Source organism: Podarcis pityusensis (assembly GCF_964106645.2).
Source record: "Podarcis pityusensis genome assembly, chromosome: Z".
NCBI classification, from domain to species: domain Eukaryota; kingdom Metazoa; phylum Chordata; class Lepidosauria; order Squamata; family Lacertidae; genus Podarcis; species Podarcis pityusensis.
In genome coordinates, this window is record NC_138044.1 from 19,235,271 (window position 1) to 19,376,604 (window position 141,334).

A 141,334-nucleotide genomic window follows, 5' to 3' on the forward strand; every position below is an offset into this window, starting at 1 on the left:
CTCATATGTAACTGTACAGTGCAGCATAGTGGTTAGAATGTCAAAACAGGGTTTGGATCCCCATTTGGACACAAAGTTCATTGGGTGTGACAATGGGGGCCAGTCATTGCCTTTCAGCCTAGGGTTATTGTGGAGATTAAATGTGAAGGGGGAGAACAATGGACTTGTCACTTTCAGCTCCTTGGAGGGAAAGGTGGAATATAAAAGCATCACAATTAATAATAATTAATATTAATAAACTGTATTCATTCTATGTGCCTATTTTATAGTTTTGTATTTCATCTTTTCGCTATCACCTGTTGTATAAGGTCTACCAGGCTTGCGTGTTGAGCCCCCTGGTTTATGGAAGTGAGTCATGGGCAGCTTACAACTGCCAGGAGCAATGCCTCAACTCCTTCCACATGTGCTATGTCAGGAACATTTTGGGCATCACATGGCAGGAAGAAGAAGAAGAGTTTGGATTTGATATCCTGCTTTATCACTACCCAAAGGCGTCTCAAAGAGGCTAACATTCTCCTTTCCCTTCCTCCCCCACAACAAACACTCTGTGAGGTGAGTGGGGCTGAGAGACTTCAAAGAAGTGTGACTGGCCCAAGGTCACCCAGCAGTTGCATGTGGAGGAGTGGAGACATGAACCCTGTTCACCAGATTACGAGTCTACCGCTCTTAACCACTACACCACACTGGACAGAGTTTGAAAAAATTACCGTATTTTTCGCACTATAGGACGCACTTTTTCCCCTCCAAAAATGAAGGGGAAATGTGTGTGCGTCCTATGGTGCGAATGCAGGCTTTCACTGAAGCCTGGAGAGCGAGAGGGGTCGGTGCGCACCGACCCCTCTCGCTCTCCAGGCTTCAGGAGAGCCCCAGCGCCAGCCCCACAAGGTCGGGGGACAGAGGGAGGCGGAACGCCGCCATCCCACTGTCTCCCGAAGTGGTTTGGAGGCTGACGGCGGGGAGACCCCGCCGCCGGCCCCGCAAGCTCCGGGGACAGCGGGGAGACGCAGCGCGTCTCCCCGCTGTCCCCGGACCTGATCGCAAGGCGGGCGGCAGGGAGAAGAGCGCTTCTCCCCGCTGCCTGCCCCCAAGCTCCGGGAACAGCTGGGAGACGCAGCGCGTCTTCCCGCTGTCCCCGGACCTGATCTGAAGGCGGGCGGCAGGGAGAAGACTGCTTCTCCCCGCTGCCTGCCCCCCAAGCTCCGGGGACAGCTGGGAGACGCAGCGCGTCTTCCCGCTGTCCCCGGACCTGATCTGAAGGCGGGCGGCAGGGAGAAGAGTGCTTCTCCCCGCTGCCTGCCCCCAAGCTCCGGGGACAGCTGGGAGACGCAGCGCGTCTTCCCGCTGTCCCCGGACCTGATCGCAAGGCAGGCGGCAGGGAGAAGAGCGCTTCTCCCCGCTGCCTGCCCCCAAGCTCCGGGGACAGCTGGGAGACGCAGCGCGTCTTCCCGCTGTCCCCGGACCTGATCGCAAGGCAGGCGGCAGGGAGAAGAGCGCTTCTCCCCGCTGCCTGCCCCCAAGCTCCGGGGACAGCTGGGAGACGCAGCGCGTCTTCCCGCTGTCCCCGGACCTGATCACAAGGCAGGCGGCAGGGAGAAGAGCGCTTCTCCACGCTGCCTGCCCCCAAGCTCCGGGGACAGCTGGGAGATGCAGCGCGTCTTCCCGCTGTCCCCGGACCTGATCTGAAGGCGGGCGGCAGGGAGAAGAGCGCTTTTCCCCGCTGCCTGCCCCCAAGCTCCGGGGACAGCTGGGAGACGTAGCGCGTCTTCCCGCTGTCCCCGGACTTGATGTCAAGGTGGGCGGCAGGGAGAAGAGCGCTTCTCCCCGCTGCCTGCCCCCAAGCTCCGGGGACAGCTGGGAGACGCAGCGCGTCTTCCCGCTGTCCCGGACCTGATCGCAAGGTGGGCGGCAGGGAGAAGAGCGCTTCTCCCCGCTGCCTGCCCCCAAGCTCCGGGGACAGCTGGGAGACGCAGCGCGTCTTCCTGCTGTCCCCGGACCTGATCTGAAGGCGGACTGCGGGGAGAAGAGCGCTTCTCCCCGCTGCCGGCCCCACAAGCGCCTGGGGGGGAAATAATTTTTTTTTCTTTATTTCCCCCCAAAAAAACTTGATGCGTCCTATGGGCCGGTGCGTCCTATGGTGCGAAAAATACGGTATTTGCCCTTCCAAGCCGACATTCCTAGTATGTTCGCACTCCTGTCTCAGTGACATCTACACTGGCTTGGTCTACGTCCACAGAATGGAAGATGGCAGGATCCCCAAGGGCGTGCTCTATAGGGAAGTGGCTTCAGTATTGGGCCTCTTGTCAGAGTAACTCTGTGCTGCATAATATCATCTGCAAATGTGACACAAAGGCTGGCAACATCAACTCTGCCTTGTGGGAATTCCTTGTAGACAACCACAAGTCCTGGAGACAGACAGTTGGGTCCTGAATCCACAGCATTGACCAAAGAAGGAAATACCACTGGGAGGAGTGCAGAGAGAAGAAATAGCATGGTGCATCTCTAACAGTGAAACCAGACACCTTCATCTGCCCCAGACATAGCTGTCAACGTTTCCCCTTTTTTAAGGGAAATTCCCTTATTCCAAATAGGGAAAAGAAAAGGGAAAAGTTATGGCCCCAGATGCAACAAAACATGTCTCTCCCGTATCGGCCTCTACAGCCACATAAGGCCATAACCTTCCAACAGTTTGACTTCACTCTCAAAGATGCATTCCTCCTTTGTCTCCTGAGACAGATGGATGCCAACAACAGTAAGTTATAATGTTTCTTTCTTTTCTGTATACATTTTTCAAGAGAGTTCTGTGTGGATTTCCAAATTGCTGTAGTTTTGAGAAACTCAATGCAGAAACTTTTTCTAGTGGGTTAAATGGACTTTGTCATTAAGAATATAAGAAGAGCCTTGCGGGATCAGGCCAATGGCCCATCCAGTCTATCATCTTGTTCTCAAAGTGGCCAACCAGATGCTCCTTGTGGGAAACAGGATTCAAGGGCAAAAGCACCCTCCCTTTCTATGGTTTCCAGCAACTGGCATTCAGAAACATTGCTGCCTCCAACTGTGGCTGCCCCAGATCTCCCCAGTCATTGTAAAGGGAGGGAGAGTGAGTGCAGTACCTGCCAGCACCAGCAGCATGTGTTTGGAGAGATTTGAGGTGGCAGACTGGGGGCATCCTAAAAACTATGACCCATGTTGAGCCCACTCCAGCAGGAATGTCCCCAAATGTCTAGGTGCGTTGGGCAATGTGTTCAACCACAGGAATTCCCTTCAAGAATTTTTTCCCCCCGTGACACAGAAGCTTGTTTTCTTCTACTCCAGAGAGGAGGATTCAAATTACAAGGAGATTCTGACAAAACATTAGGAAGAACTTTCTGATGGCAAGAGTATTTAAAGAGTAGAACAGATTCCCCCAGAAGGTGGTGGACTCTCCTTCATTGGAGATTTTAAGTCAGGGGTAGTCAACCTTTTTATACCTACCGCCTACTAATGCATCTTTCTTGATGGTAAAATTTCCTTACCGCCCACCAGTGCTCGATGGGAGGAGGATTCAGCTTGTGCCATAGAACCCCCTACCACCCACCTAGAATCCTGAAACTCCCACTACTGGGTGGTACGGACCAGGTTGACAATCTCTGTTTTAAGCAGAGGTTGGATGACCACCTGTCAGGGACTCCTAAGCTGTGATTCCTGCATTGCAGGGATTGGACAAGATGACCCTTGGGATCCCTGCCAATCCAATGATTCCACCACTCTGTTATTCTATCCTGCTCTTCCTCCCAAAGGGCATCAAACAACAAGCAATAAACCATAAAAACACATATGGAAAACTGCTCAGATGCCTTCACGTTTTGCCAACGTTTTTGAAATGAGGGGAGAGTGAAAATGGGTTCCTTGAAAAGTATCTGCTCTAGCTCCTAGTAATAATACCCACTCTGCTGAGGATATATCCTGCCAAGTCTCTTATCTCTGTGTTTTGTGTCCCTCATGCCTCTGCGGGATTATCTCTGAGGTCACAGCACAGCTGAGCATCAATGTGCAGTGTGTCAATGGGGTCAGCCTGCTTCCATCCATAATGAGACTGATCCCAGGCATCTCCATCTTCTGTGTGTGTGTGGGAGGGGGTCCTGTCCTTCACCCTGGCTTGTCTTCTTGAAGAATTTCTGCCCTTACCTTCTGCATTTGATACTTTGAGTTAGGTGGACCAAGATGGCAAGTAGGATCTATCAGCAAGTGTCATTCTGCAGTTAGAGTGTCAGACGAGGACATGCAAGATATCATGGTTTGAATCCCCACACAACTGTGAAGCTCACTTGGGTGACCTTGGAGGCTAGTCACTGTCTCTCAGCCCAACCTACGTTGCATACTTGATGAAATGTGGAGAGAACTATTTATGCCATTTCAAGCTCCTTGAAGAAAAAAGGCAGCGTAGAAATGGAATAAACAAATGCAGGAGTGGTATCTATTTCTTCATTCTGTTTATTTTATTTTTATTTCAAATGTATAAATTTTAACAAGGGATGAATTTTTGCATACAAGCAAGAAAGCAACAACAAAACAACAAAAATGCACTAAAATCATATGGAATGTAGCATCTGGTGGGAGAAGACAAAATGACTGCAGTGTTTTCCATGCAAAGATGCATTTCCTTAAAATAATCATGCAGAATCACACAATGCTCTTACACACAATAATAAGACTTTGCCTGAAGCCTTGTGCCAACGTACTTAGTGGTATGTCCGAGGCCGGATTTAGATTTGATGAGGCCCTAAGCTACTGAAGGTAATGGGGCCCTTTATATGTCCAGCTGTCCTTTGTCAACAACAAATTGTCCCTGTTGTTTTTTGTTGTTGAATATATTCTATATGGTAATTTATGAACCTAATAGGTATCTAAAGCCATTTGCACATAACAAAATATGTGTCTTATTAAAGTAATTGTTGAACTGAAATACAATTAAGAAGAAGTATATTCATAGTGAAATAATTTTTGTTGGGGGGCAAGCAAGTGAGTGGGGCCCTAAGCTATAGCTTGTTTAGCTTATACACAAATCCGGCACTGGGTATGTCCCATTAAGCTCAATTGGATTTACTTCTGAGTAGACATAAAGAGGATCAGGCCATTAGGCTGCAGTCCTAAGACACTTACTTGGGAGGAAGCATCAATGAATTCAGCAGGGTTGATTTAGAAGTAAATATAAGTAGGATCTGGGTAGGCTCATCTAAACAAGAGTGTTTTCAGCATGTGTCCATATCAGTAGGCAAGGAATTCTGAGGTGTAGGTGCTGCCACATTAATGATCGAGTTCTTACAAATGCAGAAGGTAGAAATGTAAACAGACATTGCTTTGTGTATTGGTCACATTCAGCACCTTTTCTGTTGCCCTGCAGTTCATCAGCCAAATGAATGAATGAATGAATGAATGAATAGGGAGTTAACACAACTGTTTTCCTTGCTTTCCAATTACTAGCAGTCCAGCAGAAATATGAAGAACATACAGAATCATAGAACTGCAGAGTTGGAAGGCACACCCAAGGGTCATCAAGTCCAACCCCCTGCAATGTGATGCCCAATGAATTACAATGCTGTTTTGGAGAAACATGGAGATCTCTGGAGGACGGACTCAGTTGGTCTGGGACACTTGCCTCTGCCTAAGCCACCATTATTCAGAGAGTTTCCTTGGCCAGCCCTCCCAGTGTGAGCCCATCATTGATGTGAAGAACTTCATAAGCTGAACCGCTGGGCCCTTGAGCACGTTGCCCAGAGGTAGGACTCCTGATCCCATAATTGTTCACTCCAGAGCAGCTTAAGGTCGGCAGATTAGCCGCAGCTATTTCTGTCAAGGTTAAGGGATGCAACGAACTTGCTTGTTTCAAGAAACACGCTCACTCCAACCAGCCTTCACTTAAACAGAAAGTTTGTTGTTCAGTTTTCTGCAAACTGCTCTGAAAGCCTTTTCTCGCTAAAGGAATACAGTTGTATTAATGACAACTGCAGCCGGCTAAAGAAAGAGCTTTGATTAAAGCAATTAAACAGAAGGTATGGATGAAATGAAAGGTAAGGAGAGCCATAGGTACTAAGATTTCTTGGAAGAAAAATGAGTGGTGGTTGCAAAAATGAGCCACCAGCAACTATGAAGTCTTCCTCTCTAAGAAATCATAGAATTGCAGAATTGGAAGGGACTCCAATTCAAGATGACCCTTGAGTCATCTAGTCCAATTCCTGCAACGCAGAAACCACAACTAAAGAATCCCTTGCAAACGGCTATCCAACTTCTGCTTTAAACCCCCCAACAAAGGAGAGTCCACCACTTTTTGAGGGCATCCTCTCCACTGTCTAATGGCTGTTCTTCTGTCAGAAAGTTCTTCCTAATGTTTAGTTGGAATCCAATTTCTTATCATTTCAATCCATTGGTTTGGGTCCTCCCCCCTGGAGCAGCAGAAAACAAGCTGGCTCTGTCTTCTCTATAACAGCCCTTCAGGAATTTGAAGATGGCTCTCATGTGACCTCTTGGTCTCCTCTTCTCAAAGCTGAACATCACAGACTCCCTAAACAATGTCTCTTGGTTTCTCAGTTGCACTCCAGGTGGGGCTTGACCAAGGCAGAATAATAGTGGCACTATTCTGTCCCTCAATCTGGGCACTTGATTTGGATGTAGCCTAGAATAGCATTTGCTTTATTTGCTGCTGCATCACACTGTTGCCTCAGTGTGAGCTTGGGGTCTTCTTAGAGCCCTGGATCCTTTTCATAGCTCCTGCTGTTTCCAGGGCTTCTCTTTGGGGCATCTGGTTGGCCACTGTGAGAAGAGGATGCTGGGATAGATGGGCCACAGGCAGGTTCTTCTTACAGGGCCCTGTGTACAGAACGCCCCCCTCCACTGGGTGGGAGAAGCCAAGGCGGGGTAAATAGTGGGATGTTGCAGCTTTGGTAAATTGTGCACAGGACGCGGGTGGCACTGTGGGTTAAACCACAGAGCCTAGGGCTTGCCAATCAGAAGGTCGGCGGTTCAAATCCCCACGATGGGGCGTGCCAACCTAGCAGTTCGAAAGCTCATCAAAGTGCAAGTAGATAAATAGGTACCACTCCAGCGGGAAGGTAAACGGCGTTTCTGTGTGCTGCTCTGGTTCGCCAGAAGCGGCTTAGTCATGCTGGCCACATGACCCGGAAGCTGTACACCGGCTCCCTCGGCCAATAAAGAGAGATGAGTGCTGCAACCCCAGAGTCGTCCGCGACTGGACCTAATGGTCAGGGGTCCCTTTACTTTTTACATAGGAAGCTGCCTTATACCAAGTCAAACCCTCACTCTCTCTAGCTCAGTACTGCCAACACCGACTGGCAACAATCCCTTCCAGCTCTATGATTCTATGATTCAAAGCCTATTGTTAGTTTAAAACATTTGGATTTTTATTTTTTTTAAGACTTTCCAGATAATGAATCATATTCTTTTCGTTTCTACAGGTAGGGGGTGATTTTTGTTTATTTACTTTGGTTTTAATGTGGAGTCCGCTCGGGCAGGTCCCAACCTGGCTGCCCTTCCAATCTCCTGTGGTGACAGATGGTGGTCACTGCTCATCTGTAATTAATTGAACTCTCTTGACTGCAGTCTTCCTAATGCAGCTTGAATTATCTCCTGGGCAGGCCGGCTGCAAAGGCCTCGCCCCATCCAGCCCTTACATAAGGATTTCCCAACACCAGCTTAGCTCCACAGCTGATCTTTGTGTACCACTTGTCAACCTGGGAAGGAAGCCCATCTAGGAGAAGGAAAGCGCTAATCCTAAACCTTCGCTGCCTTGCGGGATATCTTCAGGTGAAGAAAAGGCTAAGGAGTAAACCCTACACAAGTCCAGAGTGGAGTCCCTAAACTGGCTGGATGACCCCTTATATGCCTCCTTCCGGCAACTTGTGCAGCCAAGCTGGTGGCAAACATATAGTTCTGCTTTTCTTTGGACTACATCAGCGCAGCCAAGAGGGGAGGTCTTGTTTCAGCAGCCTAGGACTTTTAATAGTGTTTTATAGACAGGAATTATTTTATTCATGATTTGTTGATTATATGATTGATGCTTACTTGTCATGTTCTGTTGTAGGCTTCCTCAAACTCGGCCCTCTAGATGTTTTGAGACTACAATTCCCATCATCCCTGACCACTGGTCCTGCTAGCTAGGGATCGTGGGAGTTGTAGGCCAAAAACATCTGGAGTGCCGAGTTTGAGGAAGCCTGTTCTGTTCTGTCCCCATTATTGGTTGGTTGCAAAGCTGCTTTGGGATTCATAAAATAAAATCAATCAAAGCAAATCACTGAAATTTGGACATACATCATTTGGAAGAGCTTCCTCCCTTGAAGATGCTGTCAATAAGTGGCAGGGAGGGGAAAAGCTATTTGCATCCACCTGTCTCGAGAGACAATGGAGTGTGCCTCCCAGGGGTGAAGTTAAACCACTGCATTAGCAGCATCGAAGCCTGGGGCACAAGCCTGGACAGTGTGAATGGAGGTTCTGGGCTACCCAGATGACAAGAAAGCTTCCGACAGTTTGACTTCACCCTCAAAGGTGCACTTTTCCATTGTCTCTCAAGACAGACAGATGCCAACCAACCTGTTGGGTTTGGAACTTAACAGGTTAAGAAGTTCCCATGATGCCTCAGCATTCTGACGTCAGCTTTAGAAGCTGGGAGGAGTCTGGGAGGAGTTTTCGTTTCTGTTCCTCTCTGTTCTCTGAGGGAAGAGGTGGCAGTTTGTCATGGCTGCTGTGAGCCCAGGAGATTTCCTGGGGAATGTCGGAATAAAGAACTGATATTAGACAAACCTGGTCTCTGTGTGTTTGTCGGAAGCTAAGTGAAGCTACATGACAGTTTTCACCGCTGTGTTCAACTCTGCTGAGGCGTGACTGGAGAGCTACTGGAGACGGAGCTGAGTGGCGCAGCTCGGAGGAAGCGCGCCGGGCATAAAGAGCTAATTGTGGATCGTAAATCAATTAGCGGGGGTCACGCCAAACCAATAAATCAATTCCACAGGTTATGGACCCTTAATCACCGATCGTAAAAACTGTCACAGGAACGCTTTGAAGTGCCGGAATGCGTTTGAAGTCGCTGGCAGGAGTTTTTGCCTGGTGTTAAGAGGCAAAGGAGAGCTGCGGAGCTCAGAGCAGCTGAAAGACGCAAAGTGTTTGCCTGTGCTGAGTGCTGGGAGCTGAAGAGCAGCTGGAAAATCGTTTCTCCACGGATGGGTGCCGGAGGAGCTTGTGATCTGTGAGTACAGCTTGGGGCCCCTTGGGAGAACGGAAGACGATGGCAGGCAGCCAGGTCTTGGAGGACATTGCGTTTCAACAGCTCACTCTAAGAAGTTGGGCAAGGGCGTAAAGTCAGCAAGGGCTGTGCTGGGATGTGCTGTGAAGCTTCAGCAGGAGGCCAGAGCCCTGGAGAAGTATTGAGAAAAGCCTAGAGATGGCTGCAGCCCCTGTTCCTGACGTTTTAGCCTCAAGGAGTGCTAGTGAGCAGATCGGGGGGGCGAAGGATTCCAAAGGCAAGTGTAAAAGTTTTCCACTGTGCGTGCTGGAGTGGAATGTCAACAAAGCAGGTTCCCAGAAAGCCGCAGTGGGAGCCAGGCCAGAGGGGGCGGAGCTGGCAAGGGGTGTTTTTCCGGAAGAAGAAGAAGGAGGCCGGCTGGGAGGAGCCCCGGGCAGTGTTTTTCCACTGGAGTTCGTCGTTGCTGCCCATGGAGAGCGGAGACAGCTGGGCAGGAAGGTCCCAAGGTCAACCAGCTGAGTTCTCATGGGAATCAGTCTCGGAGAGGAGGCCAGCGTGGGAACGCAAGGGAAAGACGTGGTTCAGACACTGGGGAGGGTTGTTTTCTTATCACTGCTTCTATGGCAACTGTGAAGAACAACTCCAGCCAGGACACGGTGACACGCTGGGTGTTGAATACTGCTGTTGGTCAGCACCTGCTAAGCGAGCCTGCTGGCAAAATGCGGAACTGCAGGGCTGTTTTCAACAGGACACAACTGTGATGTTAGCAGACGGAATGAGAAAGTCGGTTTCTGCTGTGGCTAACATGTTTTTTTCTCCTTTACAGGAGGAGCTAGAGGTCTACGTTGGGGGGAAACAAGTGGCCAACGTGAAAAGGGGGCAGAACAATCTCTTTGTTCTGGAGTCACCTCTGGAGGGTGGTGGGAATGCAGGGAAAGCACAGGCGCAGTGTGCTAGTGTTCCCAGCCATGATTCATGTGTTCATGTATGGCACAAGAGAATGTCTCATGCTTGTCTGGAGGATGTTAAGAGGCTGCCAGGCTGCACCGAAGGTTGTAAAATCACACCATGTGAGGGATCCCTAGTGTGCAGGGCATGCAGCAAGGTTCAAAGGTGCAGGTTTCCTGGGGTAAAGAGGGTAACCACAAAACCTTTTGAGTTGATTCACACAGATCTGTCAGGACCCATGAGGTGTGAGAGTCTGGGTGGGGCCAAGTATGTGCTATCGCTGACAGATGACCACAGCCAGGTTGGCTGGTGTTTCTCTCTCAAATCACAGGGGGAGGCGGCGCAACTGATCCAGGATTGGGTTGCGGAGGTGGAACGAAGGTTTTCCACCAGGGTGCAAGGGTTCAAGAGCGACCGAGGGTCACAGTTTACTGGGTCTGCTCTGGAGGAGTTTTTCAAGGAAAAAGGAATACGTCACCACGTGACGGGTGCAAGGTCTCCTCAAGGGAGAGGCGTGGCAGAGCACAGGAGTGAAACACTGGCTGAAGCTGTCAGAGTTTTGCTGGGTGACTCTGGGCTGCCTCAGAGCTTTTGGAGTGAAGCTTGGAAAGCTGCCAACTTTGTTTTTAACAGGTCCTACAATCACGATGTAGGTGACACACCGTATTTTCTGTTGCACAAGAGGAAGCCACAGGTGCATTTCTTCCGTTCGTTTGGTTCCAAGGCTTCAGTGCCAATACCAACAGCGCAACGGAAGGAGGGTGGTCCTAGGTACCAGGACATGATCTTCTGTGGGTATGATCCTGCAACAAATGGGTGGAAGTTTGCATACCCAGAGGGTGATCAAACCAAGCTGCTGGTCAGTAAGCAGGCTGAGTTCTGTGAACAGAATGGGTGGTTCAAGACTCAGGGATAGTCCTGATTTTCTCTCAGAATGTCTGTCTGATTCTGAGGAGGAAAGGGAGGCAGAAGCTGATCCCGGTGATGGGGACCAGGTCCAAGATCAGGGTTCAGAACCCGGTGATGGGGACCAGGTCCAAGATCAGGGTTCAGGGCAGGTTTGGGCATCTCCAAAGGTTGTGAAAGGAGTGTCCAGGTGTGAGGCTTCATCTCCGGTTAGCGTAATGGAGAAAGCTCACAAACAGGGTGTCAAGTCAGAGGGGGAAGGATCTGACGGAGAAGACACAACTGCTGGCCCAAATGGGTCAGTAGGGTATCAGGTCACGAGTGCGTGGAAAAGTGTCGCACAGTGTGATTCTGGGAGTGTTGAAGGGGTTCAACAGGTGCCTGGAAAAGATGCCGGGAAGGGGCATAAGGCAAAGGGAAAGGTGTTGAACTCAAAAAGGTCTTGTCAGAATGGTTCGGCAAGAGGGGGTGTTGGGTTTGGAACTTAACAGGTTAAGAAGTTCCCATGATGCCTCAGCATTCTGACGTCAGCTTTAGAAGCTGGGAGGAGTCTGGGAGGAGTTTTCGTTTCTGTTCCTCTCTGTTCTCTGAGGGAAGAGGTGGCAGTTTGTCATGGCTGCTGTGAGCCCAGGAGATTTCCTGGGGAATGTCGGAATAAAGAACTGATATTAGACAAACCTGGTCTCTGTGTGTTTGTCGGAAGCTAAGTGAAGCTACATGACAGTTTTCACCGCTGTGTTCAACTCTGCTGAGGCGTGACTGGAGAGCTACTGGAGACGGAGCTGAGTGGCGCAGCTCGGAGGAAGCGCGCCGGGCATAAAGAGCTAATTGTGGATCGTAAATCAATTAGCGGGGGTCACGCCAAACCAATAAATCAATTCAACACAACCTACCGAAAAGGAGGCAGGGATGACCACCAACTTGGATGGTTTTTAAAGAGGATTGGACAAATCCAGGGGAGGGTTATGCTCTGCCCCCCCAGTCAGAAGCAGCAATGCCTCTTGAATACCAGTTGCTGGAAACTGCAGCAGGGGAGAGGGTTCTTGTGTCTGCACAACTGGATGAGCATCCTTCAATTCCTTCATCCAAGTCATTTATAAAGACATTGAACTACTACGGGCCCAGGACAGATCCCTGTGGTGGCACCCCACTTGTCCCTTTCTTCCAGGTGATGAGGAACCATTAGTGAGCACTCTTTGGCCTCAGTCAGTCAACCAGCTACAAATCCACCTAAAAGTTACCTCATCTAGCCCACGTTTTGCCAGCGTCTCTGCAAGAATATCTTGGGGGACTTTGCCAAAAGTCTTACTGAAATAAAAATGCACTACATCCACAGCATTCCCGATACACCAAGCTTGTAAACGTAAAGGTACCCCTGACCGTTGTGTCCTGACGTGGATGACTCTGAGGTTGCGGCACTCATCTCGCTTTACTGGCTGAGAGAGCCGGCGTTTGTCCACACAGCTTCCGGGTCATGTGGCCAGCATGACTAAGCCGCTTCTGGCGAACCAGAGCAGCGCACGGAAACGCCGTTTACCGTCCCACCGTAGCAGTACCTACTTGCACTTGACGTGCTTTCAAACTGGTAGGTGGGCAGGAGCTCACCCCATCGCTGGGATTCGAACCGACCTTCTGATCGGCAACCCCTAGGCTCTGTGGTTTAGACCACAGCGCCACCCACGCCCACACCAAGCTTGTAACTCTTATCGAAACAAGAAATGAGATATGTCTGCTATGACTTGTTTCTGAAAAACCCATGCTGGGTCTTAGGAATCACAGCATCCTTTTCACAAACTGATTGTTTTAATTATCTGTTCTAGAACCTTTCCTGGTATCAATGTCAAGCTCACCAGTCAGTAGTTACTTGGTCCTTCTCCCCACCCCCCTTTTTGAAGATGGGGACAACATTTGCCTGCCTCCAGTCTGCAGGGACCTCACCTGTTCTCCAAGAATTCTCGAAGGTTATAGACAGAGGCTCTGCAATTACATCTGCAAGCTCCTTTAGTACCCCCTAACTCATCAGGCCCTGGAGATTTGAATACATTTAATGTGGTTAGGTGTTTCCTTATCACCTCTATCCCCATCTTGGGCTATAGCTCCCTCCTTACATCATTTATTCTGTTATCACCAGGTTGGGTATTGCTTACCTTTTGGAGAAAGGCAGAGGCAAAATAGGGGTTGAGCAATTCCACCTTCTCTGTCATCCGGTAGCATTTCTCCGCCTTCTCCACACAGATGACCTACTACTTGCTTGTTCTTCCTCGTTTCAAACATAACCAAAGAAACTTTTATTATTTTTAACGTCTCTTGTAAGCCTGAGTTCATCCTGAGCTTTGCCCTGCCTGACTCTCTCCCTGAAACTACTCTTCATGAGTTCCCCATTCTTCCATTTCTTATATATGCCCTTCCTAAATCTCAGTGCATCTGTAATCTCCTTATGCAGCCACACCAGTCTCCTTAGATGCCTCCCACTTTTCTTTCTTGTTGGAATTGTCTGCCTTTGGGCCGCCAATATTTCACCTTTAGGAAACTTCTCTCCATCTTGGACTCACTTCTCTTTGAGTATTTCTGACCATGGGATCTCACCCAGCAGCTCCTTAAGCTTAAACTCACCTGATCCTGCAGGTTCTTCTAATATTGTCATGTTCTTATCAAACACCAGAGGGCTGGAGCTTTCTGACTAAACAACAGCTGTATGCCCAAAGCTCAATAAGGTCTCATGGAGATCGGGAACAATTAATCTGAATCCTCCTTCCAGCAACCAGGCAAGAGAACTGTGTGAACTTCAACACTCTTTAACTGGTTACAGAGTCAATTGGTAGGTATCCCCAAAAGCCAGCTAGTCCAACCTCCTGCAATTAAGTCTCTCCTATATATACCATTCTGCTCTTTTGCCTTTCTCTTATTTTTATTGTATCTGTTTGTTTGTTTGTTTGTTTGTTTGTTTGTTTGTTTGATTGATTCACTTCAAGAACCCCCCCCCCCCCCCGCTTAAGTGATAAACTGAGGAAGGCATTTCATGTTACTTTATTTAAATACAGAAAGAATAAGTTACAGCAACTACGAGTTAACTCCATAAGGCTTATCCACTCAGCTTGCTGAGGACTCCTTTAGGAAACAGGGATAACCAACTTCTCCATAAGGATCGTCCATCTGGGGGAAGATGCTTTCACTACTTCCAGATTCCTGGCCAGGGGAACCTGACACAAGCCCCCCCAACAAAAAAACCCCTTCTCTTTTTGAAAACCTTCTCCTCTGGAGAGAGAGGGGTCCGCAGGGTGGGGGGCTCAATCCTCTGGTTCTTGTGGAGGGCACTCGGGTCACAGGCTCCTCCTCTCGAGGAGGCACTTGATCAGCCCATGTTCTTGCGGTTGCCGTAGCCCCTGGGGTGAAGTTCCTTCCACTCATCCCACTCCCGGGCTTTGCGCAAAGCTTCATCGTCATCCTTCTCCTCCGCTTTCTTCTCTTCTTCCTGCTGCTTTTCTGCAGCTGCTGCAGGACCGAAAAAGGGAAAAGCCAGACTGAGAGCACAGTAGGGAGGAAAACTCTGAATGCACTATGATTCCTGTATTGCAGGGTGTTGAGCTATATTACCCTTCTGGGTTCTTTTCAACCCAACAGTTCTGTGATTCCATGAACAACCACAACAGTTCTCTTACACTGTAGGATTTTAAACAGAGGGTGGGTGCGCAGGGATTCTTTCCTGTATCGCAGGGGGTTGGACTAGAGGACCCCATGGAGTTCCTTCCAATTCTACTATTCTAAATCCTCAGCCTACTGTTATCTGCTGCTGCTGGAAGGCATTGTGGGGGAGACATTAGTCAGGGCTTTGGCTAATTAATGTTCTTCAGCCTTTTAAATGTGTTTGTGGGAAGGGGGGGCATTATTTTGTTGTTTCTGTTGTAACTATTTATATGTGCTTTTATCTTATATTTTTATCAAATCAAATCAAATCAATCAATCAATCAATCAATCAACAAATAAAACAAAGCTATTCAGAGTGGGAGATTCCCAGTCTATGCTGCTCATAGACACAACTTATTTATCGCAATTCTGTCCCACCTCTGTTCTTCCAGGATCTCAAGGTGGCATACACAGTTCTCTCTCCATCTGCATTTCATCCCCACAACAACCCTGCGAGGTAGGTGATACTGAGAGGCAGTGACTGGTCCCCACGGTCACACCCAGGGAGCTTCACAGCCAAGTGGGGATTTGAACCCTGTCTCTCCCGGGCCCTAGTCTCTCACCATTACAAGATGCATCCATCCCCAACACCCCTGACCCAGATAAATACCTGAGGCTGCTTGTGATATGCCCTGATCAGGAAGGGCTCCTTGCTTTCGATGCTGCTCATACCAGTCATCCACTGTCATTGTCGCCAGGCTTGGGTAGCCAGCGCCAAACACCCTATAAGAAAGGAATGAACATTTTTATCATTTAACCATTCAGCACAGTGGTGGAGCAGAGCTGTGCTCTAGTCCTAGCAAGATGGGAGTCTCTTTGGCTGCGGGGTTCCCATGTTTGGGAGACAGGTCTAGGATGGTACTCTGAAGGAACAAGTGTAGAGCTACAGGGTACTCCTGGATACATATTTGTCACTTACAGAATCACAGAACTGTAAAGTTGGAAGGTGTCCCTGAGAGTCAATGCATGAATCACAGTTCAAGAATACATGAAAGGCAGTCATCCAAGTTTCACTTAAAAATATTCAGTGAAGGAAGATTGTGGTTGTTTTTGTTATTGCCAACATCATCACCATTATTCATAGAATCAGTTGTTTATTATTATGTTTATTATTATTAAAATTATTGTATTATTGTATTGCCCTTCATCCGTAGAGTGCAGAGTGGTTCACAACACAAACATACATAAAATTACAATATAAACAAACACAAAATACATAATTAAAACAATAACAAAAGCAAACCAATCCCCCACCACAACAACACATTTAAAAGGGCATTGGATGTCACCTAGCACTTAAAGGTGTATAATGAAGACACCAGGCGAACTTCCACAAACAGGGAGCCACTGTAGAAAAGGCCTGTTTTCATGTTGCCACATGAGGCACACAAAGAAGGGCCTCAAATGGTGACTGGAGGGTGCAAGTAGGTTCCTATGGAGAGAGATGGTCCTTGAAGTACTGTGGTCCCAAGGCATTTAAGGCTTTATAAGTCAAAACCAGCACTTTGAATTGGGCCCGGACGCTAATGGGCAGCCAGTGCAATCAGGCCAGGATCGGTGCATTATGCTCAAATCATCTTGCCCTGGTGAGCAACCTGGCCGCCAAGTTCTGCACCAGCTGAAGTTTCTGAACTGTCTTCAGAGGCAGCCCTATGTAGAACGCATTGCATCAATCTAACCTAGAGGTTAGCTGGAAAAATCCCCCACAGCCATCTGGAAACCCATTGAGTCCATCAGTCTCTGAGAACGGACCATCCTCATAGGTTCCCCACCTCTGCAGAATCGTAGAGCTGGAGGGGGCCCCAAGTGTCATCCAGTCCAACCCCCTGCGATGCAGGAATCGTAACCAGCATCACACACCTGGAAGGAGCCAGCCCCCCCGAATGCCCCCCCTGAAAAGAGCAGAGCACCCATACTTTGCCTGGGCAGTATCCCGGGTCAGGATGAAGGGCTTCAACGGAGGCCCAAGCGGGCGTGGAGGCTGCGTCCCTGTACCCTAGAGAAGATAAAAAACACATTTCAGCACACAATCCAAAAGACACATTCTACCCTCCACAGCCAACTGAAGGGCCCCACCCCATGACACCCACCCAGTGACAGGTGACGGATTCTGCTGCCCACAGGTCACCTCAGATTCTCCCAAGTGGGGAAGGACCATAGGTCAGTGGTGGAGAATTTGCCTTGCAAGCAAAAGGTCCTGGGTTCAGTCCCATCGCCATCTGCAGGTAGGGCTGGAAGCCACTGCTGCCAGTCAGTGTTGGTGGTACTGAGTTGAATGGAGCAAGGGTCTGACTCAGTATAAGGCAGCTTCCTATGTTCCTACATACAATTTACCAAAGCTGCAACATTCAACTATCTGTCCTGCCCTGCCTCTGGCTGGATCTGGAAGAGGGGGCTGTTCTGTACACAGGGCCCTGTAAGAGGAGCTGGCCATCTCACCCAGCCAACCAGGTACCAAAGGGAAGCCGGCAAGCAGGACACAAGCATTACAGAACTCTCCCCTCCTGCAGCTTCCAGCAACTGGTATTCAGCGCAAAGTTAAACTGTGGAACTCGCTTCCATAGGAGGCAGCGATGGCCACCAATCTTTAGAACAGGATTAGGGAAATTCACGGAGGAGAGGGCTGTCGATGGCTAAGAGCCACAATGGCTCTGCCCTGCCTGCACATTCAGAGGCTGCAATGCTACTCTTGTGCTCTGAGTCTGTTTGCATGGGTTCCCTTTGGGGCACCTAGTTGGCCCCTGTGAGAAGAGGAGGCTGGACTAGATGGGCCATTGGCCTGATCCAGGTTGTTCTTCTCTTGTGTGTGTGTCCTGCTTGCAGGCTTCCCGTAGCAGACATCTGGGTGGCCGCTGTGATGGGATGCTGGGCAAGATGGGCCCCTGGCCTGATCCAGCAGGGCTCTTCTTATGTCTTCATGGGTGTGGTCAAAGGACATCTGGGGAGCCCAGGCTGCTCCAGGGCCTCTGTAGCACCTCTGTGGGGTGGGGAGTGGCATTCTGATAGAGGGCTCCCCTGTTTTTCACATGTAAGGGGTCACATCGCTACCACCACAACCACAGGGGACCACTCAGATGCTATCTCCCCATTGTAGAACCATATAATTGAAGAGCAGGAACAGATCCCAAGGGGCATCTAGTCCAACCCACTGCAAAGCCTGAAGTGCTTTCAGGCCCCACAAAGGCAGAGAGGGCGGTCCCCTCCCCATGTCCCACCACCCTACCTGCTTCAAGGCATCCCGCCGAATGAGGATAGCGACTTCCTGATCAATGCTCTCAATTTCCTCCAGGCTTGTGCTAATCCACTTCTTGATCTGGAGCAAGTAGAACTCCCGGATCTGCTCCTCCTCTGCCTGGCCACCGTCGATGAAGGGCTTCAGGGTGGCCAGCTGGTTCTCGAGCTCCTTCTTCTGCTTATATCTGTTTGGGGAAAGGACATGGAGGGGTTGGCCTAGATGCCTCTCAGGGGTCCCTTCTAACTCTAAAGATAGGTTGGATAGGCATTTGTCAAGGATTCCTGCTTTGCTGGGGGCTGGACCGGATGATCCCTGAGGTGTCTTCCAGGATTCAAGGGATAAGGCTTTGAAAAACATTTATGTTCCTGTCTATTTTAAATTTGAGCACTTTGCTTTCCCTGTTTTACAAAACAGCTTCTTTGAGCTTGTTTTCTAAACTGCTGTCTTAAGTTTAGGTATTCAACCCACTGTATTATTTTATAATAATGGTTTTTCCAATGAAATTATTGTTTTATTTCTGGCTTAATTTAATTATTGTTTATTCTGAAACATACCAGAATTTAAATATTACCAAAAAGGTATCATAGTAACTGAAAATATTTAAAATCAAAATGACTTGAAACTGACATTTGCCACCCATTATCCAGGAAGGCCTCCCCACTCACCTTTCGATCTTCGCCTGCCTGTTGGATGCCATGGCAAGGATAGCCGTCTGCTGATCAGTTCCCAGAACGGAGTTGATGTTGCTACCGGAGGACTCACTTTCATCCCCGCTCTCCACCTCCACCTCCCGTGGGAGTTGGAAGCGCCCAATCCCATAGTCTTTGCAGACCTTCAGGAAGTCCATGAAGCCAGCACGGGCCCTCTGTACATGCTCCAGGCGCTTGCTGGGGTTGACCTGCTTCAAGACGAGGGCCGCCAACAGAGCAGGGACCAGCATGAACTTCAGATCGGCTGAGGAGATCTCCTCCAGCTCTTCGTTGTGGCTGAAAGGAGAGAGCAGAGTAAAAATCATAGAGTTGGAAGAGATGCCCCAAGGGCCATCTAGTCCAGCCCCGCTGCAATGCTGGAATTAGAGCTAGAGAATCTGGCCAAGCTCTGCAGAAAAAACCTCCAATGGAGGGGAGTCCACCACCAGTTTCCCTCCCTCTATAATAATAATAATAATAATTATTATTATTATTATTATTATTATTTATTATTTATACCCCACCCATCTGGCTGAGTTTCCCCAGCCACTCTGGGAGGCTCCCAATCAAGTGTTAAAAACAGTACAGCATTAAATATTAAAAAACTTCCCTAAACAGGGCTGCCTTCGGATGTATTTTAAAGATAGGATAGCTGCTTATTTCCTTCACATCTGAAAGGAGGGTGTTCCACAGGGTGGGCGCCACTACCGAGAAGGCCCTCTGTCTGGTTCCCTGTAACTTCACTTCTCTCATAACACTAGAATGCATAGACAATTTTTTCAAAGTCCTTCTTCACACAGCACATAGCTAATTCGTGGAGTTCCCTACCACAGCGGAACACAGATGGCTTTACAAGAGGACAGGTTCATGGAAGAGGAGAGGGCTATGAATGGCTAATAGTCACAATGGCTTAGGTAGCCCTCAGTGAAGCCTACACTGGGCGGCCATTGAGGCTCCCAGCCTCTGTGTGTGTGTACACAAATGCGTGTGGGGGTGCCAAACTGGGTCTTTGACCTGGGCAAAATAAATCCTAGTTTTGCCCCTGTGGGCCACTGTGAGAACAAGATGCAGAACTAGATGGGCGATTGGCCTGATCCAGCAACCACGCTCTTAGAATTATATAACTGTAGAGTTGGAAGGGACCATGAGGGTCAACTTGTCCAACCCAGGGCAACATAGGAGTCTTTTGCCCAATGCTAAGAATCTCATGCACTATTTGCTGAACTATTTTAAAAACAGGGAAAAGCAATAGAAGAACCAAATCAAACAGCTTTTATTCCATAAATTGGGAAAAACTGCCTATGAAATGTCAGGATCTGAGCAGAGAATGCATGGTGGGGGTGGGCACCTCCCTCTTCTATTGTGAAGGGGTGAGATCCAGCCCAAGCAAAAGCTTGTGGCGGCGAGGAGCTGAAGGTGCCTCTGGGCAGATGCAGAGTGCCTCTGGAGCCACAAGCTGAAGATTGGACTGCAGCACTGCCGGTTTCTAAAGGTCATCGGGCAGGCGCTGCCATCCCGAGGTAGACTGTGAGCCATGGACAGCCCCCCCCCCCCATGGGGTGTACATGTGGCGCCCTCTGCACATGCTCTACGGCACCTGAAGAGCTGGAGCTCGGCGACGGCGCTGGCGGCGCGTTCCAGGAGGCCGATCCCGCGCTGCACCTTCCGCTGCACAGCGGGCGCCCCCGACGAAGGTTCCGCGGCGCTGCCATCCTCCACCTCCTCCAGCAGTCGCCAGCCGGACTCCAGCAGCTCCGACAGCCGAAGCGGCTCCTCCGTAGTTGTGCTCGCCGCCATCATGGGAGAGGCGGATGTGGAGGGAAAGGAGCGGACGGAAGTGGTACCGTCTTGCGGCTGAAGGAGGTGCCGCCATCTTTAACGAGGGCCTGCAGAGTGGGCGCCGTGACACCCACGGGTTCCACCGGCGGAAGGAGGAAGAGAGGGTTCGGGCGGAAGCAGCGACACCGTACCGCTGAAGACGGCGGCGCCATGCTGAAAGAGGGCAGCAGAAGTGACAGCCGGCGCCATCTTGGTTTGGGGCTATTTCCCCGCCCCCCGGAGCGGCGCCGCCTCCTCGCTTTGCAGGCCCCGCCTTCCCCTCAGCAAGCGGAGGGGCCAATGGCGGGGTGGGAGAGGGTAGGGACTACCCTGCAGGGCTGTTGTGTCAGCTGATAGGAGGGTTCCAGAGAAAGGGGGGCTGGGGGGCGGGGTCCTGGCACTTGTTCCGCTCCCGTTCATCATCATTACATTACTTATCATTATTGATGACGATGTTATGGGGGAAATTGGGGTTACGCTTTTACTGCTCCCCCATCAAGGAAATGATAACACAATGAGACAACAAAAGAAAGCAAGGCCAGCGTTTGATCTTTACTGACCTGTTGCAACAGAGACACACACCCCCCAGCCCTTGCAAGAAGGTGAGGGAATCCAGAACAAAAGCATGTTACAATTTTTAAACCCTTGGGTGGTACCTTCCTCTGTCACAGAAAGACCACTCCAAAAACGCCACAGATGCATCGCAAAACGGGTTGTCCATGTAAATCCGATCATGCTCAGGGTTCATGTTTCTCCAACATATTTGCAAGTCTGCCAATCAAGATGACCAACAATACCTGATAATTGCCCTTCGTGGTCTGTCTAAGAGATTCTTTTGAAATGGGGAATACCTTGACTCCAGAATCTGTTATCAATGACCTGTTTCATTCATGCAGATAGATATCTGCTCCTTTGACAAGTCTGCTTGGACAGTTATCAATACTTGTTAAACCAGTTTCACAGAGGGGAGGCTCAGGAAGAATTTCCTTCTATGTGAGGGGAGGAGTCTTGAGGTTGGCTTGGGGTTAAGCATGGCTCCTGTATTGCCCTCCGTTCTTTTTCAGCTCAGGTTTTACTGTTAAAAGTGATATCTCATTAATTTTTCTATAACAATAATGATGGACATTATTACGGTATTAATCACTGTGCTTGTTCACAGTGCTGTTGTTCATTTTTATTATTCATTGTTGCTGCTGTTATTGGTATTAATCATTTTTTATTATTTTTATATTTTATTGGATTTTAGGAGTTTAGAAAGATAGAAATGAAAATATTAAGTTGCTGGTGTTCTTGGCTGCATCTGCATCCCCACCATAATCTCAATTAACCCTCACAGCAACCCTGTGATGTAGGACATATTGAGAGGCAGCAATTGGCCAAAGGTCACCCAGTAGGCTCCATGGCCAAGTGGGAATTTGATGTCTATTTGCCCACATGGTATTTAGGCTTTAATATACCCCCAAATCTAAAACAAATCGAGCCAATTTTATATCCCTTAAAAAGTTGTTGTTGTTGTTTTTAAGAAAAATGTATTAAAACTGCCCAAAACTTAACATATCAAACTTGGAGAAAACAGCAGAAGTTAAAATGCATTCTTTCTTGAAAATGATGCATTTTTTCCAGGTGCCAGCTGTGCCCTCTGCCAGTTGATGAGGATGCACCTTCATCTAAGCCAAGGGAGTTGGACTTGATGACCCTTGGGGGTCCCTTCCAACTCTACAGTTCTGGAATTCTGAAAGATGTGGAAAAACTCGTAAGCCGTTTTTTAAAAATCAGTTTTCTGATTGAAATATACATTTGACAAATCGCACCAGCGACATCTCCTAAACCAGTAAGCTGATTGACAAGAGAGAAGGTCAGTCTGGTGAGATTTTAGCCTTGGCAAACCCAGTCTGCTTCGGCTAATTGTTTGTAAGAAGCTTGCAGATGATAAATGAGTCAGATCTGATCAAGAACCTCCTCTTGACTGCCCAAATTCAGAGAATTGTAGAGTTGGAAGGAACCCCAATGGTCACCTAGTCCAACTCTCCCCCTGAAATGCGGAAATGGCAGCAAAAGGAATCTCTGACTGACTGACAGCCGACCTCTGTTGAAAAGCCTCTGAAAATTCATCGCATTGTAGGGTGGGAAGGGACTCCAAGGGCCATCTAGTCCAACCCCCTGCAACGCAGAGGGCTGTTAACAGTGGTAATAAAGGCCATTTTAAAAAAAGATAAATTATTATTTATTGTTTGCTTTGCTTGCTCCTGCATTTTGGGTTGTTTAAAATGGTAATAAATGGCTAGATATTTGTTCATCTGGAGTTCTCTGCATTACTCCAGAAGAGCAAATAAAGATTTTGAAACGGGCTTAAATGGACAGAAGATTAGTCAAGCTAGTATTGTTAATATTATGAGCTCACAAGACAAGATGAACACATAGTGAAAATATTTTTGGAGCATCAAAGCTGTTATATTGGGGGTCACAAGCTTGACCTAAAGTCAATTGGTTTGTTTTGAACCTTATCAGAATCTCATTGTTTGATAAATGCTGATACTTCATTACTTAAAAGAGTGATGAGCCACAGCATTCTTAAAATTAGATATTATTTCTGTAACAACTGTAATAATTTTGGTATATATACTTTGACACAACTTTGATAATATAATCAGAAACATTTATCTGAGTGTTGGTTGTAGTTCTACTTTTATTTTTATGTAATTGTCACGTGTCATATGCTGTAATAAGGTATATCTCAATGCCACCATGTTAAACAGTTGAAAAATGAAAATGAATTTTAAAAAAATTATGAAAAGAAATAAAATTAGATGCTATTGCTGAAAAAAGTAAATGAAATACTGCCGTTTATAAAAAGCTACGGTAACTGTGATTTTAAATCTAAAAGAAATTTGAAAAAAAATTAAAATTAAATTACTATTTTTAATATATATATAATTATATATAAAATTATATACATAAATATATCTGTTTCTCTCTCTGTATATCAACCCTCTCGGTGGAAAGGGGTATAGCTTAACTCGGGGGCCCAGCCTCTGGTCACTTGCAGACGTGTTTTTCAACCACCTGCTGGCACTTCTTGCAGGTCACGTAGCAGCACCAATGGTACCTGCAGCGGCACTTCTCCTCCACCCTCTCTGCATATGTGTTGTAGCCCCGGCCGCAGCAGAGGAGGCGGCACCCGCCACTGCCCGCTGAAGTCTTGTTGCAAGGCCTATTGGGGGGTGAGAGAACATAAGAATCTGAGAAGAGAGCCTGGCTGCCGGATCAGGCCAAAAGGGACTAATCCCGCCCAACATTCTCTTTTCACAGTAGCCAAACACCCCTAAGAGCCTAGGAATCTAGGCAGACTGCCTCTGGGCCCATTGGTTCCATAAGAACATGAGAAAAGCCCTGTCAGATTTGGCCGACAGCCCAACAAAAACAAAGCAAAATCAAAGAATCGTAGAGATGAAAGGGATCTCCAACTAATCCAACCCCCTGTGCTGGCAGTGGGATGACAGAGGTTCTGGGTTCGGGAATCAAGGCTTCTGTATGTATCATGCAAGGATTTACTCACCTATCCTGAGTCCCCAAGGAGCCCAGCTTGGGGTTCTTCAGACAATAAGTGGGGGAATGTACAAGGTAGGCCAGTTCATCTGCTTTCAGGGGCCGGAGTCTGCCTCCTCTGGGTGCCAGCTGCCTTCTGCTGCCCACAAGCCAAGGCATCACCTGCGTGGCCTCCAGGTACTTGGATTTGAGCTCTGAGCCAATAGTGGCTAAATCCCGCAAGCCTTTCCAGCAGGTCTTGACAGTGCAAGATCCAGACACCCCATGGCACTTGCACGTAGTCTCTAGGGAATCTGACAGGACCTGGGAGGGGAGGAGGAGGAAAGATAAAGAGAAGGACTGTCAGGCACCCGAGTGGGGAGAATTGAACCTCCTGCACCCACAATTCTCTCACCTGGATTCTCCAGTACCAGATAATAAAATCAGGGACCTGGGGGTCATCTAGCCCAATCCCCTGCAGTGCAGGAATGACCCAACTCACCTGCCGGCCCACTGCATTGTTATGGAGGTTTAGGACCCTGGAGATCTGCGTCCCCGCCTTGCTGAACTTCATGGGGCCGTCAACAAAGGCAGAGCCCAGCTGGAGTCCGAAGGGAAGATTGTCCCCACAGCCACCCCACTGAAAGCTGGGGTGGGGTGCCTCAGAAGGAGTGGAGCCACAGAAGCAGAAAGGGACCTGCCCAGAAGCGCAGGCCCGGGCAATGGAGTGGCTGGCGGCGGAAGATGCCAGGGCGTAAACAAAGGCGGACTCCCTGGTGCCTGCAAGAAAAAGAGTCAATGAAATTTGTTTTATAAAGCAATGCACAGCATGGAGAAAGTGGAAAGAGGCAAGTATTATTTATTATCTTAATTAAATTGCTAGGAGGCAGCAAAGGCTACCAAAGAGGAGATGTAGTAGAAGTTTTAAAAATTAGGCATGACATGGAGGAAGTGGACAAAGGAATGTTTTCCTCCCTCTCTCAAACTTGTGGACCTCCAATGAAGCTGAAGTGGTGCATGACTGAGGACAGATAAAAGGAAGGACATATTAGTTAAAACTATGGAACTCACTCCTGCAGGAAGCAGTAAGGTAAAGGTAAAGGGGACCCCTGACCATGAGGTCCAGTCATGACCGACTCTGGGGTTGTGGCCCTCATCTCGCTTTATTGGCCAAGGGAGCCGGCGTACAGCTTCCGGGTCATGTGGCCAGCATGACCAAGCCGCTTCTGGCAAACCAGAGCAGCGCACGGAAACGCCGTTTACCTTCCCGCCAGAGCGGTACCTATTTATGTACTTGCACTTTGACGTGCTTTCAAACTGCTAGGTTGGCAGGAGCTGGGACCGAGCAACGGGAGCTCACCCCGTCGTGGGGATTCGAACCACCGACCTTCTGATCGGCAAGTCTAGGCTCTGTGGTTTAACCCACAGCGCCACCCGCAGCAGGAAGCAATAATGACCACTAAACTGGATGGCTCTAAAAGAGGATTGGTCAAATTCAGGGAGAAGAGGGCTATCAAGGCAGCTAGCCACAATGGCTATGTTCTGATACCACAGAAATGGTTCTGAACCCCTGTTTCTGGAGGGGAAGAGTTTCGCTTGTGCTCAGGTTGTAGGCTTCCTATAATGGGCATCAGGTCAGTCAGTATGAGAACAGAATGTGGGACTAGGTGGCCCTTGACCTGATCCAGTAGGGCTCTTATGGAACCTTGAAGGGGGTTGAATTAGATGACCCCTGGGGTCCCTTCCAACCAATTCTATGATTCTAACTGGGGAGGGGGAACTGTCTAAGTGGCCCATGTTCCCACCTGGGCAAAGGAGGCTGGATCCAGCCATGGGGGCTTTCCTCAGAGAAAGGGACGAAGGGATGAAGATGGAACAAAGGTTGATCATTACCCCTCTGTAGGTCTGGGGCCAAGTGAGGCGCCCCCTCGACGGACGAGCAGTTCCACCGGGAGCTGGCAAAGGTCTGTTGGCAGACAGCCTTGGTCTGGCGTGCTGCTTCCACCAGGCTGGGCATCGCCTCCAGGTGCCTCCGGCATAGCCGGGCGAGGGCGTCCGATGCTAGTAGGCGGCAGTCCTGGGGGTTATCCCAGGCCACTTGCGTCCCATTGGCTGCCAGGCTCCTGAAGCGGGGGTGGGAGAGAAAAAGAATGAGAGCTGTCATGACACCTGTAGAAGACACCTGGTTTCCACTGCCCGCAACGGACCCACAAGTGGTCACTCTACCCATCTGTGGGTGGCGTCAGGGAACCTCCCCAGTCCCTGGGGGTAGGATGGCGAGGGAAGCTCTTTGCAGATGGCGCTGCCGCCTTTAGAAACCTAGGTGGGGGGCATAAAGGAGGCATCAGAGAGGCTTTGTGTTGATCCTGCAAGGCTGGCTGGCATTGGAGGGGCTGTGCCATCTGCCAGGGGTTCTTTAGCTCTGGTTGCTGCCTTGTGCTGGATTGAGCTACTCCCTTCCATCTCTGCAATTCTGCGCTTCTATGGCCTCGGAGTGCAGCGGCCTCTCCCCTTCCTTGGAGGTTTTGAAGCAGAGGTTGGACGGCCATCTGCCAGGGCGATTTCAGCTGTGATTCTCGCATTGCGGGCATGCGATGGGCGGGGTAGAGGGTTTGGACTGGATGACCCATTGGGTCCTGGGCTATGTTTGCAAGGCGGGCTGGTGTGGAGGGAAATCCCCGGGAGCTGGCGTCGTCGTCGGGGCTTCCCTGAACCCTGCAGAGTGGCTGGTGAGGCAGTCCTTCGTCCCCCGCTGGGCTTGGGGACAGAGAAGATGCACCCCTGCCAGGACCCCCCTCACCCCAACCCACCTACCCACCCACCCCAACGGGACTCACAACCACTGGATGGCGGCGCAGAGGCCAAGGCTGGGAAGCAGCAGGGCAAGCCCCATCCAGGAGCAGCGCATGGCTGGCGGAAAGAAAGGCCGGGGAAGGGCGCAGAGGCCTCTTAAAAGGGCTGCTCCCCGACGCAATGGGCGGTCACCAGGCCCAGGTGGCGACTGGGAGGGTCGCCAGCCTTGCCGTAGGCAACTTTTGCCGTCGGGCCACTTTGGCGACGCTACTGCAGTTCTTCCTTGGCCCACTAGATGGGGTGCGTCTCCGCTTCCTCCCGCGAGCGTGGCGCTCCCGGGAAAAGTGTAAGAAGGAATGGAACGCAGCCCAGGCGGGGTGTGGATTGAAGTGACCTGGGAGGGGAGTGAAACGGGGTGGGGGCACCCTCTTGGAAAGTGAAGATCCTAGAAATGTAGAGATTATGTATTTGTATTTGTATTTGCATTTATACTCCATCCTTTTTTTTTCTTTCAAGGAGCCTAAGGTTGTTGGTGTCCATCTGTCTGGAGAGACAATGGAGTGCACCTCCAGGGGTGAAGTCAAACTGCTCTCCAGGGAGCAAGCCTGGGCAGTGTGTATGGATTGCGACTACCTAGAAGGCCCTCTGCCTGGTTCCCTGTAACTTCACTTCTCGCAGTGAGGGAACCAGCAGAAGACCCTCAGAGGAGGACCTCAGTGTCCAAGCTGAGGTGGAGATGCTTCTTCAGGTATACTGGGTCGAGGCCGTTTAAGGCTTTAAAGGTCAGCACCAACACTTTGAACTGTGCTCGGAAATGTACTGAGAGCCAGTGAAGATCCTTTGGACCAATGTTACATGGTCCCAGCAGCCACTCCCAGTCTCTCAGCTGCATTTTGGATCAGTTGTAGTTTACGTCACCTTCAAAGGTAGCCCCACGTAGAGCGCATTGCAGTAGTCCAAGAGGGAGATAACTAGAGCATGCGCCACTCTGGTGAGACAGTCTGTGGGCAGGTAGGGTCTCAGCCTGCGTACCAGATGCAGCTGGTAAACAGCTGCCCTGAACACAGAATTGGCCAGCGCCTCCATGGACAGCTGTGAGTCCAAAATGACCCCCAGGTATCACACCTGGTCCTTCAGGGGCACAGTTACGCCATTCAGAACCAAGGAATATGCCCCCCACATGCCCCCTGTCCCCAGACAAAGTACTTCTGTATTGTCAGGATTCAGTCTGTTGACTGCCACCACCACCACTCTAGACACTCGCACAGGACGTTTATCACCTTCCCTGGTTCTTCCACTGTGCCCTCAGTATGCAACGATTGGAAAGTTGTAAGACTACACTGAATATTTACGCATTCCAGGGACCTTTTAAAACAAATAGCCATTGAAATGCATCAAAATGGGCTCTGGTTCTGCTCCCCAGCCTGAAAACAGTCAGGATCTGGTCCATTAAGTTAAAGGAAGGATGAAGTATACAGAGGTTGGTGGGTCATCAGTCAGGGATGGTTTAGCTGTGGTTCCAGCATTGCAGGGGGTTGTGCTAGGTGCCCTCAGAGCTTCCTTCCAACCCTAAAATCCTATGATTTTCACAGATGGACATTCAGCCCTGAGGGAATCATCTGAGCCTCAACATGTAAAGAAAAGCTGGATTTTGGGATCGGTAGGAACTCCCATCCCTCTGTGTGCTTCTAGGTGCTCTACCAGTGATGCAAAATCCCCCCTGGAAGCCAGTGGGTTTTCCAGCTGGGGGATTACCTGAGAAATCCCTTGGGCTCCCTTCCCTCAAATAGCCGATTTCCCTTTGGGGCTAAGAGGCTCTCCCAGGTCCTCTGAGGTTCCTCCTTGGTTTTGCTTTCCCTTCTGGACTCTTCCCCCACTCCCCATTAAGCCTCCCAGTGCCTAGTCTGTGGCTTCTGTGGTCCTGAGAAATGCACAGCCCTTATCATCTTCCTGCAGACACCCAGGTCTATTTGTACACCAAACCTCCCTCCTTTGGGACAGTGGAAGAGGCACTGCAGGGTGGCTTTTAGAAGCTGCAATGGGCTTCCTCCAGGTACACCTCCTGTTTTGGGTGCTGCTGCCTGTTTTTCTGAGAGCATGGCCTCGCCAAAAGGAGACCCCCAAACTTCTGCCCTGCTGGAAGGTAAGGCACCTAGAATCACAGAATTGTAGAGTTGGAAGGGGACAGTCATCCAGTCCAACCACTCATTGGAGTTTTTTTATACAGAGGTTGGGTCTGTATACGGTATATTAGAATCTTTCAAGAGGGCTGGGGACATCTATGGCCCTCCAGATGTCCTTGGACTCCAGCCAGCATGGCCAATGGTCAAAACTGATGGGATTTGTAGTCACGGGTTCCCTAGGCTTGCTCTAACCTATTGGACACACAGCCTTCTCAAGGGTGAGCTTTCACCTCTGTCAAAATTAAATCCCAAAAATATTGTACCAAATTAGATTTTGCCATCAATATGTACTGAGTTTATTGCAACCCGTCTGACAATTAGCTGATATGGAAGAAAACATATTTTGAAAAATGTATGGATTAACTGTATAAATAATGAATCTCAATAAAGAATAATTTAAAACAAAAAAACACATTATTATTTTTTACATTTACAAAGGGGTATGATGCCATCTGTGAATCAATTTCATTGAGCTTTCCCTAAGAAAGCTGGAAACAGATTTTTGGCAGTTCCCAAATTTTATTCCAATCCTCAGGGAATAATTTTTGTGCCGATATCCAGCTCCCGTATCTTTTTACGGGGTTCCATAGATCTGTAAGTTAAATTAAGCAATATGGAATACAATTTAGAAACTAATCTTCCTCCACCCATTGTGTTTAATAAATTTATAAATTGTGTTAAGGGTCTCAGAGTTTGCGTTTTTATGTTTTTTTGTAATAAAACTATGAATTTGATTAAAAGAAGCCATTTTGACTCTCCCAAAGGGACCTCAAATATTTATCTGCAGTGGGAATTACGTTGTCCTCGTAGCAGGGCCATTCCTTTGAAATGGTAAATAGATTAGTTCCTAATTCTCTTATTTACTAGTTTACACCTATTGACAGTTTGCTCAGCTTAACAGAAACTTGCCAGACTGGATTTGCAGGAAGGGGGTAAGCCCCATAGATTCCAGACAGTTTTGTTAATGGGATTTGCAAGTGAAAAGACAATTGGAAGGTTTTCCCCATCCTCCTACTACAGAGAAATATTTGAGGTCCCTTTGGGAGAGTCCAAATGGCTTCAAGGATTGCTCTCCTGTACTATTTCAGACATGTGGTTTATATACTTATGTATGTGTGTTTACCTTGTGCATTTATGAACATTTATTCTATATTCGAGACCTTAGAATTCTTATAACATTGGCTACTAGCCCTGATGGCTATGCTCTGCTTCTACAATCAGAGGCATCAGTGCTTCTGAACATCAGTTGCTAGAAACCAGAGGAAGGGAGAAGACTGAAATGTTGCTTTTTATGTGTTATTATATTTGTTATTGTGTGGTTTTTCTATGTTATTATGAAAATGCTCTTTGCACTGTTTGATTTTGAAGCACTTTCCTATTAGCTTTGTTATAAGTCACTTTGAGTTTGATTTTTTGGGGGGTGGAAAAGGGGCATAAAAATGAAATGAATGAATGAATGAATGAGAGAGCTCTTGTGCTTGGGTTCTGCTTACTGGTTTGCCTTTGGGACATCTGATTGGTCCTTGTAACTACAGGATGGTGCACTAGTTGGACCGTTGGCCTGATTCAGCAGACTCTTCTGATGCTCTTCTGGAACTTTCAGGTCCAGAGGTATTTGACCACTGTGAAAACAGGATGCTGGACTAGATGGATCACTGGCCTGATCCAGCAGGGCTATTCTTATGTTCTCATGTTTGTCTGACTTCCTTCTTCTTACTCCTCCTCTCTCCAGACCTGGATTTCTGTCTCTTGCAGAGGCAGAGGCTTGACCACGTTTCCACAAGGACTCAGCTATGAAATCAAGCGGATTGACCTCTCCCACAATGCCATCTCAAACCTGACAGACCATGACACATCTGCTTTGGAACAGCTGGAGCAGCTGGACCTGTCATACAACCACCTGCGCTCACTGTCCGGGGGAGCCCTGGGGCACCTTGCCCATCTTCGCTCCCTGATTCTGGCCGGGAACCAACTCCACCAAGACCATTTCTCCAATGGAAACGCCTTCCTGTCATTGGTGAGCCTGGCAGCCCTTGATGTCTCAGCCAATGGCTTAGACAACCAGATGGTGGCCTCATACCTCCACCACCTCCCAGCTCTGGAGTGGCTAGACCTGTCGGAGAACCACTTGACCTGTCTGGCAAATGGCATCTTCCAGGGGGTGCCCAGGCTGAGGGAACTGCACTTGAGGCGCAACTCCCTTGTTGAGATCGAAGAAGGGGCCTTGTCCCAGCTCAGGGCCCTGGAGGTCCTCGACTTGTCCATGAATTCCCTCCACTGCATCACAGGCTTCGGCCTAGCCCAGCTGCGAGTCCTGAACCTTAGCTACAATGCACTGGAGTCCTTTGACGGGGCAGGAGAAGAGGCCCCTTGCCGCCTCCATGCCTTGGACCTGAGCCACAACCGGCTGAATGCCCTCCCGCTGCTCCCCAGGAGGAACCGGCTTCGGTACCTCAACCTCTCCCACAACGCCATCACCACAGGGGCTAACAAGAGCCAGAACGTCACGCCTCAGAATGTCTCTCAGAGCTTTGCAAAACTGATGGACCTGAATCTCAGCAGCAACCGCCTGGGATCATTCCCAGTTGCGCTTCTTCGTGGTTTGACTTCCCTTCGGACTCTAAGCCTGGCGAGGAATTGCCTCAGTGACATTGCCGTGGAGCTGCCCACGAATCACAGTTCACCAGGTCCCATTGCCGACAGGGCATGGCAAAAACAAACCTCACTGTCTGTACGGATGCTGGACCTCCAAGGGAACTCCATCAGCCACTTGCCGCCACATTTTTTCGACCTGCTTCCTGACCTGGAGGTGATGGACCTTGGCCTCAACCGCATCCAGCTCTGTCGAGCAAGGAACTCCTCCAAGGGAGAGTGCATCCATGCCAAAACAGAGGACTGTACTGCCTTCCACTGCCTTCCACAGCTCAGGCACCTCAGCTTACGCGGGAACAACCTCGGGCTGGTGCATGGATGCCTGTTCCACCGAACGCCCTTGGCTTCCCTGGATCTGTCAGAGAACCAGGGCCTGGTCCTGCCCAGTTATGCTTTGGAGGGTCTGGAAGCATCTTTGCAGGAGCTCTCTTTGAGAGGGAACCAAATGAAGACCGCCAGCCTGAATTTCCCTTGCCTGGTGTCCCTGAGCATCCTGGACATGTCAGGGAATGACCTGAGTGCCATCCCTCCCAGCTTGCTTTGCTCCCCGCTGGAGAAGCTGGACATCCAAGGAAACCAGCTGGAGAGCATAGAAGAAGCCGCAGCAAAGCAGCTAAGAAGGAGCCTCCGGGCTTTGTCTGTGGCTGGAAACCCCTTCAGCTGCTGCGAGCGAAAGTGGCTGCAAATCCTGGGCACTTCCGTGCTGGACTTGGGTGAGACGCTGTGTTATTACCGCAACGGGGAGGAAAGCTTCACAACTCAAATCAGTGGTGAACAGGCTGGGCAGCTTTGCCCTCGCAATGCGTACAAGGTCTATCTGGCTGTAACAGCATTTTTGGTGTGCACTGTGGGCCTCCTTTGTGCCAGTGTGCGCTGGTTCCTGAAAAGGGCTAAGACCTGCATGCTACTCTGTCTGAGCTCTCTAAGAAACAAAGTGGAGCCTGCTCCATCTCCAAGCAAGGAAGCCGACTCTACAATTTTATAATCTTTAAATATTCATCCTGCCCTTGTAAATGGCCTGTAGGATTTCTGCCTCTGCTTTCCCCTCTGGAGTGAGCAGTTGCTGTTTATTACACAACCAACTTTACATCTTTGCAAGCAGCAAAATTAATTTTTTTAAATTAAATTAAAAATACTTCATGCTTCTGAAAACATTTACAGAATATCAAATATGCTCATGGCCATAATTTCAAAGTAGCCAAGGATGGTACATTTCAGCCATAAAATACCTGGGTAAGATGTAATGAGCTGTGAGGTAGAGAAGGTTTCTGGTAAGAGGGGATAAAAGAAGAGGAGGGAAAAGGCAAATCTGAATTGAGGCAGGTAAGTGTAAAGTGATGCACATTGGGACAATCTCCTCCCTCTCCTTATTTGCAACTCCTGCATTACAGGGGATTGGACTAAAAATGCCTCTTGTGGGTTCCTTACATCTCTTTATGCATCATCCATCAGCAATAGCCTTCTGCAAACATCCCTGAGTTTGCAGTTCTATTGTTGGCATGCTGAGAGTGGGGGATCCCAAACCTTTCCTCTACTCCCGCAACTCCAGGGAAAGGCTGCTGGCTGCCTCTATTTATAGCACTGTTTATGTAGCTTCTAGATAGGAGCTAGAGAGGAAGTTGTAGTGCAGGTTCTCAGAGGGTGTTTCCTGCATAGCAAAGAGAAGCAGAATCCTGGGTGCTCCAATAAAGAAGGGGGAAAGGGAACAATGCTCAGGGAAGTCCAATGGAGCCCTGTTTAGAAAGGACTTCAAGGCGGAGGGAGGAGGCGGTCCTTCCTAGCTTTGGCATCCCATCTTTGCCCACCACTGGACCCAACGTAGCAGCAGCAGCAGCAGAGAGGAAGGAGGCCAGGTGGCCACCCAGTCAGACCTTGGCCCAAGTCATGCCACCACCTGGTTTTATTCTGTTTTGAGGCAAGTAAAGAAATGTACACTTACTCCCTGGGAGGAGCTAACTGTAGGAAGATCCAAGGCAGGTAAAATAAAGCACTTCTTAGCAAATCTATGGAAATCTTTCCCACAGGAGGTAGTAAGAGCCACCAACTTGGACGGCTTTAAAACAGGATTGGACACATTCATGGAGGAAGAGACAGTTATTGATGCCTTTTAGCCATGATGGCTATGTTCTGCCTCCACAGTTGAAGGTATTCATGCTTCTGAATACCAGTTTCTGGAAACTGCGGGTGGTGTGTGTGTGCTCTTGCTCTCAGGGCTTGCTTGCGGGTTTCCCATTTCAGCATCTAGTTGGCCACTGTGAGGAAAGGATGCTGGACTCAGTAGGCCAGTGGCTTGATCCATCAGGCTCTTCTTACACTCCTAAGGAACATCCATGTCCAGGGGCAGTCTGTCTAGCTTCCTAGTCTCTTAGGGGCATTTGGTCCCTTTGAGAACAGGATGCTGGATTCGGATGGGCCATTGGCATGATCAAGCTAGGCTCTTCTCATGATCTTTAGGCCTTTGGCATCCCTCAGCCCACCCAGATTGAGCAGACCATTGTTTCCTCTCTGAGGAAACTGGTAGCCCTTGGGCAACAAAACTGTGGGTGGCCCAATGGGATGGTCTGGGCCAGTCCCGACCCCCTCCCGACCTCAGGAACATACAATGGGCCCCCAGGCTCTCATCTAAACGATCTAAGCTCCCTGGGGTCCTTGAGGGCCAATCACTGCCTCTCAGCATAATCTTATCTCACAGGGTTGTTGCTATTGTGGGGATTTATTTATCACATGCATATCTCACCTTTTCTTTCAAGCTCAAGCTGGATTACATGCTGTAAGGAAGGTTAGATTGAGATGCATTGACAGACCCCTCTTGGCTGAGCAAGGACTTGAACTCCACACAACAACCCTGTCTAGTAGATTAGGCAGAGTCAGTGACTGATCCCGAAGGTCACCTGGTGAGCTTTATGGCTGAGTGGGGATTCGAACCCTGGTCTCTTCAAGGTCATAGTCCAACACTCTTTAACCGTTACACCACCCTGGCTCTCAGTGAGGAGGAAGAGAACAAAGGATTCTTGGGAGGAAAATGCTGGGATACAAATGCAATCAACAGATGTGCCATCCTAGAGTGCAGGTAGCCACTGGTGGAAGATCTGTCTGCCTGGCCAAAGTCCAAAGATGTTCTTCTAGAGCTGAAGGTTGTGGTGGTGGGGGAAGCTGCACCCCTTCTGAGTTGAATTACTTTTTATTATCTTTTAGGTGTTTTTAGTTTTCTGTATTTTAACTGTGCCATTTTCTCTTGAGTCCCAGTCTGGGAAAAAGGCAAGATATAAATAAATGTAATAATAATTGTAATTGGCAGCTGAAGCAACAACAGCAGTTATGTTCCAATGTCTAAGACAATATTCTCCTGCTAATTATGCTTCTAAATACATATTCTACATTTGACCCCCTTTAGAACAGCTTTACTTTGAAATGTTTGCTTTTTTTTGTTAATTTTGCTGTGTTAAATGTGCATTCTGTACTTGACCTTTGTGTGTTATGTCCTACAATGGTACCTCGGGTTAAGTACTTAATTCGTTCCGGAGGTCTGTTCTTAACCTTAAGCACCACTTTAGCTAATGGGCCCTCCTGCTGCCGCTGCTCCACTAGAGCATTTTTTCTGTTCTCATCCTGAAGCAAAGTTCTTAACCTGAGGTTCTATTTCTGGGTTAGCGGAGTCTGTAACCTGAAGCGTCTGTAACTCGAGGTACCACTGTATTTTGAAACCTTTAACTTAAGATTATATTTTCTTCTTAGTTTTGAATGTATATTTTATCTTTTTCTGTGATGTTTTATTTTGGAATATTTTACTGGATGTTTGAATGTAGCTTGCAAACCACCAAGAGATTATTTTGCTTAAAATCATAAAGCAGTCTAGGAAATAAATAAAAATAATGCAGGGATGGTTTTTGTTGCGATTTCTGCATTGCAGACTAAGTGTTCCTTGGGGGTTCGTTCCAAATCCACAGTTCTATGATTCTAATGAATCCAATGGCTCTACAAACCTGATGAGCTGACTGAAAAGTTTTACATTGAAAAATGCTTCTTTCGCCAGGCATTTAAGGATAAAATTATTTGTAGGCGTTGTCATGAAGGGTCTGGCGCTTCCTGAAACTCATTTCATGAAGAGGAATAGAATAAAATGGTGTGAGGATGGACTGAAGAGACTCAGAAAGCCTGTGAGGAAAATTCTGTCGCCACAGACAACAAATTTGCTAATTGTACCATAGATTAAGAGTCTTACACCAAGGTGGTGCATGGAAGGGACACAGGTTTATGTCATGCTTGGAAATGAGGATATCTACACTGCAGCTCAGGGGGTGGGCTCCAAACCAATGGATTCAAAACTGCTTTTAAAGATAGGTCAGATAGCCATCTGTCAGGGCTTCTTCAGCTGTGGTTCCTGCATTGCAGGGTGTTGGACTGAATCTTGGGGACGGGCCCTTTCAACTACGGGATCAGTGAAGGCAAGTCAGCATGGATCCCACTGGTCTGCCATGTTTCAAGGTTTTAGGATTATAGAAGCGTTAACTCCATACAAGTGATGGGCAGATTCTCTAGCTGGGATTCCTGCATCGCAGTGGGGTTAGACTAAATGAATTTTGGGGGTTACATCCAACCCTGCAATTCTGATCTTTGACTCACTGGAGGTTTGTCAGCAGATGACGGATGGCCACCTGTCAAAGATTATTGAACTGTGGTTCTTGCCTTGCCAGGAGTTCAAACATCTAAAGGGCTGTCACATGGAAGATAAACCAATGGCTTCAAGTGACAACAAAGGAGACAAAACCTTAGGATGAACTTTCTGATGGTAAGCGCTGCTCGACCGTGGAACGGACTCCATCGAAAGGAGGTGAACTCTCCTTCATTGGAGGTTTTTAAACTGCGATTGGATGGTCACCTGTTGCTTCCAGTGCTACAATCTAGTGGTTTCCGCATTGTAGTGGGCTGGATGAGATACCTTCCAACTCTACGTTTCTATGATTTCCCCACACTCCGACTGAAGGCCTGACCATTCCAAACACAGCATCCAAAATCAGGTTGGAAAAAGTTTTATTTGCAATGGAAAATATCGACAATTCACGTAAACTTACATCCCTGTCTATGTACATTATGTATATTCTATATACAGACCATACAGTGGAGAACATGCCTGCCTGGCCGTTTCCCCTGTGCCCGTGGACCCTTCTGGCCACCCTAAGCTGCATTGGGGAGCTGAACCACCACTCTACCAGCATGGTCAAAACCCGAGGAATTTGCAGGGGAGGAACAATTTTTCATTAATCTATGGAATTCCCTCCCGCAGGAGGCAGTGATGGCCAACAACTTGGATGGCATTTACAAGAGGACTGGACAAATTTGTAGAGCAGGAGGGGGCTATCAACGGCTACTAAAAACTGTGGTTATGTTCCACCTCCACATCTGGAGGCAGCAGTGTTTCTTAATGTCACTTGCTGGGATGGTGGAGGTCCTTCTGAGTGGGCGACAACTTTTGAGTACCAGAGTTAGAATTAAAAATATTTCCCCACAAATTGGGTAAAAGGTAAGCATCAAACACATGTGCAATTTTTTTCTGGGATCCTTACCAATTGCAGCCTGTTCAATATCTGACTATATCTGAACATGAAAAAGGTGTTCAGCAACTTCCTATTGAAGTACTGGCTTCTCTGTTTGTTTCCCCAGCTTAGGGTTGGTGATGCTGACACAAGTCTGCCTGCTTAGCCTGCAAAGGTCTGCATTCCCTCTTAAACTCAACTCAGGGAGGGCAGTGAATGGACTTAGGGGGCAGTGAACTGACTTAGGGACAAGTTACTGAGCACAGGGCACCTGAATATTCCACGACAATTGGCACAGATGGGCCATGGATCACATGGCTCTATATCCAGGAGTCTCATTTTAAGATCCAACGTTTGCTTGTCAAAGAGAACTGAGTGATATGATCCCACCCCAGCCTCAGTTTTTCCTAGTGAATGCTGGGGATCTCCTTTTCCCTAATGCAAAACCCAGAGGGGACCCCCTTTTTATGCCCTTCCTTTCTGCTGCCGCACCAATGAATAAATATCCCTTGTCCGTTCTCCCTGTCCAAGTCCCCTCTAGGATGCTGGAGCATCTCCCAGCCGTATGGCCCCAAAGAAGGTGGTGTGCTTGCTCATGTTGATGGAGATGTCTGCGTGGACCATCTTCACGGCGATTTTCTGCCGGGCTTTCAGGAGGCAAACCCCGGCTGTGTAGCAGGTGTTGAAGTTGGTCTTGCCCGTCTCGAGGCTCCGCGTGCACTGCAGGAAGGGCCTCTCGTCCACCACCACCTCGTAGCTGGCAAAGTCCGTGAAGTTGATATAATATACCTAGACAGGGGGGAAAGGGCATTATTTTAAGAAGGCAAGGGGGCCAGGCTACATGACCCCTGGTGTGCCTTCCAACTCTACAATTCTACCTCTGTTTCTAAGGGCAACTGAAATGCCCAAGTGACCTTCAATCAGCACATTCCTTGTTCAAACAAATGAGGAGCCCTAGAGTATTTCATAAGAACGTAAGATTAGCCTGCTGAATCAGGCCCATGGCTCCTCTAGCCTAACATCCTGTTTTCATAGAGGCTGAACAGTTCCTTGTGGGAAGCAGGACAAGAACACAAGAGCAATACTGCCCCTTCTGCGGTTTCCAGCAACTGGTGTTCAGAAGCACTGCAACAGCATAGCCCAGCAATTGTGGCTTGTAGGCATCAAAAGTCCTCCAAGCTTCCATGAATCTGCCTAATCCTCTTTTAAAGCCAAGTTGGTGGCCATCAACTGCCTCCTGTGGGGTGTGAATGTCACAGTTTAACTATAAACTGTGCCAAAAAGGTACTTTTAAAAACCTGTTCTAAACCTTCCAACATTCAGATTCATTGGATGTCCATGAGTTTCCAGTGTTAGGAGAGCGGGAGAAAAGCTTTTCTCCTTGCACTTTATCCATGCTAGGCATCATTTATAAACTCCTATAATGGTTGCCTCTTACTCACTGTTTCTCCAAACTAATAAGCCGCAAACAACTGCAACTTTTCCTCACAAGAGAGTTGCTCTACCCTCTTGATCATTTCCTTTGTATTGCCCTACATCGTGGCAAGAGGAGCAAGAATGGCTGGGGGTCTTGCACCGTTGTAATAAAGCACGAAAACGTTTAGAAAGCCAGCCATAAAAAGAATGCCTCGGCAAGCATCGCTACCTCTCCCCTTTCAGAAAAAGCAAGAGGGTCTGATCTGACTTCCGCTTGCAGAAGGGAAGCAACTGTTTTAAAACTCTAGGAAGGATGCAAGAACATGACAGGCAGAAGCTAGCAGATGTTGGAGGGTAATGCCTGATAGCCGTCTTCCAACATCCCTGGAAGGTGGAGCCAGCTTTTTTCCTGCTGCTCCGGAGGAGGAGACCCAAACCAATGGAGTCAAATGACAAAATCTTATGAAGAACTTTCTGAAGGTAAGAGCTGTTTGAGAGTGGAATAAATGACCTTGGAAGGTGCTGGACTCTCCCTCATGGGAGGTTTTTTAAACAAAGGTTGGATTGCCATTGGTGATTCCTGCACTGCAGGGGGTTGGACTAGATGTCCTCTGGGGGTTCCTTCCAACCCTACAATGCTTTGAGACCTGTCCTTGTACACAAGCAACTGGATTGAAAACAAAGCACCTCCTTCTGTCACGGTATTCTCTCTCTGCCACCCTATTTTGGGAATAGGAACAGAAGGCCTTTTCCAGCGGGATAGAAGCATGGAAGCAACATGTCCCAGACTGGGAGGAAAAGGATTTGGTTAATTGGCCGAAAACCTTTTTGAAAAGTATTTCATAATCTAAAAGCATCTAAAGGGCAGAGCTTGAATGACCATTAAAAGAACTGTACTCCCCAGGGTCATCTAATTCACCCCCTGTAATGAGGAAACAACAGCTAACGTACTGCATAGTGTCTATGCAAATGTCTGGCTCGTCCAAGACTACACAGAGTCTTTATTCTTGCTAGTGATGGAACTCAGAGATGGAGAATACTTTTTATATTTTAGAAAGCTTTATTACTTGTAAATTGGATCTTTGCATGAGTGATACTTTACTATCCCTTCAGAGCTGCGTTGGATACTTCTGTCCTTCCGGGCTGTGGTGCTTTAAAATGTTCCATTCTTGTTTTAAGAAAACAAAAATGTTCCATTCTTGTATTAATTCTTTTTGTTATGTTTGCACCTTTTTTTCTTAACAAGCCAACAAAGTATTATTTTAATTTTTTTTTAAAAGGATGTTAACATTTCTTTATCTATCAAATTTATATCCCATCTTTTTCTCCAAGGAGATCAAAGTGGCGTACACGGTGTATTCTTCATTAAATCCCCCACAACAACCCTGAGAGGTAGGTGAGGCTGAGACTGGCCCCGCAAGGTCACCACTGAGTGAGCACCTTCGGCTGCATGGGTAAAGAGCACTAGGACCCAGGAGAGAAAATGGTTCATATCCCCCAATTGCCTATTAAGTTCACTGGGTAAGACCTTGGGTGCCAGTCACTCTCAGTCCAACCTGCCTTTGCAGGGTTGTTGTGATGATAAAATTGGGAAATATATGCATGCCACCTTGAGACCCCTGGAGGAAAGGTAGAATAGAAATAGATTTAAAAAGTAAGTAATAAAGACACATTCTGCTTGCTCCAAAGCCGCCCCCGCCCCGGACGACCCAGGCGGTTTGCATTTCAGAGGTACCATACTCAGACCGTACTCACTTCTACCTGACTATAGACGAAGTAGGTGCCGTCCACCAGCACCTCCAGCTCCCCGCTACGGGCATGCAGCTTGAAGACACGGGGGTTCAGGGCGAGGCGGGACCAGTCGTTGAGGACTCCCCCTGAAAGATCTCAGTATGAGAAAATGGCAGTCACTCAGTACCCGTTGGGATGAGGAGAGACAAAATACCAGAGCAACGTGAACACAGGCAACAGCCGCTTGGCAGGCAAGCGGATGGGGGCTTGGAAGGAAGAGGTTTTTAACCGGGGTCGGGGGGGGGCCACCTGTTAGGAATACTTTAGATGCATTGCAGGGGGTTGGACTGGAAGACCCTTGGGGCTCCTTCCAACATCACAATTCTATGCTTCGTTGGAGGTTTTTAAATAGGTTGGGTGGCCATCTGTCGGGTTTTCTTGAGCTGTGACTCCTGAACTTGCAGAGAGTTGGACTAGATGACCCTGTGGGTCCCTTCCAACTCTACAATTCTAATTCATTGGAGGCTTTTAAGCAGAAGGTGGTTAATGACCTGTCTGGAGATTCTCTAGCTGGGATACCTACGTTTGCAGTGGGTTGGACTGGATGACCCTTGGTGGTTCCTTCCAACCCTATGATTCCATCATTCACATGATGTTTTTAAGGGATTTTTCAGCTGTGAGGCCTGCCTTGCAGGGGGTGAAACTAGATGACCCCTGGGATCCCTTCCAACTCTACAATACTAGGATGCTATGGCCACGTGGGATGGGCCTTTTCTCCCCACACCCACCTTGTTAGAAGATATGGAACCAAAGAAGGAAGAAGGGGTGCAGTTTCCAAAGTCCAGTTCCTCAGGATTCTTACCATTCTTGACTTGAATCGCTGATCCCTGCCCTTGAAGGTGAACAACAGCCGGCTGCAAATTAAAAGAGGACCGCTTGAAATTACTTTTGCTAGGCACACATAAAGCTGCTGTGCCAAAGATTCCTGTGTTGCTTGTGATTCCTGCACTTGAGAACTAGACGACTCTTTGGGTCCCTTCCATCTCGGCAACTCTAGGATTATATTAGAGGTTCTGGGTGACCAAGGAAAAGGTTCTTTGGGATTCAGATAGGCAAAGAGTACCACCATAGTTGCTCTTCAACAATTTTTAGCTACAGGAAGAGTCTGTGTGCTTGTAACCTTCAGGAGAGGCTGCTGTTTCAGATCAGTGGGGCCCTACCTAGTCTAGTATGCTGTTCTTGCAGCAGCCAAATACCCTGAAGAGCCTAGGAATTGAGATAGACTGCCTCTGGACTTGGAAGTTCCATAAGAGCACTGGAAGAGCCTAGCTGGATCAGGCTCCCAGCCCACCTAGTCCAGCATCCTGTTCTCATAGTGGCTGACAAGATGCCCTAAAGGGAAATCAGCAAACAGAATTCAAGCATAAAAGCCCCCTCCCCTCCTGTGGTTTTCAACAACTAGCATTCAGAAGTACTGCTGCCTCCAACTGTGGAGAGAGAACACAGCCATCATGGCTAGTGTCCATCAATAACTCTCTCCTCCTCCGCTAATTTGTCTGATCCTCTTTTACAGCTATCCAGGTTGGTAGCCATCATTGCCTCCTGTGCTTAACTAAGAAGGGCTTTTTTTGTTGTTGTTCAATAAAGGCTAGCTTTCCATGTTAAGAAGGGAGAGTTTTTCTAGATGAGGATTCATTGTCATTCTTCCCTCAGGATAGATATCTCACCTGTACATCTCTAGGTCCTGCTTTATCCATGGCACCTGCAAAACAGAATGTGTATTAATATCGGGTGGCGCTGTGGATTAAACCACAGGGCCTAGGACTTGTCAATCAGAAGGTCGGTGGTTTGAATCCCCGCGACGGGGTGAGCTCCCGTTGCTCGGTCCCTGCTCCTGCCAACCTAGCAGTTCGAAAGCATGTCAACGTGCAAGTAGATAAATAGGTACCGTTCCGGCGGGAAGGTAAACGGCGTTTCCGTGCGCTGCTCTGGTTCACCAGAGGCGGCTTAGTCATGCTGACCACATGACCCGGAAGCTGTATGCCGGCTCCCTCGGCCAATAAAGCGAGATGAGCACCGCAACCCCAGAGTCAGCCATGACTGGACCTAATGGTCAGGGATTCCTTTACCATTATATTATATTATATTATATTATATTATATTATATTATATTATATTATATTAATTATATTATATTAATTATATTATATTATATTATATTATATTATATTATATTATATTACAGCCAGGGATAGCCAGGTGGTTCAGCATTTGAACCACCATGACTGGCATTTCCCCTTTGCCCAAATGTTCAATATCAACCCACCAGAAGCTCCAGTTTTGCCTGTGAGGCCATCTCCCCCCATTTGTGGTATCAGCTGATGGATGGAAGGATGGAGTTAATCCTGCCCTGGCTACACAGGCCTGGTTTGCTCTTATGATCGCCCTTTGCTGAAGCAGCACTTACCAGTGGGGCCTTGCAGGCCAGGGGGGCCTTGGGGGCCAGGAGGTCCTGGAGGGCCGGGTGGTCCCATCACGGCGGTGCCAGGAATCCCAGGGATCCCTGGGATTCCGGGGGGGCCAGGAGGTCCATGTGGGCCAGGCGGTCCTGGGGGGCCATGTTTTTTGCCTGCGGAAACAGTGCGTGTTAATTTTCGCTTCTGAACAGGCACCCACTTTTCTTCCAACACACAAACTGGAACTGATTGGCCACTACTCTCCCCTGCCACAGACTCTGGGCAACATAGGTTTTTTTTCTTTGTTTCCTTTTTTTAAAAAAAGGTTATATGAGATTCTGCAAAATACTATGTAATCAAGTAGCATCTAATGACAATATACATAGTCCATATACAATTATAGAGCACTGCCGAATAAAAATAGACATAAAATAAAACCAAAATAAATAAACCACAAGTACATGAATGCGTGGAATGTAGCGATTGGAACTATTTACAGCTTAGACATAATGGTTAAACAAGGCACCGTTACAAAACATGGGCCCTATCATGCTACGGAAAAGGAATTCAAGAATTCAGTGCCCTGAGTCACTGTTTCAGCCATATTCATTTGTGGGCCAAGCAGGGTCTTTTGCTACGTTCCTCCTTGCTTACAAATAAGATGAAGACTGACAAAACAGGTACAAAATCATCTGTTTTCTTTAGCCTCTGAGGACTCTCAGCTTATTAGTTAGTTTTTCCAGCAGGGCAATATCCATCAGTTTAGTGCACTAAGGAGTACGATCAGCCCCCTCTAAATTTTTCGACACAGCTCTTAAAATCTTTGAATCTTAGAATCATAGAGTTGGAAGGACCCTGAGGGTCATCTAGTCCAACCCCTTGCAATGCAGGAGTTGCATCTAGATCATACATGACAGATGGCCATTCAACCTCTGCTTCAGAACCTCCAATGAAGGAGCGTCCACTCCTCTCATGGGAGTTTATTCTACTTCTGAACAGTTCTTACTGTCAGGAAGTTCTTCCTGATGTTTATAGTCATAATTTCATTTCCTGTAACTGGAATCCATTGCTTTGGGTCCTTGATCTGGACACTATACTTATGTTGATGCAGCCGAGAATAACATTAGGGTTTTTTTTTGCTGCTGCATCACACTGTTGACTTACGTTAAGCTTGTGGTCCACAAAGACCCCTAGATCCTTTTCACATATACAACTGGCAAACCAGATGTCCCTTATCTTATATTTGAGCAGCTGGTTATTCCTGCCTAAGTGCACAACCTGACACTTGTCCCTATTGAAATTCATTTTGTTGGTTTGGGCCCAGTTTTCCCATCTGTTAAGGTCTACTGTGGCATTAGCTAGCTCTTCCAGTTTGGTGTCATCTGCAAATTGGGTGAGCATCCCCTCAATACCTTCATCGAAGTTATTTATAAAGATGTTGAATAACAACAACTGGCCCAGGACAGAATCCTGCGGTACCCCACTTGCCCTTTCCCCCCAGGATGACGGGGAATCATTAGTAAACCTTCTTTGGGTTCCGTCAGCCAGCCAGCTACAAATCCACCTAACAGTTACCGTACTTTGTCCAGCCTACAGTTTACCAGCTTCTCCACAATAATACCAAGGAGGCCTTTGTAAAAAAAAACACTAAAAACCTTTGAAGAGAAGCGGTAATAGCAATAGAGCTCTTGATTGGGCCTAGCATGAGTTTGAAAGGTTTCAACATTTGTGCTTCCTACAATTCCATGGAGGCCTTTGTAAAAAAAAACCCCAAAAACCTTTGAAAAGAGGTGGAAATAGCAAGAGAGCTCTTGGTTGGGCCTAGCATGAGTTTGAAAGCTTTCAACATTTGTGCTTCCTACAATTCTTCATTTGGCATGGAAAAATCCAGTCTGAGGGCCAATCTGGCTCCACCAGGAGATACAACTTTGCCTGTGAAGACATTTTTACCTCAAGCCATGCTAGTCTGTCAGGATGTTCTGCTCACTAGCCTCCCTCTTGAGGGAAAGGGAGAGGGAGAGGGGCAGAGAATGCGGAAGCAGTGGCCTGGCCAAGACCTTTGTATGCCTCTGGGTTTGACCTCAAGGGAGAGGGGCCCTGGTTTTGCCCTGCTTATTTCTCTCCAGGTCTCCTGGGGCGTAAAGCTCAGAGGCAGCTGTGGTTAGGGTTAAGGTCAAGGCAGAGGGGTTTCAGTCTGCAAAGGAGCTAAGCACAACCACCAGGAATCAACAGCTCTGATTCATGCATTGTAGGGGGGGGGGCACTACGTGGCCCTTGGGAGTTCCTTCCAAGCCTCCAATTCTAGGATTTTAGCAGCTATTTCTTCCTGCTGGATCAATCATAGGCTATGACCGCTGTCTTATGCGTTTATTTATTGCATTTGTAATTCACCTTTCTTTTCCTCCAGTGAGCTCAGGGAGTTCTTTCCCCTTCCTTATTTAATTCCCCACAACAACCCTGTGAGGTGGGTTAGAATGAGAGGCAGTGACTGGCCCCCAGCGTCACCCTGTGAGCTTCATGACTGAGTGAGAGGATTTGAACCGTGGTCTCTCCTAGGTCCTTGTCCAACACTCTATAACTGCAACACAGTGGCTTGTCTCCCCCTTCCCATTTAATCCCCACAAGACTGTGAGGTAGGCCAGGCTGAGAGGCAACAACCAGCCCAAGGTCACCCATGGAGCTTCAAAGCTGAGTTGGGAATTCAAACCCTGGTCTCCCAGCTCCTAGTCCTCATTTAATCCCTACAACAACCTTGTAAGGTAGGTTAGCCTGAGAGGCAGTGACTGGCCCAAAGCAGGACAGAAGAGGTCTGAATTTCTGCTTACCTTTTTTCTTTTTTGTTGGGCTTGCACCTGCAAAAGAACAAGAAGAGATATTTTAGTCACTTGAAATTACGTATCGCATCTACTGACATCAATGCCCACCTAAAGGAACCATGGGGAGACAGAATGACAGAATGCTGGAGTTAGAAGGGATCCCCAAAGGTCATCAAGTTCAATCCCTACATTGCGGGAATCACAGCTGAAGAGTCCCTGACAGAAGGCCTTAAAAACCGCAAATTAATCCTAGAATGCTATTAATGTGACTAAGTCCTTTTGATGATACCAGTGTAGATGTACTGTCGAAAGAGCTGGTCTTATAAATCATCTTAGCAGCTCATTGGATCTCGATGGAAGACAGCCCCAAATCTTACACTGGATACTTGGTACCACTCACTCTGGAACAGAGCTAGAATTGAGAAAATGACACATAACTTGAGATTACGACAAGGCCTAGAGAACCTCCAGATGCTTTTTATAGGATTTGGCATTACTTTATTATGCACCCAGTGGAAGCATAGTTTTGAAGATAAGCCTCCTCACCAGCCTAGCAAATTAATTTTCAACTACTGTTGTAACATCATCCCTGTGACAGCCCTTCAGATATTTGAAGATGGCTGTCACGTCACCTCTCAGTCTCTTCTCCAGCCCAAGTAGGAATGAATGATGAGATTTTGGTGCATGCATGCAGACATCTATCCATCCTGTGGACATACTTTTTGTATCATCTATTAAGGATCACACTCTGGAAGGTTCCTGGTTTTCAAGTCAAATAAAGACCTCTGAGGGTGGCTGATGCCTTCTGTTGTGTGAAAGAGAAAGGGGGCACCGTCCCCATCTCTCCCCTCCCCCCATCAGTTAAGAGCCGGCTCTGGTTCCCCTTTGGCAAAAGTCATTCTAGTAAATGAAGCTTTTAGTGAAGCGTCTTGTGAAACAGCTTGACATCGCCTTCCAGGGAAAGGTGGCTTTAATTACCTGGCATTAAAGGAGCCCCTCTGACCTCCTTCGCAAAACGAGAAGGATGGTTTTCCAATTTTCCAGACACCCGGCGCCAGGGGAGAAGCACTTCCTATTGTAAATAAGTCTCTGGGCAAAAACCTGGCATCTTGTTTAGATTGGACTAGATGACCACAGGGGTTCATTCTAACTCTATGATTCTATGAATGCAGATTCCTGCTAAATGTTAGGAAGGACCTTCTGGTGGCAAGAACCGTTTTGACAGTGGCATGTTCTCCCTTGGAAGGTGGTGGACTCTCCTTCCTTGAAGGTTTTCAGCAGAGGTTGGATGGCTATCTGCCAGGGCTTTTTTTAGTTGTGATTCCTGCATTACAAAGGGTCAGAGTAGATGACCCTTGGTGTCCCTTTACAATCATATGATTCCACAGAGCTGGCAGTTCCCCAAGACCATATTGGCTATGAGTCCTGGGAGACCCACTCCCTTTTTTGCAGGCCTTTCCCACCTGGCCAGGGAGGATGGAGCTTTGACTCATTCCAGCTACAAAAGCTGAGGCTGCTGAACAGAATCTTGGGCTGGGGTGTTGTTTAGAGGATTCTGTTTTGGGTGGAAGCAGGGGGGCTTGTTGCTGGTTCCTTCCTTCCTTCCTTCCTTCCTTCCTTCCTTCCTTCCTTTCTGTATCTTTATCTTAGATCTTGTAGTGATTCATGTGGACATTGTACAGTTTGTTGTGTATTTTTAAATGTTCTATTTATTGTTTATGACTACTTTTGCTATGTTGTATTTATGTATGGTGTGTTAGGGAGGGGTAATACCACTGGCAGAGGACACTTCATGCTCCTTCTGGGGTAGTCTGTCCACCTTGGGGCCCCACCCTGCACTCAGCTCTCACTTGTGGCTCCTAGAAGCTGTCAGCATATGACAGTGGCCACACACTGGGAAACAGCTCCAACTGGCTAGCTAAACCAAGTGAGGGTAGCCAATGGGTCTCAAACCCTCAGTAAGTTAGGGATTTCCCTTGTGTGCGAAGACAGCCTCTGGAGGATTGAGCGGATGAGACCAATAATCAGTCCAAGGGTCAAGAAGGCAGTTTCTGCATGTGCTGTAAATGGAAGCGAGGGCCAGATAGGGCTCATCAACCTGGGAAGGTAGCCCATCTAGGAGAAGGAAAACTACAATCCTAAACCTTTGCTGCCTTGCAGGACATCTTTGGAGGAATAAAATGCTAAGGAGTAAACCCAACACAAATCCAGTGTGGAGTCCCTAAGACAGTTGGGTGTTGCCTTTTTAACCTCCTTCAGGCAACTCCTGCAGCCAAGTTGGTGGCAGACATATTCCTGTTTTCCTTTGGACCACATCAGTGCAGCCGGAAGGACAGCTCGGGACCTCCATACACACTGCCCAGGGCTGTGCCCCAGAGAGGTTACCTGGGTACTGCTAACACAGTGATTTGACTTCACCGCTGGATGCGCACTCCATTGTCTCCCGAGACAGATGGATGGCAACAACATATGTATTTTTTCATGTTGTAAGTTGCCTTGAGCATGGGTTGAACAGTGGAAAGATGGCATACAAATGAATCTATGTGTGTATGTAATTCAGCCAGCTGTACAATATTCTGCATTTAGGCACTTCCTCATATTTCAAAGGCTACATTAAGACACAGCTATCAGTCTTTTATCTTTCACTGCCGTTTTCTGGTCTAGCACTCAGCAAAAACCTTTCAGACGGAGATTCTGGGGGACAAAAACAAAAAAACACAAAAAACACAACCCTCTTTTGCGGCCCACAAGCTTTGTTTTCCTAACTTCCAGTGAAGGAAGGGTACCCTTCTTCAAAGACCCACAGGCTATTTCCTCTCACATGCTTTGCTGTGGCATGGCCAAGGATGTTCAGCCTCATTGGAAATTGATGGTAGGGCTGAGTTCACAAGAATAAAAGCAGTCAAATTTGGGTGCAAGAGTTCTTTAAGATACCCTGCTCATCCACCCCAACACCAATATCATGGTCAGTGAATTCCCAATGCAGGTCCTCAAGTCAACAGGGGGATGTATCCCACTTAGAAAGGAGTTTATCTTCTGGTGGACCCCTCATTCACATGAACAAGCTGACACTGGTAGGTCTGGATGGCCATGCATAAGGAAAATCCACTGGGAAGATCCATTGGGCAAGATCTCTTAGAAATAGGGAATTGCATTGTTTGAAGAGACCCCAAGGGTCATCTAGGCCAATCCCATGCAATACAGGAATCACAGAATTGCAGGGTTTGAAGGGATTAACAGGGCCCTCTCCTCTAATCACCTGCAATACAGGAATCACACTGAAGAATCCCTGACAGACAGACATCTGACCTGTTTAAAAACCTCCAAGGAAGGAGAGCCCACAAACCTTCTGAGGAAGTCCATTCCACTGATAAACAGCTCTTACTATCAGGAGGTTCTTCCTAATGTTTAGTTCTTGCCATTTGAATTCATTGGTTTAAGTCCTACCCCTCCAGAACAGTAGAAAACAAGCATGTTCCATCTTCTCTGTGATAGCCCTTCAGATATTTGAAGGTGGATAATAAATCTCCTCTCTGTCCTCCCTTCTCCATGCACCTCCAGGTAACATTTCAGCAATTTGTATCAGACTCCAATTATACCACCTGATTGCATAAGAACGTAAGAAGAAGAACTGCTGGATCAAGCAAAAGGGGGCTTGTCTAGTTCTCACACTGGCCGATAAGATGCCCCAAATGGAAATCCCACAATCAAAACTTGAGCACAAATGCACTCTCCAGTTGTGTGCCCCACCATCTGGTACACTGAGTATCAGGAACTGGCAGGACCATAAGGAATGGTGGGAGGCTCCAGCTGGAGAATCCCTTAGGGAAGTCTCAGAAGAAGAGGGCTCAGAGCCAGGGAAGGGATGGGGAGACATGGAAGGCAGGTCAGAGGATGAAGTCGGGGCAGAATGGTTGGGTGTTGAACAAGCGGGGCAGAATGGTTGGGTGTTGAGCAAGCAACAGGCTTGAGTGAGAGTGAGGAAGAAGAGGAAGAAAACACAACAGTTGAATGACAGACAAGCTCCAGGGGAGGTAGGAGCCGAGGTTGCAACAGATTCATATGAGCCTGCTGGTTCTATTGTATTCAACTCCCCACTTGTTCAGTGCTAGAAACTCAGATATATAAGCTAGGCGTCAAAGGCTCCTTTAACCAGGGTTACGGTCGCCAAAACAGGCATCTTCACTTGGGCTCAAGTAGCTGATAGCCAGGTGCAAAATGTGCCTGGCGAATTTCAAACACTGCCCTTGTAGCTAAGGACCTTTACATATAGCAGAACAATGAGGTTGATGGGACAGCTCCCTGGTGGAATTTAAGACTGCAGGGAAAACAGCTGGACGTGGAGGAGACTTAAGAGGAAAGAGGGAGGACCAGATTGTCAGTTCTGGCAACTGCTTTACTTGGGCCAGTATCGCTGTGTTTCTCTGTTTGTATTCTGTTTCCTTGAATGAAGAATCAACTTTACCGCTTGTCTCTTGAGTCTCTGTGCTGACATGCAGCTGAACCAGTCCTGGCATTGAGCTAGACTGCCCCTGGCACAAAAGTTTCTGCTTTCACAGTCAATGTCCAGGCGAATGGACACCTATCTAGTCCAGCATCCTGTTCTCACAGTGGCCAACCAGATGCCCATTACAGGAAACCTGCAAGCAGGATTCAAGCACAAGACCAACTCTTCCCCTGCTGCGATTTCCAGCAAATGTGATTCAGAAGCACTGGAGACAGATCACAGCTTTCATGGCTAATGGCCACCAATAGTCCTCTACTCCTACATGAATTTGTCCAGTCCTCTTTTAAAGCCATTGAAGTTGGTGGCCATCGCTGACTCCTCCAACATTCAACTTCATTGGATGCCCATCACCATGAATTGGTCCGGACAGGTCCCCTTTTGGCCTGATCCTGTGGGATGTTCTTCAGATGTTCTTATGAACTTGAAGGCAGCAGGGGTTTCCCCAACCCAATAACCCGACATGGAAACAGAGTGCTGCAAACCTGTCCGTTCAGCCTGTCAGTGTTATGAAATTATATATGTGTGTGTTTATGTGCATAGATCACATCACACCGCAAGAATTATAAACAGAAGGAAAGCAGAAATAACTGTGAGGCAAATGCATCTGAAACGGACGGAGCCAATTCGCTTCAAAGGCAAGCTGAGGGGGAATGAGAACCATATGGGGGGGACGTCTATTACAAGATGTACATCTGTGCCAAGTGCGGTTGAGGGAAACTCTTGGACGGGGCAGGAGATTCTTCCCACAAACACATTTTTTAAACCCCAGAAGATGCAGGGAGCATGCCTGTGACAACCTCAGATGCCCGCGAGTTTGTGGAAATCCATAGAATTGTGGAACACAAGTCATCTAGTCCAACCCTCTGCAATGTAGGAACCATGGCTAAAGAATCACAGAATTGTAGAGTTAGAAGAGATCCCCGAGGGCCATCCAGTCCAACCCCCTGAAATGCAGGAATCCCACTTATGGTAAATCTCCTCTCAGACTGGGGCGCTTCAACTGAATTAGCCCTAGCAGGGCCCATTTCAAAGGGTGCTGCTGGCCACATGTGAGCATCCCACAGTTCCTTGATGAAGTGTTTCAAGATCAATGCAAAGGGAGCCTTAAAAACATGTGCTGCACCAATCCTACACAGAATCATAGAATTGGGGGACCCCAAGGGTCACCCAGTCCAACTCCCCACAATGCTTGGTAGAACTAGAAACTAAGAATTACAGAGTGAGCCTTTGAGGGGGGATTTTGAAGAGGTGAATAGATTCTAGGTGACCATGATGAGAGAGAGAGAACAGAAAGATCCTGCCAGAGTTTGACAAAATTGAACACTTTCCAAGGCCCTTGTTACACCTGTCCACTACCCCACTGGAAGCCAATTTCATAGCATCCCAAATAATGAAATCGTATTTCACAGGCTACATTAATGTCCTGGGATATTATTTTAAAGCCCTTAACATAAAAGGGGAACAAATGGAAGGAGAGGCAGATTCAGAACAGAGAAAAGTCCTTCTTCACACAGTGCAGGGTTAAACTGTGGAACTCATTCCCCTAGGAGTCAGTGATGGTCATCCACTTGGGATGGCTTTAAACGGGGTGTGCACATATTCTTGGAGGAGCAGAGGGTTACGAATGATTATTAGCTACGATGCCAATGTGTATGAATACAAGTTGCTGGAATCCCTAGGAAGGGAGAAGGCTGCTTTTGTGTTCAAATCCTGCCTGAGGTTTTCCCATGAGAGCATCAGGTCAGTCACTATAAGAACAGGATGCTGGACTAGATGGGCCATTGGCCTGATCCAGCAGCCAGACTCTTATGTTCTTCAATGGGCCACACCCTCACAAAGAACAAAGTTCATTATATAATCAGAGCAATTAAAAAGAAGAAGAATTTAAGTTCCTAATTAAACTCAGATTCTCCCCCTTTCCCCCTCATTCTATGACTTTATTGCAAGAACTGGCACACTTCTTAGCTGGGAACAAATTCATTGCAATGTTAAAATCATTTGCCTGGGTTTCCTTAGGAAGGTGGCCAAGCATTATGATCAAATTCCCTTTAGAGTGGAGTAAGACCAGCTCTCTCTTCTCAACTCCCTAACAGACAAAAAAACTGAGAAGAGACTCTCCTCTGGTTCCAGGCAGTCACAGGATCATAGAACTGTAAGGTGTGGAGGTACCCCAAGGGTCATCTAAGCCCCCCCCATCCAGGAATCAGAAATAAAGAATCTCCTACAGATGGCCATCCAACCGCTGCTCAAAAACCTCCAATGTAGGATGTAGATGACCCCTGGAGTCCCTTCCAACTCTCTACAATTCTAATTCAGGAGCAGCAGAACGAGACAGCTGATAATGTGTGTCCCACAGATACGTTTTTTTGGTGTGTGTTGTGTAATAAGAGAACCTGTGGCACAGAAGACATAAGTCAAACCTCTTCTCATACTTCAGAGAATTAGCTGTAGCCTCCAGCTCATGAAGGCCTCGTCTCTCTTGGAAACATTCCCAGGGCGGAGGGGGGGGGGGAACAGCTGATAATGCAAGATGGAGAGAATAATACCTTTGTAGGCTTTTGGCCCTGCCAACCTATGATCCCCTCGGATATATGTGTAAATAAAAACATATACAGTGTTCTGAAGTCTCCACTGACCTTCCTTACAAATAAACTAAGCCTGGGTAAGCCTGGGAACCCCGGCCCAGAGTCTCTTATCACTTGGGAAACTGTGGTAGCTGCAACACTGGTGTTGGGTGTGGGATCATGTTTACTGGAGGAGGAAATGTGAGCCCTTTCAATCTATGGTCAGGTTGTCTATATGTGCAGATAAAACCACATATCTTAAAGACACCACTGTCTCTGCTGACCTTCGCCCCAACAAAACTCAACCTGGGTAATTGCTGGAACCCCTGGAGTCTCTCACGGCTCAGAGGTCAAGGAGGCATGTAACTATATATATGGGGCAGGGTGGGGGCACATAAATGAACTAAAGAAGCAAACTCAGGGTCTAACTCTGAGCATATTTTGTCTTACTGTGCCACTCACAATAAGGAGAGGCTATAGAATTCAGTGGGAAGAGCCACAAGGAAGATGGGAAGTTGCTTTATGTAGAATTCAACCCACTCTTTATTTGGGGTTCATCTAGCTCAGTGTTAACTGGGATTCTTTCGCTGGTATCCTTGCATTGTATGCAGCTGGACTACATGACCCTTGGGGGTCCCTTCTAACTCTACAATTCTATGAATAACAATAATGACAATGAATTTTAGAGGATAAACTCTCTCCCAAGATTTGCACAAACAGTTTCAGGAAAAAGCCAAGCTGTGGCACCAAACAGGAGGTGCTTTCCAGCCAGGGACCAGTTTACCTGTGAGATTTTGCCTTACCCTATAAATACCCACACAACCACTTCAATCAGCGGAAGAAGCACTGTTATAGGTGCCACAAAATCCCTGTTCCAAATGTGCAAGAACTCAAATCATTTGGTGTTGCAGCACTTACGCTTTGGCACTCCCTACCTACTGATATCAAGTAGGTGCCTTCGCTGTTCCCTTTTTGGTGCCTACGAAAAACATTCTTGTTTCATTAAGCCTGCCCAGATGCTTCGAAAGTTGATGTGAGTTTTGATCTGTTTTAATATTTTAACTTTTGTATGTTTTAAAGTCTTGTAACTCCTTTCCTGGATTTTTTTTTTTTTTTTTTGTAAACTACCATGAGGTTGTTTTACAATTAAGAGGTGTAAAGTTTTTATGAAACATTTTTTAAAAAAATAAGCCTGTACAAGGCCTGAATTTTGGACAAGCAGCTGAGATTTGTTGGAAAGAGTCAGCCTCATCCTTTAATGCATACAGACCGAGAGAACCTCGTCAGTTCTCCAAAACATGAAGAAATGTCAAGTTAAAAAATAAAAAAGGTTAGGAAAACCTCAGACATGCAACTAATTACAAAATTACTCAAATACTTGTCCAATTCAGCCCAAACTTGTCAGCAAAAGTGTCTTGGCAGGAGGAAGGCAATTGTGCAATTGCAACTGCTTGAGCTCAGGGCTGGGGAGTTAAGACATCAAGATCAGGCTCATAACGGAAAAAGGAGCTGCAAAATCAGAAGGCTGAGCACGAAGCTGATCTTCATTCATCCCCCAGTAAAATAAGAAAAAACTTCACGGTCTTGAGGATCACAAAGGAGTGGCACAGAGGAAGATAGACCAGGAAATATGTTTGCATGCAATGCTTCTGAATTGCAGTTGCTGGAAACCACAAGAGGAGAGAGTTGTTGTGCTTGGATCCTGCTTTCAGGTTTCCTTTTGGGGCATTTGGTTGGCCACTGTGAGGACAGGATGCTGGACTACATAGGCTATTGGCCTGGTCCAGTTTATGTTCTTGTCCTTACGTTTTCATATTCTGCAGATTAAGCACTTCTTGGATTTGCTCAGGAAATAACATGAGTGCACAAAACCCTGCAGTGAATAAGGAGTGATGTGAATGAGGACTATAGATTCACAGAATTGTTGAGTTGGAAATAACTCTAGGGTCGTCTAGCCCAATGTTTCCCCAACAAGAGCCATATGGCCCCCTGGAGGAACCCAGGATATTCCGGGGGGGAGGACAGGTGAAAATTGCACAAATGGGAGGCCACAGCACGAGGCTAAGGCACCACAGAGGGAAGTGAGAAGTGGGGGGGGGGTGTCATTTTTTAAAAATCCTGATTGATTGGCTATCTGCTTGGCCAATCACAAGTGGGTAAGGGGACAGCCCACCAGGGCCTAGCACTCCTTTTTGCCATGTGCATTTTCTTGGAGCAGTCCTGATTTGTTTCCAGCAGGACAGGGTGATTACTGAGGCTCCCGTTTTGACAGGTAGAGCTCATGATCCAGAACCCCCAGGTCAGGTAAGTGCAGTGGTAGGGTGGCAATGGGAGAGCTAGAGCTGCTTGTTGCTGCTGCAAGTGCTGGGCCCAGTGGCAACCTGGGCCTGACTCTGCAAGGCATAGGGTGCAATCCACCTCAGCGCCTAGTGGATCCAGGCCTTCAGATGTTGTCAAGCCAGGTGTCTCCCATCCTATATGTGTGCATCTAGTTATTTCTACCCAAGTGGAGAACCTGATATTTACCTATATTGAAACCAGTTTGCTAATCAAAACACAAAAGATAGAAGTGTCTGAGGTCAGTGCGGGGAAACTCTGGGCCTCTGGACATTGCTGAACGACAACTGCTATAAGAACATAAGAAGAATCTGCTGGATCAGGTTAATGGTCCATCTAATATAGCATCCTATTCTCACAGTAGCCAGTCAGATGCCTGTGGGAAGACAGCATGCACAATTGAGCACAACAGCCCTAACCGCTCCTGTGGTTTCCGGCAACTGGTATTCAGAAGCATTGCTGCCTCTGGCCTTTAAGGCAGAGCATAGTTATAGTGGTTAGTAGCCATCAATATCTCTCTCCTCCTTCAGGAATTTGTCCGATCCTCTTTTAAAGCCACCCAAGTTGGTGGCCATCACTGCCTCCTATGGGAGCAAGTTCCACAGTTTAACAACTATTTATCAAATAGAAGTCCTTTATTTTATCTGCCCTGAATCTTACAACCTTCACTGGCTATCCCTATTGTTAGGAGGGAGGAAAGATCTCTCTCTCTCCACTTTCTCCATGCCATGCATAATTTTATAAACTTCCATCATGACAACTCCTGATTGCCTTTTCTTAACTAAAAAATCCCAAATGCTGCAAACTTTCTTCGTGGGGGAATCATTCCACCCCCCTGCTCATTTGATCTGCCCTTTTCTTTTCCAACTCTACAATATCCCTTTTGAGGTTCAGTGACCAGTACGGACGGTATATTCCAAATGCAGTCACACCATAGATTTGTATAATAGCATTATGATACTGTCCACTGGCCATGCTGCCAACCCTACTGGGATTGTCCCAGGGAACCATTCCTGAACCTCAGTTCCAGCACCAGTCATTGCTCCACTGACTTTCAGCATGACTGCAAACCCTGAAAATCTCCTGCCCTTTTGCAGCAGGTTGCAGCTTGCAAGGATAGAGGTTTATTTCTCCAGCTCTCTCTTCACCTGTGAGCCACAAACAAAATATGAAGCAAAAAACCTGCTGACAGAAGGATTAGTCATCCCAGCCAGTGTTCAACTATGCTAGAAGTAGCCAGAAGTCTTTTTAAAAAAGTCTGAGACATGAAGAAAAATCTTCCCTTCCTATAAATCTGTTTTCCCTGCAATGTCGAATTAATGTCACATATTTTCTTCCTTAATTACGTGTTCATTCTTCCACGGTATCTTGCAGAGAATTGCTGATCTGCTTGGCGCAGTCCCTTGGCGCAGATTACCATCTATGTCTGGAGATGGCTGGGCACCCCTTTTTGAATAAAGATGCTGGGCTTAGCCTTTTGAAACGGCACTGGTTTTAACAAATTTCAAAACCGCACCTATGAAACACTCTGGGATAGCCTCTGGACAAAGAACATGAAAACCTAAGTAGAGCCCGATGGATCAGGTCAATGGCCCTTCCACTCCCTCTATAGCAGACACTCACAGTAAGGTCACTGTTGTTTCGCCTTACATCATTTACTCTGTTATCAACTGGTTGGGCACTGCTTTTGTTTGGGTGAAGACAAAGGCAAAGTAGAGGGGCAGAACATTTCCGCCTTCTCTGTCACCCAATAGCATTTCTCTTTCCCTGCTAAAACAAGATTATAATACACCTCAACTTCATAAACATCTGGACAGGCTTGTCTAAACAAGAATGTTTTTAGCAGGCACCAAAAACAATACAGTGAATGTACCTGCCTGGTGTCAATAGGCAGGGAGTTCCAAAGTCTAGGCGCTGGCAGACTAAACAAATGTGGGATGGGCTATGTGGTGCCGGTAACAGCACTAATTCTGCCCTTTTTTGGCTCTTCTCTCTTTAGAGAATGATGCCAACCCCTCCATCACAAATAGAAATCCAGTCTAGTTACTAGTGGACACCAGGTTATTTATTGCCCTTCATTGGAAATTTCATGGTGCTTTACCATGTGAAGTACGTTCTGATAACGTCTGGGACATCGCTTCATCAGAAGGCTTGACCAGACACAGATATAGGGTGGTCTGGGGAAGAGGCTAAAACTGACCTTTTTGATGCAGATTGCTTTCCGTTCTTAGAATATATCTGCAGGGAGGGCTCTTCCCATATCCGTCCACCTTCGCCCTCTCTCGTAACATTAGAGCTTGAATGTTTGGAGATTCAGGACAGATAAAATGAAGGACTTCTTAGTTAAACTATGGAACATCCTCCTGCTGGAGGAAGTGATGGCAATAAATTGGATGGCTTGAAAAGAGGATTAGACAAATTCATGGAGGGGAGTGCTACTAGCTATGAGGGGCATTGGCCTGATCCACAAGGCTCTTCCGCTTGCTGATTTCCCACAACGGGAATCTGGCTGGCTACTGTGAGAACAGGTTGCTGGACTAGATGAGCCACTGGCCTGATCCAGCAGACTATTCTTATGTTCTTAAGTGTTCTGCATTAAGTGTTAGAAAATGGAACAGAAACACAGCTGTTGAACTGCAGCTTGGATTGTTGAATTTTAATAGTGTGGCATTGAGGGGTTTTTTTTGTTGTTTTTTTTAAAAGAGTGCTGTGGTATATAAAAATAAACTCTTAATTCTAGCCAAGAGCCCTCTGGGTATTTTGTTGAAACACATGAGTCTGCATATGTTAGAACTGTGGCAATATCTGTCAGCTGCGTAACAGACAGAGCTCTGTTCGGATTCCCACCTCAACGCCTGCAGGGGAAGGCAGAACCGTGCACGATAGATAGTTGTGGTGCAGCCTTTAACGCAAGCCGAAAAGAAGGATCCCGTTAAGCATGCTTCACCCCGCCTATGAACTATGAGCTGCAGGTTGCTTGCAACTTGAGCACCTTTTAGTTTGCATGATTTCAACTTTACGCAGCCAGTTGAAATAGCACAAATTAAGTGTGCAGAAAGCTTAGGAGCTCTTTTTGCGCAGGGTTCTCCAGGTGTGGAAAGAGCTTAGAAGCTCTCCACCTTGGTGGACTCTGGGAGGATCTCACAGAGCTGTCTTGAGTTTCTTGCCAGAACCTTCAACAAAGGAGAGACCGCCACCTGAAAGCCATCTAGATTGGTGGCCATCATAGCTTCCTGTGGGAGTGAGTTCCATAGTTTAACTATGCACTGTGTGGAGAAGGATCTTCTTTTATGTGTTCTGATGCACTCTTAAGAGCTTAAGCTGAAGCCCACAAAAAGATGAATGCTGTGAATTCTGAAAGGCAACAATCAGAGGCTGTGCCCTAAGGGCTCTTGCATCCCTTCCCTGAGGAGCAGCTTTCAGAGAGAGGTGCCTGGCCTCAGCTGATGGCTGGGTCAAAGGCAGGTGGGATGGAGCACATGATCTTAGGACATCTCCCTGTTTAGGGAAAGAGAAAAGAGCCGATGTATAGTGGCTCAGAAGAATCATAGAGTTGTAAGGGAACCCAACCCCCTGCAATGCCTGACTGCTGGCTGTGAAGTGTGTTGAAATGCAACATTAAAACAGAAAAGGTAAAGATTCTCTCTCACCCTCTGATCCTTCGCTGTTCTTGCTCCGCTTATTCCTTCGGACACGGCGGCTTCCTTCCCCGAAAAAAGGCCTTTCTTCAGGGGAGAAGAACTTCAGCAATGCCACCTGGAAGACAAGGGGTCATAAGTTCCACCTTTGGGGCTGAAACACACATAAAAAAGCAGCTGGCAAAAGGGACAATGCCACACAGTTAACACTGCCTATGGCCATCTTTATATGAATGTAAGAAGAGCCATGCTGGATGAGGCCAATGGGCCAACAGGTCCTGTATCCTGGCCTCACGGGGTAGTTCTGGTGCTCCAATGGAAAATCCATAAGCAGGATTCAAGCACAAAAGCATTCTCCCCTCCAGCTGTTTCTAGCAAGTGGTATTCAGAATTTTGGCTGCCTCAGATTGTTGAGACATAGCCATTGTGATAGCAGCCCTAAACAGCCCTCTTCTTGTTTAATCCTCTTCTAAAGCTATATAGTTGGTGGCCATCTCTCCCTCCTGTTTCCGGGCTCTTCATCATCTTGGTCACCCTCCTCTGCCCACCTTCCATCTTATCAATATCCACCATAAACTGGGGTGCCAGGCGGACTCTGTCCAAGGCTAAATAGAGCAGTACTACCATTTCCCTTTATCTGGACACTCAACTTCTGCTGATTCAGTCTAGAATTGCATAATACCCTTTTTTGCTGCTGCATCACACTGTTGGCTCACATTAAGCTTGGTGTTTCCTAAGACCCCCCCAGATCCTTTTCACACTGTCAAGCCAGGCGTCCTCAATCCTATATGTGTGTGTCTGGTTATTCCTGCCTAAGTAGAGAACCTGATATTTACCCATATTGAAATTAATACATCTTTAACTAGTTTGCTAATCAAAATAGAAAACACGAATGTGTCCATCCAAAGACAGGCCTGGAGGTATTCTGCATTGTCTGACAATGTGGGGAACCTGTGGGCCTCTGGGTGTTGCTTATGTTCTTATAAGAACATGACCCTGTTGAATCAGGCCAAAGTTGCCCATGTAGTCTAGTCCCTGATCTCACAGGGGCCAACCAGATGCCTATGGGAAGCCAGCAAGCAGGACTTGAGCACAAGAGCCCTCTCCCCTTGTGCGTTTTCCAGTACCTGGCACTGAGAAGCATTGCTGCCTCAGACTGTAGAGGCAGAGCATAGCCATTGTGGCTACTAGCCCTTGATACCCCTCTCCTCCATGAATTTGATGACATCTGCAAATCTGATGAGCATCTCATAATCATATATATATATATCAGAGCACTCTGGATTCTTTGGCAGACACGTTCTTTGCAACAGCACAGATTACAATTTAGTGCATTGTAGGCTGTAAACTCATTACCCAGGTGCTGAGGCCGGTATAAAGTTTCAAAAAGGCGAGGATACCTCAATGCCGAGGAATGTGGGATCCCCTAAGGGAGGTCACTACACCCCAGATTTTACTTCTCATCCTACACCTGCCTTGAGTTGCAATACCGAAGGGACTTTACAGGTGGAGAAACAGCTTTTCTCTAAAAGAAAGTCAATATTCTAGAAATCTGCTCAGGCTAACACCTCTAATATGTTAGGATATCATATACCCATGTAACCTAAAATATTTCTGCTTTGTTATCTAAAATATGTTATTCCAGAGAAGACCAAGAAACAGTGTTTATCCTCATAACTGCTGATGAGATTATAATAGCTAAAAAATTGAAAAAAGAAGTGTATCTCCTACTGTATCTGAATGGATTGAGAAAAGTTGGTCAATAGTAACTATGATTAAGCTAACTTCCTACAAAAATACATATAAGCCAGGTTTACGGGGAAGAATGTATTTTTTTAAAACGTTTTGAATCAGAAGTTCAATGGTAATGTGCAACCTTATGCTGTAATAAGTAACAAAAGAATAGCAGCTTTCAAGGTCACCATGATCCAGAATTTGTCTTTCACTTTACATAACAGAGAACAGATTGGATGGTCGTTGCAGCATTATTATTGTGGCAGGGTAGCAATCATACACAAGGAAGCAATTACACCCAGAAAACTTTGACGAGTAAGTGGTGTGATAGCTGTTTGCAATGGGCAGCAATCACAACTCCACCATCCCAGTGGAATGAAGAAGTTGCCAGGGGAAACACTTTCACTGGACTCTCGGAAGATTTGCAAGAAGAGAACCCAGATCTCTTCCCGAGAGACACAAGGTGGGGTACAGTCGATGCACCCCAGGGGAGCCCCTCAGTAGCAAACCTCCCTGCCCCTGAAATTGTGGCATCTGCTCTGCAGCGAGATGGGTTATGTTCTAAGCTAGCCTTAGAACATAAGAAGAACCTTATTGATCAGGCCAGTGACCCACACAATTCAGCATCCTGTTATCACAACTGGCCAAGCACAGTGGTGAGGGGAGAGCAGGTAATGGCTCTTTCCACCTGCATTACCCAGGAGTCTTCTTAAGGGAGCTGATTCCAAAGGAAGAACTGTGAGGGAAGAAAACTCTGTTTGCCACCTATGCTGCCCTACCTCCAGCCCAAGGAAGGAACCTTCAGAAGGAAGTTGCTGCCCCAAGCAGTGTGTGTGTGTGTGTGTGTGTGTGTGTGTGTTTTAAGAAGCTGAACAGAGTGACGGATTATGAGTCAAGGGGGTGTGGAGTGTGTGTGTGTGTGTGTGTGTGTGTGTGTGAACTTAACAAGTTCATTTTTTGGTGGCTACTTTGCTGATGTTGTTAATATTGTTTTATAGATTATAAATGTTGTATTGATTTGTTAGTCATATGACTTTTGCTTCAATTGTGATGTTTAACTTTTTTTTTTAATTGTTACTTTGCTAACAGTGTTTTACAGACTGTAATTGTTTCCACTGACTGTTAATTATTCTTTATGTTTTAGGCTGTATTTAGGCTACAGTATTATGTCATTGTTATTTATTGTTTGTAAGCCGCTTTGGAATTCATTTGAATGAAAAGCGGCACAGAAATATAATAAATCAAATCAAATTAACCAGTCGCATGTTATGAACATCAGTAGATAAGAACCACCTGCTGCATCAGGCTGGTGGCCCATCTAGCCCAGCCTCCTGTTCTCAAAGTGGCCAGTCAGATGCCCCAGTGGGAAACACTCAAGCAGTATCTGAGTACAAGAGCAGAATAACATTAGAAGAGCCTCCTGGATCAGGCCATTGGCCCAGCCAGTCCCATAACCTCTTCTCACAGTGGCCAACCAGAGTCCCAGATGTCCTGCAACTAGCAAAGTTTAGGGACTTTTTCAATTCAGGGTGTGGAGGGGAGTAACATAAAGGCTGACTCACACCTACTAGCAAGCGGGTCAAGTCTTTGTTACCAGAAAAGAACAAAAGGAATAGCCCTGCAATGACAAGCAAGAGTCCTCTATGGGGCACCTGATCTGTTAATATTATGAGATGGTGGACAAACAAAACAGGAACTCTTTGGAAAACATAGCCTGAGGTCACCCAAACGCAAATCAGCTTCATGGAGAACTCTTATAAATAAAACACCTGGCAGATTTTTTTAACCCACCCCCCCCATAAAAAAAACCCCTGCAGCACAAAGTATAAAGCTATTAGGGACACAGAAAGCTACCTGCTCCCAAGTCAAGACCGTGGACCCATCTAACTCAGTGATGTTTACAATGACTGGCAGCAGCTCCTCTCCAGGGTTTCAGGCAAGGTTTTCTATCCCAGCCCTACCAGGAGATGCTGCCAGCAGGGATTGAACCTGGGACCTTCTGCATGCCGTGCAGATGCTGGTCCTTCCCCTAAACATAAAATTCCAGTCCTCTTGGGGCCCTCTCACAGCACCTATCAGTCTCCTTCAGGCTAAATGGCTACTGTTGCTGAATGTCAGGTCAGCTTGGAGCAAGACCTCCCTCATTCTTGATCTCATTGTGGAGGAGGCCGATCTGGTCTGTATCACTGAGGCCCGGGTGGGTGAGCAGGATGACGTCGGTCTCACTCAGTTGTGCCCACTTAGTGCAGTATCAGGGCAGACAAGGGTTGGGGAGTGGAATTGCTGTAGAAATTCCCTCTCTCTCTGTCCCATGGGGGGGGGGGGGGCTGGATCTAGAATATGTGTTCCTGGCATTGGGCAATTGGAACAGATTAGGGATGCTTTACTGCCCAACTTGCTGCCCAGAAGTCTCCCTGCCTGAACTGACAGATGCTGGTCTCAAAGGCAGTGTTAAGGACTTCCAGACTTCTGGTTCTGGGGCACTTCAACATCCATGCCAAGGTGACTGGCTCTGGGATGGCTCAGGACTTCATGGCTGGCATGATGCCCATGGGGCTGTCCCAACATGTCACTGGCCCAACGTATGTGACAGGCCAAACTCTGGACTTTGTTTTCTTAGCTGAGCAGCACACCGAGATCATCCTCTGAGGCCCTCCTTTGTGTGCCTCCTCCACAAGAGGTCTGGACGTTGGTAACATGAAAGTGGGCCTTTTCTGCAGTGGCTCCGTTTGTGAAATGCTCTCCCTGGGGAGGTTCAGCTGGTGCCTTCATTATACACCTTTAAGCGCCAGGTTCCTCTTCAACCTGTGCGGGGGGTGGGAGGGCGGCCCGCTCCAGGACTCAGACAAACTTTGCACAGGCCTAATGCCAGGTATCCATATCACCAGGCAGGGAGCTCCACCCTTATCAGCAGTGGGATTCAGAGTTCATTTATGAGCTCTTTGCCTGGCAGGACACATTGCTAAAGCTGTTCTAGGCTTTCTCTTTTTTACAATATTGCCCGCCCTCAAACACTGTTTTAATGCTTTCTTTTTACTGCCTTCTGAAGCTATCTATCCATGTATATATCAATTCATTTCCCACTACATTGGACCATGGGTGTGTGTGCTTTGCCAGCACCAACAGGAGGCAACATAAACATGCCCAAGGGCAGTGGATTGTGTCCATTAAGCTTCTGCCCGTGGTGCGCCGGGTAGCCAAATCACTCCTGAGGCTGTTGACAACAACTGACTTAACAACACCTTTTCTTCCCAAACACGGCCGTTCCTTGTAGCGCATTAAAAAACGCAGATTACATCCTTCAGAGGTGGTAATTAAGGCATCAACTGAATTTATGCTGCCAGATCACATCACTGCTCCAAATATATATTATAATATGTGTTGTAAAAACAGAGGAGGAAAGAATGGCGTTTGCCCGAACATGAACGGGGCTCAACTAGGAGTAGCTTGTTTGTTCAGGCTGTTGCCTTCAGTGCAGGGTACAGCTGTGCCAAACGCAGAGATTAAGACATAGAATCATAGAACTGTAGAGTTGGAAGTGACCCCAAGGATCATCTAGTCTAACCCCCTGCAATGCAGGAATCACAGCTAAAGCATCACTGATAGGTGGTCACCTAAGCTGTTTAAAAACCTCTAATGAATAATAGAATTGTACTGTTCGGAGGGACCCAAAGGGAGGCTGTGACGGCCACCAACTTGGATGGCTTTAAAACAGGATCAGATTTGTGAAGGAGAGAGCTACTGATGGCTACTAGCCATAATGGCTATGTTCTGCCTCAACAGTCAGAAGAAGCAATGCTTCTGAATGCCCGTTGCTGGAAACCAAAGGAGGGGAGAGGGATCTTGTGTTCAGATCCTGCTAGCAGGGGTTCCTGTTGGGGCATCTGATTGGCCACTATGAGAAGAGGAGACTGGACTAGGTTGGCCCTTTACTGAATCTGGAATGGCTCTTCTGACATTCTTAGAAGTTCACATTCTGGTCACCAGGATAAACCTGATAGGAGAGTGACAGGGTGTGTTGTTGTTGTTGTTGTTGTTATTTTGGACATGCTTACTTTTATTGTCCAAGTGGTCCTCTGTACACTTACAGATATAGGACTCTTGTCTGCCCAGACCTCAGACAGAACCTTCTGGAGATGTCCAGTCACATGTCAGTTCTTTAAGATCTCTTAAGAACACAAAGCAATGGCCTATCTGCTCTAGTATCCTGTTCTCAAAGTGGCCAACCAAATGCCCCAAAGGGAAACCAGTAAGTAGGACTCAAACACAAGAGCACTCTCCCCTCCTATGGTTTCCAGCAAATTCTATTCAAAAGCATTAGTGCCTCTGACAGTAGAGGCAGAGCATAGCCACTGTGGCTAGTAGCCATTAACAGCCCTCTCCTCCGTGAATGTGTCAAATCCTCTTTTAAAGCCATCGAAGTTGATAGCCATCACTGCCTCCTGAGGGAAGGAGTTCCACATTTTAAATATGCACTGTGTCAATAAGTCCTTCCTACTGTCTGTCCTGAATCTTCCAACATTCAGCTTCATGGGATCTCCATGAGTTCTAGTGTTATTGAGAGGAGAGGAAATTGTTCTCTATCATCCTTCTCCAGGCCATGGATCATTTTGTAAACGTCTATCATGTTGCCTCTTGCTCACCTTTTCTCTTAGGCAGGGTGCTCAACAAACCCAGTGATTCATTCAATTAATCTCTTAAAAAAAACTTTTTATCTATCCCACTCTTTTTTCCTTTACCGATCTCAGTGGGTAAACTTCCTTGACACAGATAACGCTTCCTGTGCCTTGGCAGAAAACAGGGCTCTGCTGATCTATATCAGCGACTGCTTTCAGATGCAGATGAAATATATGGCGGCCGCCAAACCCCCCTTTGTTTCATTGCCAGAAGGAAGGTTTTCACAGAGAGGCCTTAACTTCACATGCACACTCTGCAGCAGTTTGGCTTTACCCCCAGCGGTGCACTCCATTGTCTCTGGAGACAGACAAATGCCAACAACTCAGGAACACAGGACTCAACCACAAAGCTACTTCAACTTTACTAATTCATAGAATCACAGCCCTTCATATATTTGAAGATGGTTCTCATATCCCCTCTCAATCATCTCCTCTTCTCCAGGCTAAACATCCCCAACTTCCTCAAATGTTCCTCATCCAGCCAGGACCGATGCAAACAATATGAGCATTAAGGAGGAAGAGCCACACTAACCAAGGAAGCAAAAGGCTTGCATACTGATCCCAAGCCAGCCCTGATGTCAGCTTAGTAGAACATTAGCCCCACCAAGCACCCCCACCACTAGACTGGGTCTCCAGTCCAAACTGTCTGCAGCGAGTTGGGAGTAGATAACCCTTTGGGTCCCTTCCAACTCTATGATTATATTATTCATTGGAGGTTTTTAAACAGAGGTTGGATGGCCACCTGTCAGGGATTCTTAGGCTGTGATTCCTGAATTGCAGGATGTTGGGCTACATGAAACTTGGGGATTCCTTCCAACTCTACAGTTTACCGTATTTTTTGCTCTATAAGACTCACTTTTTCCCTCCTAAAAAGTAAGGGGAAATATGTGTACGTCTTATGGAGCGAATGCAGGCTGCGCAGCTATCCCAGAAGCCAGAACAACAAGAGGGATCGCTGCTTTCACTGCGCAGCGATCCCTCTTGCTGTTCTGGCTTCTGAGATTCAGAGTATTTTTTTTCTTGTTTTCCTCCTCCAAAAACTAGGTGCGTCTTGTGGTCTGGTGCGTCTTATAGAGCGAAAAATACGGTACTCATTCATTTTACAGAAACTGGCATACCTACTTAGGATCAGCGTTTCAAGCTCCATTTGATCCAAGCTCTAACTGGAGAGTCCTTCTCATTCTCCACTTGCTTCTCCAGCCAGCCAGCCTACCCCAAAGGCAGGCTGGTGGCCAATGACATTCTTGACTCAATAGTCCTGTTACTTTTTAAAAAACATCACCATTATTTTCTGTTAACCTAATAAGCAAAGGTTTTTGAGACCTGAAGATAATAACTTGCTAACATGGAATGTAAGAATATACAAAGAGCCTGCTGCATCAGACCAATGTCCCATCTAGTCCAGCATCCTGTTCCCACATTGGTCAAGTGCCCTTAAGAACTTAGGAATCTAGATAGACTGCCTCTGGGTCTGGAGGTTCCGTGAGAGCATCAGAAGAGTCCTGGATCAGGCCGATGGCCTGCCTAGTCCAGCATCCTGTTCTCACAGTGGCCAACTGAACTTTTCTCCATCAACTTTCTCCATACGATGCATAATTTTACAAGCCTTAGTCTACTCTTTAAAGTGGATGGAAAAAAGGGAAGAGATAAAAGCTTTCCTCCCTCTGTCGTAACACCAGAACTTATGGACATTCAATGAAGCTGAATGTTGATATTTTCAGGGCAGATGAAAGGAAGTCCTTCTAAGTAAATCTATGGAACTCATTCCCACAAGAGGCAGTAAAGGCCACAAACCAAGACGGCTTTAGAAGAGGATTAGACAAATTCATGGAAGAGGACAGGGCTATAAATAACTTCTAGCCATGATACGTCTGCTTTGCTTCCATGGTCAGAGGCAGCAATGCTTCTGAATCGCCATTGCTGGAGAGGAGAGTGCTGCTTTTGTGCTCAGGTCCTGCTTGTGGGTTCCCCATGACAGGCCTCTGGTTGTCCACTGAGAGAACAGGATGCTGAGCTGGATGAACCATTAGCCTGATCCAACAACCAGGGTCTTCCTGTTTTTGTATGGAACCTCCAAGTGCAGGGGCAGTCTGTCTCAATTCTTAGGCCACTGAGATTTGATGCTGCTGGACTAGGTGGGCCACTGACCTGATCCAAGAGAACTCTTCTTATGTTCTTAGATGCATGAACCTCAATGTTTAGTTGAGCTCTTTGCTAGGGATACAAGAGTGTTGTTTGTTAAGCCCATTTGCCCGCGGCTATGTCTAAGACTCTTTCTGGCAAATCTAAGGGCTGCAATCCAGATCCAGTCCCGCATGCCAAGTCTGAGCTTGCTTCAGATCTCTCATCGATTCACCCTGTTGTGGCACGGAGTCTCATCCTGCTAGTGTCTGGAACAGCAAAAACAAGGCTTATTAGTGGGGCCCAATGATTGACTCAACGTCCCATTTGGAAAGGTCTAGTTGCTCTCGGGGTCCCCCAGCAGCTTCCAGATCTAAAACTGCTTCTGGACCTTGGAGGTTCCATAAGAAGAACCTGTCTGTTGGTTTAGGCCAACAGTGGTCAATATAGTCCAGCATTCTTTTGTCACAGAGACGAACCAGACTATTGTAGGAAATCTGAAAGCAGTGTTTAAATGAGATGAGAAGGGAGGAAACAAGCCAATGTGTAGTGGTTAGTGTTTCTGTGTGACCAAGGGGCAATCAATGCCCCCCACCCCAATCCATCTCTGTGTTGTTGTGAGGATAACGGGTTGGAGAGTTGGAGAACCATGTCCACCACTTCTGAGTTCCTCAAATGAAAAAAATGTTTTTAAAAATGTAATAAACAAGCAAGCTGCAGCAGACCAGAGGCCTGCCTGAGTTCAGCATCCTGTTCTTACAGTGGCCAGCTGAGTGCCACAGAGGGAAGCGCCCAAGCAAGAGCTGAGAGCCACAGTGACTTGCCCTGTCTGTAATTGCCAGCATCTGATATTCAGAGTATTGTTGTCTCCGGTAGAATATAATGGACTCTTCTTCATTAGAGGTCTTAAAGCAGAGGTTGAATGGCCACTCCTCAGCGATTCCTTGGCTGTGAGCCCTGCATTGCAGGTAGTTGGTCTAGACGACCCTTGATGTCCCTTTCCAACTCTAAAATTCTATGATTCTGTGATAATCATGAGAAGCAGTCATGGATAGCCTTATTGACCACGAATGTATCTAACCTCCTTTTCTAACGCCATCCAAGTTGGACATGGAAGACTCTGCAACTGAAACCCAACAGAGACCCCAGTTTCAATCAACTACATATGGAGAACTCAATTAAGCTGTAGTTCTCTTCAACTGATGCAAGGGGACGGTCCCCACTCCTCACTTTGAAAGCTGTCATTGACGTTCCTTCCCTAAAGCTAGTCCACTGAGCTCTGGCATTGCAGGGGGTTGGACTGGATGACCCATTATAGACCTTCCAGGTCTATAACTGAATGATGAATCTGTGATTCTTTGACTGTGATTCCTGCCTAGCAGGTGATTAGATTAGATGGCCCTTGAGAGATTGTTCCAACTCTACAATTCCATGATTGTATGTTAAAAGCTCTACTTCCTTCGTGTCAGACAAGCAAGCAGAGTGTTGGACAAGCTTTTGTGCCATAAGACACGGAGTATGAGCCAGTTAAGCACTACAGCATCGAACAGACTTAAAGCATCCAGATGTTTCCTCACTCTGCACTCCAGATGGCTCACAGCTGGGTGACAGCTGTCTGCATTAAAGAGCAACTCTGCATAATAAGTCGCTAGAGAAAAATTAATTTCCCGTAAAAACTTTGCTAGTGATAAAAGGAAAATCCCATTAAAGGTCTCTGACTCCGCAATTGAGTTCAGTTGCGGGGCTATAAAACGATTCCCTTTTGAAATCCCATGGCCCAAGAAAACCCAAAATAAAGATGTGGAGCAGCTTATCTGAGGAGGAGTGATTCCTCGGATGCTTGCAGGAGCTTTTCCTCTTAACAAACCAAGACACAGAGAACATAAGAAAGTAAGAAGAACCCTGCTGGATGAGGCTAATGTTTCATCCAGTTCAGCATCCTGTTCACCCAGTGGCCAAATAACCCTAAGAGACTAGGAAATGAAATAGGCTGCTGTTGGACTTGGAGATTCCATAAGCACATCAGAAGAGCCCTGTTAGATCAGGCCAATGGCCCATCTAGTGCCAGTGTCCTGTTCTCACAGTGGCCAACCAGATGCCCCAATGGGAAGCTTGCAAGCAGAACGCTACCCTCCGGTGCCTTCCAGCAACAGGCATGCAGAAGCAATGCTGCCTCAGATTGTGGAGGTATAATCATAGAATTGTAGAATTGGAAGGGAGACAGAGGGCCATCTAGTCAACCCCCTGCAATGCAGGGGGCTTTCCAACCTTGGCTTTAAAACCTCCAATGGTGGAGAGTCCATTCCACTGTTAAGCAGCTCATAACCATCAGAAAGTTCTTCCTGATGCTTAGTCAGAATCTTCTTTCTTGTAACTTGAAGCCTATTGGTTTGGGTCCTAAAATCCGGAGCAGGAGAAAACAGGCTTGCTCCATCTTGCATGTGAAAGCCCTTTACACATTTGAAAATGGCTATCATATCTCCTCCCAGATTCCGCTTTCCCAGGCTAACCCTCAACTGTTCCTCATAAGGACTGATTTCCAGACCCTCCATCATCTTGGTTGCCCTCTTCTGTATACACTTCAGCTTGTCAATGCCATTCTTAAACTTTAGCGCCCAGAAATAGACACAGGAATCCAGGCGTTATCTGACTAGGGCAGAACAGAGTGGGACTTTTACTTCCCTTGATGCAGCCTATTACTTCTGTTGATGCAGCCTAGAATAGCATTCACTTTTTTTGCTGCATCACACTGTTGGCTCATGTTAAGCTTGTGGTCTACTAAGAACCCAGATCATTTTCTCATGTACTACTGGAAAGCAAGGTGTCCCCCAGCTTATCTTTGTGCAGCTGGCTTTTGCTGACTAAGTGTAAAACCTGACATTTGTCCCTATTGAAATTCATTTTGTTAGCTGGAACCCAGTTCTCCAATTTGTTAAAGTCATATTGAATCCTGGTTCTGTTTTCTGAGGCATTAGCTACCCCTCTTATTTTGGTGTTATCTGCAAATTTGATGAGCATCTCCTCAATTTCTACATCCAAGTTGTTTATAATGATATTGAACAACAAGAGGGACAGGACAGTACCCCACTTGTTTCTTTTTTCCAGGATGTTGAGGAACCATTAATGAGCTTTTTCTGGGTAGAGCATAACCATTGTGGCTAGAAGCCATTAATAACCCTCTTTCTCAATGGATTTGTCTAATCCAGAGGTTTTCAACCTTTTTGAGTCCACAGCTCCCTTGAGCAACTACATTCTTTCTGCGGCACCCCGTGGGGCTCAGAAGCCTAGTTATGTCACCCCTTGTCTGTAGAGCAGGCAGCCCCTCACCCCTTTTCGAATTCCCTCCCTTGTGAAGTGTTCCCTCAGCCTCGCCTCCTCTCTCAGTGGGAGTCCTCTGGGCAGCACCCCAACGCATTCCAAGGAGAGGTTCCACATGTCGCCTCGCAGGGGCCTGGAAGAAGGATGCCCCCAGACTTAGGAGCCTGATGGAGATGACCAAAGATGAACCTGAGGCAAACAGCCGCAAAAGCCTTTGGGAGGCAGAGACACGAGAGGGTATCAGAGGAGGGAGGGAAGGAAAGAGGGACAGAGGCCAGTGTTGCCTGCAGCACCCCGATTATCTTTTAAGAGAGGGAGAAAAATTTTCCTCTATCCACTTTCTCCATGCCATGTCTAATTTTATATCACATTGCCTCTTTCTCACCTTTTCTCAAAACTAAAAAGTCCTATAGGGTGCAACCTTTCTTCATAGGGGTATTGTTGAAGTGGCCTGTTGGACAGAGCAAACAGAATCTGCAGTCCACAACAACCTCATTCCGCTCCTCCTAGGGATTCCAGCAAACATGAGACCGGAGCAGGCTCCACAACTTTTATTTTTTAGTTTCTAGGCTTTCCATCATAGGAAGACGGCAAAGCCAGAAACATGATATTATCTACATTAGCCATTCCTTGTACCGCTTACTAAAGAGGATGGTATTTGCAAATCTGAGAAAAATCTTAGATAAACAATTTAAGGGATTAGAGGAATGAAGAAGAAGAAAACGATTCAGAGATGAAAAACAGCAAACCAAAAAGAAAAGCAACTTCACAGCCAAAGAACAAGTTGATGTGAATGGAATTCATTTAAGCAACAGCTTATTTTGCCTCTCGGATGCTCAAGCAACCCAGCTAAGATGAAACGTACAAAATACATTCTATTCCCCCTTCCAGAAAAGAAGCCCAATGTTTCACACTCTATAACAGTTGTAAACACCTCATAGAATAGAATCCTAGGATTGTAGTGTTGGAAGGGACACCAAGGATCATCTAGTCCAACCCCTTGCAATGAAGGTATCACAGCTTAAGAATGCATGACATACATACATTCCTACGCCTGTTTAAAAAGCACCAATGAAGGACAGTCCAAGATGGATTGTAGTTTCTTGAAGCTGAAATACTGAATGTCCAAATGCAGGCAATTTCAACAAGAAAAGTGGGAGGTATCTAAAGAAACCAGTATAGCTGCATAAGGAGCTTAAAGATGAGCTGAGATTTAAGAAGGGCATGTATAAGAAATGTAAGAAAGTGGAAATCACAAAGGAGTATACACAAAGAGCCAAAAGTTGTAGGGTGAATATTAGGCGAGCTAAAGCTCAGAATGAGCTCAGGCTTCTTGCAAGGGAGGTTATTTGGCATCATTCAAGGCAAGAGGAAGAACAAGCAAGTAACAGGTCCTGTGCATGGAGAAGAGAAATGCTATTGGATGACACAGAGAAGGTAGAACTGCTCAACCCCTACTTTGCCTTTGTCTTCACCCAAAAAGAAAGCAGTACCCAACCCAGTGGTAACAGAATAAATGATGTAAGGAGGGAGCTGTAGCCCAAGATAAGAAAAGAGGTGAGCTACTTTAAATGAATTCAAATCTCCAGGCCCTTATGAGTTGCACCCAAGGGTACTGAAGGAGTTCACGGATATCATATCAGAGCCTCTGTCTATAATCTTTGATAATTCATGGAGAATAGGTGAGGTCCCTGCAGGCAAATGTTGCCTCCATCTTCAGAAAGAGGGGGAAAGAAGACCCAGGTAACTTCTGACTGGTGAGGTTGACACTGATTTCAGAAAAGGTCCTCGAACAGGTAATTAAGCAGTTGGTCTGTGAGCTCTTAGAAAAGGATGCTGTGATTACTAAGACACAGCATGGGTTTCCCAAAAGCAAGTCATGCCAGACATGCTTCCCTGTTTTGATAGCATTGGTGGATCAGGGGAATGCTATGGACATAGTGTATCTTGATTTCAGTAAGGCTTTTGATAAAAGTTCCCATGAGAAGCTGGTAAAATGTGGGCTGGACAAGGTAACCGTTAGGTGGATTTGTAGTTTGTTGACTGACAAAACCAAAGCGTGCTCACTAATGGTTCCTTATCATCCTGGAAAAAAGTGACAAGAGGGGTGCCTTAAGGTTCTGTCCTGGGCCTGTTGTTGCTAAATGTCTTGATCTTGATGATGTTGATGATGATAATTATTACTTTATTATTTATATGCCATTCATCTGACTGGGTTGCCTCAGTCACTCTGGGCAGGCTCCCAACAGAAAATTAAAAACACAATAAAATCTCAAATATTAAAACCTTCCCTGTACAGGGCTACCTTCAGATGTCTTCTAAAAGTCATATTATTGTTTGACATCTGATGGGAGGGCGTTCCACGGAGAAGGCATTTCTACTGAGAAGGCCTTCTGCCTGGTTCCCTGTAACTTCACTTCTTGCAGTGAGGGAACAACTTGAATGAATGAATTGAGGAGATGCTCATCAAATTTGCAGATGAGGCCAAACTGGGAAGTGTAGCTCATCCTGCAGAAGTCACTAACATAATGCAGGGCGTTCCTCCAGCAGGATAGCAAGTATTTCATATAAGAACAGCCTGCAGGATCAGGTATGGGGAACTATCCAATCCAGTATCCTCTTCTCACAGTGACTGACCAGATGCCTATTAGGGAAAACTCACAAGCAGGATTCAAGGACAAGGACAACTCTCTCCTCCTGCAGTTTCCAGCAAGTGGTATTCAGAAGCATTGCTGCTTCTGACCATGGAGGAGGAGCATAGCTACCATGGCTAACAGCCATCAATAGCCGAGCCCTCCATGAATTTGTCCAGTCTTCTTTTAAAGCCATCTAGGTTTGCGGCCAGCACTGCCTCCTGCAGTAGATAGTCCCATAGTTTAACTAAGCGCTGATGGTAATGAAACAGTTACTGAACACGTTATCAGTTTCTGGTGCAGATACAGCATAAATGAGACCTATGACTCCTGGCTGGGTCCACAAGCCGCAGTTACATTTCATTTATCTGAAGCCCAAGCTAATTCTGCACATCGACTCTCACCATCAACATCTGTGTCGTGAGAGATGTCTCAATACACTTTGAACTGTGCCGCGTCACCAGCCCTGGCAACCTTGGGGCGCTAATTCGAAGCAGTTCTTTAGGGATTTTTGCTTGCCATTTGTTGATATTTTTAGACTCCTCACAGTCTTCCTGCAACTGAAGGAACAACGAGCCACGGATTGATTTACTGCTTGAAAGCAAGTTGCTGTACCCCCCTCCCTTAATAACAGATTTAACAAATTTGTTCCACCTGCTCAATTATGCACCCTCGGCCTTTCTTGTGGTTTCACTGGAGTTTTTTGCAGCCTAAACCTCAAAGGGGCCTGAGCTCAGCAAACTTTGCACCGTGCCTGCCACTCATAATGAGCCCCACTGGAACGCTGCTTCAAATTACGGCTGAGGTTTCGCCTCTTGATTGATGCAAGAAGTCAGATTGCAAAGGCTGATAGGTGCGGCTGGCAAGTAGCATTCAGTTCTCCAGAACATTCATAGAATTTTAGGGCTGGAAGGGACCCCCAGAGGTTCATCTAGCCCAACCCCATTGTAATGCAGGACTCACAGGTAATGATTTTTCATAGAATCATGTTTTGAGCAGGCACCGAAAAGAATAGAGTGAGGGCTCCCTGCTTGATGTCAAAGGCAGGAAGCTCCAAAGTGCAGGTGCTGCCACACTAAATGACAGGTATTATGTGGCACCTATAACAATGTCACTGCTGCTGGTTGAAGCGGTTAAGTGGGCCTATATGGTATAAGACGGATTAAGTGGGCCTATATGGTATCTGGCAGGTACACTGGTCCCTTTAAAAGCACAAGGAGGACCAAGGAGGAGCAAGGAGCCGTCTTGCTGCAAGGGAAGGAGGTTGGCATTAAATTGTACAGTAGACAGTTGCTTGAGTAAGCAGATGGGGCTACAGCAGGGAACTTTAAGGATGGGCTCCTGGATAAGAATTAGCATGCGCTCCTATAATCAGCGGTGTATGGTGCACTCTGACCTGGTGCGCAGCTGGGAGGGAAAAGAGGGGGTTGACTGGGAGGAGAAGGTGTCGGAAGCTGAAGAGGTAACAGGGTTTAGTGACCAGGAAGAGGCTGTGGCAGAGAGTGGTCCAGAGGCAGAGGAAGGAGAAAAGGGGAGCCAGGAGATAGAGATGAGGCAGGCTGCTGAAGAAACCAAGGCATCTCCCCCTCCTGCTGCAACGTGGTCCCCCTTCCTCCTGTTCTCCCAGAACATGCAGAGAAATGAAGAGGGTGGAGCAACGAGAGACAAGAAGATAAAGCCTTGGGTTGCTGGGGGAGGAGCCTTAGGCATCGTGGGAACGTGGGGCAGTCCTTGCAACTGCCTCATCGAGGCAAGACCTACTGGGAAGAGTTGCTGCGATCACTAGGCCTGCACTAATTTATTTGAATTAAGAGTTGACTTCACTGACACTGGGTATTTTATTACTGACCTACTCTTGACTCTGGCTCATGACAGCCAATTAGTAATATAAAGAAGGAATACAAAAGGAGGTTCACCATAACCATCAGAAACACACTTTCCCCTCCACCTAGTTTGTGGTGTTAGGTCATCCATCATGGTTGCCAAGCCGATCTCCTTCCCATAACCTGAATGGACCACAGGACAGAGGCAGCAAAACCCTGGAATTGAGATGTGACCAAAATCTACTGAATGGAGAAAAAAATACTATTCTGTCAAGTCCTGCACAAATGTTCCTTGCTAAAAGTTTAGTTTGCAATTCCTGCATGATAAAGGACTGGACATGGTGGCCCTTGAGGTCCCTTCTAGCCCTACAATTCTATGATTCATTGGAAGTTTTTAAACATAGGTTGGATAACTACCTGTCAGGGAATCTTAGGCTGTGATTCCTGCATTGCAGAGGGTTGGACTAGATGAACCTTGTGGGTCCTTTCCAACCAACCCTACAATCCTATGCCTGTATGAGCATTATGTCTGTTTCGAGCAAGTTGCCATCGGCACCAGATAAATACTCTTTTGTAATGGGGCTGAGACAAGGCTCCTTGAGTCACTTGTTATGGAAAAACATGCACTGGTGTTTGACAGGTTTAGCTCAGATATTTTTTTCTGAAAGAATAGTTTAGACTCTCCTTGGAAATAGTAATAGCTGGCAAGCTCTCAGCAGAGCCCCTTGAGTTGGAGACACTGTTGATTCCAGAATTCATCTCCTGGATTAGATCCATGAAGCCCAAAGGCAGGAGAGTTTGCCAAAAATCAGAATAACTTTTATATGTTTAGTAACTCAGTATGTGACGCCTCTACAGCACTTTCTGTTGGAAGAATTGTGTTGCATTTTGCACACAAACTAGGACTGCATTGATCTTGCAATGCGGGTCACTATTGTGCCCTTTGGGTTATGTCTCGAGGGGCTGTCAAAGCAAAGGTCCAGGGAGAATTGATGCAGAGGGGCCGTAGCCCAGGTCTGGATCATCCAATTCTTAGAAACAGTTTTTGGGTATCTCAAGCACATTTGCCATAGTTAATAAACTACCAATATTCCCTGTGATTATCATTTATGGTGGGAATGTAAGTAGGTGCAAGATTTGGAAGGGATTTAATTTTGACAGAAATGATAAATAATACTAAAGAAACCCTTGTTTCTTGTTTAAAATTAATGTTAATAAATATGTTTTATGTCAAAAGAATTGGTTGTATATTTGATCTTAAGAGCACAAGTAGTCATTGAAACACAATGGAAAACATCACAAAACCTTACGCTGGATGCTTGGTACCACTCACTCTGAAATAAACTCTAGTGGAGAAGATTACATATAATTGGTTATTTTGACAAGGACTAGAACCTCCAGACACTTCGGGGGAAGGCTCTGGACATAGTGTATCTTGATTTCAGTACTGCTTTTGACAAAGTTCCCCATGACATTCTTGCAGAGAAGCTGGTAACTGTTAGGTGGATTTGTAACTGGTTAATTGACCAAACCCAAAGAGTGCTTACTAAAGGTTCCTAATCCTGGAAAAAAGTCCCAAGTAGGGTGTTACAGGGTTCTGTCCTGGGCCCGATGTTGTTCAACATCGTCTTTATAATGTGTGTGGACTAGAGTAACCAAGATGATAAAGGAAACAAAACCTGTTTTTATCTTTTGCAGGTCTGTCGTAACTGAAAGAATGAGTATACGTACCCCTTACTTCTATAGTTGCCCTATTGCCTATTTAGCATGCTCTACTTATGTATGTAGGTGCTTTTATCTTATGCCGGCCTATGACCATAATACAGATTCTTCTTTTTCAAGCCTTAGGAGGAACAGTGGAGGGATTTGGGTATGCTTAGCCTGGATAGGAGGACTCTGAGAGGAGATGTTATACCTAAAGGGCTTTCAAATCGAAGACAGAGCAAGCTTGTTTTCTCCTGCTCCAGAAGGACCTGAAACAATGGCTTCCAGTTACAAGAAAGGAGATTCTGACTAAATGTCAGGAAGAGCTTTCTGATGGTAAGAACTGTGGAACAAACTCGGAAGATGGTAGACTCTCCCTCCTTGAAGGTTTTTAAGCATAGGTTGGATGGCCACCTGCCACATATGATCTAGTAGAGACTTCTGCATTGCAGGGGGTTGGACTAGACAACCCTCAGGGCCACTTCAACTCCTCTATGATTCTAAGAACTATGGAACTCATGATCAAAGGAGGCAGTGATGGCAGCCAACCAAGATGGCTTTAAAAGAGAAATAGACAAATTCATGGAGGGCTATCCATGGCTACCAGCTTTTACAGTTATAGCTGTGCTTCTGAATACCAGTTGCAGAGAACCACAGGAGGGGAAAGTGCTGCTATTGTGCTCAAATCCTGCCTGTGGGTTTCCATCTGAGGTATCTGGTTGGCCACTGTGAGAACATGATTATGTAGATGGTCCATTGGCCTGATCCAGCGGGCACATCTTATGTTATATACTCCTCCTGTCCCATCATTTTATGAATGCCTTTCACCTGTGGTGGCTGGCAAGACAGTGGCAGCCACACCTGGATCAGGAGAGCTCGGCTGCAGTGGTCCAGCTATTGGAGACTATGAAGCTGGGAATTCCACTTTGTCTGGAATGCTGCAGACTGATACTGTCAACAGAGCATACCTTCTGTTTAGAGGCCTAACTGGCTGTGATTTGCCACCAAGCCAGATTTCATACAATTTATAGTGCTTCCAAGTCCTATCCCAGAAAGGTGGCCCAGCAGGATACCATGGTTGTTGGTATTGAAAGCTACCAAAAGCTCCAGCAGAACCAACAGGGACATGCTTCCCATGTCCAGTTCTCAAGATGACCAAAGCCATCTCTGTCCCATAACCAGGTCTGAAACCAAATTGAAATGGATCTAGATAATCTGTCTCCTCCGGAAACCCCCGGAACTGAGATGATACGCTCCAGTAAGTTGCCCAGAAGTGGGATATTGGAGACTGGCCAATATTTATCCAATGCAGTGGGATTCAGGGAGGGCTTTTTCAGTAGAGGTCTTATAGCTGCCTCCTTTAGGAACACTGCATCCTTGCCTAGTTGTAAGGAGGCTGTGACCACTCCCCTCACCCACTTTTGATGAGCCAGGAAAGGTACAGATGTGTTTGCTCTCACACTTCCAGGATCCTGCCCACATCCACAAATCGAAAAGTATCTATTAACACTGGACGAGCAGGGGCCAAGGTTACATGCATATCTACTCTAGCATCCAAGTCAGAACAGAGCCAAGCAATCTTCTCAGTGAACTGCTGAGCAAATTGTTCACAGCGAGCCATCGAGTGGTCTAAATTCTCCTCATGTGGGCCAGAGTGTAAAATACCCCTGACCATCCAAAACAGTTTTACTGGATGGCTCCTCGCTGATGCAATGGTGGCAGAGGAAAAGATTTATTTGATGCCACAATGCCATACAAAATAGGCCTTCAAATCGCCTGTGTTTGTTCGGACTCATTCAGAGTTCCCGCCAAAATCACCTCACATACTGCATGATCACCAGCTCCCTAGAGAACCATGGGCCTGTTTGCCACCCAGGTCATTTCTCCATCCCAAAGGTCTACCAGAGCTTGAAATAAGGTGAGTGTATGTCCGGATTTCCCCCGGATACGTTCTCTTTTTAAACTTTAAAATTTCTGCCCAGGTGGATTTTTAAAATAATGCAAAATGCCCAGATTTTTTCCTGCTGCCTGAGTACATCTGGTCTATGCTGTCCAGGAGGCCGCTGATGGCGGCTGCTCTGGGACGAAGAATGGGCACGCAGTGTCCAGTGGTGGTGGTGCTACTGCTGCTTTGGAGAGCTCTGCAGCTTTATCATAGGCAGGTGCCGAAGTGGCAGAAGAAACTCTGGCAGCCGAGGCAGCGGCTTGCAAGCAGCAGCAGTAGAGAGCAAGCAAGCGAGCAAGCATGGTGGGATGGGGCTTTCAAAATCGAGCGTGAGACATCCAAGGCCTTGCTTGCTGGGAAAGACGCCCGCGTTGGGCATGGGTGGAACTACCTTTATTGAAGGAAAAGAAAAGAAGAAGTGAGGGGAGGGTGCCACTGCCGCATGCCCCCACTTTCCTGTGGGTGTGCTCAGGAAATTGGGTTTTTCCAGCAGAGCTGAAGTGAGTAAGTCTTACTAACTTCGCTGCACCTAATGCCACACATGGGCACGAAAAGCACCCCTGCCGTTACAACACTGATTGGATCGTGAATGTTTAATCAGTGGTTTCCCCATGCTGCTTCCTTTACCCAAATAGTCTCGCTTTTGAAATGGTGTGGTGGTTGGCTGGAAGACTAAGGTGGGGAGGCTTAGACGTGAGGCTTTTGCCCCAGTCGAAAGTCAGCAGGAAAGCACGGCATATTTGGACTGTGTGGCAGGGTGTGTGTACCAAAACGAAGCTATACCTTTCAAATCGGCCAAAGAGGATTTAAAATGTAGGTTGGCTGCTGTTGGGTAAAACTGTCTAATGTTTATTTGTCGGGGGGGGGGGAGGCAGGGAGAGAACGGAAGGCGGCCGGGGGGGGGTATTGAGGAGAGTATGGTGTATGCAAATAGGCGGAAAGGTAAGGCCCTAAATGCCTACCGCATCCAGGTGATGCATCATGCAGCCGTGCAGTGATGAGGGAGGGAGGTGGTGCGTTTCAGAAGAGTCCTTGCCCCGCTCTAGGCCCCAGTGCAAATGTGCCTTTGTTTTAATCAGGCTCTTGCCAAATTTTGCTTTCCTTTCTTAAAAAAAAAAATAATCATCACGTCTTCTCTCCCCCCACCCTGCCTAACCCAGCCAAATGTGGCATGTGAGACAAGTCCGCCACTCGCCCTCTCCTGCAGCGGCTCCAGGTCTCCTTGGCTCTGTTCTCCTCAAGTGCCTCTCTCCTTGCGCAGTGGCTTAATGGCAGGCACACCCTGCTTCCCCCCACCTGCATCTGCAAACCTGACAACCGCCTGTAAACATGGGGATTGAAAACTGTGTCCCACCAATGTCAGCTTGTAGCTGCTGCCCCCTCTGCCCTGCCTGCCCTTCTCTTCTGTTCGCCAGCCCCCTACCCCTCACCCCACAAGCACACGCTCATGTATTTCTTTTGCTACCTGATAGCCAGAGGAGGAAGAGGTCTCAATCTCATCGGAATAATGGTTGAGCTGAGTTTTATGAGCAAAATGTTTGCCATTTTAAGGCACATTTAATGTGCACATCCCCCTTAATGAGCTTTCAGCTTTAAAAATATTTGTCATGTAATTTGTTTGTAATGCTTTTTCTGTTTCTGGGAATTGATTAAAACCTGCCTGAACATTATTTTTTTATAGGCAGACTTAACATATTAATGGCTGCCACTGAACTGAGTGGGCTATATTAGTAATTCTTAACCACTGCAGTGCTTGTTTTGCGGGCTGGTTGGCCTGGCAGGGGTTATTAACGTTGAGAGCTAATTCCCCAGTAAAAGGTAAAGGAACCCTGGATGGTTAATCTGGCCCCTGTGGCAGTTTATTTCCTAGGGTAAAATCCTAAAAAAAAAAAAAACCCTCAACAACTTTGGGGTAAAAATCATAAAAAAGCTCAACAACTTCAATCCTAAAAAAAGGTTAACAACTTTGGTCGGCCCTTACAGCCCTTCACTTCATCAAATCTGGCCCTCTTTGAGAAAAGCTTGGACACCACTGGTAAGGCGACCAAGGGGTGTGGTGCTCATCTAACTTTAGGCCAAGGGAGCCGGTGTGTGTCCACAGACAGCTTTCCAGGTAATGTGGCCAGCATGACTAAACTGCTTCTGGCGCAACAGGGCATCGTGATGTGTGCCAGAGCACATGGTCATAAGGCAAATGTGTCCTCTTTTTTTGCTTGTCAAAATATGGCAACCCTACTTCAAAAAAAATGCCTGCCAAGGAAATAGGAAACTCCCCAAGAGCCACTATCGTAGTTGGTCCCCCACCACTGCAGAGGTTGAGTTCCAGTGAGTCTACACTCCACCGGGTAGTGATCTGACCATGACAATGGAACTATAGAAAGTTCCTCCACTCTTAAGGTTACCACCAACCAATTCAGGACAGGAAAACCAAATCCAGACTGTGCCCTGCAGCATGGACCGGGCCAGAAATTATTTGGGCCAGACCCATGGTTGCCATGGCAGACATGGAATCCTGAGCCACTCCTGATGCACCAAGTTATGTAAAGCAGACATGCATGTTAATATAATTTTTAAAATAATATATATTTTAAACTGCTGGTTTTATTCACATTTTGATTTTTTTTTAAGGAATACTTGATTTTAACTTCTTTTTTATTGATTATTTTAATGTATGTTTTGCATAAACTGCTTAGAGGTTTTTACAATTAGGTAGCGTACAAATTCTGAAAAGATGCACGGGGTGCTCTGCTCTCTGAAAAGATGCAAGAGGTGCTCTGGAAGAACTGTTTACAGATTTACTGTCAGTTTTAATAGACATGATATATGCAACTTAGCCTGTGGGTATTTCTTACAAAACTTGGCAATGGTCCATATACTATAAGCAAACAGAGGAAAACACCAGGGGAAGCTCTTAAGTGGCAAATTGGATGGGTTTTATCCTTTTGCTTATGAAGGTGCTTAAGAACATTATATCCCTGCATGATAAACCCACAAGCTCTTATTAGCTTGAAATTTGCTTGGCGTTTATTTGTTTATTTATTAGCATTTCTATTCTATCCTTTCATCTCCAAAGAGCCCAAGGTGGCATCCAGGGTTCTCTCTTCCTCCTCATTTGATCCCCACAACAACCATGCTGTGACAGGTGTTAGAAACTCAGATAGAGAAGCAAGGCGCCAAATGTCTCGTTAAACCAAGGTTGCAGTCGCCAAAACGGAATGTCTAGTTGCCATTTGTAGGAATGACAGCTCTAAGGTCTTACTTTTCGAATAATGACTGTGATTGATTCTCAGTTAAATATCTGGCTAGTTCAGAAGAGCTAGGTAAAGAGCTTTGAGAACTTAAACAAGAAAAGTCTCTTGAACCAGGGATAGTCCACATATACTTTGGCCTATTCCAGAAATTCATTCTGATTGTGCAGATGCAATATAACTGATAAGCGTTCTACAGGATGGGGTATTAGTGTGTGAAAACACAAGATCCAATGATTCCCAGAGGGTGAAGATGTCAGGCACCATCCTGGCACCCAGGCAACTTCACGTGGTCGCAAATGGTTGAAAGCCAGGTGCAAAGTGCGCCTAGCAAATTTCAAACACTGGCTGTGAGGTAGGTTAGGCTGAGAGGCAGTGACTACCCCCAAGCTCACCTAGTAGGCTTCATAGTTGAGCCTAGCCTACCTCACAGGTTTGTTTTGAGGATTGGATGGGGAGGGGAGAATAATGCTCACTACCTTGAGCTCCTTAGAGAAAAAAGGTGGTATGTAAATGCAAATAAATAAAATAAGATAATGGATTATGAGTGGAAGCCAGGGGAACACAGACACAGGGAGCTTCAGTTTCCAAAATAAAGCAGTGCTTATATATCCATTGTCTACCTGCAGAGTGATATGCAGAATGCAGACTTATTTCATGGATCAGGGCAGGACCAGGACAATTTGTCAAGGGCCGGTCAGTCTTACCATGAGACTCCTTGTCATTTGCAGCTTCTATATGAATTGCTGTGCTTACGTCAAATTATGAACAAGAGGAAAGAGCTGTAGTCTCCAACACACCCCAGAGGGGGGCAATTTAATTTTTAAGGCGGGCAATTTGATTTTTAAGGCGGGCAATTTGAGAATGAGTTATTAACAGTGAATGACCTTTTAAGCTTCCTCTACATGAATAGGAGTTCATTTTTTGAATAATAAGAATTATATGTCACAGAGAGGAGACACCAGGATTTTAGTGATGCTTACATGGGGCATGGTCAAACAAAGTTGGGAACCACTGGGTTAGAGTTAGTGTGGCATAATAGTTAGAGTGTCAGACAAGAACCTAGGAAAGACCAGAGTTCAGATCCGCACGCAACTATGAAGCTCAGTGGGAGTAACCTTGGGGGCCAGTCACCGACTCTCTCAGCATAACCTACCTCACAAAGTTGTTGTGGAGATTAAATGAAATGAGGAGAACCATGTTTGCCACCTTGAGCCCCTTGGAGAAAAAGTCAGGATATAAATGCAACAAATAAATCATGTCATTAAAAAAACACAGCTTCTTGTTATTCCAGAGCAGTGGTTTTCAACCAGTGTGTCGTAGCACCCTGGGGTTCCTTGAATGATGGTCAGGGGTGCCACGGGCAACACTGCCCTCTGTCCCTCTTTCCTCCCCTCCCTCCTCTGATGCCCTCTTGCACATCTGCCTCCCAAAGACTTGTGTGGCTGTTTGCTGCAGCAGCCCTGGCTATAAGCTCCACAGGTGAATGGTGCCTCTGGGGCTGGCCAGGGGGTGCTGGCTGCCAGGAGCTGAGGCTGCCTCGGAGTAAGAAGCAAGTGGGTGAGGGAGCCCAGCCAACCAGTCATCTGTCAGCCCTGGCTGTTGGAAATGGGCGGACAAGTGGGAGGCCGGGCAGGCAGGCAAGCAAGCAAGCAGCGCACTGGCTTTTCTTGTGCTGGCTGTATACAATCCCTGCCTCAGAGCTGAGTGCCCGGTGCTCAAGAGGAGTCCTTCCACCATGCAGGCCCGGCAGCGATCCCTGTTGCCTCCCAAGGTGAGTTAAGGTGCAAGTCTCATGTTCACCTTTGGCCAGTGTCTATCAGGCCACTAAGTCTGGGGGTATCCTCTTTCCAGGCCCCTATGGGGCGACATGAGGATGCACATCTTTTTGGGGGGTGCTGCTGCCCAATGAGAGAGGAGTGGAGGCTGAGGGAATGCTCCACAAGGGAGGGTGTTTTAAAGGGTATGGGGCTGCCTGCTCTACAGGCAAGGGTCACTCAGCAGCCAAGGGGAGACCTTCTGCCATGCAGGCCCGGTGGCACCCAAGGTGAGATGCAGGCCTCATGTTCACCTTTGGCCAGTCTCTGCTGGGCTGCTAAGGCTGGAGGCATCCTCTTCCCAGGCCCCTGGGGGACACCGTGTGAGCTCTCTTTGGGGCAGGGGAGCAGCTCAGAGGCGGCAGCAGTGGCTGCCCTGAGGACTCCCAAGGAGAGGGGAGAGGAGAAGAGGCTAAGAGAACACTCCACCACAAGGGAGGGTGTTCAAAAAAGGGTGAGAGGCTGCCAGCTCTGCAGGCAAAGGGTGACATAACTGGGCTTCTGAGCCCCACATGGGAGCCGCACAAAGAATGCAGTTGGTCAAGGGAGCCAAGACCTCAAAAAGGTTGAAAACTTTTGTTCCAAAGCATTGGATCTTCAGCTGGGAGGTTAGGAGACACTAGCAGTTTGTGGCCTGATGCAAGGTAATTTGCAACAGGAGCCCTACCACCTTGCGGACATAGAGTAAAAAGAAGGTCCAGAAATGCATGTTTGGATTAAAAGTGGGTCCTGGTTTTGAAAAGGTTGAATATACTGCCAGATGACTGCATACAACTCTGCTGACCATAGTGGTAAATTTCTTCACCCATTTTTAAAATACGGATAGCTCTTTTTAAGTATCAAATCATACCTACAGTTACAGTTTATTACAGCAAACAAAGGAGCCCCCTTCAGATCTAGGCTAAAACATGTTACTTTAAATGGGGGGGGGCGGGGAGAGATTAGATAGATAATACAGTGGTACCTCAGGTTACATATGCTTCAGGTTACAGACTCCGCTAACCCAGAAATATTACCTTGGGTTAAGAACTTTGCTTCAGGATGAGAACAGAAATTGTGTTCCGGCGGTGCAGCAGCAGGCCCCATTAGCTAAAGTGGTGCTTCAGGTTAAGAACAGTTTCAGGTTAAGAACGGACCTCTGGAACAAATTAAGTACGTAACCCAAGGTACCACTTTATAAGAGCATTAGAAGAATCTGGCTGTTTGATTAGGCCAGTGGCCCATCTAGTCCAGCATCCTGTTCTCACAGTGGCAAAATGCCCATAAGAACCCAGGGATCTAAATAGACTGTCTCTGAACCTGACGTTTCCATAAAAGCATTAGCAGAGCCCTCCTGGATGAGACCGAAGGGGACCCATCCGGTCCAGCATCCTGTTTTCACAGTGTCCAAACAGACACCTCAATGGGAAATTTGTGCAGGATTCCAGCACAAAAAGAATAATCCTTTTAAAAATAAGTGTTAGATGGGGCTATTTGTCTTAAAATGCAACAACTTCTTCAGATCAGATCAGAAGAAATCAGAGTAACAGCCTGAAAGAACAGCAGCTGCCCATAACTATTCATTTGGTCTTTACCAGGAACCCAAAGTTACTGCTCACATTTGGGAAGACTTAAGGCATTTTTAAAGAACAACAATGAAAAGTTCATTGAGTACAGAAGAAAGAAACTGACCCAGTCAGTTCATTTGGGCAAACAGAGCAGGATCCTCCTCAAAAGCTGAAAACAGGCATCTATTTCATGGCCAGTCTTTGCCAAGCACACAATTAATTAGCACAGCCTGGAAGTTGGTGGTGTTTTGCAACTGGAAACCATAAATTGCAATGTCTCATATTGGTATAATTATTGGGGGTGGTGTGGATAGAATGCCTCACCACCACCACCATCACAATGTTCACATTCACATGGGTGACACAATTACTTGTAGAACCTTAGAATTGTAGAGTTGGCTAAAAGGGTCATCTATAGTCCAATCCACTACAGTGCAGGAATCTCAACTGAAGCATCCATGACGTATGACCTATGTCCTATGACCATCTGACTTCTGCTTAAAAACCTCCAGCAAAAGAGTCTGCCAACTTCTTCAGAGGGAGTCTCTGTTCCACTATTGATGGCTCTTACCATCAGATGGCAGGGGTGCCAATTTGAATAAAATCTGGGGGACAGGTAAGCCCCGGCCCAAATAATTGATCACATCATTTGAATGGCAATTAGGGCAATTAGGCCCTACAACTTAGGGGCAAAGGGCTAGACCCCTCAAATATTTTATGGGGGGTGCAAATTGACCCTGGCCCCTAGGAGTTGGCTCCTTTGTCAGAAAGTAGTGTTTAGTCGAAATTTCCTTTCTTGTAATCTCAATGCAATGAATCACAGACACTCACTTGCTTATGTGCTAAACTCAGCAAACGAGCGCTCTCCTCGGGAGAAGGTGGCATCGTCTCCTCCTTCACTGGAGGCTTTTAAACAGAGATCGGACAGCGTCTGTCCGGGACCTTTTAATTTTGAGTCCTGCATTGCAAGGGTGCTGGACTAGATGATCCTGCGGGGCTCCCTGCAACTCCACAAAAGTTACTGCCTGCTCTACGAAGACGCCGCCCCGCCATCGCCGCCGCCACAAGGCGGGCTGCCAAACCATGATCTCCCTGAGGGTTGTTGGGGCCAACAGCGGCCTCCCGCTTCCCCATCCCTCTTCAGCTCTGGACCTGCGACCCTCCCGCCCTCGGACTCCAACTCCCGTCAGTCCCCGCCGTGGCGGCCAGGGACCAGGGACGCTGGGAGCTGGAGTCTGGCAGCCCCCTTTGCAGGGGCGAGAGCGCGCCGCAGGGCCCCCGTGCAGCCCCTCCAGCGCCACCTGCGCCCCACCAACCAACCGCCGGACCCACCTGCTGCTGCTGCCGCTGCCTGCCGGACTCTTGGGCGAAGCGGTGCTTGGGCCGGCCGGGACCGGAGACCTCGCCCGCCGCCCCCCCGTCCTCGTCGTCTGCGGTCCGCGCGGCGCTGCTCTGCCTTGGCGGCCAGGCGGCCTCCGCCTCCCGGCGGCGCAGCTCGGAGCGCAGCTCAAGATAGCAGCCGAGCGTGAGGAGGTGCAGCGCCAGCGAGAGCGCGAAGAAGCCCGACAGCGCCCGCCCCACGCCCCTCCGGGCCCCGCCGCAGGAGCCGCAGCCGCTCCCGCCGCCACCTCGGCCTCCTCCTCCTCCGGCTTGCGGCTCTGAGCCCATGGCGCCGGCCCCTGGGGGCGCTACTGCGGCCTGCCCATCCCGGCTGCGGCCCTCCTGCTCCTCCGTGGCTGGGTGCCTGGCTGAGCGGCCGGCCGGGGCTGAGCGCGGCTGTCTCCGCCTCCCTCGACGGCCGCTCGGGGCGTCGGGGCTCCGGAGGCGGGGGCGGGGGCGGAGCCGGGGGGTGGAGCCTCCTCTGCGCCGGAGGGGGGCCCGAGGGGCCGCTTTGTGAGGGGCCCAGGGGTCGCAGCTCCCGCTGGGCTCCCCTTCGCCGGAGCCTTCTGAGCGGGCAGTCTGCTGGGGGCGCTGCAGCCAGATGGCCCTGCCTACTGCTGCCTACACTGGCTGGCAGCAGCGGCGCTCCGGCTTTCCAGGCGAGAGGACTCCTCCAGCCCTTGCCTGCAGCTGCCTTCGCGTACTGAGCCCTAGTGAAACCTTCTTACGAGGCTGCTGCTCAGCCGCAAGGGCCGCCCCCTCAGCGGTTGGAGGGCTGCCGCCAGACCGCCCCCGAGCCGGAGTCTGCCCACGACCCCCTTCGCTCCCGCACCTCTTGCTGCCAGGCGTGCGGGGAAGTTGCGATGCTGGGGTGAACCCAGGCGCCTTTTGAGGGACGGCAGCGCCTCCTTGGGGCTCATCCCCTCCTCCCTTACGTTAAGGGGAAAGTCGACTCCTCTGATCCGATGCCCTCTTCAGGAGTGAGACAGAGACGAACTCTTCCAACAATGGGAGAGCAGAATAGAATCATCTCCTCGGGCAGAATAAGAGCGGAGGTGCAGCCTCTCCCGTTTTTCCGGCTTAGGAACATAAGTAGAGCCTGCTGCATCAGGCCAAAGGGGACCGGCTAGCCCAGCATCCTTGTCCTCCCAGTGCCCTTTATGGGAAACCAGCAAGCACAATTCCAGCACGTGAGCACTTTCACCTCCTCGTGCAGTTTCCAGCAATTGGGATTCAGAGCATTGTTGCATCTGACCACGTAGGCAAGGCATAGCGTTATAGATTTGGGTTTAAAATAATAAATGGTAGGATTTTGATGATTTGGGATGTGGAGGAAGAAATACAAACTGCAAAGGAATTCCTGGGCTAACCTACGCAAAATGACTTGGTCAAGCTAGGGCCATTAAGAAACAATAGAGGGCCTTTGAGGGCCATTGGTAATGCTAGAGCAGGGGTCTGCAACCTTTAATACAAAAAGAGCCACTTGGACCCGTTTCCGAAGAGAAAAAAAACTGGGAGCCGCAAAACTTGTCATTATAAAAATAACTTTTTTGTCACTTTTTTAATTATTTCTTTGTTTGACCCCTCAGAATTACTCCTCCTCATAGAAATAAACGTTAAATTAACAAGTTACCTTTTTGTGTGTGTGTGTTCTTCACTCCCCTTCAAAACAGTGACCAGCGTACATTCCCCCTTTCAATGCAGTGACCAGCGTACATGATCCTTACAATGTGGCGGGCGGGCGGGCAGGAAGGTGACGTCGGGACGGTGCGTGACTAACGCACGCACCGCCCCCATGCGACGTCACAGCCAGTACAGCGCCGGCCACAGTGGGGAGTGTCGGGGCGCACAATGCGCCTCCTCCCCTCGCTAGTATCCGCCCCGGAGCCGTGGCAAAGGTGTAAAAGAGCCACATGCGGCTCCGGAGCCGCGGGTTGCAGACCCCTGTGCTAGAGTATTGTCCTTACCCCCTGCCCTGAGGTGTGAACAGAGACAGGGATTTGGAAGGTTGCCAGGGTAACTGTGTCTTTGAGTTGACAGGAAAAGGGAGTCTGGAAGCAAGGGGTTCTGGGAAAGAGAAGAAGGAAGAGAGACTGAGATCCATCTTTGGGCAGCCTGGCTGCAGAACTCACTGGGAGAGATGCCTTGGGCTCCATAGCTTCACTGCTGTGGGGGACAAGCCCCTTCTGCAATGACCATGCCGTAAGATCTGGACTCCCTCCCTGCAGACTGAAGGTGTAAATAGGTGAATAAAACATATTTCTTACACTGACGACAGTCTCCACGGTGCCTCAATTATCCAAAGGACCACAGACCCTGGGTGGGTGCCTGGAACACCACAGGCTTTTGCCGCCACTTGGCAGCAAGGCGAGGGGAGGCACCCAACTTTTGTAACAATAGCAACTGTGGGGAGCAGCCATTGATGGCCTTCTCTTCCACAAACTTGTCTCATCCTCTGTTAAAGTCATCTAAGTTGGTGGCCATCACTGCCTCCTGTGGTAGGGAGTTCCATAGGTTAACTTTGCACTGCATCAAGAAGGACTTCCTTTTTTGTGCCCTGAATCTCCCAACATACAACTTCACGGGATGCCCATAGGTTCTTCTGTTATGAGATTGGAGGGGAGGAGCTTTTCTGTCTCTGCCTTCTCTATGCCATGCATAATTTTCCACACTTCTATCATATCATCTATTACTGTACTTGCTTTTTCTCCAAACTAGGTAGAGGGTAAAGGGACCCCTGACCATTAGGTCCAGTCGTGACCGACTCTGGGGTTGCGGCGCTCATCTTGCTTTATTGGCCAAGGGAGCCGGCATACAGCTTCCGGGTCATGTGGCCAGCATGACTAAGCCGCTTCTGGCGAGCCAGAGCAGCGCACAGAAACACCGTTTACCTTCCCGCTGGAGCGGTACCTATTTATCTACTTGCACTTTGAGGTGCTTTCGAACTGCTAGGTGGGCAGGAGCACGAACCGAGCAACGGGAGCTCACCCCGTCGCGGGGATTTGAACCGCCGACCTTCTGATCGGCAAGTCCTAGGCTCTGTGGTTTAACCCACAGCGCCACCCGCGTCCCTTATTTTCTCTGAACTAAAAAGTCCCAAATGCTGCAGCCTTTCTTCATAGGGGAGCCATTCCACCCTCTGGATCATTGTAGCTGCCCTTTTCTGAATTATTTCCAACCCTGTACAGTGGTACCTCTGGTTGCTGACAGTTTCTGTTCTGGAGCTCCGGTCGGATCCCAAGGTTTCCGCAATAGCAGTGACGGCTTCCGCGCATGCGTGCGGCGAAACACTTCCAGGTTTGCCGCTTTCGCAAACCAAGGGTAATGTAAGCCGAGGTGCTACTGTAATGTGCTTTTTGAGGTGAGATGACCAGAACTGTCCACAGAATTCCAAACACAGTCACACCATATGTTTGTATAACGGCATTATGATACTTTATTTTCAAATCCCTTTCCTAATCTCTAGTATGGAATTTTCCTTTTCCCTCTCTCTTTTTTCTTTGATAGTAATGTAGCCTCAGAAGAGCACTAAGACTGTCGTGATCTAGATATCAAAAAATCTGATCACTCATTCAAATGCACATCCATGCACGTGGTAGGAGAATGAGAGGATTCACCTACAACATAATCCCAGAGTCAAATTAGGTACAGGGTTTTCAAGCAAAAAAAATTAAACTCGAGGGAAGAAGGTTTCATAAATATTACAATTACTCAGCCGACTTTCAGCACCTAATTAAAATGCAATTTGGCACCTGCCACAGCTGGGCTTGCCAACTCCCACATTTGAGGGATTGCAGCTCTGTCCTTCTCCGAAGCCAAGAAACTCCACGTCAACACCTGTTGAGTCATACGCCTGAAATTCCAGCCGCCTGCTTGCCACATGATTCCTCTTATTGCATTCTCTTGTATCTCTGAGCGGGACACTGCTGGCTTCTTCAACAAGAAAATCAGTTTAAGATGGTCTCTCTATGTTCTTTGAAGGCATCTCTGATGGAGATCGTCATCATTCATCCACTGCCAATTGCTGGCTTGCCCCGACAGCTTGGCTAGTTCTGTTTCTTGCTGGCCACCAGTGCTTAGATTTCTAATCAGGAGGAGCTCAGGCTTAGGCCTTTTGGGGCCTTTTGGGGAGGCCTTTCTGCCTGGTTCCAGGCTAAGGATGTCACATAATCAAAGTGGAAAGGCTTAGACAACACAGTGCTGCACTGAGGCAAACAGCTGTAGGTGGAAAGGAAGAATACTGCAGAAGAATAGAATCATATAATTGTGGTGTTGGAAGGGACCCAAATAGTCATCTAGTTCTATCCCCTGCAATGCAGGAATTGTGGCTAAAGAATCCCTGGTGGATGGAGAACCAACCTCTGCTTAAAAGCTCCAATAAAGGAAAGTCCACTACCTTCCCAACCACTTGAAGAAAATCAGGATCATTTAACAAATAACCCACACACCTAAACCTCGCCCTACCTTTAAAAATGCAGGGAATGTCATATATCCTGGAAATTGAGATCTGTTCTGCAGAGACCCCTGAATCAAGGTCTTCATTGGAATTACACCAGGCACCTGCAGCCAAAGGTTTCATAGAACTGTAGGGTTGGAAGAGAACACCAAGAGCCATCTAGTCCAACCACCTGAAATGCAGGAATTTTGATGTATAGACAACCAATTTGTTTAGCAGTTGCCTCAGAGTTCCATTGGCCTCCCATTATTTTCAATGTCTGCATGAAACTGCTGACAGAGGTCACCTGGATCCCTGGGCTGAGTTGTCACCAGTACACACAGGTCTTCCTCTTGTCTTCTGCTACTCAGGGAGGCAGTGGAAGTCTTAAAGAGGCACCCTGAAGGAGTTCTAAAATGGATCAGGGTGAAGACCTGTTGTTTGGCCAGAGCTCTAACCTACTTAGAGATTTGCAACCTAACACATCAGATCCACCGTTTGGGGCGTCCACCTGTGATTTAACATCATTCGGAGGTAGGGATGAATTTAGCAGCTGTGACAGCTTCCCCAACTGCAACCCAAAAAGGAGAAAGCAGACCTGCACTCATTTACTATCATGTTTAGGGTATGTGGGATGTGGGTGGCGCTGTGGTCTAAACCACTGAGCCTAGGGCTTGCCGATCAGAAGGTCGGTAGTTCGAATCCCTGTGACGGGGTGAGCTCCCATTGCTCGGTCCCTGCTCCTGCCAATCTAGCAGTTCAAAAGCACGTCAAAGTGCAAGTCGATAAATAGGTACTGCTCCGGCGGGAAGGTAAACGGTGTTTCCGTGCGCTGCTCTGGTTAGTCATGCTGGCCACATGACCCGGAAGCTGTACGCCGGATCCCTCGGCCAATAAAGCGAGATGAGCGCGCTACCTCAGAGTTGTCTACGACTGGACCAAATGGTCAAGGGAACCTTTACCTTTACCTTTAGGGTATGTTTAGCCTGGAAAGGAGGAGACTGAGAGGTGATAGGATGTTGGTGTTGTTTAGTCGTTTAGTCGTGTCTGACTCTTCGTGACCCTATGGACCAGAGCACGCCAGGCAGGTGATAGGATAGCCATCGTCAAATTTCTAAAGGGCTGTTGCATGGAAGATGGAGCGAGCTTGTTCTCTCCTGCTCTGAAGGGGAGAATGCAAACCAAAGGATTCAAATGACAAGGAGCTTCCAATGAAGCATTAGGAAGAACTTTCTGTTGATAAGAGCTGTTTGACTGTGGAACAGACCCCCTTGGAAGGTGGTGGGCTCTTCTTCACTGGAGGTTTTTAAGTAGAGGTCAGATAGTCATCTGTCAAGGATTCTTGAGCTGCGATTCTTACATTGCAAGGGGGTTGGACTAGATGATCCTTCCAATGCTACACATCCATGATTCTGTCAATACTAGACAGCACTGGCGTCTGTCTATATCAGGTTGCCTTTAAAGGCAGACCAGAAATTTCAGCTGCTGCAACATTCAGCTTCCTGAATGCAGAGGGGTGGGGTAGGTGCTTTGATACATACCACACTGGCTTTGCATCAGTTGAACTGGTTACCCGTTCTTGTCTGGGATCAACTTAATGTGTTGGTACTGACACTTAAAGTGCCGCATGGATTGGGACTACCTACAACCCTGTAAACCTGTATAGGCTCCTGGGAAATCTGTTCTCTGGCCCACAGCTGAGGCCAGTCAGGCTGGGGGGACAGGGCCTTTTAAGGAATGGCTCCACAGTTGTGGAATTCCGTTCCCTGAGAACCGCCCTTCACGCTTCTCTTCTGGCTTTTACATGGGGACTTATTTATTCCTCTAGCCTTCTTTATTTCTAGCCTTCTTTATTCCTTCTTCACTTTTTATTCATCTTTTTGTGGCCCTGTTTTAAATCTTTGGTTGCTTATTAGCATGTTTGTTCAGCTGTTTTAACATTTATGTTGCATGTGGTTTTACAAGGCAGCAATGCTGCTTAATACCAATTGCTGGAAACTGCAGGAAGGGAAAGGGCTCTTATTTTGTTTTAAAAGGAGGAAGTGTAAATGAAAAAGTTAATAAATAGCAAAACAAGGTGGGAAATAATTGTGGGTTTTTTCTTGCTTCTTCAGGATTTTTAAAAAAAACATTTATATGATAGACAGGGCCTTGCAGAGCCAGGCAGAGGTCCGAGCCAGGTAGATAATGTGCCCCCCCCCTTTTTTTTTACCCTGGGGATAAATGAAGTCTTATAAATAAGTAAGTATATAAATAATTTTCACAGAAGTTATGCTGACAAATAATTTTATTTCAAGGCTTGAACCATATCTTCATATAAAGACAAAATGGAAAATATAGATATACAATATGCTGACCGAGGCCCCCTTTGGAATCGGAGGTCGGGGCCAAGTGGCCCATATGGCCCCCCTCTGTCTGGGCCTGATGATAGATGATACAGTGGTACCTCGGGTTAAGTACTTAATTTGTTCCGGAGGTCCGTTCTTAACCTGAAACTGTTCTTAACCTGAAGCACCACTTTAGCTAATGGGGCCTCCCGCTGCTGCTGCTGCGCCGCTGCCGCACGATTTCTGTTCTCATCCTGAAGCAAAGTTCTTAACCCGAGGTACTATTTCTGGGTTAGCGGAGTCTGTAACCTGAAGTATATGTAACCCGAGGTACCACTGTATGTCTCTTTTTAGAAATACCAGTTCTCATGATTCACTTGTTCCCCCATAGTGCATAGTGCAGCTATGGAACTCGCTGCTGCAGAAGGCAGTGATGGTCACTAACTTGAATGAAGATTCAACAAATTAATGGAGGAGGGAAGGCTTCAGTGGCTACTAGCCACTTGGTAAGTCTCATTGAGTCTGTGGGTAAATATGTATAGGATTGCAGGCTATTTAGCATTCAGCTATTCCATGCATCCACCTTCCCTTTTAATTTTTGAATCAGCTCAGAACCTTCTAGATCTAGTGTCATTGCCTCCTTTTTTTTTTAAGAGCACAGGAGTAGAATAAAATGCTTCCAATAGATCCCATTCTGCTTGCCCCTCCTTTGCTCACACCCTGCCCTTACTCAGTCTCGTACACCTGTTTTGACTTGCCCCACCTGTGACTTGTATTGACACATGTTCCTGGGGTTAGGCAGCCTGGAGGCATCCTGTCTGGTAGCTGCTTCTGCGCCCCAAGCCCCCAGTTACATAAATAGCCCAGATGTTGCAATGGAAACCCACAGGCTTTCTAACCCTTGCTTTTGGGCAAATAAAAAAACAAAAAAACAAAAAATCAGTTAGTTCAGAATTAAATCACTCCTCTACGAAAAGTCAAACTCTGCAAACCCTTCCTAACAAGGCCTGCCAATTCCACACCCCCCCCCTTCAAGAAAGCATGCAGAATGCTGTGGGGAATGAAGTATGCATTTGAGAGCACCTCACAGAAAACTAGTAATTGAGCCAGTGGTATGTGGCTTTTTTTTATATATAAAAAAGAAGATTCTAGGGGGTTTACTAGATTGCGAGCAAAACATGAATCAGCAATGCTAAAAAGACAAATGTGGTTCTAGGTTGCATCAACAGCAGTACAGTGTCCAGGCTGTGAAAAGTAGAATCATAGACCTATGGGGTTAGAAGGGACTGGTCCAAATCTCTGCAGTGCCGAAATTTGTTGTGTATGGACAGCCACTTCGTTTGGCTGTTACCTCACGGTTTTATTCGTCTCCCATTCTTTTCAACATGTGCATGAAACTGCTGGGAGAGGTATCCTGGAATCTTGGGCTGAGTACATGCAGATGTTCTGTTAGTTTCCTGCTACTGATCTCAAGGATGCCGGACTAGATGGGCCACTGGCCTGGTCTTATGTTCTTAGAAAGGCCTTTGGTCTGATCCTGTTGCTGCAGGCCTCTTCCTCTGTTCTTATGGCCACCAGAATTATTTACAAGTCTGGGAACCCAGCATTTATTTTAAGTGTGCTTTTAAAACAGAAAAAACCCTCTTATTTTACCTTTACAATAAAACAGCAATTGAAAAGAAAGCACCTGTCCGAGGACCAATGAAATGTTGCCAAATGTCTCGTGGAATTGTTTGGAATTTACTGCCCTCTGTAAAGCTATAAAGGGACATCATCAAAGGCATCCTTTGGGGATCCCACAGTTTCTGGGAACATGTCCTTTGTTATGCCCTTGTAGATTTATTTTTGTAAAGTTTTTGTTGTTGTTTTAAATTCATTTTACAATGTATGTAAAACAGGAAACAGTTCTAACAACAGATGAAAATCAAAAGATGAAAAACCTATAAAAGAGACACATAGAATGAGTACACTTGCACAGGGGTTAAAATAACAAAGTCTGAGTAAAGAACATCAGCATTATCTATCAAATGTAGTTCTAGATTTGCCAGGATTATGATTAGGCTTGTCTTGAAAATGATGGTTCTGTTGTAATAAGGGAATGCCAAATCATATAAAAAACATCTGGAGGTTCTAGTCCTTTTTGAAATCTCAAAATATGTGCAAATTTCCTCCATTATAGCTCTGTTCCAGAGTGAGTGGTACCATCCAGTGTAAGATTTTGGGCTGTTTTCCATACTGTTGCAATAACTATTTGAGTCGCCAGGATTATATAAGACCAATTCTTTTTATCATATATATTTACTGGTATCATCAAAAATATTCAGTAATGTTAATCTTGAACAACAAAAAGGGTTCCTTAGTACAGTGGTACCTCGGGTTAAGTACTTAATTTGTTCCGGAGGTCGGTTCTTAACCTGAAACTGTTCTTAACCTGAAGCACCACTTTAGCTGATAGGGCCTCCTGCTGTCGCTGCGCCGCTGGAACATGATTTCTGTTCTTATCCTGAAGCAAAGTTCTTAACCTGAAGCACTATTTCTGGGTTAGCGGAGTCTGTAACCTAAAGTGTATGTAACCTGAAGCATATGTAACCCAAGGCACCACTGTAATGTTTGTCATTTCTGACAAAATTTAAACCCCAAAACCTTAAATCAATTTACATTGCCACAACAAATGATATGTGCCCCTTGTGCATTTTACCTATACGGATGAGGGAGCATTAAACAGGGCCCCTCAGATAATGTATTTGTGCTGTGAAATAACAATAGAATCACAGAAGTGTAGGGCTGGAAGGGACCTCAAGGGTCATCTAGTTCAACCCCCTGCAAAAAGAGCAATCCTCCAATTCGGGAGCTAATTCAGGTTGATAGCCATGAGCCACTCAGGACTTTGAGATGTCACTACCATGTGGCAGAGGGCTTCCTTCACCTTTAAAGAGCACCAGTGTGGTTTGAAAAAGCAATACCCTACACGCAGCAAACATATCATCTCATAATTTCATTTTCATATCTCACTGTGGATAATGAATAAATATCACATTCCTCTCCACTGGACCTATGCCAGTCTTCCAGTGATAAAGGCTTTTGGAAGGCCCCCCAAACCCATCTTTCTTCCACTGGCCTTTCAAGCATGAGGTTTATTACCTGGGCAATGGTCTGGTTGAGTTATGTCTCTTCTGGCTCAGCTTAAGAATATTGTGATGAGTTTGAGGGCCTCAGTTTGGTTGATACCCCTGGATCCCTTCCAAGCCTGTGATCATAGAACTCTAGAGTTGGAAGAGATGCCCAAGGATCATCTAATCCAAATCCCTGCAGTGCAGGAATCACAGCTAAAGAATCCCTGACAGGTGGTCACCTAAAAACGAAGGAGAGTCCACCAGTACTGATAGAGCCCATTCCACTGTTGAACAGGTCATTATCACAAAATTCTTCCTAATGTTCAGTTGGAATCTCATTCCTTGTCATTTGAATCCATTGGTTTGGATCGTCCCCGCTGGAGCAGCAAAATACAAGGTTGTTCTATCTTCCATGTGACATGTGGCAATCCTTTAGATATTTGAAGATTACTCTCATGCCGCTTCTCAGTCTCCTCATATTCAGGTTGAGCATCACCAACTCCCTCAACTGTTTCACACAAGGCTTGGTTTCCAGATCCTTCACCATCCTGGTTTTTCTCCTCTGCCCACTTTCCAGCTTGTCAATATCCTCCTTCAATTGAGGTGCCCAGAACTGGACGCTGGATTCCCTGTCTCGGTGTGGTCTGACCAATGCAGAATAAGAGTGATACTATGACTTCCCCTTATCTGGACATTCCACTTCTCTTGATGCAGCCTAGAATTGCATTAGCTATTTTTCCTGCTGCATCACACTATTGTCTCATGATAAACTTGTGGTCTACTAAGACCTCCTAGATCCATTTTCACATGTCCTGCTGTCAAGCCAGGTATCCCCCATCCCAGAGTTGTGCATCTGATTTATTCCTGCCTGTGCAGAACTGACATTTGACCCTATTGAAATTCCTCTGGCTAGTTTTAGCCCAATCTATTAAGGTCCTATTGAATCCTAAATGCAGAGCTCCAGGTGCGGCCTGACCAAGGCAGAACAGAACCACAGTATGAGGCAGCTGGGTGCAAAGTGAAGATTCTGCATTTCACAGGATCTATGTCATGGGTAGGCAAACTAAGGCCTGGGGGCCAAATCCGGCCTAATTGCCTTCTTAATCCACCCTGCGGACGGTCCAGGAAACAGCGTGTTTTTACATGAGTAGAATGTGTCCTTTTATTTAAAATGCATCTCTGGGTTGTTTGTGGGGCATAGGAATTCATTCCCCCCCCCAAAAAAAATATAGTCCGGCCCTCCACAAGGTCTGAGCGACAGTGGACCAGCCCCCTGCTGAAAAAGTTTGTTGACCCCGATCTATGTGATGTGGAGATGCTAGTACTGTGAGGGCAACAGAGCAGGGCCCCTTTGATTGATCTGGAGCACTGGCAAATGCTCAGTCTTGCCAGCCTCTGTAAGTGGACCAGCATAGCTGGAAATCAGCAGGGACTCGTAAGATAGACCTGGGCAGTGGTCAAATGTGAAAGAGTGAGAAGGAAAAACAGCTCGAAGGAAGACGGATGAATGAATGAGAATACAAGATCATTTACTTAAAACTGAATCTGGCTGACACCACAAACCCTTATTTACCAGGCAGTTCCTGTTTATTTATCTGGAACTACCTTCCAAGGAACTGTGTCTAGGCTTGCAAGTCGATTGCAGGATCCAAGGCACATTCCTTGGAAGCAAGTTCCGGTTTCGAAATCGGTTATTTGGAATATTTATAAACTGCTAAAACATTACAAAACCCCATAGCAGCCGTTCTCAAAAGCATCAGATATATCCATCCTCCTGGTGAAAGCTTGGGGAACGATTCATAGAACTGTAGGGTTCGAAATGACCCCAAGGACCTTCTAGTCCAACCCCCTGCAATGCAGGGACACAGGTAAAGAATCCCTGTCAGCTGGCCATCCAACCACTATTCAAAAGGAGGTTTCAGTGAAACTGAAAGAAAATTTTAAAGTGCCATCAAGGAAGTCTCATTGTAGATAACCATTTGCCCTTTCTGATAGGATCAGGGCTCATCAGTGTTTTTTGCAATGTGTGCCTCCAAGCCATATGACAGTTTCAAGCACAAATGGCTCAAGTCTGGCCTCATCCAGCATGCCACTCTTCTGAAGCAGGCCCCAGGCAGGAATGCTCTGGGAACGTTTTGCAAAAGAAAACAACCCTCTTGGATCTCATTGCTTTTATTCATGGACACAAACTTGACATTTCGGCTTTAATCAAATCAGTTCTGTGGCGCTAACGTATTGTGAAAGCAAACAAGATTCCCTTCCCAAGCTCTTCCTTGCCAGGGTGAGTCAGTGCAATATAATGTCATCACTTTTCCTTGATTGGGGGGGGGGGTTTGAAAAAAGCTTTACTGGAAAGGAGGCTGCGATTCTAGCCTGGCCCTTTCTCAGTTACCAAACAGTTTATTATACTGTTTCAGGAGGGGCAAGCAGAGGGAGTGCAACTGGCTGGCTTGAGCCATTAACAGCTCAGAGTAAGTTCTAGGCTAGAACAGAACCAGGATTCAATATGGCCTTAACGAATTGGAGAATTGGGCCCAAATTAAAAACATGAATTGCAGTAGAGACAAAATTCAGTTTCTGCACTTAGACAGGAATAACTAGATGCACAAGTATAGGTAGGATGGGGAACACCTGGCTTGCCAGTAGTACATGTGAAAAAGAACTGGGAGTCTTTGTAGGCCACAAACTTAATGTGAGTTAAAAGTGTGATGCATCTGCAAAAAAGGCTAATGCAATTCCAGAGGGCATCAAAGGACGTCAAGTGCTGAGCTCAAGGGAAGTAAAGTCTGCCTTGGTCAGACTCTACCTGGAGTGCTGTGTCCAGTTCTGGACACCCCAATAGCATTGTCTCCAGATGCTCTGAAAATGTCAGGACTGTCATGGAAACCCTTAAGGCGTCATGGCTTCTCACTATGTCATGCTGAGACCTGAATTCTGCAAGTGAGGAAAGGCAGTGGGGAAGAGCGTGGTCAGTGGGGGAGGAGGAGGCCCGGCCTCTCATGGTGGCACAGTGAGACCCACGGGGAGAGGAAGGTGACCAGCTGTTGCCACTGTGCTCCTTCACCAGCCAGTACCACTCGATGCATCTGACTGCAGTGATGGTGGCGGCAGGAGCAGCCTCATATAAAGAGTTGTCACATGGAGGAAGGAGGAAGGTTGTTTTCTGCCGCTCCAAAGGGAGTACCTAAACCAATGGCCCACCTGGCAGGTATTCTTGAGCTGTGATTCCAGCACAGGGTTATCTAGTCCAGCCCCCTGCAATGCAAGAGTCACAGCTGAAGAATCCCTGACATATGGTTATCCCACCTGTTTTAAAACCTCCAAGGAAGGAGAGTCCACCACCTTCTGAAGTCTTCTGTTCCACTGTAAAACAGCTCTTATCCTCAGAAAGTTCTTCCTAATGTTTAGTTGGAATCCGATTTCCTGGAATCTGATGGTTCAAGTCCTTCACTCTGGAGCGGCAGAAAATGAGCTTGTTCCATCTTCCATATGAGCAGATATTTGACAATGGGTCTGATACTCCCTCTCCATATTCTTTTCTCAAGTCTAAACAACCCCAACTTAATTGATAAGAATATATGTTACTAAACACTGATAATTTATGATTTACATGATTTATGGTGCATTAGATGACTTGTCATAGTTTAATTTTAAAATGAAAATTCCCCCCATCCAAGAATGAGATTCCCAGTCATGTTCTTAACTGCAGGAGATCAGAACAGTTTCACATATTCAGCATGACTAGGGTTGTTCTTAACAGCTGTAGAGTGAAATGTTTGCTTGGTTAAATGTCTGTTTCTCAAAAGAACGGGAGAGACATCAGTGCCACCCAGTGGATTTTGGTGAGACCAACAACTAGGGAGGTTTCCAGATGGAAGAAGTTTGAATGTCAAGTGTTGGCCCAGCCTGTGTTTCACCTTGGCAGAATATCCAGGTAAAGTCCCAATGATCCCTGACAGCCAGGAACTCCTCCTCTCCATGGAAGAGGGGACTATCAATGGCTACTAGCCAGGATGGCTGTGTACTGTCACCACAGTTGGAGGTAGCAATGCTTTTGAATACCAGTTGTTGGAAACTGCAGGAGGGGAGAAGGCTCTTGTGCCCAAATCCTGCTTGCTGGTTTCCCACAGGCAACTGTTTGGCAGTCACTATGGATGTTGGACTAGACGGGCCATTGGCCTGATCTAGCAGGCTTTTCTGATGCTCTTTGGATTGCATTGCAAGGAGTTGGGCTAGATGACTCTTGGGATCCCTTCAAACTCTTTAAATATATGATTCAATGACTTCTTACTTTGCCCTGAAGTGAGCACAAGCCCCTTTTCTGTAAATGAAGGAAGTGGGCCTTAGCATGATCAAGGCCACAGGCCCTGTCCATTGCCTACCTGTGGCAGTCTCAGAAGCCGATGAGCAGTGGGGTAGCGTGGGGGGTGCCAGGGGGGCCGGCCGCACCGGGCGCAACATCTGGGGGGGGCGCGCTCGCTGCCTCCGGAGTCGCCGAAGAGCCTCGGGCGCAGGCTGTAGCAGAGCCCCATGTCTCGTGGAACCGACGAGCTGTGCGCGCGCCCGGGCTGAAGGCGTCCGGCAGGCAGCGGCTCTCAGCCCCGCGCGTCAGGGCCGCGGAGGACGTGCCAGGCAGCCCCTCCTCACAGCCCCGCCTCCGCTGCTGCTGCTGCAGCTGCTGGGCCATGTTGCATTTTCCTCGCCTCTCTGCCCCCCTCCTCCTCCGGGCAAGCGGCGTGGTTTGGGCGGCAGCGCCAGCAGCAACTCGACTCAGATCGGCAGGTTAGGGGTTGGGGGGGCGCAAATTACTTGCCTTGCCCCGGGTTAGGGGGCGCAAATTACTTGCCTTGCCCCGGGTGCTGACAACTCACGCTACGCCGCTGCCGATGAGATGACAAGAGCTTTTACCTGTGAGTCCTGCATTGCAGGGGGTTGGGTTACATGGCCCTTTGGGTCCCTTCCACTTCTACCATTCTGTGATTCTATTAAATCCTACAAAACATTTCACCTTTACCGTTAGAAGAAGTGGCAGGCGCAAAGAGAATCAGAAGGGGTCGCATTCCTGTCCCTCTGAGGGTGTGTGTAGGGGGGGCTTGGGACTCATAGCTGGAAGGACAGCAAGGGAAGCCTAGGACATATTTCAATTTCTTTTTTCCTCTTTGAGGCAGCTCTCAGATCACACTGTTTTCTCTTTGACAGAAGCCTACTTCATTTGTGGGCCTTACGAGAAAAGTCTTAACTCGGTGGCAAATTGAGTTTTTCCACAGAAAGTTGGAGAGCTCTAAATCAGCCCTCTTTGGATTTGTATCAAATCCATAAGATTTGCCTGGAGACCAAAAGAAGCCTAGAAATGGACTGAAATATTTTTAGAGGAGGTGGAGAGGACTATTATGGCTATACTCTGCCTCTACAGGAAAGCTTCTGAAGAGCAGTCGCTGGAGACCACAGGAGGGCAGAGGGCTCTTGTGCTCACATCCTGCATGCCGGTGTCACATTGAGGCATCTGGGTGGCCGCTGTGAAAAGAGGATGCCTGACTAGATCGAGCACCTTCTGATGCTCTTATGGAACCTCCAGGCCCAGATGCAGTCTATCTAGTTTCCTAGGCTCTTGGGAGCATTTGGCCACTGTGAGAACAGAATGCTGGGCTAAGTGAGCCCCCTTCAGCCTGATCCAGCAGAGTCGTGAATTCTGTCTTCTGTTCTAGAGGCCTTCTGTTATACAGGCAACACCCCATTTATGTGGGGGTTGTGTTCCAAGGCATCACACACTTAAGTGAAATTGCGTATATTAGGAACACCACTGAAAAAGCTTGCAAACACCCTCTAAACTTTTGGAAACCATGGGAAAACCCTTTAAAAAACCAAAACCACCAAACTCCACCACAATTGTTTCCTCCAAACTTCCTTGCTCAAATTTCAACTCTCCAAAGAACTGAAAGGTCTGTGCAAAGGCCCCTGGGATTACACTAGCAAAGGCTTGTGATGGTATTGCCAGCTGGTATTTTCGCACTCTTTTAGGGCTGTTTTTGCCCCTTTTGTGCCACATCCGGGTTTGCGGCAGTACACAGTCACATGTGCCTTGAAAGTGCGTAAATTGGGAGTTGCCGGTACAAATCAAATGTGAAACAAAATGGAGGTTCTTAGCACCACTACCAGACCAGTTTCTTTGCTAAGAGAGAGCGAGCGAGAGAGAGACAGAGACAGAGGCAGGCCAGATTTCATCAGCATCCTTTTGCTGGGCTCTTTCCGCCCATCTCCTCCTGCTGCTGCTCCTCACCAGGATGTACCTGTTCCCAGTGAAATTCCAAAAAGGTCCTGCCTGGTCTTGCTCAGGTGCTCTTCCTTTCTTAACAAGCTCCATGAAAGGCTACACAATTAAGGCTCCAGTCAGACTGGGCGCAGCTCCTTCCATCATCCTCCCTAATTAATTAAGTAATTAGGATTTTACAATGTTCCTCCGGGCTCATTCAGAGGGAAAACATAAACAGAAGCCTCGAACAAAACAAAACATTGCTAATTTATTGTTCTTTCCTATAAAGGGGCATTGTTGCCAGGGATTCTTGAGCCACAAATCTTGCATTGCAGGGGGTTGAAGTAGAGGACCCTTCCAACCCTATAATTCTAGGATACTCTGCACTGGTCATAGACTTTTCTAATTAGTCCACAACAAGATTCCTAAATTGGAACTAGAACTTATTATTATGGCCAGGTTCTACCTGGCCTTTGTCTAGAAACTTATTTTCTCCTCTCTTTTGGGGGGAAATTTTAATCCCACAGCCTACCCTTTTTCACTGGAAACTTATTTTATTGATTTATTCATTGCATTTGCAGCAATAAATCTTTTCCTCCAAGAACCTCAAGGTGGCTTGCATGGTTCTCTGCCTCCACGTTTAATCCCCACAACAACCCTATGAGGTAGGTTAGGCTGAGAGGCAGTAACTGGCTCCCAAGGTCACTAACTGTGAGCTTCATGGCTGAGTAGGGGGATTTGAACCACACCACACTGGCTCTCAATTTGGGACTGGTCATTTTAAGTGTTATTTGGGTATCTTGCTCCACAAAACCGAAGTATTTTTTATGTGCTTCTGATGTGATTTCGGAGGTGCAGTGAACTGCTGATCTGGTGGCTCATCTCCAATCAGAACTAGCGTCACTCAGTCAAGAGGGTTGTTGTGGAGATTATCACGTGAGGAAGGAGAGAATCACATGCTACCTTGAGGTCCTTGGATAAAAAGGCAGACTATAAATACAATAAATAAATGAACCAAAGCTGAATGGGGGTTGGAAGGTGGCGGACTCTCCTGGAAACGTCTTAACAAAGGTCAGATGGCTATATGCCAAGGGCTCTTTAGCTGATATTCCTGCATTGCAGAGTGGGATGGGCTAGATGACCCCTGGGGTGTCCTCCAACTCTACCTTTTTCTGATCAGCCCTTACAGCCCCCGTTTTGCCGAGACAACTTGGCCTTGTGTAAACCTCAACAGGTGGCAATTAAAGCATAACAGAGCCTGCTTCTCCATGTGCCCCCCCTCGACTCTTCATACTTCTGCAAAGGAGCTGCACCCAGACAGCTGATATTAAGACAAATTGGCTTCTTTTGAAAGAAGGTGGTGTGTGTGTGTGAGCATGCATCAGCGGCAAAGCAGCGGAGGACGTCCCCCCAGGGGACAAAACATCGAGCAGGTGACAGATGATATGGATCAGGTGAGGGCGGGTGCATGTCTGTGTATGGAGTTGGCCAGGAGCCCGCCAGGAGGCATGCTGGGGCCTTCCTCCGCAAACCCTGGCCCCACCCCTCTCCGGTAAAGCAGCTGATTGGCAGCCGCCCAGCTTTTTGGGGGGGGGGGGAATGAAGCATCATACACCTGGCTCAGCCTGCCAGCCTGGGTTGCCTTTATCCTCCGGCAGACTGGAGGAGGGCAATTGTTGTCCCTATTTTCAAAAAGGGGAAAAGAGAGGACCCAAATAATTACCCCCAGTCAGTCTGACATCAATACCAGGGAAGATTCTGGAGCAGATCATTAAGCAAACAGTCTGTGAGCACCTAGAAAGGAATGCTGTGATCACCAATAGTCAGCATGGATTTCTGAAAAATAAGTCATGTCAGACTAACCTGATCTCGTTTTTTGACAGAATTACAAGCCTGGTAGATGAAGGGAACGCAGTGGATGTAGCCTACCTTGATTTCAGCAAGGCATTTGACAAGGTGCCCCATGATATTCTTGTAAAGAAGCTGGTAAAATGCGGTCTTGACTATGCTACCACTCAGTGGATTTGTAACTGGCTGACTGACCGAACCCAAAGGGTGCTCATCAATGGTTCCTCTTCATCCTGGAGAAGAGTGACTAGTGAGGTGCCACAGGGTTCTGTCTTGGGCCTGGTCTTATTCAACATCTTTATCAACGACTTGGATGATGGACTCAAGGGCATCCTGATCAAATTTGCAGATGACACCAAACTGGGAGGGGTGGCTAACACCCCAGAGGACAGGATCACACTTCAAAACGACCTTGACAGATTAGAGAACTGGGCCAAAACAAACAAGATGAATTTTAACAGGGAGAAATGTAAAGTATTGCACTTGGGCAAAAAAAATGAGAGGCACAAATACAAGATGGGTGACACCTGGCTTGAGAGCAGTACATGTGAAAAGGATCTAGGAGTCTTGGTTGACCACAAACTTGACATGAGCCAACAGTGTGACGCGGCAGCTAAAAAAGCCAATGCAATTCTGGGCTGCATCAATAGGAGTATAGCATCTAGATCAAGGGAAGTAATAGTGCCACTGTATTCTGCTCTGGTCAGACCTCACCTGGAGTACTGTGTCCAGTTCTGGGCACCACAGTTCAAGAAGGACACCGACAAACTGGAACGTGTCCAGAGAAGGGCAACCAAAATGGTCAAAGGCCTGGAAACGATGCCTTATGAGGAACGGCTAAGGGAGCTGGGCATGTTTAGCCTGGAGAAGAGGAGGTTAAGGGGTGATATGATAGCCATGTTCAAATATATAAAAGGATGTCACATAGAGGAGGGAGAAAGGTTGTTTTCTGCTGCTCCAGAGAAGCGGACACGGAGCAATGGATCCAAACTACAAGAAAGAAGATTCCACCTAAACATTAGGAAGAACTTCCTGACAGTAAGAGCTGTTCGACAGTGGAATTTGCTGCCAAGGAGTGTGGTGGAGTCTCCTTCTTTGGAAGTCTTTAAGCAGAGGCTTGACAACCATATGTCAGGAGTGCTCTGATGGTGTTTCCTGCTTGGCAGGGGGTTGGACTCGATGGCCCTTGTGGTCTCTTCCAACTCTATGATTCTATGATTCTATAGTTTTGTAGCATTGCAAGGGAACCCCAAGGGCCATTTAACTCAGGATTCACAGCTAAATAATCCCCGACAGATGGCCATCCAACCCGTATTTCAAAACCTCCAAGAAAGCATGATCAATGAGATCATCTGCAGGAGCATTATTGGACATTTCCCCAATTGGTAAGGTTCATCTGATAACAAGAAACAAAGCCTCTGCACATAGAACTCCCTGCCACTGGAGATTCAGCAGTTGCCTTTTGTGACAACTTCTAAACTGCTGCTGAAATATTTTCTATTCTGTCAGGCGATGAAGAAGATATCCTTTCACAATGATTAACTGATACCTGTTTTTAACATTTTTATATGGTTTTTATTGTATGCCTTTGTTTTTATTGTATGTTTCCAAGTGCAATTCAAAGTGTTGGTGCTGACCTAAAGCCCTAAATGGCTTCAGCCCTGTATACCTGAAGGAGCATCTCTACCCCATTGTTCAGCCCAGACACTAAGGTCCAGTTCCAAGGGCCTTCTGGCAATTCCCTCATTGTGAGAAGTGAGGTTACAGGAACCAGCCAGAGGGCCTTCTTGGTGGTGGCACCTTCCCTGTGGAACGCCCTCCCAACAGATGTCAAGGAGATAAAGAACTACACAACTTTTAGAAGAATCTGAAGGCAGCTTTGTCTAGGGAAGGTTTTAATGGTTGATATTTTACTATGTGGAAGTGGAAACTCAACTTGCAAAGCTGAAATAATGCACCAGGAGGGAAAGTTATCATCAATTATTAACATTTTATTTCTTTACTGGGTTAAACAAGGAGCAGAGAAAACCCCTGATCCAAAATACAATGGAACTGAAAGCGTTACAGGTACAGAGACTACTGAAAACACAGAGTAGGATAATAGTTTTAATACAACTGAATTATAGCATGGTTTTGTTGTTTGGGTTGGTTTTTCCCCCTTCCCCCCCTCCCTCAACTCCCAAACTGTTTTTGGAAAATAAATGTAATAGGAACTAGTGCAAAAAAGTTCTAAAGATGAAGCACAGTGTGTCAAGTGGCGTAAGAAAACCGTCCCACCCCCTTCCAAAGACACAGTCGCTTTATTATGACAGTTGGCTCGTCTGCACTTTCACTAGACCCTTATTTGGATTATATTGTGCCCCAATTAATTCCTCTGGGTCCGAGAGATTTTCTCATTCTTCCACGGTTGCTCCTTGCGAAAATCCAGTACCACTTACCAAATCACATTTTGCCAGCTATGCAGAAAGTCCAAAGAGAGATTTTGCTTAAGGGCTCCTCCACACTTCCACTCGACCCATATTTGGATTGTATTGTGTATCAATTAATTCCTAGTTTCTTGTTCTGTGGCCACACCTTGCATAAATCCAATCTTACCTCTGAATCAGATCTTTATCAGACATGTAGAAAATCCGGAGATTTTGCTTAACTGAGCAAATAACTTTGAGGGTAAGAGCTGTTTGACAGTGGAACAGACTCCCTCGGGAGGTGGTGGACTCTCCTTCATTGGAGGTTTTTAAGCAGAGGTTGAATGGCCATCTGTCAGGAATGCTTTAGTTGTGATTCCTGCATTGCAAGGGATAGGACTAGATGACCCCTGGAATCCCTTCCAACCATACAATTCTATAATTTTTTTCTATGATCTTTAATTCAGTGGGTAAGATCAGATTTTCACAAGGCACAGCGGTGGATCAACAACAAGAAGTCTCAGAATCATGGGAACGAATAGCAGCACGATATGACTGAAATATGGGGCAAGCAAAAGGGTAGACAAGCCCTCTGTTAAGCAACACTTCCGCACATCTGGTGAGATCCAATTCAGCAGTTAAGATCAGACTTTTTGCAAGGCACGGCAGTGGAAAAAATGAGAAAAGCTCTTGGACCTGGAGGAAATTAATTGGCACATGACACAATCAAAACGTGGGGTAAGCAAAAGTGTGGATGAGCCCAGAAAGGAGAAAGTAGGACAGAAACAAGGCAGGGAGAGAGTAGAAAGGAGGTTTTAAAATGTTGACTTCAGCAACATGACTTTAATCTTTTAAACCTCACCACTATGTACTGTAAAAAATGACTTGTTTTCCCCCATGGCAGGCCTGGCCTTGGTGCCTACAAGCACTTGAGAAGGGTTCAGCAGCAACCAGGCCCCGGGTCTCTGAATGACATTCCGCCAACCTCTCTTAGCTCACCAGATCTCACTCAGTGGAGTGACAAGAAGAGGCAGGCATTGTTTCAATGTGCTGGGGCTCTAGTCCACCACAAAGGCCCTTGAAGTATTTTCAAATGAGATCATTAAAATAAAAATATATAAAACAAGCATTGTAAAGCAACATTTAAAATGAACCCACACAACACATTTTGAATACTAGATCAGAGCACCCCCCCCACCCAATTGCCCTTGCCAGTTCCATTGGCTGCCTGGCCACCTCCCACCTCCAGCTTGTTTGGTTTAAGGACTAGAACTTTGAATCATAGAATTGTAGAGCTGGAAGGTGCCCCAAGGGTCATCCAGTCCAACCCACTGCAATGCTTCCTGGGGGATGCTTCTCCAGAAATGTCCTCTTGGACATGGAGGAAAAGTTAGAAGTGCCTTTTTAGGGTGACTAAAAATTGGGGATGGGTGGGTGGGTACTGCTGCATTCTTGGACTGGAGAGTATCACGGTAAAGCCATGTCCTTCTCAGAAGGTGACTGTGTTTGTATTGCCAACCATCAAATGAACAGACACAACTTGGGGCAGAAAATGATAGGGCTCTAAACACATTTTTGCACTGAAAAGGCAGGTTTTAAACAAAAATGCAAACACCATCAACCAGGAGGTGAGGTGGTGATAACAACAGAATCACAGACCTTGGAGTCAGGGCCCTGTGCATCCTGCCTTGTCTCATTCGGGCTGTAGTAAACAGTTCCAAAGAACTGGAAAATAGAGGCAGAAGCATTTTCTGTGCATCACAAATGATGGGAGAAAGTCGGATTTCATAGAATCATAGAGTTGGAAGGTATCCTCCAAGGGCCATCTCATCCAACCCCCTGCAATGCAGGAATCTTAGCTAAAGCCCTGACAGATGACCCATTGCCCCCCAACCTCTCACCTTGATGTGAAAGACAAAAAATACCCAAAATAACTTTAAAAGAAACACAGAACTGTGCATATACAGTGGTACCTCAGTTTATTAACTTAATCCGTTCTGGAAGTCCATTCTTAAACCAAAACCGTTCTTAAACTGAGGTGTGCTTTCCCTAATAAGGCCTCCCGCCGCCAGTGCCCTTCCACCGTTTGGATTCCGTTCTTAGACCGAGGTAAAGTTCGCAAACCGGGACACTACTTCCAGTTTTGCGGAGTTTGTAAACCAAATCGTTCTTAAACTGAAGTACCGCTGTACATGTAAAAAAATGGGGTCTTAACAGGCCACAAACTTAACATGAATCAACAGTGGGATGCAGCAGCAAAAACGGCTAATGGAATTCTAGGCTGCATCAACAGAAATCTATGGAGTCCAGAACAAGGGAAAGAATAGCACCATTCTATTCTGCCTTGATCAGACCCCACCTGGAATCCTGTGTCGGGTTCTGGGCACCCAGGTTTAAGGAATTTGGCAAGCTGGAAGGTTTGCAGAGGAGAGTGACCAAGATGATTAAGGGTCTTGAAACCAAACCTTGTGAGGAACAGCTGAGGGAGTTGGAGAAGGGGAGACTGAGAGGCCGCATAAGAGCCCTTCAAATATCTGAAGGGCTGTCACAGGGGAGATGGAGCCAGCTTGTTTTCTGCTGCTCCAGAGGTGAGGATCCAAAGCAAAGGATTTAAATTTCAAGAAAGAAGGTTCCAACTAAACATTAGGAAGAACTTTCAATGGGTAAGAACTGTTGGAAGGTGGTAGATGGACTCTCCTTTCTAAACATGAGATAGATGGCTATCTGTTGGGGATTCTTTATAATGATGATGATGATGATGATGATGATGATGATACTGTGATTACTGGATGAACTTTGGGGAAAATTCTCTTTAGCAGAGCAGGGACAGTTCAAATAATAAGGAGAAACTCCACGTTCAAAAGGGGAATCTGTCTCTTGACCGTTCTGGGCCAAACGAGACCTGACTTTAAAGACTTCATTTAAAAAATGGTTTCTTTAAAAAGCCTGACTAGCAGCAATGGAAAGGGTGTGGGTTTTTTTAAAAAATCAATGTCAGGATCACAGAAAGTGGGAAGGCAGGAGTGATTTACTGTATTGGATTCCTGCATTGCAGGGATTTTACTAGAAGACCCTTGGGACCCTTTCCAATTATACCGTTCTATAAATTTAACCCTTTCCCTTCCAAGCTGCAGTTCTGCCAATAAAACTCTTATTTCAAATACGAGGGAACTCCCAGTGATTGCCAAACCAATTCCAAAAATGGAAAAATTGGACTACACCAGCGGGGGTGGGAGGAGGAGCAGGAGTGGACCTGCTGTTGGTGGCATGTCCTAGGACATCTGCTGGAGGACAAGGGTGATGCAGGCATGCCCTCAATTTAAGCTCTTTAAGGAGCAAGAGAATCCCACTTGAAAAACCGTATCATAGTAGAGCTGGAAGGAACCCAAGCGCCATCTAGTCCAACCCATTGCAATGCTGAAGAGCCAACCCATCAAATAACATGGCTTGACCAAGAGCACTGAAAAGGTTGCTTGGGAATTATTAGTGACTGATGGAGGGTCCTACAGGTGGGGGCAGGGGGCAGCAGGGCAGTGCACCATCACAATTATAGTTTGGATTGGGCTTAGAGGATGATGGGGGAGGGGAAAAAAACAACAACGGATCTCTGCCAAGCCGTTTCTTTTGCCCCTAGGGCAAGTTACCCAGTATGGGGAAGAGATCACTGTGGCCCCATAAACGAGACATGTTATGTGTGGTGGCGGCCAGAGAAGTGGCCCTTGGTGGGCCGGGGGGGGGGGGGTTGCCTTTCCTAAGAAGGCAGTTCTTTCCAAGCCCCACTGTGGGCCTTTCCTCGGCCTCTGAGCCTCTATGAGGCTGAAGGCCGACAGCTTGAGGCCTGCTGCCGACAGAACCATTTTCCCCTGCAGAGACCCAGCCTGAGGTCTGCAGCCGATCAAACCCTTTTCTCCAGAGGCCGTGCCTGAGGCCTCCTGCTGACATAACTCTATTCTCCAGAGGCCCAGCCTAAGGCCTGCTGCTCACTGAGCCATTTCCCCCCCCAGAGACCTAGCCTAAGGCCTGCTGCTCACTGAGCCATTTCCCCCCAGAGGCACAGTCTGAAGCCTGCTGTGGAACAATCGCTTGTTCCCACAGCCCCCCAAACGCTTCAGAGACTCACCCACTGCAGGGCGGGCCCTGCGACAACCTGCTCTGGGGGGTGGGAGGGGCTCTGCGTTGGGGTGGCTTTGTCTGTGTCACCCCCAGTCCTGTGCCGCCGCCCCCGCCACTGTAGGGAGAGCTTCATTGTGCCCACCCAAACCCCTTCTTTCCTCCAGGTGAGAAAAGAGCTGGAGGTTTCCTTTTTCCCTGCCTTGCAGAGGAGGTTCACTCGTCCCTTGCGAGGGTCTCATCCATGGTGGGGTAGGCCCCCAAGCTCAGTCCCCCGCTGCTGTGCACGCTTGAGAAGGACACCATGGTGTGGAGGAGCATCAGGACCAGGACGCAGAACCGGATCTTGCTGTTGCTGAGGCGGGACCCTGCAGACACTGGCAGCAGGGACGGGTGGTGGTGGTGGTACTGGGTGTGGTGATAGTAGAGGTTGTAGTGCTGCTGCTGCCGTTGCTGGTGGTTATGGGGGGTGTTGTGGTGTTGGTCGTGGAATGGCTCTGATTTGGCAGATGCATTGCGATAGCCTTCCAGGTGCCGGTCGCAGGAGTCCCACCGCACATCACAGCACTTGGCTTCCTGGTCAGGCAGCTCCCTCTCCAGCAACCCTGGCAGAATGAGAACAGAAACAAAGGAGGAGAAGGTTTAAAGAAGGACAGAACTTTCTTTATGTATGCTACAACAGCAGCAAGAATACTTATTGCAAAGTATTGGAAGACACAAGATCTACCCACACTGGAGGAATGGCAGATGAAAATGATGGACTATATGGAATTGGCGGAAATGACTGGCAGAATCCGAGACCAGGGAGAAGAGTCGGTGGAAGAAGATTGGAAGAAATTTAAAGACTACTTACAGAAATATTGTAAAATTAATGAATGTTAGAATGATGACGGATTGAAGTTAAGCGGTTTCTAGCAGTAATGGTTAAAAGAACTGGAAAAATTGGTTTTTAATAGGTAAAAATTTAATGTTATAATATATTAAGATTAAAGATCAGGACTAAAAAGGAGGGAAAGGAATTGCTGGACTAACAAACTGAATTGGAATACAAAAGAGGGAGGTATGAGGAGGTCCGGGAAACAAGTAAACGTAATAGAAATGATGAAAAGATGGAATTGTTTTTAACTGTTTTTTCTTTTTCCTTTTTGTATTTTGTATTGTGTATTTTTCTTTCTATAGTTAATTTTTTTATTAATGTGATCCTTTTCTTGTGAAATTTTAATAAATATCATTTAAAAAAAAAACAAAGGAGGAGAAGGAAGAGGTGGCATCAGAAATGGCACAGGTCTGCTAAACACTACCTTCAGGAGAGCTCACTGGTGTACAGGAAACCAGGGTTGCACTATAGGAACCCTCAAATAGGCGGTAGCAAGAAGCAAGCATTTGGAGGGAATGGCTTGTGGCTTCCTTTGTCTCTGTACTAATGCACAAGGCATGGGAAATCAACAGGGTGAATTTGAGCCCTTAATCATAGAACTGAAGAGTTGGAAGGGACCCCAATGGTCATCTGCTGCAACCCCCTGTAGTGCTAGGGTTTCAATGGGCCAGCAGTGGAAAAGCTTGAAAAATATGCATTTGGCTGGGTGGTATAAGAACTTAAGGACTTTGGCTTTTGTGGAAAAAATGACACATAAGCTATGTGTTTCCAGGCTGGGGGATCCAGGAGGCTTCTATGCCACCTGGTGGGACTTTCATTTCCAGTGCTTTGGACACAGATGCTCAACATTTACCATTCATGCCAACTTGGGAAGTAGGAATGTATCAATTTTTATCGGTGTGTCTCTCCATTTCTTTCTCTTTTCATTTATTGTTTGCTTGCTTGCTTTGGATATGATGCAATACCCTGCTACTTCACTTTTGGGTTGGTAATTGTGTTGATATCTTTATTTTTTTTAAAGAAACACTAGGCAGGCTTTGGACAAGTCCAAGGCTAACTCCCTGTGGATAGTATCTTGGACAAGCAGAATATATTTTGTCCAAATATACAAATCCAACGATCCCAATGATCAGGGAATACAAGCTGTTTGACAGTAGGACAGACTCCCTCAGAAGGTGGTGTGCTGTCCTTCATTGGAAGTTCTTAAGCAGAAGTTGGATGGTGTCTGCCAAGGATTGTCCAGCTGCAACTCCTGCATTACAAGGGGTTGGAATAGATGACTCTTGGGTTCCAACTCTACAATTCTATGATTCTATGACTAATGAAGGTGGTGGGCTCTCCATCAGTAGAGGTTCATAAGCAGAGGTTGGATGGTTGTCTGTCAGGGATTTCTGAGCTGAAATTCCTGCATTGAAGGAGGTTAGACTAGATGACACCTGGGGGCACCTCCTCACTCTACAGTTCTCTGATTCTATAACATAGATTCTAAGCCTCACCTGTGCAGATGAAGCCAGGCAACCCTCCATAGATCAGCTCGTCATTGTCGGGCAAGACGAAGGGACATCTTGTTTGCACCTCCAGGCAGTATTGCTTGCATGGGATCCGGTGTTGGCACTGCAGTTGGGTCACATTGAAGTACTCAGAGCACAGCCATGCCTTGTAGACAGCCTGCAGGAAGGGAGGAAGGAGAAGGGGGCATTAGAAAAATGGGACCCACAAGACTGACACAGGTGTGGACACAACAGGGAGCAGCCTTGCATGCTCTGAAGGTAGGAATAAAGAGAAACACTGTACAGAAAGAATGTAAACCCAGCACCCCTGCAATTGGATTTGGAATAAACGTAAGAGGAGCTCTGCTGCATGAGGCCAATGGCCCAGCCGGTCTAGCATCTTGTTCTCACAGTGTTCAAATGCCCCTAACCATTGAGGAATAAAGGAATGCCTCTGGACCTGGACTTTTGAACATTCTCAGTCAGGCAGACAAACAGAACAGGTGCTGCAGATCACTGCAGCAGCTCCCTCACCATTCATGTCTCTTGGTCCCACGGACCCTGTGAGACAGCATTCCAGGCATCCCCCTCAAATTCTTCTGCTAAATGCTCTGTTTACAAGTTATGGTCATGAGAGCTTCACCTGCTGGACTTCTTCCTGTAATATTTCAGTCTTCGCTGATTGTGGGGGTCCAGGGTCTAGCAGGTGATGCTGCTGCCTCTTGCTCCTACATTTGAACACTAGGCTGAGCAGTTGAAACCTAACCGGAACGCACTCATTTTTGCCACCAGTTCAAAGCATAAGCACAGAGGTTAGGAATAAGAAATAAAGCTCCACGGTATCTCCTCTTAGTAGTTAGTCGATGTGCACAGGTCCTACAGAGGGTAAATAAAATCTATCTTTTAAACTTTCCTCTGCATGACACAGTTCAAGTTGGCACCAGAGCAGCTCCTTTCTCTCTCAAAATATTGCCCCTGGCTTTACAAATAATGATGCTCTGCTACAGTTATTTGCTTCCAAATGCTACCCTCCCCACTGCCGGCAGCCTCTTTCTCTCCCCTCCTTCTCCTTTGTCTAGCTTCGTCTACACTCCTTTCTGCACCATCATCCTGCTTCGTTTCATGTTTGATTTCATTATCTGTCAAAATGGGTGTGGGTGTGTGATAACTCCATTCAGGAGAGAATGGATAACTAAAATCTGGGATGTAGTTATGCATGGTTAAGCTTCCATATATTGTGAGAACCAGAGTTGGTGGACAGCAAGATAACGTCTTCATCAAGAAATGGAGTCATGTTATAACGGAGTAGCACAGTAATACAGCACAGCTGTGATTCCTGCGTTGCAAGGGAAATTCCTGCGTTGCAAGTTTAGACTAGATGACCCTCACTGTCCTTTTCCAGTTCTATGATCTAAGAACACCAACTCTCCTTGGAGAAATCTCCTCACTGGAGATTTCTAACTAGGGGCTGGATGGCCATCTGTCAGGGATTCCTTAGTTGCAATTTGGGCACTGAAGGGGGTTGGACTAGATGGCCCTCAGGGTCTCCTTCCAACCAGGCAATTCTATGATTCACATTATGTAAACCAGTGAATAAATGCACTAAAGAATAATGCTGACACCACCATCAATAAAGGGCTTCATTTAGCAACGACACCATCAATAAGGAGTGTCAGGCTCCAAATGTTTGTGGTGGTGGTGGGGATATCCTTCTTGCTTCTTTTTCGGTGACGCTAGAGAAGGGGAAGTTTTGAGAGGGGCTGTTTCCTCCCTTCCCATCCTTTGCTTGTGGCTACCACTCGCTTGCTCACTCCCCCAAACTTGGTTGCGCTGCCCTGACATGCCCACCCCCACATGCATCCTGCACATTTCTCTGGGAAGCAGATGTGGTTGCCATGGCAGCCATGAGCTGAGTGTTGCGGCTGGACCAGGATTTCCCAGCAGGAGAAGGAAACCGGCAGCTTTCGAAGGGAAATGACGGACAATCCTGCTTCCTATGCAATTCATAGAATTGTAGAGCTGGAAGGGACCCCCAGAAGGGTAATCAGGACCAACCCCTTGAAATGCAGGAATCATCACTAAAGAATCCCTGACAGGTGACCATCCAAACTCTGCTTGAGAACAGTCAATGTAGAGTTGTAAGGAAGGTGCCCCAATAGTCATCCAGTCCAACCCCCCGTAATGCAGGAATCACAACTAAAGCATCCCTGAAAGATGCTATAAAACTCATGGAAATGTGAGCTGTGGACATGCCCCACCCACAGGTTGTGCTGCCTAATAGAGTGAACTCTTCTCTAGCCTGCTTTAAAGGGCTACCGTGTGTGCCGAGCTTGAACAGATGCTCAAACATCTCATTAGCAGTGCTCATTTCCCTGCATTCATGATTTATGAGACAGACCCAATCCAGATGCTCTGACCGCAATAAAATCGCAATTCCCAATAACTGCTGTCTTTAAAGGATAATTTTCTTTTTCTTTTTTTGCGGGTGGTGGTGGGGGTTGCTTTGCTTCTCAGAATTATATTGTTGTTTTTATTGTTCCATTTTAATCCATGTATATTTTATAGTTGCGTTTCTATACTCAGGAGTATTTGAAGAGCAAGCATCAAATAAACTGAAATGCTGCAATGCAAATATGTGCGGAAGAAATGAAGGAGGCGGCTCTGCTTTTCAAGGGAGGAGCAGGCAGCCAGAGCAGCACTGAGGAATCATAAGAGGATTTCCCTAATCCTCTTTTAAAACCATCCTGTAGGAGGGAGTTCCACAGCTTAACTCTGTGCTGCATGAAGGACTTCCTTCTCTCTGAATCATATCCTTGCAAAGGATCAGACAATGGGAGTAGAGAGAGATATGTGGTCCCCACCCATTTTTAACACACAAGAAAGCTGTGATTCCTGCACTGCAGGGCTAGATGACTGTTGGGGTCCCTTCCAACTTTATAAGGCAAACCTCTGCCTCTGGGAAATGGATGAAGCTGTGGGGGAATGGTAAGTGCTGCTGTCCTGACACCACAACATGGATACTTGGGATGAACTGCTTCAGGAAGAAGACATTCCCCCAAAAGTAAGTTAGTGCCCCCTCCCTGGCATCAGTGAGGTGTAGTGGTTAGAGCGTTCGACTAAGGACCAGGGAGAGACTGGGGTTCAAATTTTCTTCCAGCCGTAAAGCCCAGTGGGAGTGACCTTGGGAGCCAGCCACTGCCTTTTGGCATGACCTACCTAACAGGGTGAGGGACGCGGGTGGCGCTGTGGGTTAAACCACAGAGCCTAGGACTTGCCGATCAGAAGGTTGGCGGTTCAAATCCCAGCAACGGGGTGAGCTCCCGTTGCTCGGTCCCTGCTCCTGCCAACCTAGCAGTTGGAAAGCACGTCAAAGTGCAAGTAGATAAATAGGAACCGCTCCGGTGGAAAGGTAAATGGCGTTTCTATGTGCTGCTCTGGTTCGCCAGAAGCGGCTTAGTCATGCTGGCCACATGACCCGGAAGCTGTATGCCGGCTCCCTCGGCCAATAAAGAGAGATGAGCGCCGCAACCCCAGAGTCGGTCACGACTGGACCTAATGGTCAGGGATACCTTTACCTTTACCTTACCTAACAGGGTTGTTGCGGGGATTAAATGAGGCCTAGGACCTGGAGACCAGGGTTCAAATTCCCACTTGACCATGAAGTTTGCTGGGTGTGACCTTAGGGGCCTGTCGCCGCCTTCTCTCAGCCTAACTCACCTCACTCACCTCACAGTGGTGTTGTTAACCTTGTTCTGGTGATCTTGGCTGATGACACCCAACTCTATCTGTTGATGGATGGCCATCCTGACTCGGCCCCAGACACACTGATCAGATGTTTGGAAGCTGTGGCTGGATGGTTACGTGGGAGCCGGTTGAAGCTAAATCCTTCGAAGACAGAAGTCCTGTGGCTGGGACGGGACGATATGGGATTGGGGGGGCAACTCTCATCTCTTGTGGGGGTGCAATTAGTGCCAGCACCGTCCGTTAAGAGTTTGGGTGTAATCTTCGACACCTCCCTTTCCATGGAGGCGCAGATTGCAGCTACAACAAAGGCGGCATTTTTCCATCTCCGCCAAGCTAAGCAGTTGGCTCCTTACCTCTCTCGCCCTGACCTAGCCACCGTGATCCACGCGACGGTCACCTCCAGACTGGATTATTGTAACTCGCTCTACGTGGGGCTGCCCTTGAGACTGACCCAGAAACTCCAGCGGGTGCAGAATGCTGCAGCGAGACTCCTTACGGGGTCTTCACTGCGAGATCACATTCACCCGGTGCTATACCAGCTGCACTGGCTCCCGGTGAAGTACAGGATTAGGTTTAAGGTGCTGGTTTTAACCTTTAAAGGCCTATACGGCCTAGGACCCTCGTACCTACGGGACCGCCTCTCCTGGTATGCCCCACAGAGAAACTTAAGGTCTTCAAATAAAAACATCTTGAAGATCCCAGGCCACAGAGAAGTTAGGCTGGCCTCAACTAGAGCCAGGGCTTTTTCGGCCGTGGCTCCGATCTGGTGGAACACTCTGTCACAAGAGACCAGGGCCCTGCGGGACTTGACATCTTTCCGCGGGGCCTGCAAGACAGAGCTGTTCCACCAGGCCTTTGGCCAGGGCACAGCCTGACTCCCTCCCTCGGCAATCTTCGCGGAGCTCTGGCCCAATGGTTGCCAGTGGCTTGAATTAATTAATTTTATAATGAATGATTTTAGAGTGTTGTTTGTGCTGTACTTTTGTACTGTTTTATTGTTGTTAGCCGCCCTGAGCCTGGCTTCGGCTGGGGAGGGCGGGATATAAATAAAATTTTTTATTATTATTATTATTATTATTATCATCATCATCATCATCATCATCATTATTATTAAGGATTAAATGAGGAGGGGGAGGACAGTTAAAGCACCACCTCCAGCTCTTTGAAGGAAAGCTGGGGTGTAAATGCAGTGAGTAAATAAGCTAAACCATGGTAAGATGTAATCTGCACTTCTGGAGGCTGGAAGCCAAGGAGAGTGGTGGGACTCCTGTCCCTTCAAAAGGAAAATGAGGCTAGGGTTGCCACTCATAAGAATATAAGAAGAGCCAATGCCCCATCTAGTCCAACATCCTGCTTACACAGGAGCCAACCAGATGGGAAACCCACAAGTAGGATCCCAGCACAAGAGCAATTCTTTCCACTTGTGGTTCCCAGCAGCTGGTATTCGGAAGCATTGCTGCCTCCAGCTGTGGAAGAAGAGCAGAGCCCTTGTGGCTAGTAACCACTGAGAGCCCTCTCCACTATGGTGGGCATCAATGCCTTCCGTGGGAATTTCTTTCATCTTTCGCAAATCTTCCCACATTGGGTGCTGACGGGTTCTAATGACGAGCGAGAGAGGAGAGCTTTTTTGATCCACTTTCTCCATGCCATGCATCATTTTATAAATTTCTATCATGTCATATCGTCCTCACCTTTTCTCCAAATTGTCCCAAATTGCTGCAACCTTTTCTCCTTGGGGAGCCGCTCCAATTGCCTTGACTGCTTTGCTTGCCCTTTTCTGAACCTATCCCAACTCCACAATATCCTTCCTGAGGTGAGGCGGCCAGAACTCTACACAAATGCACTGTAGATTTGCATAATGGGGCATTATGGTACCTGCAGTTTTCAATTTTCAGTTCCTTTCCTTATGACCCTTAGCATTGAGCTTGCCTTTTCACAGCCACCAAATACTAGGCCACTTCATTTGGATGAAGAATTTGCAAGAACTCGCCCCACAAAGATATTTCAGATACCACCACAAAAATGGACTACCTAGTCCTTGGTACTTCAAAGGTACTTCAAAGGTTTTGGCCTAAAAAGCCTTAGGATCCCAATACATCCCAATTGGAACCACCCCAGACCCTACGACCATCATTTGAAGCTCTTTTCTGTGCTCCCCTTCCAAGGGAGATCTGCAGGTTGGCCATGTGTGAACAGGGCCTTTTCAGTAGTGGCTCCCACCTTGTGGAATGCTCTCCCCAATGAGAGCTCTCCTGGCACCATCATTACATAACTTTAAGTGCTAGGCAAAAACATTTCTTTTCTGCCAGGCCTTTTTGGCTTTTAATTAATAATAGAATTGTAGGGTCTGAAGCGTTCCAGGGCTCATCTAATCCAACCCTTGCAATGCAGGAATCTCAGCTAAAACACCCCTAACAAGTGGCCATCCAACCTCTGTTTGGAAACCTGCAACCGAGCCACCTTAGTTAACATCAATGATAATTCTATGATACTACCGTATTTTTCGTTCTATAAGACACACCAGACCATAAGACGCACCTAGTTTTTGGAGGAGGAAAACAAGAAAAAAAAGTATTCTGAATCTCAGAAGCCAGAACAACAAGAGGGATCGCTGTGCAGCGAAAGCAGTGATCCCTCTTGCTGTTCTGGCTTCTGGGATAGCTGCGCAGCCTGCATTTGCTCCATAAGACACACACACATCCCCCCTTACTTTTTAGGAGGGAAAAAGTGAGTCTTATAGAGCAAAAAATACGGTATATCTTTAACTCCCAGGCAAAAATAAATAAAATCCTCTTTTGCCAGGTCTTTGGCTTTTAACTATGACCTTTTTTTGCACACATGATAAGTTTTAATCTAGTTTGTGTGTATGTGTGTGTATGTGTATATATATATATATATATATATATATACACACACACACACATATATATATACACACACATACATACATACAGTGAGGTGGGGGGGAGTATTTGATCCCCTGCTAAATTTGCCCATTTGCCCTCTGAGGAAGAAATGACCAGTCCATAATTTTAATGGTAGGTTTTTTTGTAGCTGTGAGACACAGAATAACAACAGGAAAACCCCCAGAAACCCAGAAGACAAAAGTCAAGATTGATGTGCATTATAATGAGTGAAATAAGTATTTGATCCCCTATCAACCAGCCAGATGTCAGGCTACCTGGTATCTTCACTGTATGTAATGTGCTGAGATTAGAAGTGCCTGCTGCAGAGGTCTTACCTATAATCCCAGCTCGTTACAGTACAGTGGTACCTCTGGTTACGTACTTAATTTGTTCCGGAGGTTCGTTCTTAACCGGAAACTGTTCTTAACCTGAAGCACCACTTTAGCTAATGGGGCCTCCTGCTGCTGCCGCGCCGCTGCCACGCGATTTCTGTTCTCATCCTGAAGCAAGGTTCTTAACCCGAGGTACTATTTCTGGGTTAGCGGAGTCTGTAACCTGAAGGGTATGTAACTTGAAGCGTATGTAACCCAAGGTACCACTGTACCTTTACAAAAGACACCTGTCGACAGAAGCAATCAATCCAGCAGATTCCAAAGTAGCCACCATGACCAAGACCAAGGAGCTGCCCAAGGATGTAAGGGACAAGATTGTAGATCTGCACAGGGCTGGACTGGGCTACAAGACTATTGCCAAGTAGCCTGGTGAGAAGATGACAACAGTTGGTGCAATAATTTGCAAATGGAAAAACACAAAATAACTGTCAACTTCCCTCGGTCTGGGGCTCCATGCAAGATCTCATCTTGTGGTGTTGCAATGATCATGAGAACAGTGATGAAGCAGCCCAGAACTACACGGGGAAAACTTGTCAATGATCTCAGGGCAGCTGGGACCATAGTCACCATGAAAACAGTTGGTAACACACTACGCCGTGAAGGACTGAGATCTTGCAGAGCCCGCAAGGTCCCCTTGCTCAAGACAACACATGTACAGGCCTGTCTGCAGTTTGTCAATGCACATCTGAATGACCCAGAGAAGAACTGGGTGAAAGTGTTGTGGTCAGATGAGACCAAAATTGAGCTCTTTGGCATCAATGCAACTCGCTGTGTTTGGAGGAGAAGGAATGCTGCCTACCACCCAAAGAACACCATCCCCACCATCAAACATGGAGGGGGACATTATGCTTTGGGGGTGTTTTTCTGCTAAGGGGACAGGACACCTTCACTGCATCGAAGGTACGATGGATGGAACCATGTATTGCCAAATCTTGGGTGAGCACCTCCTTCCCTCAGCCAGGGCATTGAAAATGGGTCGAGGATGGGTATTCCAGCATGACAATGACCCAAAACACACGGCCAAGACAACAAAGGAGTGGCTCAAGAAGAAGCACATTAAGGTCCTGGAGTGGCCTAGCCAGTTTCCAGACCTTAATCCCATCAAAAATCTGTGGAGGCAGCTGAAGGTTCGAGTAGCTACACATCAGCCTCAAAATCTTACTGACTTGGAGAGGATCTGCAAAGAGGAGTGGGACAAAATACCTCCTGAGATGTGTGCAAACCTGGTGGCCACCTACAAGAAACGTCTGACCTCTGTAATTGCCAACAAGGGTTTTGCCACCAAGTACTAAGTCATCTTTTGCAAAGGGATCAAATACTTATTTCACTCATTATAATGCACATCAGTCTCTGACTTTTGTCTTCTGGGTTTCTGGGGGTTTTCCTGTTGTTATTTCTGTCTCTCACAGCTCCATTAAACATACCATTAAAATTATGGACTGGTTATTTCTTCGTCAGAGGGCAAATGGGCAAATTTAGCAGGGGATCAAATACTTTCCCCCCTCACTGTATATGATTGCTTTTATTTGCAGTACAGTGGTACCTTGGGTTAAGTACTTAATTCATTCTGGAGGTCTGTTCTTAACCTGAAACTGTTCTTAACCTGAAGCACCACTTTAGCTAATGGGGCCTCCTGTTGCTGCCACGCCTCCAGAACACGATTTCTGTTCTCATCCTGAAGCAAAGTTCTTAACCCGAGGTAATATTTCTGGGTTAGTGGAGTCTGTAACCTGCAGCGTATGTAACCTGAAGCGTATGTAACCCGAGGTACCACTGTATATATCAGCAATAAGCCGAGATTCATACACAACTGATTTTTTTTAATAAAAAAAATGCTTTCATGTATTTATGTTTGTTCACTCCTTTAAAATGTTATATGTCACTTTGAGACTAGTATATTTAATTAATAATGATAGCATTAATAACACTGCCACAGGGCAGAGCTGTTCACTTGCTGCTGGACTGCAACTCCCATCCTCCTCCCTGACCTCTAGACATGCTGACAACTGGGGCTGATGGGAGTTGGAGTCCAGCAGCATCTTGCGAGAGGGGCACATATGCCTGTGGGAAACCAGCATGCGGAACATGAGCACAAGAGCATAAGAAAAGCCTGCTAGGTCAGGCCAAAGGCCCGACCTAGCCCGACTCTAGTCCAGAATTCTCATAGTGACCAACTGGATACTCCAAAGGGAGATCTGCAAGGAGGACCTAAGCACAAGAGCAACTCTCCCCTCCGGTGGCTTCCAGCAACTGGTACTCAGAAGCATTGATGCCTCAGATACGAGAGGCAGAGCACAGCCCTTCTGGCCAGCAGCCATCAATAGCTTTCTCCTCTTTAAAAATTTGTTCAGTCCTCTTTTACAGCACTCACCACTGCCTCCTGCCTGAGTCCCATAATGTAACTGGGTGCTATGGAAGACACATGAACTTCGGAGAGTTGGTTTCCAGCAACTGGTATTCAGAAGCATTCCTGTCTCTCACTGTGGAGGCTAGCAGCCACTGATGGCAAACCTCCCCCAATTCACTGACCCTCTGTTTTCCCTGCTTTATAACACCACATTTTCCTGCTGTGCTTTTACTACAATTCCATGATTCTGCACCTAGATCCGAGCCATGCTACCTCCCCCACAACCTGGACTCATCCCTCAAGCAGGGATACAGGACCAGCAGTCCCTCCTTTTCTTCCCACACAGGGGCCCCACATGGTACTTCAAATGAGTAAGGTAGGCAGGTGTGGGCAAGCAAATGGGGTTATATTAGTCACCCTTGAGCTCAAAACAGGGTCTGCTAGCCATCCCTGAAGCAAAACAAGTAACTTACTCCCAGAGAGCCAGTGTGGTATAATGGTTAGAAGATTGGACTATGGACCTGTGAGAGCTCAGGGTTCAAACCCCCTCTCAGACTCCAGGAAACTCACAGGGGGTGGGGAACACAGTATCTGCCTGTCAGCCTAACCTACCTCTCAGAGTTGTTGTGGGGATCAATGAGGATGAGGACCTGAGGGACCAGGGTTCAAATCGCTGCTCAATCCTATAGCTCACTGGGTGCAACCTTGGGGTCCAGACACTGTCTTCTCTGAAGCTAACCTACCTTGCAGGGTTGTTGTAGGGATTACATGAGGAGGGGCTGGCCCCTAAAGTGGAAATAAGTGCAATGAATAAATGTAATGAAATAAGAGAAAGCCCAGATTCCTTCCATGGGAGTGGAAGGAGCCTGGAAGGCAGTCTCAGCTCCTGGGGTGACCCCCCCATTCTACAAATTCTCACAACTGAGAGCAAGTGTGTATAATAATACCATAATAATAATTTATTATTTATACCCTGTCCATCTGGCTGGGTTTCCCCAGCCACTCTGGGCGGCTTCAAACAAAATATTAAAATACAATAGTCTGTTAAACATTAAAAGCTTCCGCTCGGGGGATGCATAATGGTGTAGAGGTTAAAGGGCTGAATTATGAGCTGGGTGATACCAGGGTTCAAATCCCCACGTGGCCATGAATCTCATTGGGTGTGACCTTGGGAGCCAGTCTTTGCCTCTCAGCCTACCTTGCAGGGTTCTTGTGAGGATAAAACAGGGAGAAATATGGTATGTCCGCCACATTGAGCTCCTTAGAGAAAACAGGGCAGTCTATAAATGTAATTAACAACAACAACAGAAGCAACAATGACGACGACAACCCTACCTTGCAGTCTCTCAGGCAGGAGCGCACGGAATAGTCCTCGGCCTGCAGGTACTTCTCCAGCAGCTCCTCGAACTCCTCGTACTTTTCCTGAGCGTGTTGGTCCAGCCTCTGGTAGGCCTCGAGACAGCTGCTGCAGGCCTCCCCGCGCTGCGCCCCGCCTGCCGCCGCTGCCACGTCGGCCAACAGGCTCCGGAGGCTGCAGTCCAGGCTCTCCGCGGCGGCCATGCCCAGCAGCAGGTCCCAGACGGTGTAGGCTTGGCAGAAAGGGAGCCGCAAGCCGCGGAAGTGCCGCTCCAGGAAGGCTAGCTGCGGCGGGGACGCCTCAGCAGGCGCGGCGGCCGGGAAGGCGGACCCGGGCGGCCCTTGCAAGAGGCGGCGGTGGCTGCAGGCAGAGCTTAAGTCCAGGCAGGGCTGCGCCGTCGGGGCCGCGCCGTCGGGGCTGCTCGCCGCCGCGGCTTCTGGTCTGGGAGGCGCGGCCGGTTGGCCACAAGCTGAGCTCAAGTCCTGGTTGGGGCAGAGCCGCGCCTCCGCTGTCGGGGCTGCGCCTCCACCGCTCCTTACCGCGGCCTCCGGTTGGGCGACGCTCCTATCCTGGGCTCTGAGCTGGGCCCCGGCGGCGGCGCAAAGCCAGAGGCGGTCGGAGAGAAGGACGGTGAAGAAGAGGAGAGAGGCCAGCGACAGGCGCCATTTCTGGGCCCGCTCCGAGTCGGCGCACGGTTTCTCGGGGGGGTTCGGCGGGGTTCGGATGCAACGGCGGCGGTTCTGGGAGGCGGCGCCGCCGGTCATATTTTTGGAGGGGGCGGCGGCGGCGGGGCTCCGGCTTCTCTTCCTTCTCGGGGCTCCTCTCCGCACCCCCTCCCCGGTAATGTCACCGGCCTCCTCCTCCTCCTCCTCCGCGGCATGGTGGCTCGGCGACGACGGGCGGCGGCGGCAGAAGCATCCCCGGCCACGAGGCGACGCGCGGCAGCGGCGCCCCCCGTCCGCCGCCGCGCCCTCCGCCGCCGATCCCCGCCCCGAGGGCGCCCCCAGCCTCTTCCTGCCGCTGCCGCCGCGGGGCTGCTGCTGCTGCTAAGGGCTCCCGCCGGGCAGGGCATGGTGCTGCGTCGTCGCCAACGGGAGGCCCCTCACCATGGCCGGCCCCGGCGCGTCGGCATCCCCCGGCTCCGGCTCCGTCCGTCCGTCACCGCTCGGCCCTCCTCCTTCTCCCCCTCCCCCCCATCCCCGCTCAGCTCCGACGGGGCCTGGCCGGCCGGCTCGCTCCCGATCGCTCGCCGCGCGCCCGCTCCGCCTTCGCCCGCTTCTCCTCCGGACAGCCGCGTCGCGGAGCAGGAGCCTGGCGCCGGGGGGAACTCCGCCTGCCCATCGCTCGCCTTCAAGCCGTCGTCATCTTCCGTGAACACCTTGAGGAATGGGGTGGGGAGTGGGCTGCTGCTGCTGCTGCGCGAGGGCGCGTGCGCGCTGCTTGCTACCGGCCCCAACACCCCTCGAGCCGGCGGCGCGCTTCCTCCTTCCCTTGGCCGGACAGCTAGTGGGGCAGCGGGCAGAGACTCCTTCTGGGGTCCCCCTCCAATCTGGCTCCCCTCAAGAAACCCCCCTCCGTTACCCCTTCCAGGCACCCTCTCCGGGCAACTTTTTCCCCGGGAGGGACGGAGAAAGGACCTCGGGCTTCCGTCGACGGTTCCCGAGCATCTCCATTGTCGCGACAGCCTCTCTCCGCTGGCGCTGTGGTTCTGAAAGGACAGCTCCGGCCAGCCTTCGGCCAAGAAGCACGCGCCGCCGCCGCCGCCGCCGCCGCCGCTACATCGCCTGGACGCCCACTCTCTCGACTGTGGAAGGGACTCCCTGCGAAGGTGGCGAGTTCTCCTTTGTTGGAGGTTTTAAAGCAGAGTTTGGACGGTTACCCGTCAGGGATCCTTTAACTGTGATTCCTGCATTGCATGGGGTTGGACGAGATGAACCTTGGGGTGCCTTCCAACTCTAGTATTGTATGAAGCACCTCCACACCCCTCAAAGGCATCCTCCTTACAAAGGAGGGTGCTTCCAGTTCGTCTGTCTCCCAGAACCTGTAGAGGCCCATTTCCCCTGCCAGCTGGTTAGGGGGGGGGGATCATGACAATTGTGGGTCCCCCTCTGTTTGGTCTCTATCACATCCTGTGCCTCCCCCATCTGAGAGTCTGAAGCAGCTGAGACAGTCACTCCTGCTTGTTTGAACTTTGCACTCTGATGGGGGATAACGATAGTTATTATTTTTCATTTATGACAGTAGAACAAGGCCTTTTCAGTAGTGGCTCCCCACCTGTGGAAGGTTCTTCCCTGGGAGGCTCGCCTGGCACCATCTCTAAGTGCCAAGCAAAACAAAAACTGTTCCTTTTTCTCCATGCCATTGATTCTTAGCTTTCTGTGGCCTTTTGCTCATGGGTGGGATGTTTTAATGCAGTTTTTTTTTTTTTAAAAAGAAAGATTTTTAAAAGTTTTCATTTTTTATTTTTAATGTAGATTTTAATCAATGCACATGCTCCTTTTGTAACAATTATTTAATAATAATAATTTGTATTATAATTAATAGTAAAGAGAATTTAAATGTAATAATAATGACATACCCCACATTCCCCCCCCCCCCAAGGATCTCAAGCTGGAATAATGGTTCTTTCCCTCTTTTAAACCTCACATCAATCATGTAAGGTAGGACAGGCTAAGATGCAGTGGCTGGCTGTGCCCATGTTCCCAGAATGTTGAATGTATGAAACACATTTTATTATCCTGTAGTCTGTATAACCATGTTAGGCAGCTTCTAATCAAACCAATATTAACAGAACAACCTGGATTTGCTGACTCCTTTTATGTTAAAGTTCTCTTTGAAGATAAGACTGATTCTATTACACTGGCTGCAGCACAATTTCTCTCAGAGGCAGGAAGAATCAGAAATCAGTATCTATGGGCTAAAGCTCCTCTGTTGGCTAGCAAAGCCACTCTTACGCCTTAATAACTGTTGATATATGCCGTTTGTTTTACTGTGCATTTTGGGTCTATGGACTACAATAAAGCTGTGTGTGTGGAAACCAAGCCAGATGAGGAACGGTTAAGGGAGTTGGGGATGTTTAATCCGGAGAAGATTCAATGATTCTATAACCCTGTGAGGTGGGTCAGAGTGAGTGACTGGCCCAAGGTCACACCAAGTGACCTTCATGGCTGAGTGCAGATTCAAATCCTGGGCTCTCTCAGGTTTTAGCTAACCACTCTAACCACTATGTCACCACTGGCTTTTTGGTTTGTCTAGACTTCTCCTTCTCCTTCTCCTTCTCCTTCTCCTTCTCCTTCTCCTTCTCCTCCTTCTCCTTGTCCACTTTCCCCCCAGACTGGGACTCAAGGCTGCTTATGATTAAAACAGTGTGGTTGAAATACAGATAGTAATAACAGCACTATTCAAAACCTCTTTTCCTTAAAAAAACCTCCCCAATAATGATCAGTTCCCCCAAAGCTTTGGCATTTTTCATACCAATACTTTCTTTTTCTTTTTTTAAATGATATTTATTGAAAAAAATTTTTTTTTAAATTACACACAAAAAAAGACAAGACAGAAAAAGAAAAAGAAAAAAGAAAACCATCATTCTCAAGTTCTCCACTTTCAATACCTTCTTTCTTTGACCTCCTCCTCCTCCCTTTTCTTGTATCCTGATTAATAATAATCGCAGCAAATCCTTTCCATATTTCATAGTATTCTGTCATTACATTACCTTAATCTATTTTCATCTTATCTTATAGAAAACCTTAAAGTTTAAAACTTAAATCTTATTTTTACCAACTTCTCCTAGCCATAACATTCTTACCAAATTCTTTAAACATTTTTACAAGAGCCAAGTAATTTCATTTCAACATTTTTCTAGCATTCATCAATTTTATAGAACAATCCTAATGATAAAAAAAAAAAGAAATAAACAATCCAATCTTCATCCAGCGTCCCTTCCTCCTGGTCCCGGGTTTTGTCAGTCCTTTTTATCTTATTAATCTAGCACATTAACCTGGTAATCTTATATCCGAAGCCCTCAAGTCTCTTCCATGTCCCTTCCGCAGCTCTTCTTCATATTTTCCTTTCATTCGTGGGAACTCCAGCTTGGTAATGTTTTTGACCCTTTTCAACAAATCAGCCCCTTTTCCATAGTCCAGACTAGACTCCATGTGGTATTTAAAAACATGTTTCAGATTCCCTCCAAAATTAAGAGCCCCCACAGCTCCAAACATCTGGTGGCCCATTGCCAGACTCGAAAAGTCCAAGTCTCCCTGTATAGGGGGGGTCTGTCCAAACCCCCATTTCCAAACCAAACCAAACTTTGTCTTTCCAAGCCTGGTTTTTTCCAAGTTCATTTATCAAATCCAAAAATTTATGTTCCTGCTGGGCCGCAGCTCCCTCCGTCTCTGGCGCCCAAGATTCAGCAGCATCCTCTTCTCTCAACTGTTCTGTCATGGCACACTCCTGTTTTAGCTCCTGGGTGGGCTCCATATAATTTCCCACTACCTGTTCAAAGGTTCTGGCCGCATTAGTCATCAAATCCGTCTTCTGGCTTAACTGATCCAATAGGGCATTTATTTTGCAGAGAGCACCCAACAGTGCTTCTGAAGACATTGTCCTGCAAGATCAGAAGTCTATTCCCACGGTTGTAATCTGTGGCAGCTGCAAGCTCCCAGGAATTAGTTACAATTTCACAGTCCCCCTCTAGGGGGAAATCTTCTGGTTGTTCTTTCTTTTAAAAACAAAGTTTCTTTTTTAAGGTATTTTGTCCATATTTGTTCTTTTTAAAATGCGAAAGGAAACAATGGAATCACTATGTTTCTCTTCTTTTAACTATCTGTCAAAGACATTTGTTTCTGGTCAATGAGCTTCAAACGTCAATTCTGACACCCCACTCCAGGATCAGGACGGTGGAAAATTACTTTGCTTTAAACTCACTTCTGCAGGTTTAAACAGCCCAAAAAAGATCCCCCTTCTTCTCCTGCTGCCGAAGGGGGGTTCAGCGATTTTAAATGATGAAAGCCAATCCTTTGAAAGTGATTTTTAAAGCTCTAGTTTACGTTGTCTTTGCTTTATTCTGGCTACAAGGAAACGGAAGGCTGACTTCCTGTTTAGACCTTCCCGTTTCAGTACCAAATTAAGGTAAATTTTTAAGTCCAAATTCCTTTCTATTTCGCCAGTTCTTATTTAAAGTCCAAATGTTCAATATTCCAGTACTCACGGGTGGTTATTTTAGATGCCAAATTGTCACAGGAAAAAGGCAGCGCTCTCCGGCAACGGCTATGCGGCTTCGCTCCGCAGAAAAAGCAATTGACTCACAGCACCGCACCACTTCCCCCTCTTCGCTTCGGAGCCCGTTAGTGGGTTCCTTTGCGGGTTGGGGGGGCGCTAAGGGTGCCCGCCGAGTCCCACGGTCACAGGCTTCATCCGCCTGTGATTTCCAGAAGGGTCCCTGCTTCGCCGTAGTGGAAAAGACCCGTTTCATGCAGAGCTGGTCCCTCCAGTTCAGAGGGAGTCCGCCATTGCCGATGGCGCCACCCCGGAAGTCCTCCTTCATACCAATACTTTCTTCAAAATGCGTAACAAACTCAAAATAATCACTTTGACATTTTTAAAATCCATTAAGCAGTTGTAAAATGGTATCATTTTTTCCTTAATCCAAGTGCCCATCAACAGCAATTGCATCACAGCATTAAAACAGCTTCATCCTGCAGAAGGTCATTCAAGGTGGGGAGCAGCAGGTGAGACATAGGAGGGAGCCTCAGAGCCCAGATATATCTCCCCCGCTTGGTCTTGAATTGGTCTTTGACCATAATAATAAATTATTACCACTATTACTCCCCCTGCTTGGTGTTTTTCTGGGGACCTCTGCCCAGGCAAGAGAGCCTCAGGGCATGACTTAGGGGGCTGGTCACTGCCTCTCAGCCTAACCTCCCTTGCAGGTACAGATGGGTAGCCGTGTTGGTCTGCCATAGTCGAAATAAAAAAATTCCTTCCTGTAGCACCTTAAAGACCAACTAAGTTAGTTCTTGGTATAAGCTTTCGTGTGCATGCACACTTCTTCAGATACACTGAAACAGAAGTTACCAGATCCTTCTATATATATATAGAAGGATCTGGTAACTTCTGTTTCAGTGTATCTGAAGAAGTGTGCATGCACACGAAAGCTTATACCAAGAACTAACTTAGTTGGTCTTTAAGGTGCTACAGGAAGGAATTTTTTTACTCCCTTGCAGGGTTATTGTGGAGGTTAAATGAGCAGAAAAGCCATGTATGCCACCTTGAGCTCTTACAAGAAAAAGATGGGATAGAAATGCAATTCATAAATACATTGCAATGGGATTACAGGGTTGATTACCTATTGGAAGCCTTTTTGGTATGCAGAGTGAGCAGCTTGTGAACTAGTGAATCTTTGTTAGGAAGTCGGCTTGGCTTGTTGCAAATACACGCCTGTTGGTAAGCAAATGATAAAGTTATTTATTGTAGGAAACACATAGTAGCTTGGATGGAAAAGTTGCTGCATTGCACGGGTTTGGACTAGATGACCCTTTGGCTTCCTTCCAACTCTGCAATCCAATAATTCTATGAACGGGTTTCCAATTCCAGTTTAATTAACTAATCTAGAGAAGAACATGGCTGGTATGCTTGCTCCTTTGGTCTCTTAGAGGGTAGTTTATTTTATTTGTAGAAATATTTGTATACTGCTGTACAGTGGTACCTCGGGTTACATACATTTCAGGTTACATACACATCAGGTTACAGACTCCGCTAACCCAGAAATAGTACCTCAGGTTAAGAACTTTGCTTCAGGATGAGAACAGAAATCGTGCTCCGGCGGCACGGCAGCAGCGGGAGGCCCCATTAGCTAAAGTGGTGCTTCAGGTTAAGAACAGTTTCAGGTTAAGAACGGACCTCCGGAACAAATTAAGTACGTAACCAGAGGTACTCATTACATACAGTGAAGATACCAGGTAGTCTGACATCTGGCTGGTTGATAGGGGATCAAATACTTATTTCACTCATTATAATGCACATCAGTCTGTGACTTTTGTCTTCTGGGTTTCTGGGGGTTTTCCTGTTGTTATTCTGTCTCTCACAGCTACAAAAAAACCTACCATTAAAATTATGGACTGGTCATTTCTTCATCAGAGGGCAAACGGGCAAATTTAGCAGGGAATCAAATACTTTATCTCCCCCCCCCCACTGTATATATATACACACAAACTAGATTAAAACTTATCATGTGTGCAAAAAAAGGTCATAGTTAAAAGCTAAAGACCTGGCAAAAGAGGAATTTATTTATTTATATTTGCCTGGAAGTTAAAGATATAGTATCATAGAATTATCATTGATGTTAACTAAGGTGGCTTGGTTGCAGGTTTCCAAACAGAACTTGGATGGCCACTTGTTAGGGGTGTTTTAGCTGAGATTCCTGCATTGCAAGGGTGGATTAGATGAGCCCTGGAACGCTTCAGACCCTACAATTCTATTATTAATTAAAAGCCAAAAAGGCCTGGCAGAAAAGAAATGTTTTTGCCTAGCACTTAAAGTTATGTAATGATGGTGCCAGGAGAGCTCTCATTGGGGAGAGTATTCCACAAGGTGGGAGCAGTGGCATAGCGTGGGTTGTCAGTACCCGGGCCAAGGCAAGTAATTTGCGCCCCCTAACTCGTGGATTTGCCCCCCCTAACCCCCAGATGTTGCGCCCGGCCCCCCCGCACCTGCACACTACGCCACTGGGTGGGAGCCACTACTGAAAAGGCCCTGTTCACACATGGCCAACCTGCAGATCTCCCTTGGAAGGGGAGCACAGAAAAGAGCTTCAAATGATGGTCATAGGGACTGGGGCGGTTCCAATTGGGATGTATTGGGATCCTAAGGCACATAAGGCTTTTTAGGTCAAAACCTTTGAATTAACTTTGAAGTACCAAGGACTAGGTAGCCCATTTTTGTGGTGGTATCTGAAATATCTTTGTGGGGCGAGTTCTTGCAAATTCTTCATCCAAATGAGGTGGCCTAGTATTTGGTGGCTGTGAAAAGGCAAGCTCAATGCTAAGGGTCGTAAGGAAAGGAACTGAAAATTGAAAACTGCAGGTACCATAATGCCCCATTATGCAAATCTACAGTGCATTTGTGTAGAGTTCTGGCCGCCTCACCTCAGGAAGGATATTGTGGAGTTGGGATAGGTTCAGAAAAGGGCAAGCAAAGCAGTTAAGGCAATTGGAGCGGCTCCCCAAGGAGAAAAGGTTGCAGCAATTTGGGACAATTTGGAGAAAAGGTGAGGACGATACGACATGATAGAAATTTATAAAATGATGCATGGCATGGAGAAAGTGGATCGGAAAAAGCTCTCCTCTCTCGCTCGTCATTAGAACCCGTCAGCACCCAATGTGGGAAGATTTGCGAAGGATGAAAGAAATTCCCACGGAAGGCATTGATGCCCACCATAGTGGAGAGGGCTCTCAGTGGTTACTAGCCACAAGGGCTCTGCTCTTCTTCCACAGCTGGAGGTAGCAATGCTTCCGAATACCAGCTGCTGGGAACCACAAGTGGAAAGAATTGCTCTTGTGCTGGGATCCTACTTGTGGGTTTCCCATCTGGTTGGCTCCTGTGTAAGCAGGATGTTGGACTAGATGGGGCATTGGCTCTTCTTATATTCTTATGAGTGGCAACCCTAGCCTCATTTTCCTTTTGAAGGGACAGGAGTCCCACCACTCTCCTTGGCTTCCAGCCTCCAGAAGTGCAGATTACATCTTACCATGGTTTAGCTTATTTACTCACTGCATTTACACCCCAGCTTTCCTTCAAAGAGCTGGAGGTGGTGCTTTAATTGTTCTCCCCCTCCTCATTTAATCCTTAACAACACCACTTTGAGGTGAGTGAGGTGAGTTAGGCTGGTGGAAGGTGGCGACAGGCCCCTAAGGTCACACCCAGCAAACTCTGTGGCCAAGTGGGAATTTGAACCCTGGTCTCCAGGTCCTAGGAGTCATTTAATCCCCACAACAACCCTGTTAGGTAAGGTAAAGGTACCCCTGACCATTAGGTCCAGTCGTGGACGACTCTGGGGTTGCGGCGCTCATCCCTCTTTATTGGCCGAGGGAGCCAGCGTACAGCTTCCGGGTCATGTGGCCAGCATGACTAAGCCGCTTCTGGCTAACCAGAGCAGCGCACGGAAACGCCATTTCCCTTCGCACCAGAGCGGTACCTTATATCTACTTGCACTTTGACGTGCTTTCCAACTGCTAGGTTGGCAGGAGCAGGGACCGAGCAACGGGAGCTCACCCCGTCGCAGGGATTTGAACCGCCAACCTTCTGATCGGCAGGTCCTAGGCTCTGTGGTTTAACCCACAGCGCCACCCGCGTCCCTCACCCTGTTAGGTAGGTCATGCCAAAAGGCAGTGGCTGGCTCCCAATGTCACTCCCAGTGGGCTTTATGGCTGGAAGAAAATTTGAACCCCAGTCTCTCCCTGGTCCTTAGTCTGACACTCTAACCACTACACCTCGCTGATGCCAGGGAGGGGGCACTGACTTAATTTTGGGGGAATGTCTTCTTCCTGAACCATTTCATCCCAAGTATCCATGTTGTGGTGTCAGGACAGCAGCGCATAGCATTCCCTCACAGCTTCATCCGTTTCCCAGAGGCAGAGGTTTGCCTTATAAAGTTGGAAGGGACCCCAACAAATTAAGTACTTAACCCAAGGTACCACTGTATCATAAAAACTCCTGCCAAGCTAGAATTGTGGAATGTAAATATAAAATTCACGGCGTGTATGGCATTAAGGGAGAATCTCTGGAAGATGATTTATAGGTGGTATCTCACACCAGTGAAAGTGGCTAAGATTTACAAACTGAAGATTAAGAAATGCTGGAAATGTGGAGAGGGGGATGGTGAGTTCTATCATATGTGGTGGACATGCAGGAAAGTAAAAGGCTTTTGGGAACTGATCTACAACGAACTTAAATTTTTTTTAAAATATACTTTCCCAAAAAAGCCTGAAGCTTTCCTGCTAGGAATAGTTGGCAAGGAAATCAAAAAAGAGGACAAAAATCTGTTTCTATATGCCACAACGGCTGCTACAACTATGTTAGCCTAAAGCTGGAAAATGGAATTAATACCTACTATAAATGACTGGCAGATTAAGATGATAAACTATGCTGAACTAGCTAGAATAACAGGAAGACTAAGAGACCAGGATGACCAGAAGTTTCATGAAAATTGGAATAAATACCTGATGTATATAAGAGACAAGTATAGAACTTTGATGACTCTGGCAGGGTTAGAATAACTCTAACAGTGTTTGGCAAATATGTAAAGGAGATAAAACACGTAACTTTAGAAATTATCTGATACTTACCAATGAAGTGAAGGGAAGTCCGAGGCTCGGCGGAGCCTAAAATAACTGTGTACTATATATATGATTTTTGTAACAGCTATGTTATATGCAACTTATGTAATCTAGACCGTATATATGTATAATCAATGGAAAAATTAATAAAAATGTATATAAAATAATAATAATAATAATAATAATAATAATAATAATAAACTCCTGCCAAGCTAGCAGTTCGAAAGTATGTCAAAGTGCAAATAGGTACTGCTCCGGTAGGAAGGTTTCCGTGCGCTGCTCTGGTTCGCCAGAAGCGGCTTAGTCATGCTGGCCACATGACCCAGAAACTGTACGCCGGCTCCCTTGGCCAGTAAAGCGAGATGAGCACTGCAACCCCAGAGTTGTCCATGACTGGACCTAATGGTCAGGGGTCCCTTTACCTTTATATCATTGAAGAGCGCAGGGGACAGAAAGGGGCCATCTGTCAGTGATTCCTGCATTGCAGGGGCAGTATATCCTGCTTCATCACCAAAAAGCCAAAATGGGAAGTTGCCTGCTCCCCCCCCCCCCGTGCCGAAGCATGAAGCTCCGCCACTGCCTAGGCTACTCCACTTGCGAGGCCCCTCCCAATCCCCCACCCTCACAACTAGAAGAAAGTGGAAGAGTGTTATAAACAAAATTGAGTGAAGCCAAGGATGATGACAGGTATTTAAAATTCTGCAATTCACAATTTCTCCTCTAAAGGACATAAGATATTATTGTTAAATACCATGGTGATTACAGTGGTACCTCTGGATGTGAACAGGATCCGTTCCAGAGCCCGTTCGCATCCTAAAGCGAATGTAACATGCAACTGCATGTCTGCGCAGGTCACGTTTTGCTGTTTCTGCACATGCGTGTGATGTCATTTTGAGTGTCTGCGCATGCACGAGTGGTGAAACCCGGAAGTAACGTGCTCTGTTACTTCCGGGTCGCTGCGGAGCACAACCCGAAAGTGCTTAACCTGAAGCGTATTCATCCCAAGGTATGACTGTAAAAAAATGCATAAATGTTAAAATTAACACTGAAAAACCTTTGCAGTAACTGAACTTTGTAAACTTTTTGTGGAATAAGCATTAATTTTTAGGAAAATGAAGATCACCCTGTTAACGTGGGTGATCTGACATTAAGTAAAAGTGAAACAAAAGAAGTGCCATGGTCAGATCACTTCCTGGTGCAATTGGACTTCTCCGCTACCCTTCTTCTCTGCAGGGAGGTGGGACCAATTCTGATGGTCTGCCCCCGCCACTTAATGGATCCAAATGGTTTCCAGAGAGTGGTAGGGGATGCTTTATCCCATGTTGATGGCCTTTCAGCTGATTCCCTGGTGGCCTGCTGGAATGCGGAGCTAACCAGGGCTATCGACTCTCTGGCTTCAAAGCACCCTCTCCGATTGCATGGAGCCCAGACAGCTCTGTTGTTTTCCACGGATCTGAGGGCAAGGAAACAATCACTGAGACAGCTAGAGTGCCGGTGGCGAAAAACTCATTTTGAATCAGACCAGACACAGGTTAGAGCTCAACGTCAAGCCCACCAAGTGGCAATAGTGACGGTGAAGAGGATTTTCTTCACTGCCTCTATTGCATCTGCAGAAAATAGTAGCAGGAGACTCTTTCACATGGTTCACGATTTAATGGAACCACCTTTGCCCTCAGGGCCTGGTAAAGACCCCAAGATCTCCTGCAATGACTTTGCAAAGTTTTTTACAGATAAAGTCGCTCAGATTCAGAAAGAGGTAAACTCCACCATAGAAGCGGGGCTAGAGCCCTGTCTGGTCGAGTTGCATGGAATCAGTTCCAATCTGTTACCTCCAAGGATGTGGACAGGCTGCTTGGATGAGTGAAACCAACCATCTCCTTGATCCTTGCCCATTCTGGCTAATAAAAGCAAGCCGGGAAGGGCTGGGTGATGGGCATTGCGAGGTGGTGAATGCTTCCTTCTGTGAGGGAGCCTCCCCCACACATGCTGAAAGAGGCAGTCATTAAACCACTTCTTTAAAAAACCCACATCTTTAGACCCAGCCAATATGGCCAACTATTGCCCAGTCTCAAATCTTCTGAACAACTCCAAGCACACCTGGAGCATGTGGATCATTTGGATCCCTTCCAATCGGGATTCAGGCCTTATCATGGGACTTAAACTGCCTTGGTCACGCTGGTTGATGATCTCCGGCAGGCTAGGGACAAAGGTGAGAGCTGTTTCCTAGTTCTGCTGGATCTCTCAGCAGCATTTGATACCATCAGCCATAACATCTCTCTGGATCGTCTAGAGGAGCTGGGAGCTGGGGGCACTGTTATACAGTGGTTCTGCGCCTTCCTCCTGAGCCGTGTCCAGAAAGTGGTGTTGGGAGATGAGTGTTCAGACCCCTGGGCTCTCACTTATGGGGTGCCTTAGGGTTCTGTCCTCTCCCCCATGCTTTTCAACATCCATATGAAGCCTCTGGGAGAGATCATCAGGGGGTTTGGGCTGGGTGTTCATCAGTATGTCGATGATACCCAGCTCTACCTCTCTTTCAAATCAGAACCAGTGAAGGTGGTGAAGGTCCTGTGTGAGTGCCTGGAGGCGGTTGGAGGATGGATGGCAACTAACGGATTGAGACTGAATCCTGACAAGACAGAAGTACTCTTTTGGGGGGATGGGGCGGGCAGGTGTGGGGGACTCCCTGGTCCTGAATGGGGCAACTGTGCCCCTGAAGGAGCAGGTGCGCAGCCTAGGAGTCATTTTGGACTCACAGCTGTCCATGGAGGCGCAGGTTCAATTCTGTGTCCAGGGCAGCTGTCTACCAGCTCCATCTGGTACGCAGGCTGAGACCCTTCCTGTCCGCAGACTGTCTTGCCAGAGTGGTGCATGCTCTAGTTATCTCCTGCTTGGACTACTGCAACACTCTCTACATGGGGCTACCTTTGAAGGTGACCCGGAAACTACAACTAATCCAGAATGTGGCAGCTAGACTAGTGACTGGGAGTGGCCGCCGAGACCACATAACACAGTCTTGAAAGACCTACATTGGCTCCCAGTACATTTCTGAGCACAATTCAAAGTGTTGGTGTTGACCTTTAAAGCCGTAAACAGCCTCAGCACAGTATACCTGAAGGAGCGTCTCCACCCCCATCGTTCTGCCCAGACACTGAGAACCAGGCAGAGGGCCTTCTCAGTAGTGGTGCCCGCCCTGTGGAACGCCCTCCCATCAGATGTCAAAGAGATAAACAACTATCTGACGTTTAGAAGACATCTGAAGGCAGCCCTTTTTAGGGAAGTTTTTAATGACTGATGTTTTAATGTATTTTTCATCTTTGTTGGAAGCTGCCCAGAGTGGCTGGGGAAACCCAGCCAGATGAGTGGGGTATAAATAAATAAATAAATAAATAATAACAATAGTAATAAATCTCCTCCTCCTCCTCCTTCTTCTTCTTCTTCTTCTTCTTCAAAAAACACCTTGAATTTACAAATTATATTGCCTGGGAAGTGTAAATAATATGATCATGATTACCTAACAGTGTGGCACTTTTAGAATCTACTTTATGGTGTCATTAAACAGTCAGTTTTAAAATACATAATAAGAAGTAAACTACATCCATCAAATACAGTAAGACTAAAAATGTTTCCCCCCCTAGCCTTCCTCATAACAAAATAATCCAAAACTTCATTAAAATATGTTTGTCTAAGTTTGTCACTTTCAATGTACAAAATGCTCAATGCAGACAACCTCTCTTGAGACATCATGGCTCTTAATTCATTTTTAATTCTTTTGAGTCTTGAAAAACTCCTGTCTCCCAAGCAGTTGGTGACAATAAAGCTAAGAAATAGCCGCAATTTTGCTTCCACGTGAGGAAAGGCCAGCTGATTTTTTTCCTTGTACAGTGGTACCTCTGGATGCAAATGGGATCCATTCCGGAGCCCCATTCGCACCATGAGCAGAACGCAACCCATGTCTGCGCGTTGTGATTTACCGCGTCTGCGCATGTGCATGACGTTATTCTGAGCGTCTGCGCATGCGCGAGTGGCAAAACCCGGAAGTAACCCATTCTGTTACTTCCGGGTCGCCGCAGGACGCAACCTGAAAAGATTTAATCTAAAGCGTCTTTAACCCGAGGTATGACTGTATATAATAATAATAATTTATTATTTGTACCCCGCCCATCTGGCTGGGTTTCCCCAGCCACTCTGGGCGGCTTCCACAAAGACCAAAAATACACTACGATGTCACACATTAAAAACTTCCCTGAACAGGGCTGCCTTAAGATGTCTTCTGAATGTCAGGTAGCTGTTTATCTTTTTGACATCTGATGGGAGGGCGTTCCACAGGGCGGGCGCCACTACCAAGAAGGCCCTCTGCCTGGTTCCCTGTAGCTTTGCTTCTGGCAATGAGGGAACCGCCAGAAGGCCCTCGGCGCTGGACCTCAGCATCCGGGCAGAACGATGGGGGTGGAGATGCTCCTTCAGGTATACTGGGCCGAGGCCGTTTATAATTTGATAAAGTTATAATATAATAAAAAGGTAAAGGTACCCCTGCCCGTACGGGCCAGTCGTGTCCGACTCTAGGGTTGTGCGCCCATCTCACTTAAGAGGCTGGGGGCCAGCGCTGTCCGGAGACACTTCCAGGTCACGTGGCCAGCGTGACGAAGCTGCTCTAGCGAGCCAGCACCAGCGCAGCACACGGAAACGCCGTTTACCTTCCCGCTATAAAGCGGTACCTATTTATCTACTTGCACTTAGAAGTGCTTTCGAACTGCTAGGTGGGCAGGAGCTGGGACTGAACGACGGGAGCTCACCCTGCTGCGGGGATTCGAACCGCCGACCATGCGATCGGCAAGCCCTAGGCGCTGAGGTTTTACCCACAGCGCCACCCGCTTCCCACTATAATATAATATAAATTGATAAAGTTATAGTTATATTTATTTATAATATAATTTGATAAAGTTCTGTATGAGACAGAGAGTGCTCTGCTGTAAGCCTATGGCTTTGTCTCACATACAGGTGAAAGTGCAAAAGTTCATCAAGAAGTTTCAGGTCAATATCTTCTGGGTATGTTTCCATCAACAGTTCAACCCCTTGCTGAATTTCTTGCTTAGATGTTGTCAGATTAGCAAGAATGGAAAACAATTGTGCAACATCACTGTACACAGTCCTTCTTTTTAAATTGGCTTCAAGTGCATCTAATAAAGGAATCAGATTGAAGAACTTTCCTTCTGTTCGATATATGATTTCTACCTCAATGGGGAGTTTCCCTTCGACAAAGTGTAGGAATGAGTAGGTAACCTAAGGCCCGGGGCCCAATCGCCTTCTAAATCCGGCCTGTGGACAGTCCGGGAATCAGTATGTTTTTACATGAGTAGAATGTGTGCTTTTATTTAAAATGCATCTCTGGGTTATTTGTGGGGCATAGGAATTCATTCATTTCCACCCCCCCAAAAAAAAATATAGTTCGCCCCCCCCAAGGTCTGAGAGACAGTGGACTGGCCCCCTGCTGAAAAAGTTTGCTGACCCCTGGTGGATCATGGCAATGAAAATAATGAATAGAGTTGGGGCAATAACACAACCCTGTTTAACACCTTATCCTACTGTGAATGGTTCACTTTGAGAGCCATTGTTATCTGCGATTGTTGCTGTCATATTATCATGGAGGAGCCGAATGATGTTTACAAATTTATCTGGGCAGCCAGTCTTCAGAAGGACAGTCCACAGGGCGTTATGATTTACAGTGTCAAAAGCCTTAGTAACGTCAATAAACGTCATATACAGGGGATGGTTTTGCTCTTCATTTTTCCTGAAGCTGTTGAGTGGTGAAGATCATGTCCACTGTCCCCCTAGAAGGCCGAAAACCATTTTGGGATTCAGGAAGGGTCACCTCAGATATTGTTAAGAGATGGTTTGCTAAGATCCTTCCAAGAATTTTGCCAGCCGCAGCTAATAGAGAGATGCCTCGATAGTTTCCTCAATCAGTTCTGTCACCTTTTTTTAAAAAAAGAGATTGATAATTTTGGCATCCCTAAAGTCTGCTGGGATCGCTTCTCTTTCCCAGATTTTTTCGATGAGCATGTGAAGTTGTGTAACTTCAATTCCACCCACTTTGAAGATTTCAGCAGGTATCCCATCAGGTCCACTGGCTTTGTTGTTTTTCATTTGGAGATACTGCAAGCTCATCTCTAACTTGTTTTTGCAGAATTTGTGAGAGGACCTCAGCAGCTATGGGGGAGTTGCGGTTAAGGAGATGTTGGTAGTGTTCTTTCCAGCGCAGTGCAATAGCTTCTTTATCTTTTAGAAGTGTGGTACCGTCTGCTGAGAGTAGGGGGCATATGCCATGATTTATTGGCCCATAGATGGTCTTTGTGGCTTTAAAGAAACTGTGCATCATGAGTGTTGGCTAAGTGCTGGATCTCTTGAGCCTTTTTTATCCACCAGTGGAACCAGTGTCCCCACTGTGGAAGGATGTGTGGATCCAGAATTGGCCTCCACAGTCACTTATGGACTCATTGTTAAAACCGTGTTTATGGAAGAAAATCTTACTTGGCTACGAGTGATTGCCAAAGAGAAAAAAGAGAATAAAAGAATCAAGGATTTTATCCTAAACTTACCAGTATCTCTTGAAGAAAGTACATCAGGTGCACTTCTGCCATTTCCTTGCCATTCCCTCACTCTTTGTCTCCTTGTTTTGTAGTTGACATTTGGCAAGGTGGCTTTTGCTTGTTTCTCATGCTCATCAAAATCTTCTCTAATTTTCCTTAAAAAATCCAGAAGTGAACTGTACAAACTTGCACAAGAACTCAATAACAG

General features: G+C 47.2%; 5 protein-coding genes and 1 long non-coding RNA gene across 13 annotated transcripts; 1 reads left to right on the plus strand and 5 right to left on the minus strand.

The window, feature by feature from the left end:
• Nucleotides 1–14,094: 14,094 nt before the first annotated feature.
• Nucleotides 14,095–20,518, minus strand: IGBP1 (immunoglobulin binding protein 1). 2 transcript variants are annotated; one of them, XM_080990708.1, is made up of 6 exons: nt 20,289–20,518; nt 18,668–18,988; nt 17,991–18,186; nt 16,684–16,763; nt 15,378–15,490; nt 14,095–14,572 (listed from the first exon to the last, which is right to left on the minus strand). In XM_080990708.1, exons 1-6 carry the CDS (start codon nt 20,489–20,491, stop codon nt 14,436–14,438), a joined length of 1,050 nt encoding a protein of 349 aa, XP_080846834.1. In that variant the 5' UTR covers nt 20,492–20,518; the 3' UTR covers nt 14,095–14,435. The 2 variants fall into 2 exon arrangements, with proteins under 2 accessions (XP_080846834.1, XP_080846833.1); XM_080990707.1 differs by having other exon boundaries at nt 14,095–14,575; nt 20,289–20,517.
• Nucleotides 20,519–22,279: 1,761 nt separating this feature from the next.
• On the minus strand, nt 22,280–27,241 carry LOC308468694 (protein Wnt-11b-like). Its single transcript, XM_080991054.1, has 5 exons — nt 26,872–27,241; nt 25,928–26,157; nt 24,537–24,814; nt 24,066–24,358; nt 22,280–23,720 (listed from the first exon to the last, which is right to left on the minus strand). The coding sequence occupies exons 1-5, from the start codon at nt 26,940–26,942 to the stop codon at nt 23,546–23,548; spliced, it is 1,047 nt and encodes a 348-aa protein (XP_080847180.1). The 5' UTR covers nt 26,943–27,241; the 3' UTR covers nt 22,280–23,545.
• Nucleotides 27,242–28,761: 1,520 nt separating this feature from the next.
• LOC308467984 (transforming growth factor beta activator LRRC33-like) lies at nt 28,762–34,463 on the plus strand. The gene is made up of 2 exons (XM_080989831.1): nt 28,762–28,970; nt 30,743–34,463. Exons 1-2 carry the CDS (start codon nt 28,866–28,868, stop codon nt 32,645–32,647), a joined length of 2,010 nt encoding a protein of 669 aa, XP_080845957.1. The 5' UTR covers nt 28,762–28,865; the 3' UTR covers nt 32,648–34,463.
• Nucleotides 34,464–36,676: 2,213 nt separating this feature from the next.
• EDA (ectodysplasin A) lies at nt 36,677–87,404 on the minus strand. Of its 7 annotated transcripts, none has more exons than XM_080989925.1 (8): nt 86,560–87,404; nt 58,674–58,782; nt 45,625–45,651; nt 42,811–42,972; nt 42,071–42,105; nt 41,206–41,257; nt 40,374–40,489; nt 37,598–37,985 (listed from the first exon to the last, which is right to left on the minus strand). In XM_080989925.1, the coding sequence occupies exons 1-8, from the start codon at nt 86,893–86,895 to the stop codon at nt 37,734–37,736; spliced, it is 1,089 nt and encodes a 362-aa protein (XP_080846051.1). In that variant the 5' UTR covers nt 86,896–87,404; the 3' UTR covers nt 37,598–37,733. The 7 variants fall into 7 exon arrangements, with proteins under 7 accessions (XP_080846052.1, XP_080846046.1, XP_080846051.1 ...); XM_080989923.1 differs by having other exon boundaries at nt 40,374–40,498; XM_080989924.1 differs by having other exon boundaries at nt 40,368–40,489; nt 86,560–87,403.
• Nucleotides 43,121–45,614, minus strand: LOC308468098. Its single transcript, XR_013981470.1, has 2 exons — nt 44,569–45,614; nt 43,121–44,446 (listed from the first exon to the last, which is right to left on the minus strand). It is a non-coding gene; the product is annotated as an uncharacterized lncRNA (long non-coding RNA).
• A 19,146-nt stretch (nt 87,405–106,550) lies between the features above and the next one.
• Nucleotides 106,551–125,116, minus strand: NALF2 (NALCN channel auxiliary factor 2). Its single transcript, XM_080989878.1, has 3 exons — nt 124,187–125,116; nt 113,469–113,640; nt 106,551–111,700 (listed from the first exon to the last, which is right to left on the minus strand). The coding sequence occupies exons 1-3, from the start codon at nt 124,970–124,972 to the stop codon at nt 111,312–111,314; spliced, it is 1,347 nt and encodes a 448-aa protein (XP_080846004.1). The 5' UTR covers nt 124,973–125,116; the 3' UTR covers nt 106,551–111,311.
• Between the last annotated feature and the right edge of the window lie 16,218 nt (nt 125,117–141,334).

Excerpts from the sequence above, each read along its gene's own strand:
- IGBP1 (XM_080990707.1), bottom strand. The coding sequence starts at position 20,491 with ATGATGGCGGCGAGCACAACTACGGAGGAGCCGCTTCGGCTGTCGGAG. Across the intron at positions 15,491-16,683 it reads CGGGATACTGCCCAGGCAAA|GGTGTTTGGCGCTGGCTACC; the intron begins GTATGGGTGCTC and ends CCTTTCTTATAG. Across the intron at positions 14,576-15,377 it reads CATATCACAAGCAGCCTCAG|CAGCTGCAGAAAAGCAGCAG; the intron begins GTATTTATCTGG and ends TCGGTCCTGCAG.
- LOC308468694 (XM_080991054.1), bottom strand. The coding sequence starts at position 26,942 with ATGCGCTGCTCCTGGATGGGGCTTGCCCTGCTGCTTCCCAGCCTTGGC. Across the intron at positions 24,815-25,927 it reads GGCCCCAGACCTACAGAGGG|GCACCAGGGAGTCCGCCTTT; the intron begins GTAATGATCAAC and ends TTTTTCTTGCAG. Across the intron at positions 24,359-24,536 it reads ACAATGCAGTGGGCCGGCAG|GTCCTGTCAGATTCCCTAGA; the intron begins GTGAGTTGGGTC and ends CTCCCCTCCCAG.
- LOC308467984 (XM_080989831.1), top strand. The coding sequence starts at position 28,866 with ATGGGCTTCCTCCAGGTACACCTCCTGTTTTGGGTGCTGCTGCCTGTT. Across the intron at positions 28,971-30,742 it reads AACTTCTGCCCTGCTGGAAG|ACCTGGATTTCTGTCTCTTG; the intron begins GTAAGGCACCTA and ends TCCTCTCTCCAG.
- EDA (XM_080989926.1), bottom strand. The coding sequence starts at position 86,895 with ATGGGCTCAGAGCCGCAAGCCGGAGGAGGAGGAGGCCGAGGTGGCGGC. Across the intron at positions 45,652-58,673 it reads GAACAGCGAAGGATCAGAGG|GTGCAAGCCCAACAAAAAAG; the intron begins GTGAGAGAGAAT and ends GTTCTTTTGCAG. Across the intron at positions 42,973-45,624 it reads CCCAACAAAAAAGAAAAAAG|GCAAAAAACATGGCCCCCCA; the intron begins GTAAGCAGAAAT and ends CTGTTTCCGCAG.
- NALF2 (XM_080989878.1), bottom strand. The coding sequence starts at position 124,972 with ATGACCGGCGGCGCCGCCTCCCAGAACCGCCGCCGTTGCATCCGAACC. Across the intron at positions 113,641-124,186 it reads CCTGCCTGAGAGACTGCAAG|GCTGTCTACAAGGCATGGCT; the intron begins GTAGGGTTGTCG and ends CCCTTCCTGCAG. Across the intron at positions 111,701-113,468 it reads GCCTGGCTTCATCTGCACAG|GGTTGCTGGAGAGGGAGCTG; the intron begins GTGAGGCTTAGA and ends TCATTCTGCCAG.